The sequence below is a fragment of the Poeciliopsis prolifica genome, unplaced genomic scaffold (genome assembly GCF_027474105.1).
Source record: "Poeciliopsis prolifica strain line A6 unplaced genomic scaffold, Auburn_PproV2 SCAFFOLD013, whole genome shotgun sequence".
Lineage (NCBI taxonomy): Eukaryota > Metazoa > Chordata > Actinopteri > Cyprinodontiformes > Poeciliidae > Poeciliopsis > Poeciliopsis prolifica.
This window is the reverse complement of record NW_026562388.1, coordinates 13419725-13562252: the sequence shown is the minus strand read 5'-3', so window position 1 is coordinate 13562252 and position 142528 is coordinate 13419725. Positions and strand designations below refer to the sequence as shown.

The 142528-nt window shown below is 42.2% G+C and overlaps 6 protein-coding genes across 8 annotated transcripts; 5 read left to right on the top strand and 1 right to left on the bottom strand.

The window, feature by feature from the left end:
- Positions 1–34128: 34128 nt before the first annotated feature.
- LOC129365611 (GTPase IMAP family member 9-like) lies at positions 34129–37154 on the top strand. Of its 2 annotated transcripts, XM_055038923.1 has the most exons (3): positions 34129–34211; positions 34276–34415; positions 35541–37154. In XM_055038923.1, exons 2-3 carry the CDS (start codon positions 34394–34396, stop codon positions 36506–36508), a joined length of 990 nt encoding a protein of 329 aa, XP_054894898.1. In that variant the 5' UTR covers positions 34129–34211; positions 34276–34393; the 3' UTR covers positions 36509–37154. The 2 variants fall into 2 exon arrangements, with proteins under 2 accessions (XP_054894898.1, XP_054894897.1); XM_055038922.1 differs by having other exon boundaries at positions 34132–34415.
- A 543-nt stretch (positions 37155–37697) lies between these two features.
- On the top strand, positions 37698–38420 carry LOC129365320 (GTPase IMAP family member 4-like). The gene has a single exon (XM_055038456.1). It carries the CDS (start codon positions 37698–37700, stop codon positions 38418–38420), a length of 723 nt encoding a protein of 240 aa, XP_054894431.1.
- A 1528-nt stretch (positions 38421–39948) lies between these two features.
- galcb (galactosylceramidase b) lies at positions 39949–48882 on the top strand. Of its 2 annotated transcripts, none has more exons than XM_055038649.1 (17): positions 39949–40140; positions 40237–40305; positions 41384–41447; positions 41529–41642; positions 41764–41903; positions 42686–42724; positions 44162–44292; positions 44483–44638; positions 45837–45961; positions 46334–46461; positions 46570–46659; positions 46748–46837; positions 46921–47065; positions 47643–47823; positions 47904–48067; positions 48162–48238; positions 48350–48882. In XM_055038649.1, the coding sequence occupies exons 1-17, from the start codon at positions 39991–39993 to the stop codon at positions 48491–48493; spliced, it is 2007 nt and encodes a 668-aa protein (XP_054894624.1). In that variant the 5' UTR covers positions 39949–39990; the 3' UTR covers positions 48494–48882. The 2 variants fall into 2 exon arrangements, with proteins under 2 accessions (XP_054894624.1, XP_054894625.1); XM_055038650.1 differs by lacking the exon at positions 44162–44292 and adding an exon at positions 42857–42984.
- Positions 48883–49425: 543 nt separating this feature from the next.
- On the top strand, positions 49426–56835 carry ak7b (adenylate kinase 7b). Its single transcript, XM_055038648.1, has 18 exons — positions 49426–49562; positions 50025–50177; positions 50269–50377; positions 50761–50855; positions 50968–51078; positions 51165–51248; positions 51452–51540; positions 51624–51714; positions 51789–51866; positions 51996–52145; positions 52231–52359; positions 52434–52530; positions 53076–53198; positions 53890–53925; positions 54004–54201; positions 54829–55049; positions 55299–55457; positions 56312–56835. The coding sequence occupies exons 1-18, from the start codon at positions 49482–49484 to the stop codon at positions 56402–56404; spliced, it is 2097 nt and encodes a 698-aa protein (XP_054894623.1). The 5' UTR covers positions 49426–49481; the 3' UTR covers positions 56405–56835.
- A 6354-nt stretch (positions 56836–63189) lies between these two features.
- si:dkey-288a3.2 (protein phosphatase 1 regulatory subunit 37) lies at positions 63190–99291 on the bottom strand. The gene is made up of 11 exons (XM_055038873.1): positions 99150–99291; positions 98505–98605; positions 88791–88836; positions 86299–86399; positions 85981–86100; positions 84658–84805; positions 82158–82313; positions 81735–81847; positions 80122–80263; positions 79800–79966; positions 63190–63828 (listed from the first exon to the last, which is right to left on the bottom strand). The coding sequence occupies exons 1-11, from the start codon at positions 99289–99291 to the stop codon at positions 63727–63729; spliced, it is 1338 nt and encodes a 445-aa protein (XP_054894848.1). The 3' UTR covers positions 63190–63726.
- Positions 99292–100793: 1502 nt separating this feature from the next.
- Positions 100794–110318, top strand: vrk1 (VRK serine/threonine kinase 1). The gene is made up of 13 exons (XM_055038874.1): positions 100794–100904; positions 102348–102526; positions 102678–102733; positions 104264–104333; positions 104833–104920; positions 105246–105354; positions 105981–106073; positions 107467–107599; positions 108005–108125; positions 108217–108275; positions 108522–108691; positions 109443–109530; positions 110032–110318. Exons 2-13 carry the CDS (start codon positions 102367–102369, stop codon positions 110172–110174), a joined length of 1290 nt encoding a protein of 429 aa, XP_054894849.1. The 5' UTR covers positions 100794–100904; positions 102348–102366; the 3' UTR covers positions 110175–110318.
- Positions 110319–142528: the final 32210 nt, after the last annotated feature.

The window sequence follows — 142528 nt, the reverse complement described above, 5'->3', positions numbered from 1 at the left end:
GCCTGAGAGTCCCTCAGAGGGCCTCTCAGGGCCTGAGAGTCCCTCAGAGGGCCTCTCAGGGCCTGAGAGTCCCTCAGAGGGCCTCTCAGGGCCTGAGAGTCCCTCAGAGGGCCTCTCAGGCCTGAGAGTCCCTCAGAGGGCCTCTCAGGGCCTGAGAGTCCCTCAGAGGGCCTCTCAGGGCCTGAGAGTCCCTCAGAGGGCCTCTCAGGGCCTGAGAGTCCCTCAGAGGGCCTCTCAGGGCCTGAGAGTCCCTCAGAGGGCCTCTCAGGGCCTGAGAGTCCCTCAGAGGGCCTCTCAGGCCTGAGAGTCCCTCAGAGGGCCTCTCAGGGCCTGAGAGTCCCTCAGAGGGCCTCTCAGGGCCTGAGAGTCCCTCAGAGGGCCTCTCAGGGCCTGAGAGTCCCTCAGAGGGCCTCTCAGGGCCTGAGAGTCCCTCAGAGGGCCTCTCAGGGCCTGAGAGTCCCTCAGAGGGCCTCTCAGGGCCTGAGAGTCCCTCAGAGGGCCTCTCAGGGCCTGAGAGTCCCTCAGAGGGCCTCTCAGGGCCTGAGAGTCCCTCAGAGGGCCTCTCAGGGCCTGAGAGTCCCTCAGAGGGCCTCTCAGGGCCTGAGAGTCCCTCAGAGGCCTCTCAGGGCCTGAGAGTCCCTCAGAGGGCCTCTCAGGGCCTGAGAGTCCCTCAGAGTTGTTTTTTTTTTTTGGTTGCTCTTATGGACTGCGTAAACTGAGCACCTTTCCATTCGAAGTTCTACAAGTACCCAAGGACCATCGGAACAGTTAGTCTTCCATGTTAAACTTTAAACGTCCAGCTGTCTCTCTGGATAAAGAGTGTGCTTCAGACAGTTCCGCACACGTGTCTTGAACTCTCACTTTAGACCCAGTGAGAGTCTAACGTTGTCCATGTTTGCACCCATGGACTGAGAACTTTAACTTCCTTCTCTTTCAACATTTACAATAGTACATTCTGGATGCAGTGTATGGTGCAGACCATTCCATAAGCAGATCTTGAACTCCCTCCACTTTCCACCTCTCTGAGTAAAGCCTCCCTAACATGTGCGGATAAAGCACATGTTAGAGAGTTGGCTCCCTCACTGACACTCTGCATACAGACTATGCTTCGCAGTGTTCCGCCTGCAGGTCTTGAACTCAGACCCATCGGAACCGCTACGCATGTCTTTACGCAGTGCGCCAGCCGAGCACTGACCCATCAAACTGCTCGAACTCCTAAAAGTACCTCAAAGTCGGTCTTCCGTGTTTAACTTCAAAATTCAGCTATCACTCTGGATAAAGAGGGTGCTTCGGACCATTCCGCCTGCAGGTCTTGAACTCAGACCCATCGGAACCGCAACGCATGTCTTACGCAGTGCACCAACGAGCACTCACCCATCAAGCCGCTCGAACTCCTAAAAGTACCTCAAAGTCGATCTTCCGTGTTTAACTTCAAACTCCAGCTATCACTCTGGATAAAGAGGGTGCTTCGGACAATTCCCGCCTGCAGGTCTTGACTCAGACCCATCGAAACGCAACGCATGTCTTTACGCAGTGCGCCAACCGAGCACGCACCAATCAAACTGCTCGAACTCCTAAAAGTACCCAAAGTCGGTCTTCCGTGTTTAACTTCAAAACTCCAGCTATCACTCTGGATAAAGAGGGTGCTTCGGACCATTCCGCCTGCAGGTCTTGAACTCAGACCCATCGGAACCGCAACGCATGTCTTTACGCAGTGCACCAACCGAGCACTCACCCATCAAGCCGCTCGAACTCCTAAAAGTACCTCAAAGTCGATCTTCGTGTTTAACTTCAAAACTCCAGCTATCACTCTGGATAAAGAGGGTGCTTCGGACCGTTCCTCACCCGGGCTTGAACTCAGACCCATCGGAACCGCAACGCATGTCTTTACGCAGTGCGCCAACCGAGCACTCACCCATCAAGCCGCTCGAACTCCTAAAGTACCTCAAAGTCGGTCTTCCGTGTTTAAATTTAAAACTCCAGCTGTCACTCTGGATAAGAGGGTGATTCGGACCATTCCGCCTGTAGGTCTTGAACTCAGACCCATCAGAACCGCAACTCATGTCTTTACGCAGTGCGCCAACCGAGCACTCAACCATCAGCCGCTCGAACTCCTAAAAGTACCTCAAAGTCGGTCTTCCGTGTTTAACTTTAGAAATCCAGCTGTCACTCTGGATAAAGAGGGTGCTTCGGACCATTCCGCCTGCAGGTCTTGAACTCAGGCCCATCGGAACCGCAACGCATGTCTTTACGCAGTGCGCCAACCGAGCACTCACCCATCAAGCCGCTCGACTCCTAAAGTACCTCAAAGTCGGTCTTCCGTGTTTAAATTTAAAACTCAGCTGTCACTCTGGATAAAGAGGGTGATTCGGACCATTCCGCCTGTAGGTCTTGAACTCAGACCCATCAGAACCGCAACTCATGTCTTTTACGCAGTGCGCCAACCGAGCACTCAACCATCAAGCCGCTCGAACTCCTAAAAGTACCTCAAAGCGGTCTTCCGTGTTTAACTTTAGAAATCCAGCTCTCACTCTGGATAAAGAGGGTGCTTCGGACCATTCCGCCTGCAGGTCTTGAACTCAGGCCCATCGGAACCGCAACGCATGTCTTTACGCAGTGCGCCAACCGAGCACTCACCCATCAAGCAGCTCCAACTCCTAAAAGTACCTCAAGTCGGTCTTCCGTGTTGAGTCCCTCAGAGGCCTCTCAGGGCCTGAGAGTCCCTCAGAGGGCCTCTCAGGGCCTGAGAGTCCCTCAGAGGGACTCTCAGGCCCTCTGAGGCCCTCCAGCTCTCACTCTGGATAAAGAGGGTGCTTCGGACCATTCCGCCTGCAGGTCTTGAACTCAGGCCCATCGGAACCGCAAAAACAACTCTGAGGGACTCTCAGGCCCTGAGAGTCCCTCAGAGGGACTCTCAGGCCCTCTGAGGCCCTCCAGCTCTCACTCTGGAAAAGAGGGTGCTTCGGACCATTCCGCCTGCAGGTCTTGAACTCAGGCCCATCGGAACCGCAAAAAACAACTCTGAGGGACTCTCAGGCCCTGAGAGGCCCTCTGAGGGACTCTCAGGCCCTGAGAGGCCCTCTGAGGGACTCTCAGGCCCTGAGAGGCCCTCTGAGGGACTTCTCAGGCCCTGAGAGGCCCTCTGAGGGACTCTCAGGCCCTGAGAGGCCCTCTGAGGGACTCGGACCATTCCGCCTCAGAGGGCCTCTCAGGGCCTGAGAGTCCCTCAGAGGGCCTCTCAGGGCCTGAGAGGCCCTCAGAGGGCCTCTCAGGGCCTGAAGTCCCTCAGAGGGCCTCTCAGGCCTGAGAGTCCCTCAGAGGGCCTCTCAGGGCCTGAGAGTCCCTCAGAGTTGTTTTTTTTTTTGGTTGCTCTTATGGACTGCGTAAACTGAGCACCTTTCCATTCGAAGTTCTACAAGTACCCCAAGGACCATCGGAACAGTTAGTCTTCCATGTTAAACTTTAAAAGTCCAGCTGTCTCTCTGGATAAAGAGTGTGCTTCAGACAGTTCCGCACACGTGTCTTGAACTCTCACTTTAGACCAGTGAGAGTCTAACGTTGTCCATTGTTGCTCCCATGGACTGAGAACTTTAACTTCCTTCTCTTTCCAACATTTACAATTGTACATTCTGGATGCAGTGTATGGTGCAGACCATTCCATAAGCAGATCTTGAAACTCCCTCCACTTTCCACCTCTCTGAGTAAAGCCTCCCTAACATGTGCGGAATAAAGCACATGTTAGAGAGTTGGCTCCCTCACTGACACTCTGCATACAGACTATGCTTCACAGTGTTCCGCCTGCAGGTCTTGAACTCAGACCCACCGGAACCTCAACGCATGTCTTTACGCAGTGCGCCAGCCGAGCACTGACCCATCAAGCCGCTCGAACTCCTAAAAGTACCTCAAAGTCGGTCTTCCGTGTTTAACTTTAAAACTCCAGCTGTCACTGTGGATAAGAGGGTGCTTTGGACAATTCCGCCTGCAGGTCTTGAACTCAGACCCATCGGAACCGCAACGCATGTCTTTACGCAGTGCGCCAACCGAGCACTCACCCATCAAGCCCTCGAACTCCTAAAAGTTCCTCAAAGTCGGTCTTCCGTGTTTAACTTTAAAAACTCCAGCTGTCACTCTGGATAAAGAGGGTGCTTCAGACCATTCCGCCTGAAGGTCTTGAACTCAGACCCATCGAAACCGCAACGCATGTCTTACGCAGTGCGCCAACCGAGCACTCACCCATCAAACCGCTCCTCGAACTCCTAAAAGTACCTCAAAGTCGATCTTCCGTGTTTAACTTCAAAACTCCAGCTGTCACTCTGGATAAAGAGGGTGCTTCCGTCCGTTCCGCACCCGGGTCTTGAAGTCAGACCCATCGGAACCGCAACACATGTCTTTACGCAGTGCGCCAACCGAGCACTCACACATCAAGCCGCTCGAACTCCTAAAAGTACCTCAAAGTCGGTCTTCCGTGTTTAACTTTAAAACTCCAGCTGTCACTCTGGATAAAGAGGGTGCTTCAGACCATTCCGCCTGAGGTCTTGAACTCAGACCCATCGGAACCACAACGCATGTCTTTACGCAGTGCACCAACCGAGCACACAACTATCAAGCCGCTCGAACTCCTAAAAGTACCTCAAAGTCGGTCTTCCGTGTTTAACTTTAAAACTCCAGCTGTCACTCTGGATAAAGAGGGTGCTTCAGACCATTCCGCCTGAAGGTCTTGAACTCAGACCCATCGGAACCGCAACGCATGTCTTTACACAGTGCACCAACCGAGCACACACCCATCAAGCGGCTCGAACTCCTAAAAGTACCTCAAAGTCGATCTTCCGTGTTTAACTTCAAAACTCCAGCTATCACTCTGGATAAAGAGGGTGCTTCGGACCTTTCCTCACCCGGGTCTTGAACTCGGACCCATCGGAACCGCAACGCATGTCTTTACGCAGTGCGCCAACCGAGCACTCACCCATCAAGCTGCTCGAACTCCTTAAAGTACCTCAAAGTCGGTCTTCCGTGTTTAAATTTAAAACTCCAGCTGTCACTCTGGATAAAGAGGGTGATTCGGACCATTCCGCCTGTAGGTCTTGAACTCAGACCCATCAGAACCGCAACTCATGTCTTTACGCAGTGCGCCAACCGAGCACTCAACCATCAAGCCGCTCGAACTCCTAAAAGTACTCAAAGTCGGTCTTCCGTGTTTAACTTTAGAAATCCAGCTGTCAATCTGGATAAAGAGGGTGCTTCGGACCATTCCGCCTGCAGGTCTTGAACTCAGACCCATCAGAACCGCAACTCATGTCTTTACGCAGTGCGCCAACCGAGCACTCACCCATCAAGCCGCTCGAACTCCTATAAGTACCTCAAAGTCGGTCTTCCGTGTTTAAATTTAAAACTCCAGCTGTCACTCTGGATAAAGAGGGTGATTCGGACCATTCCGCCTGTAGGTCTTGAACTCAGACCCATCAGAACCGCAACTCATGTCTTTACGCAGTGCGCCAACCGAGCACTCAACCATCAAGCCGCTCGAACTCCTAAAAGTACCTCAAAGTCGGTCTTCCGTGTTTAACTTTAGAAATCCAGCTCTCACTCTGGATAAAGAGGGTGCTTCGGACCATTCCGCCTGCAGGTCTTGAACTCAGGCCCATCGGAACCGCAACGCATGTCTTTACGCAGTGCGCCAACCGAGCACTCACCCATCAAGCAGCTCCAACTCCTAAAAGTACCTCAAAGTCGGTCTTCCGTGTTTGAGTCCCTCAGAGGGCCTCTCAGGGCCTGAGAGTCCCTCAGAGGGCCTCTCAGGGCCTGAGAGTCCCTCAGAGGGCCTCTCAGGGCCAGAGAGTCCCTCAGAGGGCCTCTCAGGGCCAGAGAGTCCCTCAGAGGGCCTCTCAGGGCCTGAGAGTCCCTCAGAGGGACTCTCAGGCCCTCTGAGGCCCTCCAGCTCTCACTCTGGATAAAGAGGGTGCTTCGGACCATTCCGCCTGCAGGTCTTGAACTCAGGCCCATCGGAACCGCAAAAAACAACTCTGAGGGACTCTCAGGCCCTGAGAGGCCCTCTGAGGGACTCTCAGGCCCTGAGAGGCCCTCTGAGGGACTCTCAGGCCCTGAGAGGCCCTCTGAGGGACTCGGACCATTCCGCCCTCAGAGGGCCTCTCAGGGCCTGAGAGTCCCTCAGAGGGCCTCTCAGGGCCTGAGAGTCCCTCAGAGGGCCTCTCAGGGCCTGAGAGTCCCTCAGAGTTGGTTTTTTTTTTTGGTTGCTCTTATGGACTGCGTAAACTGAGCACCTTTCCATTCGAAGTTCTACAAGTACCCCAAGGACCATCGGAACAGTTAGTCTTCCATGTTAAACTTTAAACGTCCAGCTGTCTCTCTGGATAAAGAGTGTGCTTCAGACAGTTCCGCACACGTGTCTTGAACTCTCACTTTAGACCCAGTGAGAGTCTAACGTTGTCCATTGTTGCACCCATGGACTGAGAACTTAACTTCCTTCTCTTTCCAACATTTACAATAGTACATTCTGGATGCAGTGTATGGTGCAGACCATTCCATAAGCAGATCTTGAACTCCTCCACTTTCCACCTCTCTGAGTAAAGCCTCCCTAACATGTGCGGAATAAAGCACATGTTAGAGAGTTGGCTCCCTCACTGACACTCTGCATACAGACTATGCTTCGCAGTGTTCCGCCTGCAGGTCTTGAACTCAGACCCATCGGAACCGCTACGCATGTCTTTACGCAGTGCGCCAGCCGAGCACTGACCCATCAACTGCTCGAACTCCTAAAAGTACCTCAAAGTCGGTCTTCCGTGTTTAACTTCAAAATTCCAGCTATCACTCTGGATAAAGAGGGTGCTTCGGACCATTCCGCCTGCAGGTCTTGAACTCAGACCCATCGGAACCGCAACGCATGTCTTTACGCAGTGCACCAACCGAGCACTCACCCATCAAGCCGCTCGAACTCCTAAAAGTACTCAAAGTCGATCTTCCGTGTTTAACTTCAAAACTCCAGCTATCACTCTGGATAAAGAGGGTGCTTCGGACAATTCCGCCTGCAGGTCTTGAACTCAGACCCATCGGAAAACGCAACGCATGTCTTTACGCAGTGCGCCAACCGAGCACGCACCAATCAAACTGCTCGAACTCCTAAAAGTACCTCAAAGTCGGTCTTCCGTGTTTAACTTCAAAACTCCAGCTATCACTCTGGATAAAGAGGTGCTTCGGACCATTCCGCCTGCAGGTCTTGAACTCAGACCCATCGGAACCGCAACGCATGTCTTTACGCAGTGCACCAACCGAGCACTCACCCATCAAGCCGCTCGAACTCCTAAAAGTACCTCAAAGTCGATCTTCCGTGTTTAACTTCAAAACTCCAGCTATCACTCTGGATAAAGAGGGTGCTTCGGAACCGTTCCTCACCCGGGTCTTGAACTCGGACCCATCGGAACCGCAACGCATGTCTTTACGCAGTGCGCCAACCGAGCACTCACCCATCAAGCCGCTCGAACTCCTAAAAGTACCTCAAAGTCGGTCTTCCGTGTTTAAATTTAAAACTCCAGCTGTCACTCTGGATAAAGGGTGATTCGGACCATTCCGCCTGTAGGTCTTGAACTCAGACCCATCAGAACCGCAACTCATGTCTTTACGCAGTGCGCCAACCGAGCACTCAACCATCAAGCCGCTCGAACTCCTAAAAGTACCTCAAAGTCGGTCTTCCGTGTTTAACTTTAGAAATCCAGCTGTCACTCTGGATAAAGAGGGTGCTTCGGACCATTCCCGCCTGCAGGTCTTGAACTCAGGCCCATCGGAACCGCAACGCATGTCTTTACGCAGTGCGCCAACCGAGCACTCACCCATCAAGCCGCTCGAACTCCTAAAAGTACCTCAAAGTCGGTCTTCCGTGTTTAAATTTAAAACTCAGCTGTCACTCTGGATAAAGAGGGTGATTCGGACATTCCGCCTGTAGGTCTTGAACTCAGACCCATCAGAACCGCAACTCATGTCTTTACGCAGTGCGCCAACCGAGCACTCAACCATCAAGCCGCTCGAAACTCCTAAAAGTACCTCAAAGTCGGTCTTCCGTGTTTAACTTTAGAAATCCAGCTCTCACTCTGGATAAAGAGGGTGCTTCGGACCATTCCGCCTGCAGGTCTTGAACTCAGGCCATCGGAACCGCAACGCATGTCTTTACGCAGTGCGCCAACCGAGCACTCACCCATCAAGCAGCTCCAACTCCTAAAAGTACCTCAAAGTCGGTCTTCGTGTTGAGTCCCTCAGAGGGCCTCTCAGGGCCTGAGAGTCCCTCAGAGGGCCTCTCAGGGCCTGAGAGTCCCTCAGAGGGCCTCTCAGGGCCTGAGAGTCCCTCAGAGGGCCTCTCAGGGCCTGAGAGTCCCTCAGAGGGCCTCTCAGGGCCTGAGAGTCCCTCAGAGGGCCTCTCAGGGCCTGAGAGTCCCTCAGAGGGCTCTCAGGGCCTGAGAGTCCCTCAGAGGGCCTCTCAGGGCCTGAGAGTCCCTCAGAGGGCTCTCAGGGCCTGAGAGTCCCTCAGAGGGCCTCTCAGGGCCTGAGAGTCCCTCAGAGGGCCTCTCAGGGCCTGAGAGTCCCTCAGAGGGCCTCTCAGGGCCTGAGAGTCCTCAGAGGGCCTCTCAGGGCCTGAGAGTCCCTCAGAGGGCCTCTCAGGGCCTGAGAGTCCCTCAGAGGGCCTCTCAGGGCCTGAGAGTCCCTCAGAGGGCCTCTCAGGCCTGAGAGTCCCTCAGAGGGCCTCTCAGGGCCTGAGAGTCCCTCAGAGGGCCTCTCAGGGCCTGAGAGTCCCTCAGAGGGCCTCTCAGGGCCTGAGAGTCCCTCAGAGGGCCTCTCAGGGCCTGAGAGTCCCTCAGAGGGCCTCTCAGGGCCTGAGAGTCCCTCAGAGGGCCTCTCAGGGCCTGAGAGTCCCTCAGAGGGCCTCTCAGGGCTGAGAGTCCCTCAGAGGGCTCTCAGGGCCTGAGAGACCCTCAGAGGGCCTCTCAGGGCCTGAGAGTCCCTCAGAGGGCCTCTCAGGGCCTGAGAGTCCCTCAGAGGGCCTCTCAGGGCCTGAGAGTCCCTCAGAGGGCCTCTCAGGGCCTGAGAGTCCCTCAGAGGGCCTCTCAGGGCCTGAGAGTCCCTCAGAGGGCCTCTCAGGGCCTGAGAGTCCCTCAGAGGGCCTCTCAGGGCCTGAGAGTCCCTCAGAGGGCCTCTCAGGGCCTGAGAGCCCTCAGAGGGCCTCTCAGGGCCTGAGAGTCCCTCAGAGGGCCTCTCAGGGCCTGAGAGTCCCTCAGAGGGCCTCTCAGGGCCTGAGAGTCCCTCAGAGGGCCTCTCAGGGCCTGAGAGTCCCTCAGAGGGCCTCTCAGGGCCTGAGAGTCCCTCAGAGGCCTCTCAGGGCCTGAGAGTCCCTCAGAGGGCCTCTCAGGGCCTGAGAGTCCCTCAGAGGGCCTCTCAGGGCCTGAGAGTCCCTCAGAGGGCCTCTCAGGGCCTGAGAGTCCCTCAGAGGGCCTCTCAGGGCCTGAGAGTCCCTCAGAGGGCCTCTCAGGGCCTGAGAGTCCCTCAGAGGGCCTCTCAGGGCCTGAGAGTCCCTCAGAGTTGTTTTTTTTTTTTGGTTGCTCTTATGGACTGCGTAAACTGAGCACCTTTCCATTCGAAGTTCTACAAGTACCCCAAGGACCATCGGAAACAGTTAGTCTTCCATGTTAAACTTTAAACGTCCAGCTGTCTCTCTGGATAAAGAGTGTGCTTCAGACAGTTCGCACACGTGTCTTGAACTCTCACTTTAGACCCAGTGAGAGTCTAACGTTGTCCATTGTTGCACCCATGGACTGAGAACTTTAACTTCCTTCTCTTTCCAACATTTACAATAGTACATTCTGGATGCAGTGTATGGTGCAGACCATTCCATAAGCAGATCTTGAACTCCCTCCACTTTCCACCTCTCTGAGTAAAGCCTCCCTAACATGTGCGGAATAAAGCACATGTTAGAGAGTTGGCTCCCTCACTGACACTCTGCATACAGACTATGCTTCGCAGTGTTCCGCCTGCAGGTCTTGAACTCAGACCCATCGGAACCGCTACGCATGTCTTTACGCAGTGCGCCAGCCGAGCACTGACCCATCAAACTGCTCGAACTCCTAAAAGTACCTCAAAGTCGGTCTTCCGTGTTTAACTTCAAAATTCCAGCTATCACTCTGGATAAAGAGGGTGCTTCGGACCATTCCGCCTGCAGGTCTTGAACTCAGACCCATCGGAACCGCAACGCATGTCTTTACGCAGTGCACCAACCGAGCACTCACCCATCAAGCCGCTCGAACTCCTAAAAGTACCTCAAAGTCGATCTTCCGTGTTTAACTTCAAAACTCCAGCTATCACTCTGGATAAAGAGGGTGCTTCGGACAATTCCGCCTGCAGGTCTTGAACTCAGACCCATCGGAAACGCAACGCATGTCTTTACGCAGTGCGCCAACCGAGCACGCACCAATCAAACTGCTCGAACTCCTAAAAGTACCTCAAAGTCGGTCTTCCGTGTTTAACTTCAAAACTCCAGCTATCACTCTGGATAAAGAGGGTGCTTCGGACCATTCCGCCTGCAGGTCTTGAACTCAGACCCATCGGAACCGCAACGCATGTCTTTACGCAGTGCACCAACCGAGCACTCACCCATCAAGCCGCTCGAACTCCTAAAAGTACCTCAAAGTCGATCTTCCGTGTTTAACTTCAAAACTCCAGCTATCACTCTGGATAAAGAGGGTGCTTCGGACCGTTCCTCACCCGGGTCTTGAACTCGGACCCATCGGAACCGCAACGCATGTCTTTACGCAGTGCGCCAACCGAGCACTCACCCATCAAGCCGCTCGAACTCCTAAAAGTACCTCAAAGTCGGTCTTCCGTGTTTAAATTTAAAACTCCAGCTGTCACTCTGGATAAAGAGGGTGATTCGGACCATTCCGCCTGTAGGTCTTGAACTCAGACCCATCAGAACCGCAACTCATGTCTTTACGCAGTGCGCCAACCGAGCACTCAACCATCAAGCCGCTCGAACTCCTAAAAGTACCTCAAAGTCGGTCTTCCGTGTTTAACTTTAGAAATCCAGCTGTCACTATGGATAAAGAGGGTGCTTCGGACCATTCCGCCTGCAGGTCTTGAACTCAGGCCCATCGGAACCGCAACGCATGTCTTTACGCAGTGCGCCAACCGAGCACTCACCCATCAAGCAGCTCGAACTCCTAAAAGTACCTCAAAGTCGGTCTTCCGAGTTTGAGTCCCTCAGAGTCCCTCAGAGGGACTCTCAGGCCCTGAGAGTCCCTCAGAGGGCCTCTCAGGGCCTGAGAGTCCCTCAGAGGGCCTCTCAGGGCCTGAGAGTCCCTCAGAGGGCCTCTCAGGGCCTGAGAGTCCCTCAGAGGGCCTCTCAGGGCCTGAGAGTCCTCAGAGGGCCTCTCAGGGCCTGAGAGTCCCTCAGAGGGCCTCTCAGGGCCTGAGAGTCCCTCAGAGGGCCTCTCAGGGCCTGAGAGTCCCTCAGAGGGCCTCTCAGGGCCTGAGAGTCCCTCAGAGGGCCTCTCAGGGCCTGAGAGTCCCTCAGAGGGCCTCTCAGGGCCTGAGAGTCCCTCAGAGGGCCTCTCAGGGCCTGAGAGTCCCTCAGAGGGCCTCTCAGGGCCTGAGAGTCCCTCAGAGGGCCTCTCAGGGCCTGAGAGTCCTCAGAGGGCCTCTCAGGGCCTGAGAGTCCCTCAGAGGGCCTCTCAGGGCCTGAGAGTCCCTCAGAGGGCCTCTCAGGGCCTGAGAGTCCCTCAGAGGGCCTCTCAGGGCCTGAGAGTCCCTCAGAGGGCCTCTCAGGGCCTGAGAGTCCCTCAGAGGGCCTCTCAGGGCCTGAGAGTCCCTCAGAGGGCCTCTCAGGGCCTGAGAGTCCCTCAGAGGGCCTCTCAGGGCCTGAGAGTCCCTCAGAGGGCCTCTCAGGGCCTGAGAGTCCCTCAGAGGGCCTCTCAGGGCCTGAGAGTCCCTCAGAGGGCCTCTCAGGGCCTGAGAGTCCCTCAGAGGGCCTCTCAGGGCCTGAGAGTCCCTCAGAGGGCCTCTCAGGGCCTGAGAGTCCCTCAGAGGGCCTCTCAGGGCCTGAGAGTCCCTCAGAGGGCCTCTCAGGGCCTGAGAGTCCCTCAGAGGGCCTCTCAGGGCCTGAGAGTCCCTCAGAGGGCCTCTCAGGGCCTGAGAGTCCCTCAGAGGGCCTCTCAGGGCCTGAGAGTCCCTCAGAGGGCCTCTCAGGGCCTGAGAGTCCCTCAGAGGGCCTCTCAGGGCCTGAGAGTCCCTCAGAGGGCCTCTCAGGGCCTGAGAGTCCCTCAGAGGGCCTCTCAGGGCCTGAGAGTCCCTCAGAGGGCCTCTCAGGGCCTGAGAGTCCCTCAGAGGGCCTCTCAGGGCCTGAGAGTCCCTCAGAGGCCTCTCAGGGCCTGAGAGTCCCTCAGAGGGCCTCTCAGGGCCTGAGAGTCCCTCAGAGGGCCTCTCAGGGCCTGAGAGTCCCTCAGAGGGCCTCTCAGGGCCTGAGAGTCCCTCAGAGGGCCTCTCAGGGCCTGAGAGTCCCTCAGAGGGCCTCTCAGGGCCTGAGAGTCCCTCAGAGGGCCTCTCAGGGCCTGAGAGTCCCTCAGAGGGCCTCTCAGGGCCTGAGAGTCCCTCAGAGGGCCTCTCAGGGCCTGAGAGTCCCTCAGAGGGCCTCTCAGGGCCTGAGAGTCCCTCAGAGGGCCTCTCAGGGCCTGAGAGTCCCTCAGAGGGCCTCTCAGGGCCTGAGTCCCTCAGAGGGCCTCTCAGGGCCTGAGAGTCCCTCAGAGGGCCTCTCAGGGCCTGAGAGTGAGTTGTTTTTTTTTTTTGGTTGCTCTTATGGACTGCGTAAACTGAGCACCTTTCCATTCGAAGTTCTACAAGTACCCCAAGGACCATCGGAACAGTTAGTCTTCCATGTTAAACTTTAAACGTCCAGCTGTCTCTCTGGATAAAGAGTGTGCTTCAGACAGTTCCGCACACGTGTCTTGAACTCTCACTTTAGACCCAGTGAGAGTCTAACGTTGTCCATTGTTGCACCCATGGACTGAGAACTTTAACTTCCTTCTCTTTCCAACATTTACAATAGTACATTCTGGATGCAGTGTATGGTGCAGACCATTCCATAAGCAGATCTTGAACTCCCTCCACTTTCCACCTCTCTGAGTAAAGCCTCCCTAACATGTGCGGAATAAAGCACATGTTAGAGAGTTGGCTCCCTCACTGACACTCTGCATACAGACTATGCTTCGCAGTGTTCCGCCTGCAGGTCTTGAACTCAGACCCATCGGAACCGCTACGCATGTCTTTACGCAGTGCGCCAGCCGAGCACTGACCCATCAAACTGCTCGAACTCCTAAAAGTACCTCAAGTCGGTCTTCCGTGTTTAACTTCAAAATTCCAGCTATCACTCTGGATAAAGAGGGTGCTTCGGACCATTCCGCCTGCAGGTCTTGAACTCAGACCATCGGAACCGCAACGCATGTCTTTACGCAGTGCACCAACCGAGCACTCACCCATCAAGCCGCTCGAACTCCTAAAAGTACCTCAAAGTCGATCTTCCGTGTTTAACTTCAAAACTCCAGCTATCACTCTGGATAAAGAGGGTGCTTCGGACAATTCCGCCTGCAGGTCTTGAACTCAGACCCATCGGAAACGCAACGCATGTCTTTACGCAGTGCGCCAACCGAGCACGCACCAATCAAACTGCTCGAACTCCTAAAAGTACCTCAAAGTCGGTCTTCCGTGTTTAACTTCAAACTCCAGCTATCACTCTGGATAAAGAGGGTGCTTCGGACCATTCCGCCTGCAGGTCTTGAACTCAGACCCATCGGAACCGCAACGCATGTCTTTACGCAGTGCACCAACCGAGCACTCACCCATCAAGCCGCTCGAACTCCTAAAAGTACTCAAAGTCGATCTTCCGTGTTTAACTTCAAAAACTCCAGCTATCACTCTGGATAAAGAGGTGCTTCGGACCGTTCCTCACCCGGGTCTTGAACTCGGACCCATCGGAACCGCAACGCATGTCTTTACGCAGTGCGCCAACCGAGCACTCACCCATCAAGCCGCTCGAACTCCTAAAAGTACCTCAAAGTCGGTCTTCCGTGTTAAATTTAAAACTCCAGCTGTCACTCTGGATAAAGAGGGTGATTCGGACCATTCCGCCTGTAGGTCTTGAACTCAGACCCATCAGAACCGCAACTCATGTCTTTACGCAGTGCGCCAACCGAGCACTCAACCATCAAGCCGCTCGAACTCCTAAAAGTACCTCAAAGTCGGTCTTCCGTGTTTAACTTTAGAAATCCAGCTGTCACTCTGGATAAAGAGGGTGCTTCGGACCATTCCGCCTGCAGGTCTTGAACTCAGGCCCATCGGAACCGCAACGCATGTCTTTACGCAGTGCGCCAACCGAGCACTCACCCATCAAGCAGCTCCAACTCCTAAAAGTACCTCAAAGTCGGTCTTCCGTGTTTGAGTCCCTCAGAGGGCCTCTCAGGGCCTGAGAGTCCCTCAGAGGGCCTCTCAGGGCCTGAGAGTCCCTCAGAGGGCCTCTCAGGGCCTGAGAGTCCCTCAGAGGGCCTCTCAGGGCCTGAGAGTCCCTCAGAGGGCCTCTCAGGGCCTGAGAGTCCCTCAGAGGGCCTCTCAGGGCCTGAGAGTCCCTCAGAGGGACTCTCAGGCCCTCTGAGGCCCTCCAGCTCTCACTCTGGATAAAGAGGGTGCTTCGGACCATTCCGCCTGCAGGTCTTGAACTCAGGCCCATCGGAACCGCAACGCATGTCTTTACGCAGTGCGCCAACCGAGCACTCACCCATCAAGCAGCTCGAACTCCTAAAAGTACCTCAAAGTCGGTCTTCCGTGTGAGAGTCCCTCAGAGGGCCTCTCAGGGCCTGAGAGTCCCTCAGAGGGCCTCTCAGGGCCTGAGAGTCCCTCAGAGGGCCTCTCAGGGCCTGAGAGTCCCTCAGAGGGCCTCTCAGGGCCTGAGAGTCCCTCAGAGGGCCTCTCAGGGCCTGAGAGTCCCTCAGAGGGCCTCTCAGGGCCTGAGAGTCCCTCAGAGGGCCTCTCAGGGCCTGAGAGTCCCTCAGAGGGCCTCTCAGGGCCTGAGAGTCCCTCAGAGGGCCTCTCAGGGCCTGAGAGTCCCTCAGAGGGCCTCTCAGGGCCTGAGAGTCCCTCAGAGGGCCTCTCAGGGCCTGAGAGTCCCTCAGAGGGCCTCTCAGGGCCTGAGAGTCCCTCAGAGGGCCTCTCAGGGCCTGAGAGTCCCTCAGAGGGCCTCTCAGGGCCTGAGAGTCCCTCAGAGGGCCTCTCAGGGCCTGAGAGTCCCTCAGAGGGCCTCTCAGGGCCTGAGAGTCCCTCAGAGGGCCTCTCAGGGCCTGAGAGTCCCTCAGAGGGCCTCTCAGGGCCTGAGAGTCCCTCAGAGGGCCTCTCAGGGCCTGAGAGTCCCTCAGAGTTGTTTTTTTTTTGGTTGCTCTTATGGACTGCGTAAACTGAGCACCTTTCCATTCGAAGTTCTACAAGTACCCCAAGGACCATCGGAACAGTTAGTCTTCCATGTTAAACTTTAAAAGTCCAGCTGTCTCTCTGGATAAAGAGTGTGCTTCAGACAGTTCCGCACACGTGTCTTGAACTCTCACTTTAGACCCAGTGAGAGTCTAACGTTGTCCATTGTTGCTCCCATGGACTGAGAACTTTAACTTCCTTCTCTTTCCAACATTTACAATTGTACATTCTGGATGCAGTGTATGGTGCAGACCATTCCATAAGCAGATCTTGAACTCCCTCCACTTTCCACCTCTCTGAGTAAAGCCTCCCTAACATGTGCGGAATAAAGCACATGTTAGAGAGTTGGCTCCCTCACTGACACTCTGCATACAGACTATGCTTCACAGTGTTCCGCCTGCAGGTCTTGAACTCAGACCCACCGGAACCGCAACGCATGTCTTTACGCAGTGCGCCAGCCGAGCACTGACCCATCAAGCCGCTCGAACTCCTAAAAGTACCTCAAAGTCGGTCTTCCGTGTTTAACTTTAAAACTCCAGCTGTCACTGTGGATAAAGAGGGTGCTTTGGACAATTCCGCCTGCAGGTCTTGAACTCAGACCCATCGGAACCGCAACGCTTGTCTTTACGCAGTGCGCCAACCAAGCACTCACCCATCAAGCCGCTCGAACTCCTAAAAGTTCCTCAAAGTCGGTCTTCCGTGTTTAACTTTAAAACTCCAGCTGTCACTCTGGATAAAGAGGGTGCTTCAGACCATTCCGCCTGAAGGTCTTGAACTCAGACCCATCGAAACCGCAACGCATGTCTTTACGCAGTGCGCCAACCGAGCACGCACCAATCAAACTGCTCGAACTCCTAAAAGTACCTCAAAGTCGGTCTTCCGTGTTTAACTTCAAAACTCCAGCTATCACTCTGGATAAAGAGGGTGCTTCGGACCATTCCGCCTGCAGGTCTTGAACTCAGACCCATCGGAACCGCAACGCATGTCTTTACGCAGTGCACCAACCGAGCACTCACCCATCAAGCCGCTCGAACTCCTAAAAGTACCTCAAAGTCGATCTTCCGTGTTTAACTTCAAAACTCCAGCTATCACTCTGGATAAAGAGGGTGCTTCGGACCGTTCCTCACCCGGGTCTTGAACTCGGACCCATCGGAACCGCAACGCATGTCTTTACGCAGTGCGCCAACCGAGCACTCACCCATCAAGCCGCTCGAACTCCTAAAAGTACCTCAAAGTCGGTCTTCCGTGTTTAAATTTAAAACTCCAGCTGTCACTCTGGATAAAGGGTGTGATTCGGACCATTCCGCCTGTAGGTCTTGAACTCAGACCCATCAGAACCGCAACTCATGTCTTTACGCAGTGCGCCAACCGAGCACTCAACCATCAAGCCGCTCGAACTCCTAAAAGTACCTCAAAGTCGGTCTTCCGTGTTTAACTTTAGAAATCCAGCTGTCACTCTGGATAAAGAGGGTGCTTCGGACCATTCCGCCTGCAGGTCTTGAACTCAGGCCCATCGGAACCGCAACGCATGTCTTTACGCAGTGCGCCAACCGAGCACTCACCCATCAAGCAGCTCCAACTCCTAAAAGTACCTCAAAGTCGGTCTTCCGTGTTTGAGTCCCTCAGAGGGCCTCTCAGGGCCTGAGAGTCCCTCAGAGGGCCTCTCAGGGCCTGAGAGTCCCTCAGAGGGCCTCTCAGGGCCTGAGAGTCCCTCAGAGGGCCTCTCAGGGCCTGAGAGTCCCTCAGAGGGCCTCTCAGGGCCTGAGAGTCCCTCAGAGGGCCTCTCAGGGCCTGAGAGTCCCTCAGAGGGACTCTCAGGCCCTCTGAGGCCCTCCAGCTCTCACTCTGGATAAAGAGGGTGCTTCGGACCATTCCGCCTGCAGGTCTTGAACTCAGGCCCATCGGAACCGCAACGCATGTCTTTACGCAGTGCGCCAACCGAGCACTCACCCATCAAGCAGCTCGAACTCCTAAAAGTACCTCAAAGTCGGTCTTCCGTGTGAGAGTCCCTCAGAGGGCCTCTCAGGGCCTGAGAGTCCCTCAGAGGGCCTCTCAGGGCCTGAGAGTCCCTCAGAGGGCCTCTCAGGGCCTGAGAGTCCCTCAGAGGGCCTCTCAGGGCCTGAGAGTCCCTCAGAGGGCCTCTCAGGGCCTGAGAGTCCCTCAGAGGGCCTCTCAGGGCCTGAGAGTCCCTCAGAGGGCCTCTCAGGGCCTGAGAGTCCCTCAGAGGGCCTCTCAGGGCCTGAGAGTCCCTCAGAGGGCCTCTCAGGGCCTGAGAGTCCCTCAGAGGGCCTCTCAGGGCCTGAGAGTCCCTCAGAGGGCCTCTCAGGGCCTGAGAGTCCCTCAGAGGGCCTCTCAGGGCCTGAGAGTCCCTCAGAGGGCCTCTCAGGGCCTGAGAGTCCCTCAGAGGGCCTCTCAGGGCCTGAGAGTCCCTCAGAGGGCCTCTCAGGGCCTGAGAGTCCCTCAGAGGGCCTCTCAGGGCCTGAGAGTCCCTCAGAGTTGTTTTTTTTTTTGGTTGCTCTTATGGACTGCGTAAACTGAGCACCTTTCCATTCGAAGTTCTACAAGTACCCCAAGGACCATCGGAACAGTTAGTCTTCCATGTTAAACTTTAAAAGTCCAGCTGTCTCTCTGGATAAAGAGTGTGCTTCAGACAGTTCCGCACACGTGTCTTGAACTCTCACTTTAGACCCAGTGAGAGTCTAACGTTGTCCATTGTTGCTCCCATGGACTGAGAACTTTAACTTCCTTCTCTTTCCAACATTTACAATTGTACATTCTGGATGCAGTGTATGGTGCAGACCATTCCATAAGCAGATCTTGAACTCCCTCCACTTTCCACCTCTCTGAGTAAAGCCTCCCTAACATGTGCGGAATAAAGCACATGTTAGAGAGTTGGCTCCCTCACTGACACTCTGCATACAGACTATGCTTCACAGTGTTCCGCCTGCAGGTCTTGAACTCAGACCCACCGGAACCGCAACGCATGTCTTTACGCAGTGCGCCAGCCGAGCACTGACCCATCAAGCCGCTCGAACTCCTAAAAGTACCTCAAAGTCGGTCTTCCGTGTTTAACTTTAAAACTCCAGCTGTCACTGTGGATAAAGAGGGTGCTTTGGACAATTCCGCCTGCAGGTCTTGAACTCAGACCCATCGGAACCGCAACGCTTGTCTTTACGCAGTGCGCCAACCAAGCACTCACCCATCAAGCCGCTCGAACTCCTAAAAGTTCCTCAAAGTCGGTCTTCCGTGTTTAACTTTAAAACTCCAGCTGTCACTCTGGATAAAGAGGGTGCTTCAGACCATTCCGCCTGAAGGTCTTGAACTCAGACCCATCGAAACCGCAACGCATGTCTTTACGCAGTGCGCCAACCGAGCACTCACCCATCAAACCGCTCGAACTCCTAAAAGTACCTCAAAGTCGATCTTCCGTGTTTAACTTCAAAACTCCAGCTGTCACTCTGGATAAAGAGGGTGCTTCCGTCCGTTCCGCACCCGGGTCTTGAAGTCAGACCCATCGGAACCGCAACACATGTCTTTACGCAGTGCGCCAACCGAGCACTCACACATCAAGCCGCTCGAACTCCTAAAAGTACCTCAAAGTCGGTCTTCCGTGTTTAACTTTAAAACTCCAGCTGTCACTCTGGATAAAGAGGGTGCTTCAGACCATTCCGCCTGAAGGTCTTGAACTCAGACCCATCGGAACCACAACGCATGTCTTTACGCAGTGCACCAACCGAGCACACAACCATCAAGCCGCTCGAACTCCTAAAAGTACCTCAAAGTCGGTCTTCCGTGTTTAACTTTAAAACTCCAGCTGTCACTCTGGATAAAGAGGGTGCTTCAGACCATTCCGCCTGAAGGTCTTGAACTCAGACCCATCGGAACCGCAACGCATGTCTTTACACAGTGCACCAACCGAGCACACACCCATCAAGCGGCTCGAACTCCTAAAAGTACCTCAAAGTCGATCTTCCGTGTTTAACTTCAAAACTCCAGCTATCACTCTGGATAAAGAGGGTGCTTCGGACCTTTCCTCACCCGGGTCTTGAACTCGGACCCATCGGAACCGCAACGCATGTCTTTACGCAGTGCGCCAACCGAGCACTCACCCATCAAGCTGCTCGAACTCCTTAAAGTACCTCAAAGTCGGTCTTCCGTGTTTAAATTTAAAACTCCAGCTGTCACTCTGGATAAAGAGGGTGATTCGGACCATTCCGCCTGTAGGTCTTGAACTCAGACCCATCAGAACCGCAACTCATGTCTTTACGCAGTGCGCCAACCGACCACTCAACCATCAAGCCGCTCGAACTCCTAAAAGTACCTCAAAGTCGGTCTTCCGTGTTTAACTTTAGAAATCCAGCTGTCAATCTGGATAAAGAGGGTGCTTCGGACCATTCCGCCTGCAGGTCTTGAACTCAGACCCATCAGAACCACAACTCATGTCTTTACGCAGTGCGCCAACCGAGCACTCACCCATCAAGCCGCTCGAACTCCTAAAAGTACCTCAAAGTCGGTCTTCCGTGTTTAAATTTAAAACTCCAGCTGTCACTCTGGATAAAGAGGGTGATTCGGACCATTCCGCCTGTAGGTCTTGAACTCAGACCATCAGAACCGCAACTCATGTCTTTACGCAGTGCGCCAACCGAGCACTCAACCATCAAGCCGCTCGAACTCCTAAAAGTACCTCAAAGTCGGTCTTCCGTGTTTAACTTTAGAAATCCAGCTCTCACTCTGGATAAAGAGGGGGTGTTCGGACCATTCCGCCTGCAGGTTGAACTCAGGCCCATCGGAACCGCAACGATGTCTTTACGCAGTGCGCCAACCGAGCACTCACCCATCAAGCAGCTCGAACTCCTAAAAGTACCTCAAGGTCCGTCTTCCGTGTTTGAGTCCCTCAGAGGGCCTCTCAGGGCCTGAGAGTCCCTCAGAGGGCCTCTCAGGCCTGAGAGTCCCTCAGAGGGCCTCTCAGGGCCTGAGAGTCCCTCAGAGGGCCTCTCAGGGCCTGAGAGTCCCTCAGAGGGCCTCTCAGGGCCTGAGAGTCCCTCAGAGGGCCTCTCAGGGCCTGAGAGTCCCTCAGAGGGCCTCTCAGGGCCTGAGAGTCCCTCAGAGGGCCTCTCAGGGCCTGAGAGTCCCTCAGAGGGCCTCTCAGGGCCTGAGAGTCCCTCAGAGGGCCTCTCAGGGCCTGAGAGTCCCTCAGAGGGCCTCTCAGGGCCTGAGAGTCCCTCAGAGGGCCTCTCAGGGCCTGAGAGTCCCTCAGAGGGCCTCTCAGGGCCTGAGAGTCCCTCAGAGGGCCTCTCAGGGCCTGAGAGTCCCTCAGAGGGCCTCTCAGGGCCTGAGAGTCCCTCAGAGGGCCTCTCAGGGCCCTGAGAGTCCCTCAGAGGGCCTCTCAGGGCCTGAGAGTCCCTCAGAGGGCCTCTCAGGGCCTGAGAGTCCCTCAGAGGGCCTCTCAGGGCCTGAGAGTCCCTCAGAGGGCCTCTCAGGGCCTGAGAGTCCCTCAGAGGGCCTCTCAGGGCCTGAGAGTCCCTCAGAGGGCCTCTCAGGGCCTGAGAGTCCCTCAGAGGGCCTCTCAGGGCCTGAGAGTCCCTCAGAGGGCCTCTCAGGGCCTGAGAGTCCCTCAGAGGGCCTCTCAGGGCCTGAGAGTCCCTCAGAGGGCCTCTCAGGGCCTGAGAGTCCCTCAGAGGGCCTCTCAGGGCCTGAGAGTCCCTCAGAGGGCCTCTCAGGGCCTGAGAGTCCCTCAGAGGGCCTCTCAGGGCCTGAGAGTCCCTCAGAGGGCCTCTCAGGGCCTGAGAGTCCCTCAGAGGGCCTCTCAGGGCCTGAGAGTCCCTCAGAGGGCCTCTCAGGGCCTGAGAGTCCCTCAGAGGGCCTCTCAGGGCCTGAGAGTCCCTCAGAGGGCCTCTCAGGGCCTGAGAGTCCCTCAGAGGGCCTCTCAGGGCCTGAGAGTCCCTCAGAGGGCCTCTCAGGGCCTGAGAGTCCCTCAGAGGGCCTCTCAGGGCCTGAGAGTCCCTCAGAGGGCCTCTCAGGGCCTGAGAGTCCCTCAGAGGGCCTCTCAGGGCCTGAGAGTCCCTCAGAGGGCCTCTCAGGGCCTGAGAGTCCCTCAGAGGGCCTCTCAGGGCCTGAGAGTCCCTCAGAGGGCCTCTCAGGGCCTGAGAGTCCCTCAGAGGGCCTCTCAGGGCCTGAGAGTCCCTCAGAGGGCCTCTCAGGGCCTGAGAGTCCCTCAGAGGGCCTCTCAGGGCCTGAGAGTCCCTCAGAGGGCCTCTCAGGGCCTGAGAGTCCCTCAGAGGGCCTCTCAGGGCCTGAGAGTCCCTCAGAGGGCCTCTCAGGCCTGAGAGTCCCTCAGAGGGCCTCTCAGGGCCTGAGAGTCCCTCAGAGGGCCTCTCAGGGCCTGAGAGTCCCTCAGAGGGCCTCTCAGGGCCTGAGAGTCCCTCAGAGGGCCTCTCAGGGCCTGAGAGTCCCTCAGAGGGCCTCTCAGGGCCTGAGAGTCCCTCAGAGGGCCTCTCAGGGCCTGAGAGTCCCTCAGAGGGCCTCTCAGGGCCTGAGAGTCCCTCAGAGGGCCTCTCAGGGCCTGAGAGTCCCTCAGAGGGCCTCTCAGGGCCTGAGAGTCCCTCAGAGGGCCTCTCAGGGCCTGAGAGTCCCTCAGAGGGCCTCTCAGGGCCTGAGAGTCCCTCAGAGGGCCTCTCAGGGCCTGAGAGTCCCTCAGAGGGCCTCTCAGGGCCTGAGAGTCCCTCAGAGGGCCTCTCAGGGCCTGAGAGTCCCTCAGAGGGCCTCTCAGGGCCTGAGAGTCCCTCAGAGGGCCTCTCAGGGCCTGAGAGTCCCTCAGAGGGCCTCTCAGGGCCTGAGAGTCCCTCAGAGGGCCTCTCAGGGCCTGAGAGTCCCTCAGAGGGCCTCTCAGGGCCTGAGAGTCCCTCAGAGGGCCTCTCAGGGCCTGAGAGTCCCTCAGAGGGCCTCTCAGGGCCTGAGAGTCCCTCAGAGGGCCTCTCAGGGCCTGAGAGTCCCTCAGAGGGCCTCTCAGGGCCTGAGAGTCCCTCAGAGGGCCTCTCAGGGCCTGAGAGTCCCTCAGAGTTGTTTTTTTTTTTGGTTGCTCTTATGGACTGCGTAAACTGAGCACCTTTCCATTCGAAGTTCTACAAGTACCCCAAGGACCATCGGAACAGTTAGTCTTCCATGTTAAACTTTAAAAGTCCAGCTGTCTCTCTGGATAAAGAGTGTGCTTCAGACAGTTCCGCACACGTGTCTTGAACTCTCACTTTAGACCCAGTGAGAGTCTAACGTTGTCCATTGTTGCTCCCATGGACTGAGAACTTTAACTTCCTTCTCTTTCCAACATTTACAATTGTACATTCTGGATGCAGTGTATGGTGCAGACCATTCCATAAGCAGATCTTGAACTCCCTCCACTTTCCACCTCTCTGAGTAAAGCCTCCCTAACATGTGCGGAATAAAGCACATGTTAGAGAGTTGGCTCCCTCACTGACACTCTGCATACAGACTATGCTTCACAGTGTTCCGCCTGCAGGTCTTGAACTCAGACCCACCGGAACTGCAACGCATGTCTTTACGCAGTGCGCCAGCCGAGCACTGACCCATCAAGCCGCTCGAACTCCTAAAAGTACCTCAAAGTCGGTCTTCCGTGTTTAACTTTAAAACTCCAGCTGTCACTGTGGATAAAGAGGGTGCTTTGGACAATTCCGCCTGCAGGTCTTGAACTCAGACCCATCGGAACCGCAACGCATGTCTTTACGCAGTGCGCCAACCGAGCACTCACCCATCAAGCCGCTCGAACTCCTAAAAGTTCCTCAAAGTCGGTCTTCCGTGTTTAACTTTAAAACTCCAGCTGTCACTCTGGATAAAGAGGGTGCTTCGGACCATTCCGCCTGAAGGTCTTGAACTCAGACCCATCGAAACCGCAACGCATGTCTTTACGCAGTGCGCCAACCGAGCACTCACCCATCAAACCGCTCGAACTCCTAAAAGTACCTCAAAGTCGATCTTCCGTGTTTAACTTCAAAACTCCAGCTGTCACTCTGGATAAAGAGGGTGCTTCCGTCCGTTCCGCACCCGGGTCTTGAAGTCAGACCCATCGGAACCGCAACACATGTCTTTACGCAGTGCGCCAACCGAGCACTCACACATCAAGCCGCTCGAACTCCTAAAAGTACCTCAAAGTCGGTCTTCCGTGTTTAACTTTAAAACTCCAGCTGTCACTCTGGATAAAGAGGGTGCTTCAGACCATTCCGCCTGAAGGTCTTGAACTCAGACCCATCGGAACCACAACGCATGTCTTTACGCAGTGCACCAACCGAGCACACACCCATCAAGCCGCTCGAACTCCTAAAAGTACCTCAAAGTCGGTCTTCCGTGTTTAACTTTAAAACTCCAGCTGTCACTCTGGATAAAGAGGGTGCTTCAGACCATTCCGCCTGAAGGTCTTGAACTCAGACCCATCGGAACCGCAACGCATGTCTTTACGCAGTGCACCAACCGAGCACACACCCATCAAGCCGCTCGAACTCCTAAAAGTACCTCAAAGTCGATCTTCCGTGTTTAACTTCAAAACTCCAGCTATCACTCTGGATAAAGAGGGTGCTTCGGACCTTTCCTCACCCGGGTCTTGAACTCGGACCCATCGGAACCGCAACGCATGTCTTTACGCAGTGCGCCAACCGAGCACTCACCCATCAAGCTGCTCGAACTCCTAAAAGTACCTCAAAGTCGGTCTTCCGTGTTTAAATTTAAAACTCCAGCTGTCACTCTGGATAAAGAGGGTGATTCGGACCATTCCGCCTGTAGGTCTTAAACTCAGACCCATCAGAACCGCAACTCATGTCTTTACGCAGTGCGCCAACCGAGCACTCAACCATCAAGCCGCTCGAACTCCTAAAAGTACCTCAAAGTCGGTCTTCCGTGTTTAACTTTAGAAATCCAGCTGTCACTCTGGATAAAGAGGGTGCTTCGGACCATTCCGCCTGCAGGTCTTGAACTCAGACCCATCAGAACCGCAACTCATGTCTTTACGCAGTGCGCCAACCGAGCACTCAACCATCAAGCCGCTCGAACTCCTAAAAGTACCTCAAAGTCGGTCTTCCATGTTTAACTTTAAAACTCCAGCTGTCACTCTGGATAAAGAGGGTGCTTCAGACCATTCCGCCTGAAGGTCTTGAACTCAGACCCATCGGAACCGCAACGCATGTCTTTACGCAGTGCACCAACCGAGCACACACCCATCAAGCCGCTCGAACTCCTAAAAGTACCTCAAAGTCGATCTTCCGTGTTTAACTTCAAAACTCCAGCTATCACTCTGGATAAAGAGGGTGCTTCGGACCTTTCCTCACCCGGGTCTTGAACTCGGACCCATCGGAACCGCAACGCATGTCTTTACGCAGTGCGCCAACCGAGGACTCACCCATCAAGCCGCTCGAACTCCTAAAAGTACCTCAAAGTCTCTTCCGTGTTTAAATTTAAAACTCCAGCTGTCACTCTGGATAAAGAGGGTGATTCGGACCATTCCGCCTGTAGGTCTTGAACTCAGACCCATCAGAACCGCAACTCATGTCTTTACGCAGTGCGCCAACCGAGCACTCAACCATCAAGCCGCTCGAACTCCTAAAAGTACCTCAAAGTCGGTCTTCCGTGTTTAACTTTAGAAATCCAGCTGTCACTCTGGATAAAGAGGGTGCTTCGGACCATTCCGCCTGCAGGTCTTGAACTCAGGCCCATCGGAACCGCAACGCATGTCTTTACGCAGTGCGCCAACCGAGCACTCACCCATCAAGCAGCTCGAACTCCTAAAAGTACCTCAAAGTCGGTCTTCCGTGTTTGAGTCCCTCAGAGGGCCTCTCAGGGCCTGAGAGTCCCTCAGAGGGCCTCTCAGGGCCTGAGAGTCCCTGAGAGGGCCTCAGAGGGACTCTCAGGCCCTGAGAGGCCCTCTGAGGGAATCTCAGGCCCTGAGAGGCCCTCTGAGGGACTCTCAGGCCCTGAGAGGCCCTCTGAGGGACTCTCAGGCCCTCAGAGGCCCTCTGAGGGACTCTCAGGCCCTGAGAGGCCCTCTGAGGGACTCTCAGGCCCTCAGAGGCCCTCTGAGGGACTCTCAGGCCCTGAGAGGCCCTCTGAGGGACTCTCAGGCCCTGAGAGGCCCTCTGAGGGACTCTCAGGCCCTGAGAGGCCCTCTGAGGGACTCTCAGGCCCTGAGAGGCCCTCTGAGGGACTCTCAGGCCCTGAGAGGCCCTCTGAGGGACTCTCAGGCCCTGAGAGGCCCTCTGAGGGACTCTCAGGCCCTGAGAGGCCCTCTGAGGGACTCTCAGGCCCTGAGAGGCCCTCTGAGGGACTCAAACACGGAAGACCGACTTTGAGGTACTTTTAGGAGTTCGAGCGGCTTGATGGGTGAGTGCTCGGTTGGCGCACTGCGTAAAGACATGCATTGCGGTTCCGATGGGCCTGAGTTCAAGACCTGCAGGAGGAATGGTCCGAAGCACAATCTTTATCCAGAGTGACAGTTGGAGTTCTAAACTTAAACACGGAAGACCGACTTTGAGGTACTTTTAGGAGTTCGAGCGGCTTGATGGTTGAGTGCTCGGTTGGCGCACTGCGTAAAGACATGAGTTGCGGTTCTGATGGGTCTGAGTTCAAGACCTACAGGCGGAATGGTCCGAATCACCCTCTTTATCCAGAGTGACAGCTGGAGTTTTAAATTTAAACACGGAAGACCGACTTTGAGGTACTTTTAGGAATTCGAGCAGCTTGATGGGTGAGTGCTCGGTTGGCGCACTGCGTAAAGACATGCGTTGCGGTTCCGATGGGTCCGAGTTCAAGACCCGGGTGAGGAAAGGTCCGAAGCACCCTCTTTATCCAGAGTGATAGCTGGAGTTTTGAAGTTAAACACGGAAGATCGACTTTGAGGTACTTTTAGGAGTTCGAGCGGCTTGATGGGTGTGTGCTCGGTTGGTGCACTGCGTAAAGAGTGCACTGCGTAAAGAGTGCCTCTCAGGGCCTGAGAGTCCCTCGGAGGGCCTCTCAGGGCCTGAGAGTCCCTCGGAGGGCCTCTCAGGGCCTGAGAGTCCCTCGGAGGGCCTCTCAGGGCCTGAGAGTCCCTCGGAGGGCCTCTCAGGGCCTGAGAGTCCCTCGGAGGGCCTCTCAGGGCCTGAGAGTCCCTCGGAGGGCCTCTCAGGGCCTGAGAGTCCCTCGGAGGGCCTCTCAGGGCCTGAGAGTCCCTCAGAGTTGTTTTTTTTTTTTTGGTTGCTCTTATGGACTGCGTAAACTGAGCACCTTTCCATTCGAAGTTCTACAAGTACCCCAAGGACCATCGGAATAGTTAGTCTTCCATGTTAAACTTTAAAAGTCCAGCTGTCTCTCTGGATAAAGAGTGTGCTTCAGACAGTTCCGCACACGTGTCTTGAACTCTCACTTTAGACCCAGTGAGAGTCTAACGTTGTCCATTGTTGCTCCCATGGACTGAGAACTTTAACTTCCTTCTCTTTCCAACATTTACAATTGTACATTCTGGATGCAGTGTATGGTGCAGACCATTCCATAAGCAGATCTTGAACTCCCTCCACTTTCCACCTCTCTGAGTAAAGCCTCCCTAACATGTGCGGAATAAAGCACATGTTAGAGAGTTGGCTCCCTCACTGACACTCTGCATACAGACTATGCTTCACAGTGTTCCGCCTGCAGGTCTTGAACTCAGACCCATCGGAACCGCAACGCATGTCTTTACGCAGTGCGCCAACCGAGCACTCACCCATCAAGCCGCTCGAACTCCTAAAAGTTCCTCAAAGTCGGTCTTCCGTGTTTAACTTTAAAACTCCAGCTGTCACTCTGGATAAAGAGGGTGCTTCAGACCATTCCGCCTGAAGGTCTTGAACTCAGACCCATCGAAACCGCAACGCATGTCTTTACGCAGTGCGCCAACCGAGCACTCACCCATCAAACCGCTCGAACTCCTAAAAGTACCTCAAAGTCGATCTTCCGTGTTTAACTTCAAAACTCCAGCTGTCACTCTGGATAAAGAGGGTGCTTCCGTCCGTTCTGCACCCGGGTCTTGAAGTCAGACCCATCGGAACCGCAACACATGTCTTTACGCAGTGCGCCAACCGAGCACTCACACATCAAGCCGCTCGAACTCCTAAGTACCTCAAAGTCGGTCTTCCGTGTTTAACTTTAAAACTCCAGCTGTCACTCTGGATAAAGAGGGTGCTTCAGACCATTCCGCCTGAAGGTCTTGAACTCAGACCCATCGGAACCACAACGCATGTCTTTACGCAGTGCACCAACCGAGCACACACCCATCAAGCCGCTCGAACTCCTAAAAGTACCTCAAAGTTGGTCTTCCGTGTTTAACTTTAAAACTCCAGCTGTCACTCTGGATAAAGAGGGTGCTTCAGACCATTCCGCCTGAAGGTCTTGAAGTCAGACCCATCGGAACCGCAACACATGTCTTTACGCAGTGCGCCAACCGAGCACTCACACATCAAGCCGCTCGAACTCCTAAAAGTACCTCAAAGTCGGTCTTCCGTGTTTAACTTTAAAACTCCAGCTGTCACTCTGGATAAAGAGGGTGCTTCAGACCATTCCGCCTGAAGGTCTTGAACTCAGACCCATCGGAACCACAACGCATGTCTTTACGCAGTGCACCAACCGAGCACACACCCATCAAGCCGCTCGAACTCCTAAAAGTACCTCAAAGTCGGTCTTCCGTGTTTAACTTTAAAACTCCAGCTGTCACTCTGGATAAAGAGGGTGCTTCAGACCATTCCGCCTGAAGGTCTTGAAGTCAGACCCATCGGAACCGCAACACATGTCTTTACGCAGTGCGCCAACCGAGCACTCACACATCAAGCCGCTCGAACTCCTAAAAGTACCTCAAAGTCGGTCTTCCGTGTTTAACTTTAAAACTCCAGCTGTCACTCTGGATAAAGAGGGTGCTTCAGACCATTCCGCCTGAAGGTCTTGAACTCAGACCCATCGGAACCGCAACGCATGTCTTTACGCAGTGCGCCAACCGAGCACTCACCCATCAAGCAGCTCGAACTCCTAAAAGTACCTCAAAGTCGGTCTTCCGTGTTTGAGTCCCTCAGAGGGCCTCTCAGGGCCTGAGAGTCCCTCAGAGGGCCTCTCAGGGCCTGAGAGTCCCTCAGAGGGCCTCTCAGGGCCTGAGAGTCCCTCAGAGGGCCTCTCAGGGCCTGAGAGTCCCTCAGAGGGATCGAGGAAAACAAATGAATTATAAACCATGATTTTCACCTTCTCATCACCCTATCGAATCCAAAATCAATAGATGTACAGTATATGAACATCTGGTTTAACTTGCAAAATATAGGACAAACATTCTTCTTATTAAAATTAATCACAATGGTCTGAGTTTATTTAAATACACATTTTAATCTGATTATACTTTCAACTCATTAGGTTTAATGTTTAATGAGGATTATGGTTTGAATCTTATGATTCAATTGTGCTTAATTTCACACAAACCCTTAAGAAGCTGACATCCATGGAAACTATTCCTCAGGTCTTTAATTCTGCATTTATACATCAGACTGAGATGGTCTCGGTTAATAAAGCTCAGCTCCTTGTGGATGCTGAATGCACAAGCTGGGTAACAGAGGCGAGCCTCAGTGCTTCTATTGCCCATGCTGGAAGTTACTGTTGGGAATTTGCTAATTACACTATGCCCATGCACATGTTGCACTAACGATTAACCTCATAAAATGTAGCAAAGGGTTATGCGTGCGTTTAGAGCTGCTGATTTTACTGTGAGAGAAGGTTCAGGGTGCAACAGTCTGAGAGGAGATTAAAAAAAGAATCCTTCCAGCAAAGTCTGGTTTTCGAAAACAAAGAATAGAAAAACCTCAATGAGTAAACAGTTACTACATAAATATCTTTGTGTTGTTTTCATCCTCAGGCCTTTGGACATGTGTCAAACGTGGTCACCTGCATTAAAAAAAATTGTATTTACATGATTGAAAAAGACTTGTTCCTCAAGGCGTTTGTTGTTCTACGATCTCTACTGGACTTTTCTCTATTAATGCCGCCATAACACGTTGAATTGGAAGTGAGCTTTGCCAAAGGCACTGAAATCCAAGTCCATGGATTTGGAACTGGATGCTTTTCTGCTCTGTTTCTTCCAACAAAATACCGGAATTCTGATATATCTGACCACAGTCTGCTTTCCACTGTGATGGTTTGTACCAAATGCCTCTGAGCACAGAGAAGTGGACTCCACTTCTGACCAGGGTTAACATAAGACTCATTTTTTTTCTTTTCACAGTGAAGTTTGAAGCGGCATGTGTGTAATTCTGCTTGACTGCATTTCCAGAAGTAATCTCTCCATGTGGTTCTGTCAACTATCGAGGAACAAAGAACTGTCTGGGGCATTCGAGATGACGCATGTCCAGCTAAGAGCTGTTCTCAAAAAATACCCTCGTGTCCTTGACAAGTCTTAAGATATTTTTTAACTGTAAAAGGAATATGCACATTCATGTTAATATTTCTTGAGGAAATTGTATTTCCTAAAAAAGAAAATAAAGATGATAGCAAAAACTTTACTCTGATTATATTGTCTGAAAATTAGCAGCAAAGTTCAATGCTCACCGAGTTGTCTACCCAGGCATACCAATATGTTTTAAATCACATAGTAAGCCTGAACTACTTCTTCAATATAAATATACAAAATTTGTATTAAGGTCTCGGCATCATAAATGTATGCTTTTGTCAGTATTCTGTAAAAATCTAAAGGTTTAAGTACCTATTCTGCATATTTTTAGCTCTTCCTATTTTGGTTTTTGCATAAGCTAAATCTAACATGCTGTAAACCAAAACTGCCTCCTACATTTCTTCAATTATTGTCTTTGTTTCGCCTCTTCGGCTCCGACGCCCATCAACTTCAGCTGACTTGTAGTGTACAGGAAAGAAAAGAAACCAGCCAACGCATTAGGATTCAAAGAAGGGGCAGTGGCGAAAGTTCAGAGGCAAACGAGACTTAATGCTCCCCTGAGGCAACCGACATGATTCAAACAGAAAGCTGCTGCTGGCCTTCTGCTACAACTCAATAATCAATCTGAGGCCTTTACAGCGGTAGAAATGGATCCATAACGCATCCACATGAACTCATCTGTGTCTCTGTAAACACATTACAGGTGAGACTTAAAGGGGTTGAAAACTCAGGAGATAAATTTGAGCCACGATGTGGAAAATATTGGTTGGAGTCAGAGGATTGCTCAGTTAATGCCCCGCTACAGAGGAATGACTGAAATCTTTCAACAACAGGAAGTGATGAGAAATAAAGGGAAGAGATGTGTGATATAAAAAGATGAGCAGGATGAAAATGGCTGTGGACGAGATAATTAGATTAAGCACAATAAAGACAGATGATGAGGATGAGAGGGATAATAGAGTGCCTCATTGAGGCATGAGGAGCATTAGGGTTATTAAACAGCATCAAAATGAGAAATAGCAGGAAGGAATGTGATCAGAAAAGGTAAAAATGGTGATGAAGAGGTTAAGTGGGATTAATAGTTATAAGATTGATCATAAAAATGGATGAATGCCATTATGATGATGAAGGTCAATAAACAGGAATGAGGGCCACAATGAATATTGAAAACTGTCTCTAAAAAGGGATGAAGAGAACATCTGGGATGAACAGTAAACATTAAGAGGAATAAGGATGATTAGTGTGATTAAAATACATCTGAATCAGAGAGACGAGAAAGACAAATGTGAGGAACAGGGAAGAAGAGAAGGAAGCAAAAACAGATATTAAGGTTTGGAATAAATGTGGTGAATAACACTAATGTGATCAAAACAAGATTGTAGGAGGATGATTGTGTTTGGGAGGAATGAGGAGAGAAAAGAGATGATAAGAATGATAAAGATTGATTTATATTGGGATGAAAGGGGATTGCAAGGAGTGATGAGGAGGATGTAATGGATAATTATATACATATGACAATAAGGATCTGGAAAACAGAGTTTTATTGAAGACTTAGGGGGAATAGTCGAACACAATAGACGATGAATTGTAAATACAAAAAATTGTCATGAACCACACAAAAATCTGTCTATATAGGCCAGGGTAATCAGGAGTCATAAGAAAAAGTGTTATTTTTTTTTTATTTTATGAATTTACAGTTTAATAAAAATGAACATGTCACATGTTGATACGAATAAAAGTTTTGAATGAAAAAGAGTAGTTGAAAGGACTACCACTTACATGTGACTGTGTCATGTGAGGAGGACCAGAGTTGCAGAGATACGAGAGAACATCAGGTTGGACCAAACATTCTTGGGCTCGTCATGTGGAAAAACCTGCCATCCTCAGAGAATTTTCACTTCCCCAGCATCCTCCCAGAGGGAGCAGTGTTTCAGTCAGCTCCGCCTCAGTAAATCCCTCATCAGGGAGCTGACTAATGCTCTACAAAGAAAAGATCTGATCTTACAATATAGCATGTAAAAAATTTTGTGGGACTTGTCATTTTGTTTGGCAAAACAAAAAATAAATCCTCTGGTTTTTGACAGAGATTTTAATAATAAACCCATTTTGTGTAAAGACCCGGCTAGCAGTAAAGCAAGGTGGTGAGAGAAACATTCTGTGGGTCCTTTATAGTCTCCATCTGAAAGAAAATGCTGATTCTTTTCTTAATGTACAGACTCCCGAGCAGCTCCTTTTGTGCTCTTGTCAGGCAGCGGAAAGACAAATATAAGTGAGCTGATTTCACCGGGCTGGACTCCGGTTAGATCCATGAAAAAACTTCAGCCAACTACATTGTCAACACTTTCTGACATTTGAGGTGAATTTGACATTAGAATAACATGCTGAAGGATTCAGTACTTACAGTCAGAAAAAAAGAGAAACAAAGAAAAGTGGAGGTGTAGGTCCAAAAAAAAAAAAAAAACAAAAAAAACAAATCACAGTGAAAGGTGAGTCTGAAAGCCTTTGGATTCTTGGCAGGTCCCCCAACACACACCAACTGCTCTGAAATGTCACAGTATGCTAATGATTCATTATTATAACTGGCTGCTCTCAATGCAATGTTCACTCTGAAACCATGAGGGGCATTTTTTCCATGCTTGGGACTTTAAATTTAAATCCTCTTATACTTTAACTCATCAGTGTGAAGTAAATGTTTATTACGCGAAGGGAAGGCTGTGCAAAGAGGACACCATCAGCATTTAGATTGCTTTCATCAGGGAGATCCGATTTCCACTGGGGATAAAATCTCTTGGGAAAATTAATTCAGTAAAAGAAAGAGGGCAGGACTGATGTTTTACCTTGGAGCTACAGGTACAACTGAATCTATATAACTGGATCATTTATTGATATTTCCTATAAGTGAATTTGATAAAATTGTTTTATAAAATGCCTTGAAATAATATTGGCACAAAAGAAATAAATGGTTATTAATGACATGGGTTGTAAATGTAAAAGAGGAACAGTAGTGCTAATTTACTGAATGCACAAAAATATATTCATGAAAAATAAATCTATTTTTTCAATCAAAATCCCAACTTCTTTCAAGCTGACATGCTGAAAGTACTGCTGAGATGCATGCACTGGAACAGAAACTGGAGCACACATTCTTAGTCAAGAATAAAATTGATTCTTAATAGTAAATAAATAAAATAGACATCAAAAGTAAATAAATAAAAACACAAAAAAGAAGTAGACGAAATATAGTCATCACTGAAACATTTTTAAACATATGCAGAAAATAATACTTAAATCAATAATAAATAAAGTTATAAATAAGAAAGTAAATAAATAAAATAACCAAAAAGCAAGAAGAAATAAGTGAATAATAATGAAATCAATGACATGTCATCATTTCCAATATGTCAGTGATTGCTATTATTTTATCAAGAACAAATATTTATAAAACAAACAAACAAAAAACAAATGCAAAATTTTCCTTTTAAAAGATCTTTCATTAAATCTACAACATACAATCAGCATCACTTTCAACTTGATGTGTCTATTGATCCTGAGCAAATACTGGCACCCTGTGGCGATTTGTGGGTATTGCACCAAGCTGAGCAGTTACCCTTCATCCTGTTCCTATTACACCTGTGTCAAACAATACATCTTTTTTTTGTTTTGTTTTTTGGTGTGACTTGATCAGAATTAAGGGAACAGTTGCATGTGCTGCTTCAGAAAACGATCTAAATTTCTATGCCCAATTCTACATATGGTGAGATTTATCTCAGAAAGAGGACAAGAGAAACAGGTTTCACTGCATGCTTTCTGCAGCTGGATGCTGCTGCACCAATCAGATTCATGAGATAAACCAACAACACAGTGGAAAAACCTGTCAGTGTGTCAGTTGGTGTTTCCAAACAAATGACCGAAAAAGCAAATAATCATTGTGTTGCAACTGTTCAGTCAGAGTCCAGGTCTCAGCCTGATTGTGACGCTGGAGAGGATTCATCACAGAATTACTGCCTGCAAAACTTTAAAGAACTGTGTCCCTCAGCCTACCTTTGCCTGACTCCCTGTTCAGTTTTGCAGAGCTGAAAGGTTCTCAAACATCTTCTTCAACCTGATTTTCATGTTGTGTTAAGATCGTAGAAAGGAATGTTTCCAGCTCATTCAGCTCTACAAACATACAAATCCAGTCTTGTTTCAAGATACAATCCTTTAGCCCAGTTTAGTCTGACCTGAGGCAAACATAAGCCACCACGTTTTAGGTGTGAAATGGGAGCTTTATCTTTATCAAAATCTGGTTAGTCTTTTTTTTTTTAAACAGTTCTTTTTGTTTTTTCCTTGTGACTTCGTCTTATTTTCAGCTAAAAAAAGATACAAAAGGAACGCCCACTTGGAGGTAACTAAGATTGATCAAGTGTGAGGAAGACAGGCACATTCAAAAGAAGACAAAGAACGGAAGGGACAGCAGGAACTTTCAACATGTCCGGGGCAAAATTTGCTGGTAAGAGAAGATTCTGAGGAATTTCATTTTTTTTTGCCTTTGGTTTAGGAGAGCAGGCTGACATTCTTGACTAAGAATGTGTGCTCCAGTTTCTGTTCCAGTGCATGCATCTCAGCAGTACTTTCAGCATGTCAGCTTGAAAGAAGTTGGGATTTTGATTGAAATTAATCATGCTGGTTTAATGGTAAATCTAAAAATATATGAATTGTTTATGTTTGAACTTCTAACCAACACTATGATCTGCAGACGTACCTGAAGATCAAGACCAAAAGAAATATTGTTGTCTGATTTATCTTTTGGAAGTTGATAAATTTCCAAAAGATGTTTGAAATTTAAAGTTTGTCTTTAGAAAAAAAAAATGGTTTGAATTGAAACTCCAAATAGATTTTTTGAATTTTGCTAATAGCACAACTCACTTGTTTGGAGAAATAAGTATGTTTTATTCAGACTACTGTTACTAATCATTAAGCACAAGATTTTAAAGGAAAAAAGAACCCCACAAAAAACATCTCAAAATTTTAGCAGAAAAACTGAAAGGAAAGTGAAGCCTTTTTTTTAATCAAATGTCCAGATTTAGAGTCTATTTTTAGACATTCTTTCTGTTTCAAAAAAACAAACAAACAAAAAAACCCAAAGGTCTCAATGTCAGCATGACACAGCATTTTTGTGGCAGTGACTCAGAGATTTGAAAGTTGAAGATCCAGCTCATAGATAGAGAAACAAACAATGGGTTAGCCAAAACAAAAATAGTTGTTATAAAATTTGCTTAAAAACAAACCTCATGAAGTGCTTTTCAAATATATCTTATTTTAAATCCAACCTTTAAAGACCCAGAATTATGATTATTTTTTACTTTGATGCACCTAAGTTGATACTAATCAACCTACATGACAATATAAAAAAAGCGAGAAAACCAACAAAGAAAAACATAATACCTGCATATAAATAGGAATAATACTTAAGAAAGGTAGTCACTGATAAAAAGTTAATTGTTTTAACCTGCAAATGTTATTTCTGGTGTTATATTGGCAGAGTACTATCACGTTGGAGATTTCTTCTGGTGTGTGCACAGTGCAGCCAACAGTGCAGCACTATTATGATGAATGGTGTATTTCTATCCAACAGGGTTCACAAGCGGAATAGATCCAAGGGAGAGAAGAATTATTCTAGTCGGGAAGACTGGAGTTGGGAAGAGTGCCACAGGAAACACCATCCTTGGGAGGGAGGCTTTTGAGTCAGACCTGTCTCCATCTTCTCTGACGGCAGAATGCCATAAAGCCAGGGGGGTCGTCAACGGTTCAAATGTGGCCGTTATTGACACTCCAGGCTTGTTTGACACAGACTTTACTCAAGAGGATGTGTTGAAGAAAATCAAGATGTGCATCTCTCTGTGCGCTCCGGGTCCTCACGCCTTCCTGGTGATTCTTGAGTTGGGCAGGTTCACGCAGGAGGAGAAGGATACCGTCAAGATGATCCAGGACACCTTTGGAGAAGATGCTCAGAGGTACACAATGGTGCTGTTTACTCATGGAGACCAGCTGAAGAATCAGACCATTGAAGGCTTTATTTCAGAGAGCTCCGACCTGCAAGCCCTGATTCACAAGTGCCAGAGCAGATACCACGTCTTCAACAACGAGATCAAAGATCCAAAGCAGACCTACTTGCTTTTAGACAAGATTGAAGAGATGGTTGCGGCCAATGGCGGAGGGTACTACACAAATGAAATGTTCGAAAAAGCAGAGGCCGCCATATTGAAGGAAAAGGAGCGAATACTTAAGGAAATGGAAGAACAGCAGAAGAGGGAGCTGGACCAGCTCAGAGCCAAATACAGTGAAGCCATTTACCGCAGAGAGGAGTCCAAGGTGATTATCCACTATCACCAGGAGGCACGCAAACGAGCTGAGAGGTCAAACGAATTCCTCGCCGCACCAACAATTGCTGTGGCCACGACCTGCGGCGCCGCCATTGGAGGTGTGCTGGGTGTGATTGGCGGACCAGTCGGAGTAGCAGTCGGGATCGCTGCTGGTGCTGCAGTTGGAGCTGCTGTCGGAGCTTTGACAATATCAGTTAGCAAAAACTGTCACATTCAATAACACAAGAGGGTCAATTCAGCTCTCAGTCTGGCTCTGATTAATGTAGAAATACATCGAGCTTTCATCAGCTTCTTTTCTGTCAGCTTGATTTTGCATAGATTAAATCAGAAAACAAACATGCTTGATAGGATAAAAATAGGTTTGTCTAATTAAATGCTACATTCCTGTTTATTCCTGAAAGGAAATGCTATAAATGAGTATAAATTGTTTTTTAATTGTCTGGAAGACTGCTGAACTGTAACTTGTACTGCGGCTGTATGTAATCCTGTTCCATATATTGAGAATTCTCTAAAAACAAGGGATCCAAATCTTGGGAAACTGTACATTGTCTCTGAAATCAAGTCACAAACATTAGTCCAGTGATAAATAGTTTTATTATGTTTTTCTATGTAATGTGAAATAATTATGATTTTTTTTTCACTTTTTTCTTTTATTTTGAAAACTGTAACATTCTGACATTTTACAAATTAGAAATAAAGAAGAAAATGACATGAAAATAAAAGTCTCCTTTCTATTTTAAACAGCAAAACTATCCTGCTTTCGTATTGATTTCTTTCACATTAATAATCCCAGTCTGATTCATGGTCTCAACATACAAGCTTCTAAATTTGAGGTTTTGTGGCTGGTTTTTATTCTGATATACTGACTGCTGGTGACTTTTTTTGTTTTGCTTTTGTAGGTCAGTTTGGCTTTCTTTTTTTTATTATTTTACATAAATAAAGATACATTTTTCACCATGATGCTCCTGTTTTCAGTTTCTTTTTAATCTTACATATATGTATTGTAACCTAGTCATTTAAGAAGAAGTATTTCATAAATTAGAACAGATGGTAAATCTATCTTATTTATTATTTTCTGTAACCTAGAAATTATATTTTACTGACTTTCTGTGCTTCTACAGAGATTTTATTTTAGCTTGAGTCCCAACTGGTTTTCAGCACTGAGGTTGTTCTGACTGGTGTCCAGTCTTTTGACAACTTTGAGCCATCCTATTCAAAATGTTCCACATTATGTTAGTCTCATGCTGTCCTATTTGCTAAAGATTATAGTTCAGTGATAAAACTGTTTTGTTAGATTTGAGACTCTCATACAGAATCATCATCAACAAAAAAAGGCACCAAAGTTGTTGCTGTGTTTGTCTGCAGGAACTAAGAAGAAGAAGAGCAGCGAGGACACGCTCCGGATTGTAATGCTGGGGAAAACTGGAGAAGGGAAGAGTGCCACAGGAAACACCATCATAGGCAGGGAAGTGTTCCAGTCACTGGCATGTCCATCTTCCTGGACACTTGATTGTCAGAAGGTTGATGGGGAGGTTTTAGGCCGAAAGGTTACAGTCGTGGACACGCCGGGGCTGTTTGACACCAATTTCGAGGAGAAGAATGTTCTGAAGAAAATTGAAACATGCATCTCTTTGAGTGCTCCGGGTCCCCATGTCTTTCTGGTGGTCAAGAAGCTTGGAAGATTCACCAAGGAGGAGGAAGAAACCTTGAAGATAATTCTGAAGATGTTTGGTTCTGAGGCTGCCCAATATTCACTGCTGTTGTTCACACATGGAGACAAACTGAAGAAACAAACTATTGAGGAGTTTATTTCAAAGAGTTCAGCCCTTGAAGAGTTTGTGATGACTTTTTCCGGTAGATATCATGTCTTCAACAACGAAGTGGCAAGTGAGGAACAAGTCCGCCAGCTGCTGGAGAAAATTGATCAAATGGTTCAGGAGAATCACGGCAAACACTACACCAAATGGATGCTTAGGAGAGCAAAACAGGCCTCAAAGAGGAACGAACGAAGAGCTTTGGAGATGCAGAAGAAAAATGAGATGGAGAGAAGGAACACATTGAAGATGGAGGTGGATCAAGAGATGAGGGAATCGGGTCAAACGAAGAAACAAAACAAGTGTCGTGTGCAGTGAGAAACTCGTCTTGCTCTTTGGGAACAACACAGGGTGTAGTTCACCTCAGCTTCTTCACTGAAGTTTTTTTTCCTGAAATTGTGTTGTATTGTGTAAAAGATTCTCAATTTCATCAAGGTGTTATCTATTTTTGTTTTCTTTTGGGGGGAGGTGTTGAAAAAATGCATTATTGTCAATTATTATTTCCTTTAACTTGATATAAAAGGTTTTACAAGTCAATTTAACAGACTAAGATTGAAGTAAATGCAAACAGCACAGGATCGTGCTATACATTTAGCCCTCAATAATATGAAAGTTTAAGTAAATTCCTGTTTTAGTGTGTGAATTTAAATCAATATTACAAAATCATAACCACAGTACATCAGATATGTTTAGAAACTTACAGCAAAAACAGACTAACAGGACTTGGAACAATTTGGATTAGTGACCCCTTCATGTTGAAAGCAACATTTTTGAAGGATGATATTCCTTCACAGAATCCTCCACATATACTGTTATGTATCTTACTAATGTCATGTTTTCTGTTCTGTCGTTTCTATTTTAGACTTTTTAGTAATTTGTAAATGATTTTTCTTTTGTTATGTATAGCGTTGGAATCTTGTTAATTTAAAATATTTTTCCTGATTTCCGTCATGATCAAAGATCTCCTAGGTAAATATAAATAACCTTGTTTCTATATGAATTGCAAATGAATTACCTAAAAACATGTGATGATGCTTAATAAAGCTGAGTTTGATGAAAGCTGGAGAAAGCTAAACATATGCTGCACATTACCCCATGGAATATTTTACAGAATTAACTGTAATAAATTATTTGGTCTCCCAGAATACTGCTGAATGGCTCCATAATAATTTGAATACAGTCTTCATTGTTAAACCAGATTGAATATGGTGTGAACTCAGATCATGTAATTTGTTTTTGTAAATGATCCTTGTCAGAGGATATGCAATTAAAGACATATTTTTGACTGAAATGTTTTTCTGGTTTAAAAAAATAACTTTGGAAAGCATGAATTGCTTTTTAAAGTCAGTGCCAGGTGGGATAAAGGTGATCAGTAACTGCTGGCCACACCAATTTATAGCACAATCATAAATTGTGCAATAAATTTATGATTTATAGCATAAATCATAAATAGAAACTGAAGGTAACCTTAGTCACCTTCAGTCACTATAAAAATGCTTATCAAACATGTCTTAAAAAACGTTTCGACTTTTCAAGCTCAAACATTTTCCTAGAAAACTTCGAGGTTTTTGGCCAAAATTTTCATCTTTTTTTTCTACATACAATGTACGGAAGAGGATTAGGGCCATTGGGAAAAAAACAAAACAAACCAGTTTTGACTTTAAATTCTTTTTCTGACTTTCTACAATGGCCCTAACACGCCGTCATACTTTTTCTACATCCACGCGTTTGCATTCTACTTTAGTTTATTTTAGTCTTTATCACTTTTAGATAAAGAAAAAAAAAAGAATAAAGGTGCTCTATTCTGTCACCACGTGATCGGCGGCAGTCATATGACTCCCGGCACGCGGAAGCGCGCTTATTGCAGGGTTTTGTCCGGACTGACAGCATGGATCGGCGGGGGTTCTGGGCGCTTGCCTCCGCAGTGTGCCTCCTCTCCCTCACCGTGGGCTCTTCGTCCGGCCAGACCTACCCGCTGACTGATGAAGGCGGTCTGGGCAGAGTGTTTGACGGGATCGGAGGGCTGAGCGGCGGAGGGGTGAGTCCAGTGCTTATCTGCAGCTTCCTGGTTTGTTTTATTCTCGACCAGTTCGGCCGTTTGAGGTTCTTAATTTAATTCTTAATGTTTTTTTAGGCCACGTCCCGGTTACTTGTGAACTACGCTGAGCCGTACCGGAGCCAGATCCTGGACTACCTGTTTAAGGTGAGATTCAGAGGCTAAGCTGCAAGAATAATCAGCTGATTTGTCTACATAAACAAAGGAAACAAAGAAATCGTATAGCGGGTATGAATGTTAAACATAAAGTTTAATCAAATCTTCAGGAAGATTTTGTTTACTGTTATCAGAGCGATCATTTCCTGCTTCAAGTCCAGGTTGTTTATCTTAGGCTTTGCTGTAATAAATAGTGAGTTTGGAAAGGTGTTATATTATCCCATTTCCCCCCAATTCTTTTTTTTCAGAAGTAGTTTGTGTTTCTGCATCAACCAACCTTTAGTACATGTTTGGCACCTTCCGCAGTGGTTGACCCTCGAGGTAGAGATGAGCACAAGTAGGATCATTTTTAATTTAAAAAATAAACAAAACAAAGAAAAAACAGAATCCTGCTTTGAATTTAAGAACATTAATTCAATGGAGAAAAAAAGAGTTTTCTAATTGTGAGATTAGGCTACAGTAAAAAAAAAAAAATTACTGTAGCCTAATCTCACAGCTTTACTAAATTTAGTCAATCATTGAGCTCTGCATTTTATGACCGACATGTTGGTCTGCAGCAGCGTTGATTCACAACAAATGTCTTCAGGCACTTCACCAAAATATATTTCAATTTAGTCATGTATGCATTCCAGTTCATCCTTGTTATCAAACAGTGCAGTATGCTCAAATAGTTATTCATAATAGTTGAAAATGTGTCTGTCAAAGGAAGCCCAGTAGCATCGAGTCACCGATTTGCAGCGTTCTAGTCGGATTTGTTATTAAGAGTTGAAAGAATATTTAGCTTTCATAACGTTTTACAAACCAAATGGCATGCATGAGTGCAGAAAAAGAACAGTCCCTCTTAAACCACTCTGGACAAAATAAACATTGCTTAGGCTGATATGACATCTTTAGCCCTCCGCTTGTTTAGTTTTCTTATTCCTGAGAGATGTCATGTTTTCACCTGAAAGTTCTTTGACAGATAGCTTTTTGGAGGTAAAAACTCAAATTCTCTCCCTTATGAACTTTCTTTTGAGTAAAATAAATGGTCACTTTTCCATGTCATTTACTGTCTGTTTTGTTTCTGCAGCCAAACTTTGGAGCTTCTTTGCACATTCTGAAGGTGGAGATCGGAGGAGATGCTCAGACTACAGGTACCTTGTATAACGTTCACACGTCACACACTGAGTAATTTGTTGGAGTGACTGCGTGCAATTACGGTTTGTAATCATCAGATGGAACGGAGCCTTCACACATGCACTATGAGAATGATGAGAACTACTTCAGAGGCTACGAGTGGTGGCTGATGAAGGAGGCCAAGAAGAGGAACCCAAACATAACGCTCATAGGTGGGGAAGGGTTTCAGATGTACCAACCTGAGAACTGAAACAGACAAATTTATGACCCAGAAGTGACTCTATGAAGTGCAAAATGGTGTGTTACACACGGATAAACTCTGTGTTGGTACAGCGTTACCCTGGGCGTTCCCCGGCTGGGTCGGCCGTGGGAAGAACTGGCCTTATGACTTCCCAGATGTTACTGCAGCGTATGTGGTGAACTGGATTATAGGAGCCAAGAAATACCACGACTTGGACATTCAGTATATTGGGGTGAGTATTACTTATTAATACAGCACTGGTAGATATCCAATCATGGCTGAAAATGTTCTGATTTGGGTTTAATCCGTTTCTGTGTTGGACTGAAAAGCTTATGAAAATGTTTGTATGAGCAAATCAATCAAGTTTCAACCAATACTCACAGAATTGGTCTTTTTGGAAGATCAATTTGTTGGGAGATGATCAAGATTTAGGTCTTAATTATCAAGATAATGCTGATCTATCAAAATAAAAGTGATATTGATGTTGGAGTGTTGTTTACTGCGTCTTCCTGCAAAATGATGATAACTACTGCTGAGATGGAGACACAATACCTTTAATCAAAACTGGCCGAAATCCTACTTTTTGCCAATTAGGATTTCAGATGGATTTACACATAATGACATGATGATTATGTCTTTTTGTCATGAATGAAATTTTCAAACTAATAAAGCTATTTCCATAGAATTAACCTGCATCTGAACAAAAATCTGAAAGCAATATGAACTGACAGCATAAAAACTAAAGTTAAAAAGTACATGATTCTGTCCAAACATTTACACATTCTTAAAACAAACTCAGACATTCTTACTATTTTTTGCTTGTAAATCTTTTGATGGTTAAAATGATCCAGTTGGATTATCATGTTAAAAACATATTCTTAGGAGCTCAGGTGAAACTAGATTTATCTGAAGGGAAAAAAAGGAGGAAATTGACAGAAACTGAAACATTTTGTTGAATTTTTGTTTAGCAAAATGTCGTCTTGCTGTAAAATGTTCTCTTTTTTTCCCGCTTAGATTTGGAATGAGCGAACGTTCGACTCAACGTACATCAAGGTGAGCAGTACTCCATGCATGTGATAAATGTGCATGAGCTTAGTCCACAGTCACCCATATGGGAAGAACAGCCACTCACAATGAGCTGAGATCTTGGCGAAGTTCCTCTGAGAAAGTTTTCTTCTCGCCAAGGTTCTGCGGAACATGCTGAACAGAGTCGGTCTGACCGATGTCGGCATCGTCGCCGCAGACGGAGACTGGAGCATCGCTAAATTTCTGATCGCTGACCCACACCTTAATGACTCAGTTCAGGTGATTGGGTAAGTAGCACAAATCTCCTCCTATAAACTCAACCGTTTGGAGTTCGTTCAGACTGATTGGCTAAACTGACATTTGGAGGGGAAAGCTCAATTTCGTTTGAGGTTTATCTCTGAGATTCCACCTGCTCAGCTGACTGTCAGTGGCTGTTTTTCTGCTTGACTGTGTGAAACTAACACAGAGTGAACATTGTAACCCTTACAATCATATGAGCATGTTTCTGCTCACAAACTCTATTCTTTCTTTGCTGCCATCATGGAAAACTTTGAACACATACACCTATCTTCTGCTGTCATGTTTTGATAATAATCAGTAGTTCGTCTGGCTTTTCAACAAACAGACTGAAAAATACCAAATTAAAATGGAACTCAGGAGTTTTACAGAGTGATGATTTCAGCTTTGATGATAATCTGTACAAATAAGTTCAAGATAATTGGTTTGAATCTGTAACATAAGAACTTAAAGCTTGATAAACCAAAAGAATTGGACCATTTCAGAGTTTAGAAAGCTTCACCTACCCACACTGCATATACAGAGAGGAGTGTATAGCTCTATTAGTAAAACACAAGTGTTACTTGTGTTACTAGAGTTGCTGAATAGCTCCACCTTCATCTGATCAAGGCATGGCTTCCCAGTCAGTGTCTCTGTCGGTGATGAAACTCCATGCCTTTTGGTGGCATGTTGGTGACACCATTATTTGCTCTTTGTGAGGCCTGGCTTTATTCAGCTCCTGTTTGTCACAGTTTCAAATGTTTTAGACATTTTAGTCATTGCTTTGACTGTAGATGGTGGCAAGTTTAGGTCAGCAGCTGTTTTCTTGCTGCCATTTTCTGATTTGTCACTCAAGACAAATCTGAACTACTTCTATGTTGATGGAGAAAAGGAAATCATTGCTTACAGATAAAGTTCAGAGATGCTATGATCGACTCAGAAAGCCAACGTATATTTATTTTGTTGTGGTTGTAGGGGATTCATTAGATGTGGTGATGGTAATTTTTGTTAAAGCAAGTATTTCTTATCATGGTCTTTTCTTCTCACAAAAGATGCATTTATTTTAGGATTTTTAGCTTCAGGTTTGTTTTTCCCTTAAAGTAAGATGAGTTTTCCATGTTGGCAGCAAATCTTTAAAACTGAGCGAGGTGTGAATGTCTTTCTGCTTTCCATCTGTAACTCCACCAGCTGCTCCGGTACACTCTGGACAAGTCTGGCTTGGAGTCGGTCCAGATTGTAGCCAGCGATAACCTGTGGGAGCCCATTACCACGTCGCTGATGCTCGACCCAGAGCTCAGCAGCGCCGTAGATGTGATAGGGTAGGCCGTAGTCCGATTTGTTCCTGCTTTTCCACTCCAGGGACTGCGCTAACAATAACCTCACTTCTGCGTGCCAACATACATGACATCTCTGTGGAATGTTTCAAGGAAATTCTTGTCATATTTCTTGACCTTTTTTTATTTACTTCATTCTATTTTACTGTTAATAATCTTGTTTGTTCCGAATCAGGGCTCACTATCCAGGAACTACCACAGTGCCACAGGCCTTGACCACAAAGAAAAAGCTGTGGTCATCGGAGGACTACAGTACTTTCAACAATGAAGTGGGAGGAGGCTGCTGGGCGCGGATCCTCAACCAGAACTACGTCAACGGACAAATGACTGCGTAAGGCACATGGAAAACCCCAGCGATGTTCCAGAGATGAGAGCATTCATGTGACAAATGGCTCAGAGTGTTTTGACTATACTGTCAACTCCTGAGACATTGTAACACCTGCTGGTTGGTAGAAGTCGGCAGCAGTCTCAATCACACATTTCAATCCAAAGTTTGTATTAAATGAAAATGGGTTTATCCAGTAAAACCAGTTCCATCTCATGGTTTCAGTCAAAGAGGATGAAGTCAAGTTTCTATTGCAGCAACTATGAACCTTGTCTTCACTTTAACCTCCTACTGCTGTCAGGAACATTCTAATTGACTGTTCTCCTATTTTCACTTTATATTTTGCTGCTTGGAACAAGCATAACATCTGTCTTATTTCACTATCAGATGCCCTACTTGTATTTGAAGCCTGTTTGCAGTAATTCCCTCCATTCTCTATTGGATTGCATTACTTCTCCCAAGCAGTGGTTGGACCAGTATTGTTTTTTTCCCATCACAGAAGACTGAATGCATTTTATTTAGTTGCAACTTTGATGCAGATGTCATCACTTTGACTTTCAATTTACAGAACAGCGTTAGGAAATCCTAAATGCTCACACTTGTCGTCTGGAGCTCTGGCATCTCGTCCACAAAGCCTAAGATTAATTATACCCCTAGCAAATTCAGATATCTAGTCATATCTTAATTTTACCAACATATGTCTTCCTGCTGGGATATTAATGTTTGGAATGACTCAACCAGAGCCTTGAAAAAGATTAGGGTGATGGCCAGGAAGGCTTCCAACCGCAAAGACTTGGAGCTAGTCACCAAAATAAAATGCTCATAAAAAGTGTTTTTTGAAATACATTTCCCTTTTACATTGTTTTACTTTTTGTGGAATATCAATCTTTTTATTTTAGGAACTAACTTCTTGGTCGAATGATTGAAAATAATTTAACATACTTGATTTATTGTACAGCTTTAGCAGTAAGTTAAATGAAATAATGAGCACTTTTAAAATAGGTATTGTTTTAAAAGTCCCCAGACTGAACTGTTGCCCTTTTGTTTGAAGGAGTTTTTCTCTCTTTGTCATGTTGATGGTGTTTTGATTGATTGCACTGACCCGGAGTTAGTTTGAGGTTCTTGCTGTGCCGTTCATCCCTCCCTGTTTGCAGTCTGAACAACTTTAGCAGATGAGAATAAAAGTATACTCTGTGTCCTGCAGAACCATCTCCTGGAACCTGGTGGCCAGTTATTACGAGGAGCTGCCGTTCGGCAGAAACGGGCTGATGACAGCTCAGGAACCTTGGAGTGGAAACTACGTGGTGGAGTCTCCAATCTGGATCACAGGTGTGTCACGGTCGGATACTAGATCCATATGAGGAGTTTGGGTTTTTTCACTCCTAAAAGACAATCTCCCTGACCTTCAATTTTATGAATGATATCCAATAATATTCACACTAATGTTCTCATGGAAATGGTCTTGACCTTGCTGCAAAATACATCCAACATTTTTAGCGTCTGGACATAAAGGAGCTTCCATGTTTTGTAAAATCATATCTTATTCTTCCTTCAGTTTCTGTCCTAAAGTTCTCAGATCTGGCCTAGTACTGAGTCTAACTTCCAGAACTTGTTTCCTGAAGATGTTCAGTTTTATGTGGTCCAGCATTTGGAACCAGGTTCCAGAAATCATTACAATTTTTCAGTGTCGGTTCCTTGCAGCCCACAGCACACAGTTCACTCAGCCTGGATGGACTTACCTGAAGACTGTTGGACACTTTGCTCAAGGAGGAAGTTATGTGGCCCTGACAGACGGGTATGGAAACCTGACTGTGGTCATAGAAACCATGGTGAGCTATTTCTTGGCCTTTACTGTGATCAGCACCTACACAATGAACGTGTAATCCTCTGGCTGGAAAGTAAAGTCAGATAAAATGAGTCGTGTTTTTCTTCCTCAGACTCATGATCACTCCATCTGCATCAGACCTCCTCTCCCTCCCTTCAATGTCACGTCCCAGAATGCAACATTTCAGCTGAAAGGGTCCTTTGTAAGTTCTAATGAGCTCCCTCTATGTCTGATGAAACTCACTGAGAGATGCTGGTGCCTTTACTCTCTGCTGCCTTTCTTTCTCCAAGGCCTCCATCAAAGAGCTGCAGGTGTGGAGGTCGCACTTTGACTTCAAGGCGAAGAAGCACTCGCTGTTCGAGAAGCTGCCTCCTGTGAAGGTTAACAAACACAAGCTTTTATAGCTGTGAAGAAATAGATGTCGGGGCCAGTCTGTATCCTGAAATGTTTCTGCCCCCTGCAGCTTGTAGATGGATCGTTTACTCTGAACCTGGCTGAAGACGAAGTTTATACTCTGACCACCATCCGGACCGGACAGAAAGGGAGCTTCGCGGAGCCCCCACCTTCAGCCCGCTTCCCTAAAGCCTACAAGGACAACTTTGATATTCGTAAGTTCAGAATCACTCGAAAACAAAGTTAGTCATTCTTTGCCCAGATATGAGTTACATGTCAGAATTTGCTAAAGTTGAAATGGAAGCAACAGAATTCATATATATTAAATTTCTAAACCAAATTTATATATTTTTGATTTACTCCTCTTTAATGTTTTACATGTTTATTCTATTCAGTTAAGATGCATTTCAAATAGAAGTAGCTTTTTAATTAAAAGTAATGATTTCCACTCTTTTCCAACTTTTTTAAAATTTAGATTTTTTTTACATCATCCCAATTCACAACAAACGTCTTGAGGTACTTTGTATTGAAATTATTATTTTTGTAACAATAAATGAATTCCAATTGGTACTAGTTACCAAATTGTACAGTAAGCTCAGCTTTGAAAGTTAAAAAAAAATTTGACATGGAAAAAACATAAAGTATTATGTGACGTTTCTTTAAAAGATTACGCTGAGACAAAACAATTAAGCTGAACTTATATTGTCATTACACTTTAAAATTATTTTTTTACTATTCCTATTTAAGAGATTTAAAGATAATTTCTATAGTTGTTACTTTGCGTCCATGCAGGAAACCCTCCATATTCTGAGGCCCCTAACTTCGCCGACCAAACCGGTGTGTTTGAGTACTACATTAATCTAACTGACCCCGGACCGCATGCCTTCACGCTGCGGCAGGTCGTGATGGAAAGACCGATCACCTGGGCAACGGACGCCGATCAAACCGTCACCGTCATCGGAGACTATCAGTGGTAAGACAGCGCTGTGAACGCCACTGCTATTTTCAGAGACCGGCGTCTAGAAATTGAAATCACTAATGTTTGTGTGACAGGCAGAACATGATGGTGACCTGCGATGTATTTATGGAGAACGTAAAAAGCGGTGGTGTGTTCGTGGCAGCCCGGGTGGATAAAGGGGGCCAATCAGTACGCAGCGCTAAAGGAGTCTTCTTTTGGGTGTTTGCCGATGGATCGTACAAGGTTACCAATGATCTGGGTCAGTTTTGTCCTTCGTCAGTGCAGAACAGAGTCCAAAACACAAGCTGTGAGTTTAATGCACTTTTTTTTTTCATTCTATCTTTAATTAACAGCTGGACAGTCGGTGCTGGCAGAAGGCTCGTCAGGAACAAGACCTTTTGATTGGTACAACTTGTCCCTTTCTGTAAAGGTGAGAAAATAATTAACTTGTGATGAGATCTTTATGTAACAGCTTTTTTAGGAGGAAAACGGATGACAGATGGTTGAATGTCTGTCTTATTTTATTTTTTCTATGCTGCAGGGTGAGAGCGCCTCCGGAATGCTGGACGGGCGGCAGCTGTGGAATGTCACTGGAGTTTCTTCACCGAAGAACGGCTGGGCAGCAATCGGAACGCACTCGTTTGAACTGGCTCAGTTTGATAATTTTAATGTGTTGGCAGAGTAAAGATGGAATAGGAAAATTATTCTTTCTTAATTAAAAAGAACTTTGGAAACTTGATAGATTTTTGCACAAATGAAGAGAACAGGAGGTATGTAATGATGGAAAATACACTGGACCTCTGAGCTTTATTGCTTAATTAATTTTGCACTGCTTTTTTTTCACCTTCAAGGGAACACAAAGACTACACTGAGCTTTGTGAGGACCATTTTATCTGAACTGCCTCACCATGAATTATGATTCAAAATGAATGTGATGAGTCCATTTAATTCTGGAGGATTAACTCATTAAATGTCCCTGTTGGTTTTTAGAAGACTTTTGCCTGAATTTGTTTGTTAAATATTTTTTACCTGTAATATTGTAATGAGACAATTAAAAATAATCTGTATTTCTAACATTTTATTTCACTTTTATTATTATTTAGGCTATACAACTTAAGTTCTTTCCTCTTCAGCTTCATTTTATCTATTAAAATCCATCCAGCTCTGCTTGGACACCTCTGGGACACCCCTGGCAGTTGTTTTAAAGAGACGATTGATTCTTGTTTTATAACAAATTGAGGAAGTTGAACTTTAACTTAGTTGGTAGTAGTTCTTATTTGAAGTTTAAGACTCATTGTTCTAAGGGGGAAAACTAGCTAATTGTAGCCATATGACTTGTTTTTCGTGATGTGACGCATAACGACGATCCGATTTCTTTGAACGGCACTTCAACATGAACGAGAGCACATTCCGATTTTGTTTTTTCTGAACGTCACTCCGTACGGAACAATAATTAACATGCAACCAGCATAAAATGGTCTGCCCTCCTTAGAAAGACGTACATTTCGAAAACAGATCATTTTAATGAGTTTTTGAACGTCTCTTTAAAGTAAACGAATCCATGAGCTTCGGTTCCTTTCAAAGATTCGTAAGTCCCAGCACCTGGTTCGCGCGTTCACTGGCGTACGTTTCGTCGCCATGGTAATAGTCAAACTTCGACTTTATAAAGTAAAATGCCGCATAAGCACAAAGCGACAACTAGACGGGTCTTTATCAACAACGTCGACTCGTATTCCTCCAGGAACGTCGCCAAGGTATTGAAACACTGACGGATTCTGTCTGGTTCCCTTTATTTTATGTAAACGGAAGATTAAACGCCGCTTGGCTTCGTTGTAGCAGAAGTGATACGTGAGCTTGTCCGCCATATTGTGAGTGTCGGCTGCGTTTTGGAAACCTGTTTTGTCTCCGAATAAGGCACTAAAGTTTACGTTCTGTCAATTTTGACAAATTGGCTTTAAATGTAATAGATCATTTTAGATAATGGAGATAATTTTAAATCTGCAAAATAGAAATACCTCAAAGAGTCAGTAAGGAAGTGTTTCTCAAATACAGATAGCACTTGTTTTTTATACTCAAGTATAAAAAAGTGACTCAATAGCAAAAAAAAAAAAAAAGTATTTAGTGAAAAGAAGACCGTTTGACTTAACTACCTTTTTATATTTAGGAGGATAAAAACGTATTTTAAAATCAACTGTCTGTGATTGCTTTTTGTGTAGTCCCTATGTAACGCCGTTCTAAAAGCCACGGATGAAGAAGAGGAACTGGAGGAGGAAGGAGAGGAGGCTCAGCAGACTCAAGCCTTTGAGATGGTTGGAACTGTTTCTAATCTGTCTGACGAGCTCCCGCCATACATCTTGGAGGAATACTGTGTAAGTAATCTGATCCAAAGCTGTCCCATCAGATGGTTTCATGAGGTAGAACCTCACTGACTGATTCTGATTATACTGGGTCTTTCTGAAGCATCCTGGAAAGGACGAACTGCTGTCACATCTGATGGAGTGTCAAATTATCATCTATAACATTAGCCAGGATGCCGATCAGGTGGAGGAAGCTTCCTGGGCTGTTAAAGGTAACCTTTCATTTACAGTGATGCTGTGTCAGGAATATAATTTTAGTGCAGTAATTATTACAACATTTTGATGATGATGGGACGGAGCAACGTCACCCGGTAATGTAATTGCATTATTTTTTTCTCTCTTTGATCACGTTACTCTTTTCCCAAGATTTCTTATAAGTACAATTGTCTCTAAATTGAAATGTTTTTGCTTGTCCCTTTCTCTCTATTTCCCATCTCTCCAGCACACTTGATGTCCAACATCTCCAGCATCCATTCAGTTTAAATCTAAAAAAATAAAATAAAATAAAGATACTTCTTCTACGAAGTTTAATTTACGTTAACTGATGCAATAGTCAATAAATCCAGCAGGAGTCATGCTTGTGTTTCATCCACAGCCCTCCGTGATCAAAAAGAGTATTTTACCAGTCAGAAGATCTTTCTCCTCATCTCCACTGTGATGACATGGGCCTCCAGCATACCACCGGATCCAGTCAGTCACTTTTAATTATATTCTACCTCTATTCCTGCTTAAATTTTTTATTTAATCTGGATGTAATTATCCTGCAGAATCTTGTCTCTGTGTTATTTCTTTTCCATCTCAGGAAGACCCGGAGCTTCCCTTCACTGATGAGATTTTCTACTGCAGAAAAGCTCATCCTAACTTCAAAAAGCACATCGACCTGGAGAAATTAGTGGTGAAAATCGGCAAATCTGTGAGTTTCCATTTCATCTGTAAGGTTCTGGTTCTCTTTCCAGAAGATGAGTGAGACTGATGGTGTTGGGCGGGTTCTGTTTACAGAACAGAGAGATCTTCTCCACCTATGTGGTGGCATCCGGCCTGCAGTACGGAATGGGGGAAGGGATCTTTCACTTCTTCTTCAAGGTCTCATCACAAAGGAAAACACAACTCCACTGTTTTAACTCAGACATACTTTCAGTCTACTGAGTGAACAATGCCCTCTCCTGGTCACTGTTAAAAACTTCTCAGCTGGAATTTAAACACAATCCAGATAAATCTAAATAAAGACAAAACTGGAGTTGCAAATATTGATTTATTTGACTTTGTGAAATTCTGTGTGCTTTTAGGAATCGTGGCTGGGAGAGACATCTGAAATATCCATATATGGAGATGGAAAGAACATCGTTCCCACCATCCACGTCACCGATCTGGCCAGGTAATCTTCTAAGGATGTGACAGACAGACAGGTCTCCTGACAGCCATCATTTTGATGACTCATGAGTTTCCTTTGTGTTGCAGCGTGGTCCAAAATGTAATCGAACATCAGCCAAGACCCTACTACCTGCTGGCTGTGGACTTGTCACACAACACCATGGAGGAGATAGTGAAGGTGAGAAACAATCCAGAACTGATCCAAGTGAACAGCTTAAGAAACCAACTTGTGTTTGCTGATGATCTGTGCAGATTATTGCCACTGTATTGGGACCTGGTAAAACCCTGATCCGGCCTTTTGAGGACATCTACCTCAACCAAGAGTTAACTGTAAGTTATTTTAGCCTCATTAAAAGAAGCTTGGATTAACCATAGACAGAACTCCTCCCTTCCCAGGAGGAGTTCTGCTCCTCTCTGGATGTAAGAAATCATTCCTGATGGCTCTTTTCTACCTGACAGGTGATGGAAATCGATTCCCTCCAGGTCAACCTTCGGATGGAAGCGGTAAATGTTGAAAACCTGTTGTCTGTCCACTGGCATTGTGATGGTGGTCTGGTAGAAAATGTGGACCTGGTGGTGGAGGAGTATCGTCTGTCTCGAGGGCTTCTGGTGGGCTCGATGTGCAGATTCAACCTCACATCGTGTTTCTGTCATGGAGCTGTGCTTGAGTGACTTCGTTGTGTGTTTTTCGCAGCCTCTCCGGGTGTGCATCCTGGGTCCTCCCGCAGTGGGGAAGACTACCTTGTCTTCAAAGATCTGTAAGCACTACAGACTCCATCACATTACCGTGAGGGAGACCATCTTTAAGGCCATGGCCCAGCTGGTGAGCCACCATACCTCACCGTTATTTTCAGTTAAAGTGGATCATGTTTGAATGCTGTTCGTTTTCTTGATCAGGAAGGCATTGTGAAGAACCCAGATCCGGATGCCGAGGAAGTCGCAGCAGAGGCTCAAGAGCTGCTCAACAGCCTGAATGAGTCCATGGATAGTGAAGGTTGGAGCTTTCTGCTTCATGATCTCATTTGCTTTGTTTAGTCAAGTGTGGTATAACTGATTTATTGCTCATCTGTGTTCCAAAAAGTCATGTTTATAAAGTGCTTATTTTCTGATTTACACATGAGATTAGTGCTGGAAAATAATGAATTGTTTAGATGTTTTTTCCAGAACTTGAGGTGCTTTAATCCAGTACTGAGATTTTTCCTGACTTTTAAAAAGTTTTTTTTTACTGTACATTATGGGCAATTGTTTTGAAGAGAATAAAACAAGTCGTAAGGCACACTGCAGGTTTCCACATTATAACATGAGATAATAACACATAAAGATTTTCTAACTTAAAAAAATGCGTATCTGTGACTTATGTGGTTTTTTTCCAAACAGTACATGTAACGCAACAGCTTAAAAAATAAAATACAAAGCCTACCAAGAAAAACTATTTCTTAGCAGAGATCTTATTCCTTTTTACACAACTCTAAGGACAGTAATATTTTGCATAATAAGAAAAAAGAGACGGCGTGCTGCACCTCTCCTTTTGTCTCCCAGATGTTTCAGAGGAGCAGCTCAGGATGTTGAGGGACAAAATGACGTCCAACCAATGTAGAAACCAGGGTTACGTCCTTGATGCTTTTCCAAGCACGTATAAGCATGCCGAGGACCTGTTCGAAGGTAAGAAGGACATCTTACCTCCACATGCATGCATCTTTACAGCACCTTGCAAAGTATTCATATCCCTTGAACTTTTTCACATTTGGTCTAATTTAGAAAACTCATATTTAATTTGAATTTTATGATGCGTAAAGAAGTGAATTATTTTTCATTCTGTTTAGGAAGCGATGAATGCAATCATTTAATTTTTTGCAGAAGCTACAAATGAAAACTTGTAAGGCGGTATTTGTCTCTACCAGTTTTGTACATCTCCTGTTTGAGATTTTTACTACTTTTGCACACAATCCATGTATAGAGGCCTCAGTTGGCACATGTTAGAGTCTCAGCCCGTTGTTCTTTTCTTCCCCCTCATTCACAACCCTCTTTCCTGTCAATCTACTCTGAAATAAAGTCCAAAAAAATCCTTGAGGGTAAAAAAAAACACATCTTCTTCTTTTCTCTGAGGATAGGGCACCACAACTGGCTCCAGCTCCCTTAGTCTTCTAAATACGGACCTGGACTTGATGTTGCTATTTGTTCTCTAACAAACCTCTAAGGCCCTCACAAAGCAGTGAGATTTATAATAAGACAGAATCCCACTTAAGTCAATTTGCGAATTAGAAAAGGTGGATGCACTCAGTGGATATGAATACTTGGTCAGGGCCCTGCACACGTACAACAAATAAAGAATAAATCATTTCTTCATCTTCAGATGAGCAGGAAGAGTTATCCGAAAAGTTCACACCAGGTAGATTTGTTCTGTCATCATTGGCTTGTTTTGTCAGATGACCCTGGATTAACATTGAGCTCATTATTTTGGCTGCAGAGTTTGTGTTGGTTCTGGATGCCACCGACTCATTCCTGACAGACCGAGTGATCAACCTCCCTGAAGAAACGGTACAAGACCTCGGCTACGAGCCGGAAAAGTTCATAAGCCGGCTTTCCATCTACAGAGAGAACATGCTGGAGGAAAAATCGGTTCTCACCTTTTTTGAGGAGCTGGATATCATCCCTGTGCTCTTAGGTAATGTGATGGAAGACAACGTCCTGTGTAGAGCTGCACCATCCATTATTAATATTTGTGTCAGTTCCGAACAAAATTCTTGATCGGGTATTGGTGACAATGTACCACATTCATGAGGTCAGATCTATTCAGTCTAATTCCACTCTTTGTGCTCTGAGGGACGTTGTTCTTTATTTAATTTACAATGTGCCCCTTTTGAACCATTAGAAAAAAAGTTTGTTGCTGTTCATTTTCACATGTTTGACTAACAGCCAACCTATTGTTTTTGTCAGTTTATTTATTTATTTTACATTGACTGTTATACTCCTAATTGCACCAACTGAATAAATTAAAGTTGTGTTATTTTTACATGTCTACAAGTAAAGATAACACAAGCTACTGGTGTATTTAAATATGCTAGACTGGTGCACAGTTATAAAATAAATTAGTAATTTAGTCCATTTATGTCAGTCTTAAAAGAAACATTTTCAGTCAATCCAGCACTGTTTTTATGTATCGGATTGCTATCAGACGGTACTAAACCTCAGATATTGGTGTTGGGTGTGAAACAAAGTGGATCGGTGCATCCTTAATCTTGTGTGACTAAAGGAAGGATTCTGTTGTTCAGTTCATTTCCTTGTGTTTCAGAGGCCACCAATGGCGAAGAACCCGCCACCTCACTCCTGATGCATAAGATCTTCACCACGTTGGGCCCCCCTAGAACATACCCTCCCAGCGCTCAAGAAGTGGAGGAGGAGGAAAGAAGAATAGCAGAAGAGAGGATGAAGAAAGAGGCAGAGGAGAGGGCTGAGGAGGAGCGAAAAGAGGAGGAAGAGGCCAGGACCAGGGCTGCATGCTGGGAGGAGTGGGTAGGTGGACATGATTTATCAGACGCACGTCACGTCGGTTAAGAAATCAAACTGCTTCCTGCCTGAGGGTCTATGTGGGGCACATGAGAAGCATCAGATGTAAATGTGAGACAGTTGTATTGTGAGCAACTTAACACCTTCACCTTATTTAGAAACGTCCCGATTGTCACCCTACGTCTGTCTACTGTCAACCTTCAGAACCCTTAAACACCTCCAGTAAACACCTCCAGTTCGATGTTTGTGTTTCAGACTCAGAGTTCAGAGGAGGCAAGGGTGCTGGAGGAGCTGTACATGGACAGCCTGACTGACCAGATGAGAAGCTATCTGATGAGCAACGTCATGCCAACGCTGGGGAAGGGTCTGATCGAGTGCTGCAGAACTCAGCCGGCTGAGCCCCTGGACTTCCTGGTACTGCTTGGCTTCAAGTCGGTCGCTTTTCTGAACGTCTGCTGCTATAAGGGAATCAACAAGATTGGGCAAGATTGTAGGAAAAAATTTAATCTAGTGGGAGTTATTTTCCCCCATTAGATTTCAATTTCGAACTGATAAGAAAAAGGAAGGAAGATATATTTGTCGACAGCATGTACAATTCTTCTTCTCAGCTGCACATTATTTTTGAGGTTGAGTCAGTCGTAAAGAAAAAAGCTCCTTTCTGTAAGAATTGAAGCTGGTTGAAAGCTTCAGAGTTAACAACAATCTGACTCTCAGATGCCAAGAGGAATCTTATTCTAATGTTCTAACTGAGACTTATCTTTTTATAATCTAAGAGTGGAGAATTGGAAGAGAAATTATACTTTCAATGATTATGAAACACAAGAGAAACTATCAGCGTTTTACTGAATACTCTCAGGTTAAGTAAAACGACCTATTTGGGTGCGATATGTGCTGTCGTTGATTTCATGGGTCATAAAACCTGCTTCCCTAATACTCATGTCTTTGGCTTAGAGACAGATCTGGAATCACAGGAAGTCACTGATTATGCCCTTCACTAAGGACACTTTTAAATAAAAGATTTTTCTTATGAGTTTTGGATGTCTGGTCCTTCTTTACTTCTGATTTAGGACCAGGTGAAACTCTTAGGAGAGTTACTGAGGACACAAATGCACATCTGGGTGATGAAAAACAAAACATAAATTATTTGAGGAACCTGACAGGGCATCTGAAGTGAAAAGGAGAGCAAATATTCTTTGTAATTGAAAGGTTGAAAAGCAAAACGAGGTTTATTTCTGCTCCATGATGCATTTTGGTGTGTCTCATTCCAGGCGGAGTTCCTGTTCCGGAACAACCCACATGACCATCCCCCGAGTAGCGAGGACTCAGCTGAGAACCATAATTTACCTGAGCCGTTAGATTAAACTGAACATTTATTTGTTGAGGGAAACCTGGTTGAGTCACTGTGTTTTTCTCTCGTCGGATGTGAGCAGTGTTTGGACTCCTGAGTACTGACTACAAAACAACCATTTCAATGTGTGCATGAATCCTGAAGCTCATTAGAAAGTTAATTTGTTTAATGAACTCAGGAGCAACAACGCTCCAGTCATAGCTGCTCGGATTTGGCTGCAGATATCTGGGACGGAGAAACGGTACAAAAGGCAGCTAATTTGCAGGTCTCTGGAGTTCCCACGCACAGCTCCAAAGTGTTCATAATTGGCCATATCAGAAGCCCAAATAATTTTATTGAACATAATCGCTACGCAGGGAAATTAGAGAGAAACACTGTGACAAATAACACAACATGAAGAGAAAAGGGCAATTCACTTTCTGTAATAAATATGTTGGCACAATGTTTGAACAGCTTCATGAGTCTCTGTCATCAACTTGTTCTTGTAAAATAAGTGTTTGTTGTAAACAACACACCATATTTTACCTTTATTGAGGAATAAAGTAAGGTCATTGCAGCCAGAGAGCCAATTCAGCCCTTTAAAATGTTTGCTGTGTCACAACAAACACCTGATACCAACTGGCAAGCACAGTGGTGGAGACATGGTGATAAGGGCTTGTTCTGTTGCCACAGAACCTGTATGAACAGAATAGAATATACTTTATTGATCCCCAAGGGGAAATTGCTTAATATTATCTTCTATTACCTTGATTTGAAACAATGGACATCCCTGGAAAAGACATGGTCTGAACGGTTCCTCTCATCTTCCTCCTGCCGATATCTATACAGTGTTATGGATGTTTTAGATGCGTCCCTTCTTCAGACGGAACTGATTAAACATATTTAATGTTTGGATTGACCAGATTTATTCTGTATGTCCACTAGGGGGAGCCACTTGACTTTAACATTTTTCTTGAGCTACTTTTAAGCAAATATAAACATTTAGTCCAAGCTGGAACCATCGAAATAAGTCAAAATCTCAAAACACGTTTAAGCATTAAACTTGTTTTGCGCTTTACAATTTTTCACACTGATCAGACCTGAGTGTAGTTCTTTTCACCATTTTATTTCCAATAATCAAAAAAGGCTGCATGTTCAGAGAGCTGAAATTTTAATGACCCTCTTCCACCACTAGGTGTCAGTCTCAGATCATTTGTTGGGTGTTATGACGGACGGGATAACGTCCTTCTCAGGAGGAGATCAAATTGGGAAAACTGGGTAAACTCTTTGCAGATTTCTCTCTATAATGTGTGAAATCCCTTTTTTTTTCCTCCATCAGATCATTTACATCCCATTTTCCTCAGTTGGACTGAATCCAGCTTCATTTATGCTGGTTTCTGTTTCCGAACAATCAGATGAGTGACATCCCTCACTGACATGGACAGAAACCCTGAGCTCAGACTGAAAACATACCAACACCTACTAAAGAGAGATGTGTTTGTTGCTTAGGAACAGTGGGCCTGTAACAAGAGCTTTGGTTGTTTCAAGAGCTTTTATTAAGTTTTCCACCAACATTCATCCTCAGTTTGGCTTCCAGAATTATTAAATAAGAAGTTTTTAAAGGCAGTGGAAATCAGAAGGTTGTTTGTCACACACCTTCCCTTTTCTCATGCCAAATTCTCAAAACATTTGCAAGTAAACACATCTGAAGATAGAGTTTGACGTGCAAGTCCTCAATTATTATATATGTTAAATATTTGTGTTCATGGCTGTATGAACAACTCTTAATGCAAAAATAGAGTACAGGTCCAATCAGTAAAAACCAGACTGTTCATCTGATTCCAACTTATTTCCATACACAGAAAATAGCGTCAAAGAAACAGCAGAAAAAATAAATAAATAAATAAGAGCTTACCAGACCTGGGACAATTATTCTATTAAAAAACTAAAGATCATATATTCAAATAAACATATCTTAAACCAGAGTAAAAGTAGAAAACACTTGTTTTGCACAGCTCCTATGTAAAAATAGGAATAGGCTGAATGTTTTCTGTTAATATTTATGGAAAGACAGAACATGAATATACAATAAGCTCATGAGACGAGACAATACACAATACCAGGCTGAGGTTTAAAAATTCAGAGCCAAATTCTGTATTAAAATCTAATCACTGTGTAATTTTACAATCCATGTCGGACTAGTTTTGACTATTCAATTTGTGTTTTTACTTATAGCAAAAGGGACTCATGACTCTACACAGCTGTAAAATGATGATGGTTTAGTATATATTAAGACTAAACCAATGAGTTATTTTTTCAAATTAACATTAATTTAAATAACTTCAAATGATGACCCAGTCTGAGCACTAAAATCCAGCATGCACTCTGCTGCTGCAGTATCAATGATCACAGGCAGCTGGGTTAAAATCAGATAAAACACTTCTTCCCTTTGAGACTGTTAACCCTTTAAGGGTCTTTACAGTCAGGCTCTGTCCAGCTCAATCTTTAGCTCGGCACAAACTTCATTCAGCTGTAGCTCTGCTCTTCTCTAACTTCCTCTCCTGTCAGCTGTTTCGTGACGGTTGGCAAAGTAACAAGGTGTCTGCAGGGATTCCTGCCCTGCTCTTCTTCACTCCTTATTTTTCTGGTTAATGATTGGCCAGGTGTTACTCCAATAAGCAGGTCAACAGGAAGAGAAGCGATCAGCTCCATCGTTCCAGGTTGATGGTTCAATATCCTGCAGAACAGCAGGCCTCTGGGTCAACCTGAGTCACATCTTAGTGGCTGTTTAACATCATCATAATTTCTGGGAAGTTTTTGTAAAAGTAATTGATAGGTATTTATGATTCTATTAAAGAACAAACAGACAATGCAAGTGAATTTTATAAAAGCTTTTGCAAAAGGAGAAAACTCTGCAAACTGCTCCTCCAAGCCGTTCGCTGAGCGCTCTGAAGACCCTTTGTTAGAGCTTTCTCTTTTATTAAAAGATAAGGGAGGGCAGTAAAGAAAAACAGCAGACAGTCACAGGCGGCCTCCAAAGTAGGGGGTATTCCGGTTAATAAGGTCTGAGAAACACCGTTAACTGTTTCACATGGAAACACAGGAAGAAAAGGCCTCAAAGTCAGTTTATACATTTCAGCAGAGGAAGAGAATACTTTAAATTGAAAATCACAATATAATGCTGGGTTGAATGTAAGAATGATAACACAGAAAAATCCTAACAGTAATATTTCATTTTTCCTGCTCAAAATATTGTTTTTCCTCAAACTTGAAACAAAAATGGTAAAGTAGACGTCAGAGACCTTCACAAGGGGAAAAAAAAGTCTAAATATGCTAATAGAAATTTCTCCAGCTGCATATTTAAATTTCTGGACACTCCAGTCAAATAGAACAACATCATTTTATCATAAACCAGGTTGGGCCACTTTTTCCTTTGCTGGAGTCAAAAGAGTTGTCTAATAGCGAAGGAACACTTGCAGAGAGTTTTAGGAAAACCTGAAACTAGCACATGCAGTTTTTCCCAAGAAAACAAGATATACTACACCCAACTTCAGTTACCTTTGTGCGCACTAACAGGACAAGACTCCACTGCTGAAGGAAAAGCAGCCCAGTCAAAAGCCAAAAAAACAAACAAAAGATTCAATTAGTGTGCAAACTGTTTCAGAGCTCCTGTATATTCTGAATCACATCAATCAAACTGTAAATGACCTGACATCATAATAACACCAACACAGCTTTATCTGTCCTATACTGTCATTTTCAGCTCTTAATATTATTTTAAACCCTTTCATCTAACTCCTTTTGTGCTCATTTTTGAGCTATTTGACTGTTTAAAACTTATTTACTAGTAAATATCTTCTAATATTTGATAGGACATTTGCTGCCACTGCTCCTAATTTGGAGAATAACTTACTCTTCAACATTAGAACTGCCCATAGTCTTGAACACTTCAAAGAACTCATTAAAATGCATTTTCATTTTTTGGCATTTATATAAGGCTTGACATTGTAACCAACCTGTTCTGTCTGTTTAAAATATTGTGTTTTATTTCTGTGTTTTTATCTGCAGTTTTAAGAATACTGCATTCCGTTCTTTGGTGCAGCTAATAGCTGTTTTTCAAGTGCTTTATAAATGAATTGACATCAACATAGAATTGTTCCATCTGATGACATCTAAATGTTTGATGTTCTGTGTAGAGCATCCTCAAAACAAATCAGTAAACAAGTAGAGCATTCTACACATCCTTTAATCAGCAATACAAAGTAAAAAAGGCAATCTATTGGTGAGTATTAACTTCTGAATCTTGCAGCACTGTCACCTTGTTTTAAGTTTATATTCACTTTTTTGGTTTCTGGTGTTTAGTTTGCCCCTTCATGTGACAGTAAAGTTTTGAACCCGCTGAGAACACAGATCCAAGCTGTGAGTTTGGAGAACGAATGTAATAAATCAAAGGTCTTCACTGCTGCCCAAAGACAAGTGTGTGAGCACCCAGAGGACGCTTTGAGGGGCGGATTGGCCCCTGCCGAGCCCCTGCCTCAGGACGGATGGATGGAGGGATTGTGTTGACAAGGGGGAAAGACAAAGAGGAGGAGTAAGGAGGAGAAGCAGCCACACATTCAGCAGGGAGGCTGAGCGCTGCAGCCAGAAACTCATCAAAGAGCTGGAAGCACCTCCAGCAGCCCAGCAAAAGCAGGATGCTCACATATCTGTGCGTGATGGATGGATGGTGTGTCGAGGGGATGTTTGGTTCAAACATTGTTCATTAGTAAACTACATGACTGTCCTGCCTGATTGTTGAGGCAGAATGTCAGATGGTGATGAGCGATTACTGATCCGACTGTCAGGAAAACTTCACCTTCTCTTCCTGCATGCTGAGATCGCATCTGAGCCACAGTCTGTGTCATACAGAAACATTTCATGCACTCAACATGGGCAGCTTCATGTTTTACCACAGTCACACAGTCTGGATGTTTAAAACGTCACTGGTCAGACTGGAGGGAAAAAAAATATGCCAAGTCCTTAATGTTTTTATTCAATACCCTTACCATAATAACGTATTTTTTTAAGTAAATAGCTTAACTTCCAGTCACAAAATTTTAACACGTTGATATACAAGTTGACTCGATACAGAACTTAAATTTGCTACAAAGTCCGAGCAAGACTTTTAACAACAATAATTAACCCAATTGGTTAATGACTTGGTCACACCAAGTAATAAATATTGACTTTATTTATTACTTATTCATCTAAAAAGGACTATAAAATAACTTTGATTACTCAACTAGATGCCCTTAGATGTAAATAACTGTACAATTTTTGTACCATATTGGTCAAATATAAGTCAACTATAGCAAACCCTAGTATTGTTGAAACACTACAGGAGCACAAAACTTGATGTCATGGATTTGAATTATATACATAAAAGGCTTGCTGCCTTATATACTCCTCTAAGTTAGACAATAAGCTTAAGCTTCTTTATAAGCATTAAAAAAATGGCTCTATTTAGCATACATATCTATCTGTCTGGACTTCAGCTAAAAAAAAAAAAAAACATTGTGGAGCTAAACAAGTTGGGTTTTAAAAAATCTGAAGGAAACTTTTGAAAAATCTCCTTCCAGAAAAAAAAAAAAAAAAAAATCTCACTGGCCTCTTTCAATAGAATGTGAACTTCCTCTGGAAAGTTTCCATTTAGTTTTAACTTGTTTCAAATTAGCAGAACTCTGTAGCATTTAAAACCTTCAAACTTGTGTGATCACAAGAACTTTTTTGTGGAAGTCTTCGTCCCTTTATGATGATGAAGGAGTCTTACCACGAATGCTGATTTGCTCCCAGGATTAGGTTGGACCAGGTTCAGGCCCCGCAGGCTTTAGGGAGGTTTTGGACTGAGCAACCACCTCTGGGGTCAGACTGGCAGGAGGAGAGGGATGTTGGGAAGGTTCCACACAGACACCTCCCACTCTGGTGTGGGAGGGCAGTGGAGTGTCATGTGGGAGAGAGAGTGAGAATGTATTCATGTTTAGGTGTGACGTTCATAGATCCTCTTGGTCGTTCATCTGTTCTGCAGCCTTAAGACCACAGCAAGTGTGACACAGGCAACCTGATCAAATTATTGACATTCACGTATGATTACATAGGTGTTTGGAAGATATATAATAATGTAGAAAGACATGACCTACAACACAAATCGTTATTATTGTCATGTTTACACACATAAAGCATGTGCAGACAACATAAGTGCCTTTTTGTGAGCTGTTTAACAGGCGCCATAAGAAAAATGTTTAATTTTTGATGGCCAAATTTAAATTCAATACAGTAACCATTTATGGAGACAATTTTTTGTAGAATAAATTATTTTGATGATTCCCTGGTAAATACTTTGATTTGCCAAAAATGGCAGATTCAGCCACAATAAGCTCAAACATTCCAGATTAAATGAGAAGAATGGTAAAAAGGCTCTTTTAAATGAGGCACCAACTCACATTTAATCAACCAACAGTGGTGTAGCTATCCTTCCTTTGTGTGCTTACACTCCATAACACAGGAGGGTGTCTCCTTCCCAATGACAGGACATATGAAAAGCAATGGCAAATGGTTTTGGGAACTGACTGATGAATTTAATGTTTTCCTAGTGCTGCAGTGAGCCTGAGTTGGAATGACGAGCCATATCACAGGAACAGGCACTGATCATGGGATTAACTGCAGCAATAGCAGATATATTGAAATAATCACCAGTCTATGATGGAAGAACAAATAAGCAGAAAAAAAGTGACAAACTTTGTCAAAGTTTTTAATGATTCTCATTCATCCATATGCATTCACAAGTATATTTTTACATTTGTATTTTATGTTTTGTAACATCAGTTTTCCTGTCAGACAGATTATTGGACCTAACCACTGTTAGGTCTAAATGCAGCTGCTTTGAGATTAATGAACTCAATAAACTGTTTTAAAGCCCAGAAACAGTAAATCCTTCTTTGTTTACCTTTCACTATCTTTCAGTAAAAACATGTTGCATTTCACTCTGAGCACTGATTCCTACGTTTCAGAGCTATGGAGAAGAACAACTGGATTATTCATGCTGACTTTTAGGATTACTACAGGTTAGCTCAATGGATATTAAATCTGAGTGGTTCTGTGAACCAGAATGTATCACACAGAAAAGAGAAGCATAATTGGGCAGATTCTTCTATTTTCCAGCCCATCCACATATGAGTAATATCTTTATGTGTTAAAAGGCTCAGTGGGAACATTAGGAATATGTTATCTTTAATTTTAGTGGAGTTATTATTTGCGTAATGCATGAGTCAGATGTTTAGATTCTTTCTTATAATTTCAGATATGAGCATCACTCCATGTTCATCTCTCAGACGGGTTTCTCTGGAGCCGGCTGGCGTTGGTGTTGCAGCGCTGGGTGATCTCTGCTTGAAGCCTCTTCTGAGTCTCTGTCAGAAACTCATCCTGGTGGTCAACAGAAAAAAACCACACAGCCGTTACTGGTTTAAATGGAGGCGCTGTGCTTATGGTTTTAGGAGTAACCAGTCAGATCAGTAGGGAATATGTTCTTTTGCTCTTTTAACATTCTGTCTGTGCAAATTCTGTTTTTCACTAGAAATTATTCGACTTTTATTGAAACTATATTGAAAATAAAACTCAAAAGAAAAACTATTTCAGATGATACTTTTATCTAAATAAGCAGCTCAACTATGAGGAAGTGATTCTGTCAACTGAAATGATTCATTTCAATGAACGACCAAAGTGTTTTATTAGAAACGCCTGATTTCAGTCAAATATCAGGAAAGTGGTTTAAAATAATGAACCATTTTCAGTCGCTCAAAATTATGTGATTTTTATGATATCACTGTACTGTATAATAAATTTGTTGTGCTGCACATAAAATAGGATATAATATCTAATGTCTAGAAAAAATTTCGGAACAAAAAACTTTTCCGTTAATACAATCAGACTTAAAAATCTAGTTTATGTAACTCAAGAGATGTAAAAAAACAAAACAAAACAAAACAAAAAACATGAACTCTGCTTGAATAATACAATTCATATCCTCTATGGAAAATTAGATGTTGAATATTTTGTATTTACCTTAAATGTAAAAGGCAGATTTTTTTCCCATAATTATGCTAAAAATAAACATTTCTTTTCTATAAAGCGAAAAAAAGTCATAATTCAAACCACAGAATGAAGAAAAGCTAAACGCCATCTTACATTGTCAGCAATATGTAGCTTAAGTTCTGGACATTTCTCCTGTGTAACTGTATGTAAATTCAGGCAGCATGTACTTTCTATGCTCAAACCAACTTAAATTAAATCAAAACATGACTGTTTACTGGCATTCACTTGTAAAGGTCAGCAATAATTTTATCTGTTCTTTTCACATTTGCACAGAAATGTTTGTTTCTATTTGGTAATATTCGACCTGGGTTCAAATAAAAAGCCGTTGAAGAGACTCTCAAAGAGCGTGGAGAACTAATCAAGATGATGTGAAGAGATTACAGAAACCAGCAAAGATGGAGAGAAGATTAGGAATATTAAACTGTAGATTTGAACTGAACAGGGTTTAATCTCAATTTAGCCTTTCAAAATAAGAGTTTTCTGATGTAAATCAACATCCTGGAGCAAAGCAGAGGTTTGACTCTGCTTTGCTCCCCCCATGCCTCCTTCCCGCCTCTCCTCCACCGTGGCGGTGGTCTGCAGCAGAGCAGTTAATAAAGAGATTGATTATCAGCCTGTCAGGAAGTGACAGTTGGACAGGGCGGCTCTGCGTGAATGACAGAGGGCACACTCACCACGCAGCAGCCAACCTGACGCTCACACACACACACACCCACACACACGCACACGCTCACAAGGCTCTGCCAGCACAGAGGGTAGGTGGAGGATGTGGAAGAAGGCGGAGGGTGGATGGGTGAGAGGCGGGCATGTGGAGAACAGAGACGCAACCTTCTGCTGGTAGAAGTGTGTGGTAATGTGTGTGTGTGTAGGTGGAGGTGTTGGAGGGGGTCAAAGTTCACAGTCGCCTCCTTCTGCTGAAAGAAATGCCAAGCCCTGCAGCCAAACGGGTCAGAGGAGATCCAGGAACACACAGACACACCCGCACATGCACACACCCTCACACACACACACACCCACACACACGCAGTGCTGGGCTCACACACAGACACACACCGAGTCTGTTTCTGTGTTTCTGTGACTTTTCCTCTGAACAACAACAACATGATGAGTACTTAAGAGACTATCAACAACAAATCTAATATACTTCTAAGTTTAAATATCCTTTGTGGCATTAAACTCATTTACTGATCATTACACCTGATCCTAATATATAGTCAATGGGTTTCAGTTTCTCTGGTCACAACCTTGTTCTGTTGTTTCAATTGTTTCTAATTTGTTGCATTTCTAAACAGAACATCAGCTATAGGTAGGAAAAATCAAAATGGAGGCTCAATTACTCGGGTTACCTCACTTTGTGAAAGCATGGCTATAGATTTACGACACTGTGTTTTAGCTAACAAGCTAAAATAATCACTCGAGTGCCGCCAAAATGGTTAAACAGATAAATGGATGCATGTTTTAAGCTAAATGGATTTGCACAGAAATCAAGGTTCTTGAAAATGCAGAGTCGTAGAGACTTGGCATAAGTTTTGCAACCAGACACACTCTCCTGCTGTCAACACTATTTTTCTGTTACTCTGGTTCAGCAGGTGGAACAATCAATACGTTAAGTACACAGAACCTGAATCTGAGCTGTTTACAGGCGGAGCAGAGGAGGAGACCTCAGATGGGTAGTTTCCCTCTGGCTGGGTGCCACAGACAAACTCTGTTTGTTCAGCTCCTCCTCAGCTGATGAAGACAACAGCCTTCTGCTGGCCTGAATTAGAAAATCAATACAGACTAAACACATTAATGTTGCCAAAGCAGAGGGTCAGGGTTTCACTGTGGCTCTCTTACTGGCAATTGAAAAACTGCTGCAATTCAAGGTACAGGCTTAATCTACAAATATAAATACCTTTTTTATTACTTTTATTTTTCATGTTAAGATTTTGCATGCACACAGATGTTACAGTTTGTCTTGTAGAAACTAGTTTTGCCAAACTTGGGAGTATATTTTAAGCTGTTAAGGTGATTATTCTGTCTTCCTTCCTGAGCATACAAAGGCTGTGTGACGTCTTTCTGTTTGATCCGTTACAGGATGGGGTTTTATTATTATTATTATTTATTAATTATTTCTGTCAGGATGATTTAAAGACAGAGCTTCTTCTCTCTGGCAACAAGACTAAAAACAGCTTGGGCTAACAGTTTGGCCCAAATTGTTATGACCTGGTAAACACCATCAAATCTACAACAGAACTTTCAAATGGCCTAGTCAAAGTCCAGCTCTCAGCTTGGCTGAATTGTGTGATGGAGCTGAGCAGAAATAAATATTTTTAAACCTCAATGATCAGAGAAAAACAAAAACAAAACTGAAGTGAAAATTGACAGATGTTACAATCAGGGTAACTACGTTACTGCAGCTGAAAGTGGTTCAACAAGCAATCTCTTGCTGGGTTTGCATTGTTGTGTGTAGATAGTTCTCATTTTATAAATAGCTCACTCAGATCTTGATTTTGTTCTGTAAGAGGAACAGAAGAGTATTTTTGAATTAAACTGAGAGTTCAAGTGGCTGTTTTAAATTGAGAGAGGTTTCAGGAACTTTTAAGTGGATTTGTTTGAGTTTGATCAAGAGATTAAACTTTTAGATGCCCCTCCCCTCTCTGCTCTTGAGGAAAAACTCAAGAGCAGAGAGGGGTGCAGAGAGTTTTTCCTCTCTGCACCTGAGGAAAAACTCAGGTGCAGCTCCTCTCTGCTTACAGCCAAACAGCAGAAACACAGAACCTGAGAGCCGAGAAGAAACCGATTCGTCTTCCCGTCTGTGAAAACTCATCATCACATAACAAACAAGAGTCGCCATGTTTCAAACATCCACAAATTCTTATGAGGCTGGTAGTCTCTCTGTATGTGTGCGTGTGTTATGGAGGACGGTGATGATAAAAAAAGATGAGTTTAGAAATTCTCTGATAATTGGAGCCTTAAAAGCAGCTCATTTTTAACGATGTCACCATGACTGCTCGATGACAATTAATCTGTTTGCTGCTGCTTCCTGGCATCTGTGCCAATTACTTTATATGCTAATGTATGTAAATGACACCTCAGACGCCAGTCGAGCGCCATGCGTGCTGCGTATCCTCTGTATTTTTCTTTTATTATTTTATTTTTTTTAAATTGTTTTGCTGAGACTGATCATCAAAACATGTCCTTTAAATCTTGATGTGTATTAACACTCGTGGATACTGTTTTTTTTTTCTTCCTTTTTGAGTTTTTAAATAAAATCTTGCAATTCCAGGTAAGTGGACAGTCGGTGCAAATTATCAGAATTTATTTTTTATTTTTTTCAATATAAAAGAAGTTTTTAAAAATGTGTTTTTAGGAAGTGCAAAAGAGCAATTAGTACCAAATAACAAAAACAAAAAGTTTCACACTTTTAATAACCAATGACTAAAAGAATATAATGTATTTTTGGCTAACAATAAAACTAATTTTCAGTTTGAAATTTTACCCTGACTTAATTGGATAAAAAAAGAAAGAAAGGAGAAAAAAAAAGCAATGATTGAGTTTACCCTGACACTGTTTTGCACACAGCTGTCTGCAAATAAAACTCAATCAGCAGGTGTGAACAATTGCAGGTTTGTATGTTTGTCTGAATGATGTGTTTGGTTGTAAATGAGAAGACTTTAAAACACAAAAAAACTGAAAAGATTTTTCAGCTTTAACTGCAACTGGCACATTTAAATGAACAAGTTTAACTGAATCAAATATCGGATACATATAGTATTAATAAATGAAGACATGCACAAAAATAATTACCTGCATACATAAGAAAACATCCAGCAGCCAAGAAATTCCTATTTCTGACTGTTACTTTTATTGCTAAATATTGGGGTAATGGCACAGAGGACTTCTAACCCTAAAGACTTGGAGTTCATCACCCAAGATAATATTCCAAAATAGTGGTAGAAATATGCAAAAAGCTGGTTGACAATGAGATAAGAGTGGGATGAAGAACCTGAAACAGGTGAAGTAGTTTGGACATTTCGATGAAGGAATGTAAAGTTTAATAGGGAGAAGTTAGGAAGAAAAAAAAGATGAAGAACACAAGAGAGAACGATCCATTTCTTTTTGACTTCATCATGAAGCGTCAGCTAAGAAGTTTAACTTCCACCACATTGCCTTCATAACGGCAATGTTTCTCCAAATGTGATATTTTGTTACATCTGGCAAACTCATTAAACAAATGCAAAAGCTAAATAATTAAAAGCAAGATTAAAAAAAAAACTGTTTAATTCCTAAAAAGTATCAAAGTGAAGCTTGGAAGGAGTTAAAACAAAAAAAGTACGAACAAAAGTTGAAATGTAAGTGTCTGCTATCGCGTTCTAGCAGAACGAAATACTGAATCCACAACATTTCAACTAGCTCTGAAAATAATCAGAGAGAGAAATTCTGGCAGGAAGTTAAATTTGAAATTAAAGTTTTTTTTGTTTTGCTCTCAGTGACCACACATTGGAATGTCTTGGTTTCTTATTATTACATTCCTGCTTGTAAAGATCTACAAAGAGATTTCATTAGGAATTTGTCTCTAATTTGTGCCATTGTTTTTATGATTTATACAAAACCAAGTAGTTTGAAATATTTGAGAATTTACCAAATATTGTTTGCAAAAGAGTTTATTTTTGAGTCTAAGAGCTCAAAAATTACTACAAACTTAAAGTCACAAAACAATCATTCCTTGTTACACATTATTACACCACAACAAAATAATGAACGTATTAACATTCATTAGTATTTTCCTGCTTTCTTTTTGCAAAATTTTGATGGTGCATATTGAAGGTCAGTTATTGTTTATATTGGGACTCTAGACATTCAGTGTTTTACTCTGGATTCAGATCTGAATCCAAATCATGTTTCAGTCTTCCCTGATGTCTGAAACATGTTTTAACAGATGATTCAGCTGCTCCGCTGAAGCGCCGACTGAAGCGTCTCTGAGTAAATGTTAATGCATTCACTCCGAGCAAATTCATGCACCCCTTGCCTTTCCATAAGTGGCAGCAATTACCAGCATTTCTGCCGCTCGTCGGCAGCAGTTCCAGCCCGCAGACTGAAGATGCCACTGTTGGACACCGAATATCCCCTCTCCGTCTGCGCGTATACGTTTTTATGTTCATCTGTGGCACGCCGAGCTGTTTGCTTCTCTTTTTATGCTCAACATGTTTGAAGTTTCAACAATGCAGAGGAAACAACAGACAAAGAGACATGCATTAATCCAGCTGAGTGATCATCAGCGAAGAGAAAAACAGTGAGGTAAAGTCAAAGTATCTAAATTATAAAGTGGAATTTAATTGTTAAAACTGGATTCTTGTGTCACTCTCCACATTTTTTTGATTTTGCTTAAGTTTTATTTGCAGCATGAACCCTAGCAAACATGACGAATTGTAGAAAGATCTGAGTGTTGCTGCAGATTTGAGGTTTTTATTTCAGTACACCACATATTTTTGTTTTACAAATGAGGTAGAATGACAATGCAAACATGTATGCTGCACTGTCCAGCTCTACAGCAAATGAGCAGCTGTGATTTCAAGTTTTATCTGGCTTAAAATAAATTATTGTAACTCAGAATAACTCCAAAGCTTTCACAAAAAACTTATATTGGATATAAGACCAGAAAAAAAACCATGAGCATCCAACACTGCAGGAATGCAGCTTGAGTTACTTATATTTGGTGAATTGTTCTGTTTTTGTGTTGTGATTTGAATTTATAGCATTAGATCTGTAAATATTCAGAGAAAGAAAGAAAGAAAGGCTGTTTAATTTTCCTGCAGCAGCACAGAGGAAAAGCAAACACTTAAATCAGAACAGGAACTGAAAACTTTGGTTAAATTTGTTAAGGAATTCAAGTTCTTGCTCCCAAGAGTGAAGGGAAATATGCAGCGTGATTGTACTGTGCAAGTATTTGAAGTGATTTAATTTGTAAAGGAATACACTGTGGGCTTGTCTAAACTTGTTAAGATGGATAAACAATTATTTGACAAAGAAATAATTGAAAGTGTTGAAAAAGACAAATTCCAAAATGATAGAAATTAAATGAATTTTGAAAAACAGTGCAGAAGTTTTCTTTTCAGAACAAACATTTGATTTTCATTAATGAATCAATTTTGAATTCTTAAATCTTAAAAGTCAGTTAGTAGAATACATTTAAAATATTCACCTATTATAAATGTAAGAGCTCAATCTGTATTTCAATATGAACATTAAAGTGGAGATAAAAAATGGTTTATATTTTTTATAAATAGCTGAAAAATTTGAATTTTTTGTGAAGTGATATCTCACTGCAAACATTCCTATATCCATAAACTGATTAGATTTTGGATTTATTGATTTAGTGACAGATTGCAATCATGTGCTTTAATCTACTGACTGAAAGAGTGTACAGTGTACTCATATCAAATCCGTTCACGCTGATCGACTGAGTCCATATCTGACTATAGGGAAAAATGTAAACACGTTTGACTGCGACTCAACCTGGGTTGATTCGAGTCACTTTCCCTCTCACGTCTGCAGACTTTATTCTTCACCTCGTCTCACACTAACAGACCTTTATGTTGACTCACCCTGCCAACTGACCGCAACCAGTGCAGACTGATGCAGACATTCCCCGACTAGGAAACGCATCAAACCAAACATTTCTAAGTGAACTAGAAGAAAATGGCTGGATAACTAAAAATCTTCACCTAAATGGTCGGAAATATGAACCTGGTGGGCTAAAGAGAAGAAGTTATCTACTGAAGATGGCTGGATGAAATTGGGATTAGGAATAATAAATATGCATTTGATACAGGGACGTTTGTTTGGTCCAATCTCAATGAAGAATCAAAAGATGGGTGGCTTAAGTGGTATTTTCTGTTTGTATCAGTGGAAAGAAAGTATTTTTTGGGATTATATTGTTTCAATCCATAAAACAAAAAGCCATTTCTACATATTTATCCTTTCTGTAGTCACATTTTTGTAGTTTTTAATTTTTTTTTAATAAAAACCCAAAACAGAGACACCCTGACTCCACCTGCCCCCATCCCCTCTGTGCTCTCAGCGTTTATCAGCGGTAACTTTCTAATCCCTGTTTTTAGCAGCAGCGTGGAAAAGCCAACACTCCTCCATGAGATTACAGATGGCCCTGGGCTGCTGATTATCTGAGGAGACCACTGTAGAGACCCCCGGCCAATAGCACTTTTAACTCTGTTTAATTGATCTTCACACTTTTACAAGTGCAACACCACAACGCCCCATCACCCCACTGGAAAAAAAAAAAAAAAATCTTCTGGTTTTGGCTGCTGGATGTTATTGATGCAGATAGTGCTTCAGTTTCTTTGGCACAAATTCTTTTTATTGTCAAAACAATAATTTTACAACAACTACAGTCTGGGAGTGATATGTTTGGTAAAGATGAGCTAAAACTTCCTGCATGCTCACTCATATCAAAAAGCTATTATTCTTTAGATTAGAAATCCGGCATAACTTAAATGTATGATGGTCTTTCTGTGGTGCAGAAACACCATCATTAATTTCTACATCAAAAGAGAAATTAAGAAATAATTAGTGATAAATGAAAATATTTCCCCACTCAAATGGCATCAAACATGAGGGAAAAATGTTATTTTAAAACTCAAATTACTTGAAAACAGTTAATGCCTACTAGTCATTTTTTCCAAGTATAAAAAACATTTATAACAAGGTATTTAAACTTTTAAAATGATAAACAAGAACCCTCGGAGAAAACATTTATTTTATTTTCTTTTTTCCTCATATTTTTATGTAACATTTTATCTAATACGAATTGATCAACTGAGTCTTTCTGTGAAGACATAAATCATTGGCTCTGTTGAGGTGAACCAGGGGACAGCTGCAATGAAGCTGAAACTACAGAGCTTGACTCTGACTGGCTTCCTGTCGGCACTTTAATAAGATGTCTAACTACAGTGCTCTTCACGGGGAATGCCAGGACACTAGCGTCTGGTGCCAATTTTGCCCAGAACCACAAGAAGCACGGAGGAGAGTTTGGGATGAATCCCCTTGACCTCTCCAACAGAGTGAAGGGGATCTGGCATCTGCTTTAATAAGGCTGCCCACTCCCCAAGCTCTGGATCGGGCACCGACGCCGGAGGGGAGGTGGCAGAGGTAACAGCTGGCTGTGGCCAAGGCGTCATGGCCGTGGCATGACCACAGATTTATTGGCTGTGTCCAGGACTCCAGCTGATCCTGTCCCAAGGTTCCTGTCACGCTGATGTCTTCATCACTAAGCTGAGCAGACAGATCCAGCCTGCCAGCCAGTGAAAGTGACAACAAATCCAATTACCTCCTCTCCATGGTGCCCGGTCCAGGCTGTGGTTTGGGGAGGGGGGAAGAAAGGGCGGCTGAGATGTTGTCCTGCGTGGTACAGGAGGTCTCAGAAATTTCTCACTTGGTCTACTGCAGCCAAAATATTCATTCAGAGGCTGAGAAAGAAAAGTCTGTCTCAAGTCAGGCAGGACGACACCAGCAACAAAAACCTGGTCAGCAACACAGTGACCATCTGCTGTTTAACACCAACATATGGCTTAAGCTTTGTTTAACATCTCCACAGCAGAAACACCAGCATATTCTCTGCACCTTTGATAAATGAGAAGCTCTGCAGTCACACTCATTCAATCCAAGTTCATTTTAGTTTTATTCTTCAAAAATAGGTTGAGAAAATGAACCTTAGTAGGAAGGCATCTTGAAAATCATCGGATAGTGACTCTGGATAGAAGCTGCACAAAGTTCAGATCCAGGTGAACATCTGAGCCAATCTTTCCATTACTGTTCCCACATCAATTCAAGGTCACCTCTTTTTTCATGTTGTTTGTGGAAATCAGTGACAATATGATCAATCTCATTTAGAATCTCTGTAAATTAGAAGCTATGTAGCAGTCCAATGTAGTAATAATGTAAAAAAATCAAAAAATCCAGCACCTATCTGAAAAATCATGACTTGCAAGGATTTGAGCATTTACTTGGGTCTGGAACAGAACTGTTTTCAAGTTTGGGTTGAGAATGGTTCTTCTGTAGGAAGAGTAGCTATGTTGCAGTTGGAAAGATGCAAGTAAGCTTTCAGCTTCCTCCCCTGCCACTCGGTGTATGCATCTAGGCACGATTGTACATTAGACTGGGTGACTGTGGTTGCCACCCAGTCTGTACTAGAAAAGCCTAATCACCAAATTCTGAACAAATATTCCAGGTTTTCACTACCCAAATCATAGCAAACACAACATTTTTGTTGAATAAATTAAGCATTGAGCTTCTGTACCAAAGCCAGAAACCCAGATACACTTAATACACCAGGTGTGTTCTCCTTCTGCATCTGTGGGTTTTCTCTGGATACTCTTCTTTTCTCCCATAGTCCATAAAATACATGTTAGATTAACTGAAGAGTGCAAGTTTCGCTAGTTGTGAATGTGGTTGTTTCATTTCTCTGCACTGGACTGTCAATATGTTCCTCAGTTCTCACCTGCTTACAGGAAGAGGGGCCAACGCCCCACACCAGACAAGCCCTCACCTCCTTATCATAGTTTTATATACAGTAGATAATGATTGTAGTGATAGCTTAGTCAGTTCACCTGATATTATTGCACATTTTCATATTTTATGTCTTTTATTCAGTCTGTTCTATGTTTCTTTTCTGTTTAAGTCAAAACAAGAACAAAATCTTTTGAATGCTCCTTAACTATGAACTAAATGGATTCAATTCTGCTTTTGTTTCTTATGTGCATACATGTTTACTTTAATATATTCTCTGAATGAAGCTGTACAGGCTGCTTTTATTAATTCTGTAACAAAATTCCAGGACAGGACATGTTAAACTCTCAACTGCTCAATGTTGAACTTTACTCACCACTATCGACCTCCATTCAGGAGGAGTATGACAGAAGATAAAGTAAAAGGTCTGAAACTCCGGTTCTTCCTGAACTCTAAACTGCAGCAGTCTTTGCTTATCTTCCTCAGTTTCACTTTCAGTCACTGACTCCGGTGGTCAACCGGAGAAGATCACTCAGCACTCGGTCTCCTGACATCTCTCCATACAGCGACGGGATGATCGATTCAGGAGAGCACAGAGAGCTCAGGATATTTGGATTGCATGCTCAGAGAGCTACAGGGGCTCTCACTTTTTGAAGGTGGTTGAAGTCTTGCCAAAATATTTTATATTCATAGTTAAATATTCAGCACACATAGTGGACAGGGGCAATTTCTGCAGTCAGCCCGCCATTCACAAGTGAAAGGGATGTGGCTTGTGGATGAAGGGAGAGAGAGAGATAGACATGCATGGGACTTCATGGTAGTCAGATGAGAGGCTGCCAGCTGCTGATGGGTGACTGTTTGAGCGTGGCGCCTCAGGACATGCCCGCTGAAAGCCGATGCGATCCGATACCCCCACTTGTGCTCTGCTTATATACATATGCCCCCTCTTATGCAGAGGAGACCCATATCAATTGCAGAACTTTCAGTGTTTTGGTCATTATGCCAAGTTGTTTGAGCGAGCGTGTTGCATGTCTTAGTGGGAAATGTGTACTTACTGGGCTATGACCACTGAGAAAAATTCCCCTCTGCATAAAACTACTGTGTGCCTCTGCAAAAGTGTTGATATGACAAGTATTACAGAGAAGTTGCTGAGTGAAACAAAAAAAAACACTTTATCAATCAAATCAGAGGAGGTTTTTTAAAAAGAACATATTAGTAAATTAACTGAACATGTGCAACTATACTGCATAGAAAGTACTAAAACCTTGTTTTAGTACTGAGATCAGCACCATAATAAAACTAACAAGGGTAACACAAGAAGTATGGATATTTGAATATACATTCAATATTTGAATATGACCCAATGTTAACAATTTACGTAGGATATTTAGTCTCAAAGCTGAGACCATAATCAGGCCTAGCAGTTTATTTCAGCCTTTGGAACGTAAATATCTCGTCCATCTAGAAACCATAGGTGGAAACCTATGGTTAAGTCCCAGATGTGACAGATCCAGGAGAAAAATCCAGTCATTGCTTTCTCCATTAGCTGCAATGCAAATGAGTGAAAAAAATGTCTACATTGTTTCCACTAAGTAAGAAACACAATTACAATCACATTTGTTCATCCAATAAGTCATTAAAAAACATTCCACGCCATCATCTTCATACCACTTCCTGTTGTCTTCTTCATTTCTTCCACCAGATGAAGAAGACAACCGATCAATAACCATAGTGCCATACGGTTGTTGATCACATGACTTGTATGATGTAAAATAAAAACTTGTTTCCATTGCAGTTTTGCGAAATACACAGATTTTGAAAAGTACCTCATCTTAGTGAAAAAAAACTTTTTTCCAACATCAGTTCCTGTTCAGGATAAAGTAGATGTTACATTTTGGATGTTTTCTCAGGACAGAACATGTCACCCTTTTCTGGACCGTTTGGAAATGAGTCTTGCTGTGATCGATCAGAACCGGAGCACAGAGCAGCTCCACTTACCCCAGGACTCGAACCAAGTCCTGATCCAAACCCATCCCGCTCTTCTGACTGCACACTGAAGTGATTATACCCCCAACTCTGTACCCCAACCTAGCACACACGCACACACTGAGACACGCTCACGCTCAGAGGGGCTAATTAAAGCTTTAATATGCAAATGAGAGCCGCAGTAAATTACACAGCTGGCAAATATGCCTGTTTTTGCCTGAAAATACATCAGGAGCGCAGCGACGAGTGTGTTGCTGCAGTTGTTGTTGTGTTTGCAAGGAAACAGGGGATCACCAACCCCCCCCCACCCAGCTCCCCTTCAGCTATTCCACCCCCAAGCCCCTGTCGCCTGCTGGAGAGACTCATCTAGCTTTGTCCCTTTCAGAGGCATCAAAAAGAAAAGTCAACTCTGATTCCAGATGTTGGATAACATCAGAATATAATGCCGCACTGGTATCCCATCAGATATGCAGCCACAAAAACGAATTTCATGGTTAAGTTTTCATATTTGTCCTTACTTGTATTGTCCAGTTATGTCCACATGGTATCAAATGTATAAATCGGGTGTGTTCAACAGTTAGTGTTAGAAAGCCTAGAAGCCTCCTAAACAGACAGAGGCCAATGTCAAAACTTCAACGTGTAAATTGAAGATTCTTTTAAGATATGTTTATTACATATAGCATTTTATACCAACTCAAGATAACATATGAGCAAATATTTAGTCACTCTGATTCAATGATTCCTCAAAAATGAATAAAATAGGTAAAGCAACACTCCAAGTATGTTTTTGATGAGGGACCTACACTATGACATAATATACAACTAAAAAATATTTTAGACAATATACCCCCTTTGGAAATGTCTTTTAATTCATCTGGTAAGATAAGAAGTTGCTCCATCAAGGTGACTGAGTCCTGTGAGCCTTGTTGTGTACTGCAGTTTCAGTGCAGATCTGGGAACAGTTTGATTTCAGATCCATCCATCTGCTTGGAGCCCACTTTGTTGCCACCCTCCGAGGCTTTGCCGTGAGACTTGTTCTGCGTGGTTGCTGCTGACTCCCCTGAGCAGCAATGTCATCATAATACAAGCTGCATGCATGGTCGGGCTGTCCCGTCACCCAGCTGCCCTACTGGGACAGGACAAGAACCCAGAAACATATCCAGAGACCCTTCTGTTTTACGCCATACTTAAAATATGAATCCATGCTTCCTTGTGTGCTAAATCAAAGTTCAACAAAAACACAACCCTATTCTCAGATGTCATTCAAAGCAAGATGGAAACTTGCACAGAGTAGTCAACAAAGTTAAAAAATGGACATGACCTATCAAAGTTAACCCAAGCAGAGCAAGTAAAGAGCAAACATCACAAGTTCCTAAAGGTAAATTTGCTTTGGTTGACAAACCACAGAGAAATGGAAAAAGGCAAAAAAACCCATGTCAGTGCCCCAAAGAGAGAGTTTGTAAAGACAACCCAAACCAATGTTTGCAAGACAAAAAGCAGAACCGATCAATGCCAAGAAAACAAGAAGGAACAAGAAGTTGCAAAGGGCCTCAATCTCAATCTGATTGAAATATTTTGTGGAACCTTAGAAGAGCTGTGTGTAGACAAATCTCTGTGGCGCTATGTTCAACAACTTAGTAAAAGTGGCCACATAATCCTGGAAAAGGGGTGGTTTTGTTGTTAATGATTGAAGTTTGTTTTAAAAGTCTGAACGAAAAATGTGATTTTATTTTTGCCTTTTTAGACTAAAATGGCATAATTCAGCTTAAGAAAAAAAACAATTTATTGAACTAGATCACCACTTTTTCAGTTTACCACGACCAATGAGTTACTGAGTATCCACAAACACAATTCACTGCAAAGTTGATCCCACAGACAAGACTATGCACCTCTCTGACATGCGACATTCAAAAGAGGACACTCTGCTGCCTTATCTCCTAACTCTTAAGCTAACAGGATGTTCATGTTGGACAAATCCAAAGCCAAATATTTAGGCATCAAACAGGCACCAAGGCCCCGTTGTCCAATGTGTGATTAAGAGCGTGTCGGGCAGAGGAACTTCACTTCATTAGCTGGTTCCCCTGATAAGGATGTATACACAGCTCCCTCTTGCAGTGGCTACAGAGAGAAAATGCCCCTCAGAAAAGGCTGCTTTCCACCAGGGCCAGGGAGCATGAATATTTTAAAAGGGTAAATAATTAATAATTAACAGCAAACAGGCCACTGATCAAATGAAGCAGTGTGGCAACAGACATGAAAACTCCGACTCTTGTAAACAAAGACGAGAGGACCCAGATTTCCTCTCCTTCTTCTACCTTCTTCTTCTCTCGCTCCCTTAATATGCGCATCCCCAGTCAACCCCCATCACCTCCCCATGAAACCACACACACGGCGGAACACACACAACGCACATCAGCAAGTGCCATAACCCCCTCCAACACTTATTTTCCCCAAAATTTCCACGTATTCCTCTGCGGCCTGGGGAATGTGAATGAGCGGGAACACTTGATCTGGCCACCCGCTGCTTTCTGATGGAAAGATTTGGTTTTTAATACGATCGTCACTCCTCCCACCTGGATAGGCCACGGCAAGACAAATCCCATCTGTGTGGCTCCAGAACCTGCCACGGCTTAAAAAATTCCCTTATTACAACTCCCTTAAAATGCCCGGCCACACAAGCTCCCAACAACGGCGGGAATGCTAATCATATGTCTCGGCAGCTTTAGGGGAGGAAAGGAACTGAGGAATAAGATGAAGAAATCCCAGCTTTAATGACACACATTCACAGAAACATCCTCCAGAATCTGGCACATCTTTTCGCCTGATTTTAGCCAGAGGAGGCGTTTCATAAAAATCAGACTTAATCGTGTAAACAACACGCAGACAAACAGTAAACCTCTGCAAACAAAAATAAAACTACTCTGGAAGCTGTGCACGGATTGCCTTCAGAGTTAATTTTAAAGTAAGCATCCCCTTCCTTCGAGATTTTAATTAATGCTTTAATATGCAAATAAGTCAGCAGAGATAAAATCATGACAAACAGATGGCAAGTGTGGGTAATTATTTAGTGAATCCAGCAGGGGCATGTATTAAAGTTATGGCATCGTTTTCCTCAGGCCTCTGCAGCCATGGAAAGGTGGAGACAAAAAAACGCATAACATCACAAACTTCGACTCTACAAGAGACAAATTTGAAAACAACAAAAACCTAAGTAGAAATTTATAAAAATTCACCCGAAAATACTGGAGAGCTGAAATATAGAGACGTAGTCACAATATTACCCAACCCAAAATTACTGGCTTTTTATGATTTCATTGTATCATTATTATAAATTCACAATATAGCATGACAAAAACAAACCTTTACCGGTTCTTCAGGCTATTACCGACGGTCAGAACTGGGGCAGTTTGTGTACAAAACATTTCACAATATTTAAAATACACATGACAGGAGAACCTGACCAACAGTCGCACATCAGATTGAAATGGATTCAAAATATTGACTCCTTATTCTAGCATAACTGATTAGGAAACAATCAAGCATTTAAACGCCCTCTATGTGTTTGGATTACTTGGGAGAGCTTCTTTTTCCCTCCATTTGGTCTCGGGTAAATGGTAGAACATGGATTAACAAGCATTCCAACTCAGTTTAGCATTGGAAAGCTAACATTAATTAATTTGAACTACGGCAAATTGGACTCCTAAGATCTAAGATATTCTCGACTGGAATAAATCGACCAATATTTCCAAGAGCCCTAGAATCAACCAACTGCAGCAGGAAATCCTGAGCCAGATCACATTAGTGCCACCTACCAGCTCTTGTGGAGGTATGGGATCCACACCCAGTTGAGACAGAGAGCAATTAATCCTCAGCGCCAGGCTGAGGGCCATCAAGCCTCCGAGCTTCACTCGGTTCTGATGGAGGTCCAGCCTCTGAATAAGACGACTCTCAGCAAGGAACTCGGCCAATGCCACAGCACCTTTACATGGAGGGACAGATGAACCACCTTCAAAAATTAGTACCGCAAATGTACTCCTCAAGATGTTTTCAGCAGCAGCAGTACAAAAAAATCTCAGAAGACTGATGGAATTATCTACAAGAGAGTAGATGTTTAGAAATTATTGTGTGCTGTACCTTCACAGGTGATCTTGGTTTGGGCAAGGCCGAGATGCAACAATGAACTGTTCACCATTAGTGGCTCCCTGATCATCTGGATGCCCTCATTCCCCAGGTGATTGTCCCCTAAATCCAGGACCTCCAGGATCTTCAGACCTGGCTGCAGAAACAGGGCTCATTCAATTTAAATCGCTGTCTGAATCAGTGTTAAGAGTATGCTAGCTTGGCAAGACTGAAAAGTTTGGACTTCCATCATTCAGCTGTGAATATTATTCCATTTAAAAATGTTTCCTCTCATGTTAAACACTCAGAACTTCTGTTTTCTCTCTCCAGAGTCGCATTAGCATTGAAGGTTGATTAGCTGGTGCATGAAGCTGGGGGTGTTTGGTGCACGAGGGGCCCACATCGCCTGAAGAGGAACGCGGCACCCACTCCTGGTTGCGTCCCATCGCTTCACCACCCTCCTCTGGTCACTGCTCTGAAAAGAGATGGAGTACGGGGGTGGAAACACCCAGGCAGGCGACTGACAGACCTGGAGAGCGTCTTCTTTGGAGTTAATTTGCACCGCCGTGACAACAAACATGCTCCAGACCCTCCTCCCTCCCCTTTCTCAGTCCTTTTTCCTCACCAAGTTGAGGCGCACAGAAGAGCCTCCACATCCGACGCATGGCGGGAGCAGGAGAGCATCCCGGATGGATATGCACGAGGGATAATAGCAGACAATTAAAGAGGCGACTGCGTGGTTGAAAGCTGTCAAACGTGAACCCCACAGGGCTTAGAGTGAGAAGTTTAAGGGGAGGCGGGGAGTGTGAAAGAACCAAAAACACAGTATGTTTTCACACATGACATGGTGACTTTAAACTGGAAAACAACAAGAGCTCTGTGTAACACAATCACCCCCAAATACTATCAGAACAAAGAAAACCTGGACATCATTATCAAGACTTAAGACACAACTAATCTCCTGGAAAAAGTTCAAGCAGATGGGTTAAATACCACCCTCCCCATTCTCCATCATAATCCACATGAGCAGCTAAAGGTCTAATTATGGTCATTATGGCCTAAATGGCAAGTCACATCCATTATTTCATCAAACTGGTCTTCTTTTGGTAACACTGCAGATCATAAGGCTCAGTCATAATTTCCACCTGTCTGAGTTGCACAATAGTATCTCACAAGACAAGAAGGAGCTGTTTATGTATCCAACCAAGGCAGTTGAAGGTTATTCAAAGAGCTCAAGTAGGTGGACGGAAACAGGATTGAAAAATCTTCTCCTTGTTTTCCAGTACTAAGACCAAAGAAGCACTAATTTATGTAACCAAACAAATCAGTCTCAGAGGATTTAAGAAAAGTACAACATTCTTTGACTACAAGTGTCCTGATGTGGAAAAACCTTTTACATGAATTAACCTGAATAAATAAAACAGAAGTCAGAATAATGCAGGCATGATGAATGCCTGCATTCATCATGAACACATTTTTTCCTAGACAATATAACATTTAGGACTTCCTTCAATACCTTTATTAAATCAATTCTTATTGCTCTGTGATGGTACAAAATATATACACATTTATTATTAAAAGGCCTATATTTGCAAGGGTTCAGATAACACAGTTTTCATGCTCCTCACCAGAGTCTTGGCCAGGTGGTTCATGCCTCTCTCTGTGATCTGGTTGTTCTTGAGGATTAAGACTTTCAGACCCTTTGTCTGTCTGGATAGGCCATCACACAGCTCTTCCAATCCTGAAAAACAACCACTGTTTATTTGTTAGTGTTGTTTGGGCCAAGTTTGACTTTAAAGCGGTCTGTAAATGATGTTATCAGGACTGAAGGTACCATCCCATCTAAGCTGGCAGTCGTAGCACTTGCTCAAAGTGCTAAAACTCATGAACCAGCCTTCAGTTTCCCATCTTTTCTACCTGTGACCCTCTGACCCTAGTAGTTTCCTGTATGTGTTCATCAGTATCTCTCCAGACTTGTCTTTTGAACTTTAGTACTAACCTTTCACAAATCCACTTGTGAGGTTTAATCTGTCATCATCTCTGTAACCTACCTGCATCTGCTAAAACATTGTCACTGAGTTCCAACATCCGCAAAGTGTTGTTGTATCTCAGCAGATCTCCCAGCTGCATGGCGTCCTGGTAGCCGTTCAACTGGTTGCTGGAAAGATGGAGCTCCAATAAAGCTCTGTTTGTTTTCAAGGTGCGAACTACATGCAATAAGAGGAGAAAGGGATTTAAAAATTACAAGAAACACAAGCAGATGAAAGTGAGGTCGACAACTTGATCCAAATCTGTTGACTATATGTGGCAGCTAAAAGACTGGAACTTCTCCAAATGAGGCAGAGACAAACATCCACCTTTACCGAGTGAAGCAGGTGATCAAACCTTAATCAGGTAGTTACATTAATTCATATTGAGTAACATTTATCAACAATCTTTTTCAGCCTGTAGTTGGGTCCTGTCAATATTGCTGTAATGTCTGCTGAAAGGATTTATATGAGACTGTTTGAAGGGTCAGAAAGGACCAGAACCAACAGGTTTTCTCCTCACCTTGGAGATAACTGACATGTAGTTTCAATTTATATGTATTAAATCTGATCTACTGTGTCCTGAACACCAACCACAAGGCCTCTGCAGTGGGACTTAGTGAACGTGATCATGAAAATGATTTCACAGCAGGAGTCCTGGCCTCCAGCAGTTCTTACGATGAAGAAGCGGTTGGTCTTTCGTCTCGCAATAAAAAAGGTGAAAGCAGACACGTTACTTCTCAGAAGAGGTAATAGAACACCTGTCAGATTTCTGCATTGCCTCTTAACCTTCTTTCCTTTGTTCCTATTTCTTTATCATGTAAACTGTGTTTGGGGTTTGTCCTTTGTGTTGTCTGTACTGTGCTGTCATTCACTTGTGTCCATGTTTTTGGACCCTTGCTGTCCTTCCACCTAGATCAATGCCACAGATTTAATCAAACCCACAGGCCTGCATGTGGAATGCCAACATTGTCATCAGGCCCAGCGGGGAGCAAATGGCGAAATCGGTGGGATTGATCCGGGCTGACTCCACTGCAAGCACCCAATCCGCTCTGATCGAAGGCAATGATCCTCAGCTGGGACCCCCACTGGGGAGGAAGGTGTAGGGATTGGCCAGGGGGCTCGGTAAAGGCATGAATGATGGGGGGAGAGTGCGGGTTGTGAGTGGGAGGAGGAGAGCGGTTTGGTAGAGTTGAAAATATCAAAGAGATTCAGGAAGTGCCTGAAAACGAGGAGGGAAGAGTGGGCAGCATACTGAGTCCATTTGGGTCTGTTCTGCTCCCAGCTGAGCGGAGGCGACAGGCTCTGAGCATGACTTTGATTTTCATGTCCACATGAGAAGTCATAAACACAAACTTAATTCTTTCATTTGATGATCTGATCATGAAAAAAATATTAAAATTAAAATTTTGAAAAACAAACTATGCATGAATGTTTTTTTTGATAGATGTATTCAATGTTTGAAAACTAAACACAATAAATCAAATGGATTAATTTTCAGTTTGATATCATAGGCAAAATCAAAGGATATTTTTATGGAAATTCAACAAAATTCAACCTGGAATATTTTTTGTGTGAAATTAAAAAAAATGGACTAAAGTGCTAATTGTTTCTGACATTTGCAACATGAACTTCTCTAATTTCTTTTTCTCTGATGCATACATTATTGAAAAATATCTAGAAGCTAAAATTAACAGTTTACTTGCACATGGCATCTTCAATGAACCCAAATATTTTTTTTTATTGAATAACTTTCAAAAATAGATGCAAACCATGTTGTTGCCTCAATGTGTTAAGGTTTACTCTTCATACATTCAGGACAAACGGCAGACTGCTCCTGTACAATCTGTCTGATTTACATCTGATCTATGCCTGTGTCTGCCTTGAATTAAAATGTGCTTAGGTGTTTGTGCACAGATCCTTGCAAAACACTAAGCTCTTTCTGTGTTGTGTTTGCTTGTAATAAATGTATTCATGCGGGTGTCTGTGTCCTGGCTGCCACAGCCTCTAAAGACATGTGCAGTGGTGCGTAAAGTGGCAGGTAAGAGATTAGGCCTCTAATCCTGGTCCAGACCTGCAGAGATGGTCACAGGTCAAAATCTGGTCCTGCTGACCAGAGAACACAAACACTCACAACATAAACACACTAGAAGCTCTTGAACTGGATTGTTCAGAGGGTAAAAAATGTTTCAGCACATTGATAGTTACATTTTGTCTAAGCTAATGCAAAAGCAGAATCAACACAAGTTTCTCAAGGGCAGGGTTGGCATCCAGGTTACAGTTTTCCAGATATTAAATCAAGTGACAATGATCAAATTCACAAAAATTTCAACCCAACATCAGAGTGCGTGGTCTTAATGATTTCTGCTCGTTTAGATAGACAACACCTGACACTTTGCACTTACTGAGTCGACCATGAAGTTCTTTTTATATCAAATAATTCCTGAGTAAAATGTGAGGCCATCAATTTGTCAGATAAAGTTTGACCTACTAAAGCAATGCTGAAAAGTAGACCGTTCCTTACCGAGTGTGAACAACGATGAGCCACTGAGCTGGGCATTGTTAAGGTGGAGCACTCTGAGTCGGCTGGTCAGCAGAGCTTTAGATAAAGACTGAACTGGGTAGTCAACCAGACACACATTACAAGCATCCAGTCTAGACAGACACACACTCTGAAACCAGAAGATCAAGCAGAAACAGGATGGAAAATGGAACAGAATTGCGTCAGAAAATAATCTGCAGGAAGGGTAGAATTACGTTAATTTAATCCACTAGTTCAAACATGTTATGAAAATAAATGTGTTCAGATCTGTGTCCATTTTTACACTTTATCTTTTGAGTAAAATTGGTGTTTCTGTATACAGTTAAGATTACACGTTGATCAATATTGAAGCAAACCAAATAAACGCAAATGAACGTGAGGAATTTTCTTTGTTTAATAAATCACTTCTGCTTGCCCAATTTTAATTATAGATGTAATAAATATCTTGCACGGCATTGCTATATGTAACAAGCAGCCTTTTCAGTTAATGAAAAGATGGACTAATGTCTATCTAAACATAAAGTTAGCTAGACATATTTCCTACGTGAATTGGTAACTGAAAATTGACTGTTAACAACTCCCTCTAGCATGCAATCCAGTAGCAACACAAACATGTGAAGGTTCCTTTCCAAGTTCCCAGAAGAGTTCTCCTTTCAGATTTGCAAGATGGTTCACTTGCTTTCTTATTGACAAGATGGTTCATTCGGACAATAGGTTAAATCCATTTCCTGGTTAGTTTATCATCGAATGTTTGTCTTCGAAGTTAAAATGTCCCAGTGGGAAACCAAGACATATTATATCTATCTCCAGTGACACTAAAAGAGCTGGTTGGAGAAACCCAATGGGGTACTTAGGACATAAAAATAGCTCAGCAGAAAAGAGATTGGAGCTATTCTGTGTTTAATTCAGAGATAAGCAGATGTAATAAAACTATGAACTTGTACTTTGCTGTCAATGCCGGTCTACTGTTTTCAGTGTACAGCAAAATAAAGAAGTTTGCCTTCCTGCTTTCGTATTGACGAAGACTGAGCGTCAATAAGAAAGCACACAAAGCTGAGATCTGGCTGGTTGTAACCTGTTGTTATCAGTTACCTCCACTGATACAACCTGTGACGCTGCTTTTTTTAATCCTCATCGGGTTTGTGGCTGCATGTGTCTGCAGAGTGAAGAAGACTTCTCGCCGTGTTTGTCCGACCCTGCATCTTCTCTCCACTTAATGCACCACAAACTCACTTTTTCCAGATCAACATTATCCCTGTGAGAAAGCCTACATGGAAAGATTACTGTTCCACTGCGTCAGCCAACCTGCTTTATCAAATGAGCGAGGGCCCTCCAAGATGATGTTCCCATACTGCCGTTGTCAGAAATGTCAAGATGTGTTGTGGATTCATAGTACAAAATCATATCCAGCAAGGACGATGCTCCCTGGAACAGAAAAACATAGTGAAGGGGTGAAATGAAGAAAGCAGGGCCTGAAATTTGACAGGAATGTTATGAAGTTTCTTTGGGAAGGAAAAAAAGAAACAGTTTCTAATCTGATACAAGGAAGGGCCTGAATATGAAACTGTATTGGAACTGGAAGACGAAGACGGGGGAAAATAAGTTTTTGCTCATAAAACTCACATTTTCCTCCAGTTGCGCTGCCTGCAGATTGATGAAATCAAAGTGCAGCGATTTCAGGACGACTTCCAGAGCTTCACAGGAGCGGTGGTCTAATCGCTCACCTTGATGGAGGCAAGCAATCAAAGACAAGATAATTGGGAGGCTGTTTGCTAACAGGCAAAATTGCACCGCTCTGAACATGTTTTATCCTTTTTGTGAAATGAGTATTTCAGCATAAAAAAAAAAAAAAATCAGGACAAAACAACTTCCTTTACAGTCGGAGTTTACCTGTGTGTTTATGTTTTTCTTTTAATAAAGTTCTGAAACTTAATCAGAAACACAGAGGGAAAATAATGATGATAGCTCCGGTTTTTCATGATTGGACTTCCAAGATGTGAATGCTCGAGTGTGCATTGATTACTGTCTGCCTGCAGACTCCAGTAATCAATAAAAGTACCTGTGCACAACAGCTTAACTTCTTGCAAAAGATAAATATTTTCATGTTTCTTTACCACAGGAAAAAAAATCAAAATGAAAAATGAAAAAAGTACATCAAAGCCAAAAGATCATGTTTGAACTGAAACTGTAACTACATCAAGCATTTCCAGTTTATTCTTCCTCACATGTCCTTTTATATTACTGTACATATCTGTTGAAGTTGAAGTCACATAGATACATAGTAACATAGGGAGAACAAACATCCCAACATGTTGTATTGGCCACAAGAAAAAGGAAACTTCTCAAACCTATGAAAAAACAACAAAAGAAGCAGATATTTTAGATGTTCCTCCTGGATTTCTAGCCTCATTGAATCCAATAAGCTCCTGGGATGAAATCCTGGTATGGGCATTTCTATGTGGAGAATAATTTTTTCTTTAGAAATTGTTGCATTGTTACAAACTTGCAAGATTTTATTTGTGTCTACTGCAGAGCAGAGGTTATTTTTGAGGCTGGAATATTCATTTGTTTTGAGAACGGGAACATGGATGCACATCTTTGTGTTCTGTATCAGAGACCTTTGCTAATCACCATTTCATTCAGAATGAGTGAAGGCTTGGTTTGTTGAGTGAGCACTCATAATTATTTTGTCATTTTAATGTGAACTTTGTAATCTGATTGTTGTTATTACTGAACCTTGATCAGTAAGTTGTCCAAATTAAACTGTTACTGGTCAGACAAATTTCTGTGACTTTAAAGTCTTTTAGTTTCAGGTTATTTTACGTTAAATGTTATAGTCACAGCTAAAAGAGAGGGATAATAATAATTATTATAACCATTTCCAGAGCACCCTTAACTCCCTCTGTTTTAACACTAATCACCTTACTGAAAGATGACAGAAGGAAGATAATAACATGGAGATCCTCGGATGTCAGACGTGATCAGTGATTGTGATCAGTGATCAGGTGTTTTATTTCACAAACACCTTCACCCTACTGTTGTTTTATTAGGAAGGACCTGTGTGTTGAAACATCATAAACAAACATGGAAACACAGTTTTCCTGTGGAAAAACAGAGCTACTGTGTGAGGGATACACCCTGGACTGGCCACCAGTCCATTGCAGTCTTTATACATCAAAGTTAATATTTTACGGTTCGAAGATTATGATAAAGTTTTGACAAGCTCCAAGGAAAGTCCCTTGTCAGACTTCGACATCACATTTTCAACCAGACTCGCTTGGGACATGAGCGTTGTAGGCTGTAAACCATAGAGATGTTTATCGTCAAAAAGGGGCCGTGAGTCCCAGTATTGGCGGTAGCATTATTCTCGGGTGGCACCATCTTCTGGTGAGTAGGTGCTCAAACGGGAGAATCAGTCAAGGTTCTGAACCAGGCCTGGTTGTAGGAAGATGCTACACAGGTTGTGGTGAGGATGCAGGAGAGAGTCTCCGGTTAAAGCCTGGAGCAACATTTTGATGGAACAAGCACCCCACAGTATGGCACAGTCTTCAGCAAAGTCCTGATTGCAAAACACAGTTGGACCAATCCTTAATGAAAAAAACAATAAAAAAGGCTAAAAAAACAATGAAGAGGTCAAAATGATCTTAAGAAAAAATAAACAAGAAAATGATGGACAATAAAACATAGAAATAAATCAAGTTTAATCGGAACAAAACCAAAATCAGACTGTAAACATCAAACCCAAGAAAATCATAACAAAACCAGACACAGAAATCACAAACTGTGACAAAAAAAGGAGAATAATTAGAACCCATGGAGTGCAGCAGAGGCACCAGTCTGTTCTTGCCTCCACTAGGAGCTTTACTGGTAAATTTCCAGTCATAATCCGACAACAAGCCATAAAAGTAAAACAATCGTGTAGTTGTAACTGCATATGAGGCTTTGGTAATGGAGAACAAACTCCTTTCTTTCATATTTTACTTATTCATGTATTTCTTTTTTTTTACATTTACATTTTTGTTCAAACATGTAAAGCATTTTTAAAAGCAGTGAATCTGTTGTGAATGTGACATAAAGTCATATTTAATGAAGACAGAGTGAGGCGCTCATCTTACCTTTGAGATCCAGACATTCAACGCTGCCTCCTCCACACACACCCTGCTGAGAGAGACGGGGAGAGGTGTGAGGAAGAGCTGTGAACACACACGATATACACACACACACACACAGAAATGCTCCGTGCTGTCTTTCTGCACGGCCTTTTCCATCCACCGTGGCGGTTTGATCAGGGAGGCGCATTGGACGCCGGAGCATGAATTATGAATTTCACACAGTTTACTGCCGCCGTCGATGCTGGTGACACGGCGTCCTAATTAACCAGTGTATAATAATTAGAAACAGCTGGTCATCAGTTGATGTGTTCATTTGCTGGAGCCAGTGTTCCACATACATCTAATTTGACTGCATCAATCACCGGAGGTGGCAGATTTGTGCGGTGGTGGAAAACACGCTGCTTTCTTTTTTTTTTTTTCTTTTACTGACAAGCAAAACAGGGTGACTGAGATCTTTAAAAAGCCTGTTCTACATAAACAAGGGCTTGTAAGATCATGTCGTATGTGTATGTTGTAACTGGATGTGGATTTTTATAGCTGTAAGTTTGCAAATGGACATTGAGATTGTGGCCTTAAATTAGTTTTGATTCTGTAAATGTAGCTTGAAGGTGATTTTTGATGTCATCTGTAAAAAGCCTGAACATCACTTTGTGGAAGCTCCAGTGAGGCTCCACCAGGGGGCCCCATTAGTGTGCAAATTGCACTAATTGTTTTTTTTTTAAACTTACACTAACATAAATTTTGAAGAATATCTTTACAAATTTACGAATTAAGAGCTATCCTGTGTCTATTTCTTTGACAGGTCGGATTAAAAGCTGTGAAGTGGCCTTGTTACCCCCCTAAACTCTTGATTTTTGACAGCTTCTACCCTCTGGATACATCGCTGGATTATTTGCAGCGTGTTTTCTTTACACTCCCGATTACAACCCCCTTTTCGTAAAGACACACCAAGTATGAAAGGACTTGGAGGACAAAAGGATGGCGGCAGCAATGTTCTCCTGTTGAAATTAGACTGATCAATAGGACATAAACTGCTCTGTCTGTGTGTGCGTAATTGGTTGACGTGCCTGAATTTACCATGAAAAGATCAAGATGCACACACACTCACAAGCTGAGTGCATGCACGATCCGCTTCCACTGTGACAGTTGGTGAAATTACTGATAAAAATATAACAAGCGGGATTTGTGAGGCAGGCTTGACAGTATTTACAATGTGCTTTTATTTAGAATGATTTTCTTCCATTTAAATTTTATAATAAAATTTTTAGGGGTTCCCACCGCTCTTTCATTGCTGCTGTGATTTTCGTCAAGGCAACAATGACTGATTAAAGTACAAGGATAGGAGTTGTAGGGAGGGAATACGTTTTCCCACTGATGATGAAAAAATAAAACATTTTTTTAAGAAAAACAACATTATCCTTTCATAACATCCTTTACTATCACATATGTAGTTTTTAGGTTGCTTATTTTTATAGGTTGTATAGTTTTATATTTATTATTTCATCGCAGGCTAATGTCACTGCGATTACCATTTTAACAATAAATCTGGTTAATTTTGATAAAGGCAATTTGAATATTACTTCTTAATAATTAACATATTAGGAGCAATTATCTAAAAGTAATAAAATTATACCATATTCTTATTATTATTGTTGATATTATTATTAAGGATGTTTATTTATTTTACCAAGCAAATCTCATTATAATCTCATTGTAAAAAAAAAAAAAAAAATAGAAACAGGAAATGATTTGATCTTTTGATTCATTATTTAACTTATTTATGTTTGTTTGTTTTGAGTGAAAACTGGAGGCTGGTGTAACATATGCAGGCAGCAGTCTCTCGCAGCAGATTGGAGGATTCATTCTCTCGCTCTGCTGTCGTCGTCTTTTGACTTTAAAAGGGTAAAGCGGGTTCGTCTTGTTCCTGTGCCGCATAACAAAACTGCAGAGTTTAAACTGTTTTTGAGAAAAGACCACGGCAACAGTCTGAAACAAAAAAATCACGCATATTTTCACCTGAAAAACTAACTGTGTTACATATATTGTAATACATTTCATCATAAGAATAGATGATTTTGACTTTTTTTTGCATTTGAAACTTTTTTTCCTGCATATCAATAAATCTGAAATACCGTTCATATAATAATAAATGATTCAATTAAATAATCAGATCAGAATAAAATGTAAAACATAAATCATAAGGGTACACATATTTTCACATTTTAATTTTGAGAATTTTTATGTTCTAAAATACCTATTCACGTTTTTAATATTTTTTCCCAGACATGAACATGTTTTGCAGTTCAACTTTTGAAATACAAATACAATTAGAAAAATAGTGTCCTTTTTCCTGCTTCATGCAAAGACTAAAAAAATGTAAATATCAACTTCCTGTGGTAGCAATCTCCTGTAGGTGGCGCTCTAGGCCACTGCCTTTCCTTCGAACTGCTTCGAGATATGTGAGATATGCTCTATGGAATTTGTTCAAAATAAGTTGCTTCTTAGGGAAGATCTCTCACTTAAGAACACATAAAACGTCTTTCTTTTTTCACTGAAGAAACTCAACGGAGGTGAAAATCCTGCCGAGGTAATAATATCAATCATATTTCTCTTTTTTGTTCTATTATCACCTGGTTTAGCTGTGGGATTCCAGCATGAAACTTCTTAAAAGAAATGTTGGCATTCTGATGCAATCCCTGTCCTGCTTTTCTATTTCATTAGTTAATCCACATTATTTTTTAGAAATCGCCATGTCCAGCTTGGGAAGAAGTTGCGTTGATCATAAATCCAACAGACAGTAAGAAGGTGAACTTCATCTCACACACAGTGAAACATCTTCCTTCCCACAACGGGCAGGCGGCGGCTGTTTCTCATCTTAATGAATTTCTGAACTTGTTCGTTCATTCCCTCTTTTCTGCCGAAAAAAATAAAAAAAATAATAAAAAACAAAACAAACAAAAAAAACAAGGCGTTGGCTGCCAAAGCAATTGACGTGTCAGGAGGGAGGAAGGACAAAATGGAGTGATAAAGGCGTTCACACACATTTCTCCACAAAGAGGAAAAAAAAAGAATCTGGATTCCAAACTCCGCTGCCACAGAAATCCTCTCTGGTGCCTCCGCTCTGCCTCTCCGGACGGCTTTGTGCTAAAAAATGTTTGAGTTCACCAGTTTTCTCTTTTCTGTTTCTTTAATTAACTGACAGACACCATAAATAACTGATATATATTTATATGTTTTAGTGTTTGACAGCTCTTCAGGGTTAAAAATCAGGCCCACTCTGTTCCTTTCAGCATCTTTTCTGCACTGAAGGATAAATAATTTAAAACAACACAACCTTTTATCTCGTGCTCTTTGAAGGCGGCAAATTAAAAATGTAAATTGGGACCTAATTAATATGCAAATGTATTCATTTGCTGTTAACAATTAGCAATTAAAGCTGCAGTGTCTAGAAAGAGCTCAGACAAAATTAGTAACTTCATTTATCATTAAAAAAAAAGAGAGATCTAAAAGCAAACATAAAATTGTAATTGACTTTCAGAGCGTTTCCTTCTGTCTCAAGCTTTGTTCGTCCACCGTGTTTTTCTCATGTGTGATAGTGTGCGTTTAGCGACTTAATTAAAGCCACTTTGTGTCAAAGATACCGTCCCCTTAAATGGCTGATGTCAGGAATAATGTACACATCCGAGGATGAGGCAACCACTCCAAGTGGAGCTGTGTGTATATGAGTGCGTGTGCGTGTGAAATGTTTGAGCTGAATTTCAGATTCAGTTCTGCAGTTTTCACGCTCTCTGGTGAAATCAGACCCAATGCTTCAGTGTACACCATGTTTAATGGAGAAAAAAGAACGCAGCAGGGACGATCGGCACATTTCTGATTAGAAATACAAATTATTCCAGCATCAGGAGAGGTTACCAGCACATCACGTCCTGTAGGAATCTTCACAATACCTGTCCCTGTCTGCATCCTTGTAAATGTACATGATTAGTTCCTCAAACATAGATCCAATGGTTGTTGCCAGGAAGATAAAATCCCTCTGCCAAATGCATGATTCTTAAAAAATTCCTAAACGAGGAATTTTTTAATTCTTAAGAAGAAGAAGTCTTCTTCTTAACGTGAAGAAGACTTGAGAACAAGCCTCCTCAGAAACTGTGACTCTGGAACATTCAGAGAGATACAGGCTGGAGGTTTTCAATCGCAAACATGTTTCTTTGAGTTTTCTTTGTTTTTGTCTGAGAAAAATTGGACCACCCAATAAATGCAATTTTAAGATATTGACAAGAAGAACTCTCCACAATCCTTTTTGTGACTACAAGTAAAAACTTGTTTTCACAATAAATTACATTTAGAAAAGCAAAATAAGAAAACCAATGGTAACATCTTAGCTGGTCCGTTCTAACCTGTTTGAAGTGCAGCAGAATCATGAGTGCCTTCACACTCAAATGAGGTTTTCTAAATCTGTCTTGATTTGAACAAACATGCACATTTCATGCTAATGCATTCAGAAAAATCTTTCTGTATTTGTGCCATTCAATTCTTTCTGCATGCGACCATTTTTTATTTTTAGTGACATCATGATGAGACTAAAAGATCTCCTTTTTTATGTCTGAAAGGATTTACTCTGGAATAAAAATTGGACAGCTGACTATGAAATCCATCTCCATTCGGTGACTTTAAATCTGCAACCGGGTGATTAGCAGATCATTTACATGAGCTGACAGATGTGTTTTTGTTAAAATGTGGTCATTGTGGTGCTGAAGCCTCTCCTCTCACCGAGTCCAGGCCTGTAATATTATCCCACTTACAAAAGCTCTCATATTCCACTCAGTCAGGCGTGGAAATTCAATTCGCCCTAATAGTGCCCCACCAATAGTGCATCACACATGCCTTTTACTTTAACTGCAACTGTTCCCAATTCAATTAGGCGCAGAGCATGTAAAGTAGAGTCTTTTACACATAGACGAGGTTTTATCCTTTTTTCTCCCCCCAGTTCAGCACGCTGGTTCCCAGATGGCGTTTAGGGAAATTGTGTGACGCTGGAACGGCTGCGGAGGTTGTGTGTTTTAAATAAAGCACGGCTGTGAATACGTGCGGCCTGTGGTGATGCTCATCCCGACTTGAACTCCCTGCTTCTCCTTCAGCCATGATCGTCGTTTCAAATGTGCCACTAAGTGCCCCGTTATCGCCGCCTCGGCCTGTAATGAGAGGAGCGACATATGTCCGGTCCTCCTGCTGCTTCCTGATAACACGGATACCAGGAACTCTCATCCACATCCTCCTCCCTCCACCTCTCCGGGCTTTTATTTTGCTGCTAACAACCAGCCAGGAAAATAGTGCAGCACTTACTTAGTGACATTTACCTCGACTATTCCACACGAGGGAGGGGTGCTGCAATAACAATCAGCATGCATTTAATTTAAAAGGAAAAAACTCCAGCCTTTGGAATCACACAGGCAGAAGGGCGCTTGGGGGGGCAGTGTGAGGGGAGATGCTTTCTGTGTGTGTTTGTGTGTGAGAAGACTTCCGCAGTGCAACATTAATGCTAATCAACAGAGCTGAGAAAGCAGCGGTGGTCTGTAAAAACAGATTTTCTCTTGTCTTTTCATTTCTGGAGGGATTCTCGTTCTTTTCCCTCCCCCAATCCTCCCATCCTTCGTCCTCAGAGGGATTTATCCCAGGAAAATACAATTTCAGGGAATTGAATTTGACCCTGATTTAAAGCCAGACATCTACTCATAAATATAGTGTGGTCTTTTTTTTTTTTTTTTGAAACCGTTGGCAGTGGGATAAATAATGAAAGTTAAGTTGTGGTAATTGATTTCTCCTCAGTCCACTCAACTGAATAATCTGCAAGGGAAACAAGCACTAAGCTGTTCATTAGAAGATTTGCCAACATGCAACTAATTCTAAGCTTATTCTCCAAACATCATGGAAAGAATACAAACTCACACTTAAAGCTTGCTAATCTGGAATCCGTTTGTAACAGCGAGTTGGAAGATGCTTCTCAGGAAGCATGTTGAAATTAAAACTGTGAGTCAGCCTGTCGGTTTAACTCGAGTTAATGGGAAACAGCTGATTGTTTTGTTTTTGCTGTTTATAATTTACTGAATTACCAAACAGAGAGCTATTTGGTAAACTTTTCAATGTATTGCAGTTACTGAAGTGTTATGAGTTGGGAGTATTTTTCTTCAGTGATAATCTTTGTCATTCATTTCTGGGGGTAAAATTGCACCTTTCACCAGCTTGATCTAAATAATGTTTAATATCCATTATTTTCCTGAACCAATCGGAATATGCCCAAATAACACAGGAAAAAGCTTGACAGGAGTAAAACATTAGACTTCATGTTCAAAAGATGGACCAGAGGGTTGTCTGGCATTTAACTTGCATCAGATCTCCAAGGGTTCTGATAGTTCTCATCCAAAAGTAATGAATCCCTGGACAACGCCATGCAACATGCACAAAACAGCCCCAGAGGCAGAGCGAGCGTTAAGTGTCCGGTGCCAGAACAACAAGATGCCCAATTCTTGGTGGAAGAAGGGCTTTGTGAGCAAATTTTAAGAGTAGATATTGTAGATTTGGATTGTTTTGGCACAAACAAAACTAAAAACACAAACAAGCTTCAAATCCCCCATCTGTTCCATATTGAAAAACTCTTTGTTCCAATCTTACATTCCAGATAGGTGACTACCATTGGGAAATGATCATAACTGTGATAAGCAATGTAGCCATGAGGGCTTTTAATCCAGCTCAAAATGCTCACCAATGAGGGTCAAAGAAAAGAGAAAGGGTATCAGTGCTAAACTGAGGTAAACATGTTTTGTTTTTTGCTTTTCTTTTTTGTCCAGCACCAGTTCAAAATTGTGTTTTTTTTTAAAAAAAAAAAAAAAAATATTCCAACTGATGCACCGTTTAACATCAAGCATTAATCTCTGGGAGGGAAGATTTTATCTTGACTAATGATCTACAACAAAATAGCAAAACATTCAAACAACTGAACGTGACATATTGTTCTTCTGATGACAAACTATCTCTAAAGTGAGCTTGATTAGATTTTTTACAGAAAGATCAAACTTTTAGGTTGGAGGGTTTGAGGTAAATCTTACAGTATAACATTATATTTTTAAAACTTAAATTTGCAGTTGTGGGTGGATGGATTATTGTGGTTATTACAAGGAACCCACATATTAATTTTTCTTCTCTAACTTTTCAGCATCTTGGCTTCCATCGGTTAAACCCATCAGCATCCTTTATGCTGGTAAGTTTTATTACAAATGTGCAAAGTGGGAATTCACAAACTTTTTCTGTGAAACTTTAGAGAAGTTTCTGTTTTCAGAAGTGATCTGAAGTTATTGCAGAAACTCTGACCTTTACTGTTGTAATTGAAGCGGCTCCTGAAGTGTTTAAAACATTCCTCCGTTAAGCTCCTTCTTCATTCAGAAGCCGTCGTTTAGAGCCGGTTTGATCGGCCTAATTACTTTTTTAATCACAGAGACCGGCACTCGAGTTCACACAGTGAAATCAGAGTCAAAGCGGGGTGGCCTCCACCCCCGCTGGCTCTAACCTAATATTGTTTACCACTCTTATAAAGATGTCACCAGCAGCAGCACTGTTTTATCCACTTGCAGTATTTCAAAGAAGTGCAGAGGGCCTCGTGGGTTCTTAAAAAGCTTTAAATAGTCTTCAGCGCTGATCCTCAGGGGGATCGCCGCACGCCTTAAAAGACCTAATTTAATAAATTTGCTCTTTAGGCGTTCTTCTTTTCGATTTGCATCGTCTTATTACAGATTCATTCACATGCTAGCCTTTTTTTAGGTCTAAATATCTCCCCACTTTGTGAATGTTTAAACATACATATTTTTACTGTTTCAGGAAGACCACCTACATTTGTTTTCAATGCAGCAGGGTTCATTAGCACCTCGGCCTCTGTATGCCTAATGTTAGCGTGGCTGAGTCTCTAATTTCCCACAAATAATTCTCCTTGATCTTCAGTGAAATTTATGCAGCAGTGGAGAGGTGGAAAGCAGTGATTTATGGTAGGTTAGAATAAAGTGATTATGTACATAAAATTAATAATAAATGGCAAAGAATGTCTCAAGAAACTGGAGGGCAAAAGAGAGTGTTGCGTATGTGAATAAAGAATATTAGAGAGAGTGAAACTGAGTTTACACAAAAAAATTCTGCACACCATGGAAACTGGAAACTATTGCATTTGGGATCCGATATTTTAAGATTAATTAAATCTTTGTCTGGTAAAAATCAACAAACTTCAAGTGATGGAGATGATAAAAAGGCTGAACCCGCAAATTCTTTTGGTTTGTCAATAACATGACATTTTAAAATTTCTTTAAATTTTTAATTTAAACTATAAAAATTTCTTAAATTTTAATAGGGAGTGGTTAGGTCCCTATTTTTCCCCACTCCACTTTTTTATGAAATAATCAGGATCTCATACACATCCTCTGTCTCCTGCTTATCCAAGATCAAAAGTTTGGATAAACTCAGACGTGAGTAACACTCTTAAACTTCTTTGATGTTCAAACCAGGAGGAATTTAAACTCTCTGTAGTCAGTTCTCAATCGTCATCACATGTTCCAAAGGTCTACCATAAGCATTGATTTTCTGTATGTAAAATTATTGTAAAGATGTCTCTATTAGTTTCCATAAGAAAACAAACAACAACAAAACAATTAGATAGCTGCAGCTAAGCTCTACTCTCAGAATCCTGACTAACACTAAGCAAATTAGACTATAATGCAATTTTTTTTAACTTATTTTTATTTTTCAACACCCAAACATGCTGATCTAAATGGAGTAAACTTAGCAACACACTTACTTTGTATGAAAATTAGTATTTTCTTATAAAAATTAAGGTTTAGAATGTTCTCTTTTATATTGTTAAGTCCAAAGAAACAGATTTATGAATAGGTTTGTAAACTAACCTGACTCAGGCTGCTAGAACCAAATCATTTACATTATACAACAACATATATTCATACTCGACTTGCCTATAAAGTGTTTCTCTACCTCTGTGAATCTTAAAATCCTTTAAGTTTTAATCAAAGCTGTAGCCTACATTTGGCTGTGACAGGCTTGACTTGCGCTGGGTTATAGTGTTCCTATTGATCTGTTTTTGGAGAACTGTAATGTTGTTCCATGTTGCAGTTATTTTATGTGCAGAGTTGCTGATGCTGCTTGGAAGCAAATGTACATTTTCTTTAAACCAATATTTCACTCCGAAGCTTTGTCTCTGACAATCAGCATCAAAAGCCGCTACATGGTGAAGGCTGTTGAGCTGCATGGCTACCATCACGCCATCAAATATTATCAAATGTCAATAAGATAATGTTGTGGAAGACACATATGAGCTTCTGGAGCTTTTACACACTCACAAGACAATGACCAGATTCTGCTCCCTTAGTTACTTTTGAAAAACAGTTTATTTTAAAAGAATGTCTGTCAACCTGGGTATACATCTGTCTGTTCCATACAGCAAATTGACAAAACTCACTTTTTGATTGGGATGCTTGCTTTGATGGGGATGAGTGAATCAATGCATTTGATTAGCAGTGTTTGATTTTTTACTCTCCCTTTTAAATCTTATTGAAGCATTGGGGATGGAAATAGCTTTTGTTGCATGGGCTTTACATTGGAGTTAATTTTGAATACTCACAGTTTCACTACTGTAAACATTTACACGAAAGACATTATGCAACACACCTGGAGTTGCTGGAGGATGCTCTCTTTGGGTTGGACCTGGTGTTTACTGCAGCTCTGCTGATAAGCTCCAATTACATCCATTAGGGTGATACAGCTATCGTCTAAAGTAATAAACAACAAAATAGTTTTTTATATTTCTCAAGTCATCTAAAATGAGCTGAAAAGAAACATGTATATGTTCTGCCATAAAATACTGGTACAAAGTTCAATTTAAATGAAAACCTCATTGTTTTTGCCCTCCACTGGGATTCCACAAAGCTTAATACTTGGGCCTTGTTTTTTTTTCTCTTTAATTATGCATTAAGGTCTTCCACTTAAATTGCTTCACATGTCATTGCTATAAAAACAATGTGTGCATAATTCCTACTAAATCAAATAATTGCTTCATCTTGCAAATTCAAATTGTGTTTTTCAAAGAAATTCACAGCTGAGCGGACAGATCACAGTTGATCAGCACTGCTTGTCTTATTTCCTGACTACTTCTCCCTTTTTGATCAGGTAGCTTCACATAACTATTGCCCCTCTTCATTGCTACTTTTTTAGTAAACTGAATGTCCTTTAATTGCAACAAAGTACACAGTAATCATTCGTTCAGTCCTCCTGCAACTGTTATTCAACTACATGTGCAGTTAAACAGCAGCTCACCTGTTCTGCCTGCATCCTCTGCAAAGCCGGACACTATCTGCTCATCAGGAGGGAATGACACATGTTTCCCCCTTTTCTTTCTCTTCTGGTTTCTGTCTGGATTCTCTGTGCAGTCCTCACCACTATCACTGCAGCGTGTCATCACAGCAAGATGGGTAAAAAAAAAAAAAAAAAAAAAGCATGTAGTCAGTTTAGCTCAGTCAATGTATGAGACCAAGATGTGGGAAAGGAAAGTGAAGTTTTCCTGATTTAAAAGAGGAAGGGGGACAAACGGGAGCCCACTTCCAGCTGCTCGCCTTGCTAGATGGCACCTGGAAACAATGCACTGAAGAACCAATATATTATTCATGAGTTGTGCTCCAGGTTGCAGGTGATACTCAATATGTTCGTATCAAATGACACATTCAAAACACATAAGACTTGCAACATTTACATTGCCATTTGAATGCAGAATCCACAACATTCAGGAGATGGGCTGCAAAGGTGAAGGATTTTTTCCCCCCTATTTCATTTTGAGAAAAGCATCACACACACTGATGTCTTTTGATTTTCCACAAAGAACAACACTGAACAAAAACTCCTCTGATCTCAGAATTGCATGCTGTAATGGTAGCCATTTCTAATCTTTTATTGCTTCAGTAATATTCTTGTGTTCTACATTTTATTTTAGACGGCACAAAATACTAAGGGAAACATGAACTAAAGAGGTTAATTTGAACAGGGAAAGGAATTTGAAAAAAATATGGTAATTTCAGTAAGTGGCCCAAGGCATCATAATCACGTGTTCTTTCAAATGAAGTGAATCCACAAAACATGTTATTTTATTTTAAAATAAACTTCATACGGAACCTCTGACTGTCCAGTAAAAGTAGACGTTTTCAACTAAGCTTAAGCTGTCAGCTAAAAGGATTCACATTTAACCTCTAGAGAGGTGTATAACTCTTGGCTGACTAGTTGAAGAAAAGGTCGGCCATTCGGCTGCAAAACTGGGCCCAAATAATCTGCCCTCTATTATGGGGCACAGAAACACTTTATGGGAACAAGGCATGCACTAATTTATAATTTCTAACTTAATTAAAAAGTAGGGTTTTCAACGAAAAAATAAATTGTTTTCTTCTACATTTTTGATTAACTTTACGAGCCTGGAACTCAAGTTATAAATCGGTTTATTTTGCTGTTTTCTTGGTTGATAATGTGTCATTTTAGGTTTGAGAGCACAGCTATATTTTCTAAGTTTGATACAAATTGTGTTTAAGCATGCTAACAATCTATTTACCACATGAAGTCTTCGTCGGTAGTATTTGGTGCATCCAAAGTGGTTTTGATGTAGGACATTCAAGGCAGAATTGAATTATAGTCCAACGACTTCAAGAAAGGGAATATTTTAAAGAAATAAATCTTAATGTTTTAGAATGTATATGGGGAAATTAGTAGAATATGCATTATTTGTTGTAGGTTTTATTCGGTGAATCATGTTAATCTTCATTTATCATGTATATAAATTTAATTTTAACTCTTAAATAAAATGCGTCTTCAGTTCTTTCTGATGACTGAGGTGTATATTTTGAGTCTGAATGCAGATTTTCCGAGGTGCTTTTGTTTCCTGAACGCACCTTTACGCTCTGACAGTTACGCGGCGTGTTGGACCAACAGAAAGCTGAAGCGCCGTGACGTCGTTTCCTGAGCGGTAGTTTTGCTGCCTGTCTGTCTTCGAACAATTTTAGCCAACAATCAACTACTAAGAACACATCGAGGGTGTGTATTTCTATTTTAATCCTCGACAATTGGTGTTTCAATGGGTGGCATACACACAAGACTTCTAATTTTTAAACGGAGCGGTTGTAGTGAGTCTGCGCAATTAGCATAATGCTAACCAGTGTTTGCTTCAGTTTTGTTTTCACTGCGCCTCACAGGTAGCATTAAGTCCATTTATGTGGTTAAACAGAGGTTCGCATACACTATAAACAGAAACTGATGGCTTGTTAGAGAAGGAACATCCTTTAGTCCGTTTCAGGATCGGCGTTCGACTCTTAAACTTCTCGGATCTTTCTTAGTTTACGTGATGATATCACTGTTTATATCCGGGTTTGATCATCATTTGTTCCCCAGTGTTGAAATCTGTGCACCGAGTGGATGTGGTTTGGTTTGTAACGACTCACCCAGAATCTTCCGTTGAGATCCATCAGCCAGAATTCCTGACTCCCAATTCAATCGTGTGACTGATATAAACATAACAAAGTTGTTTGGTCGCAGAGATGGAAATGTAGACACTCGTACTGCCTCATTATCCTCCCAATGTTCCTTTCAGTTGTGCAGATTCGTCATGGTTGAAAATCTGTGAATTGGATTGTTAAAATGATATGCAGCCAAAGCATTAATGAAACACCTGTCAAGCTTAGGGCTGCTTTTCTTTTCGTGATTTTGCACCAAAGTCAGTCCTAAAACCAGAAATTTGATCTAGTTAACCATAACCATTCAATGAATATGTCATCCTCCATTTGTATTATTTATGATTTTTGTTTAAGTTCACAGCTTCACCTTCACAAATGAAATTACATTGCTCTCCCCATCCATTCAGGCAAAACCCCTAAAGCTACAAATTCATTTATATTTTTTTTTTATGCAGCAACGTCTCAGCACTTAATAATAACAGCTGAAATCAGATCTAAGGTACTCTGAATAGTGGATAGTTTATTAGTATTGTATGATTGAAATGTATTGAAATGATGGTCAGAATCAGCAATGGATTTAATGGAAATTATTTGCTGTAGTTGCAAATTGAATTGCCATTGTGGTGATGGGATGGAACTTGTTAACAACTGGTGACATCAAGATGAACAACAGAAAAATAATAATAATAAAAAAATTTCTATTACTAAGTCTGACTTTCGAACCTCCATGTTTTTATTGGGTTTTTTTGGGGGGTCCTAATTTTTACACTTTAAAAACAATTCAACAATTCAAATTGATCAATTAAAAAAATAACCTTGTGTATCATTTTTGAAAGTATTTTCAAAAATACCAGTTTCTCCATCAATAAAGCTTTTAAGTTTCAGTTTCTGGGCAGAGCTGGCCAATCAGAGCACACAAAGCTTCCTTAAATCAGTTTTTAAAAGAACAATGATTCAGTAGCAAGATACAGCCTGTGAGACCAGCTACTGGAACTTCATTCTTTAAATCTGGAATTATCTCTTACAGCGTTGACTGTCTGTTTCCGATGCCTCCTAAAGCCAAGGCAGTTGGGAAAGGAAGAGCTCCTGCTAAGCGGAAGTTGGCAGAGGAGTTCCCACCTGGAGAAGTCCTGACAGATACTGGAAAGAAGTCCTGGAAGCTGGGTGCTCCAATTGGCAAGGGGGGCTTTGGTCTCTTATACCTGGGTATGAATCCCCCAGCATTTACTTGCTTTTTATCTGGGCTTGTTTGATTTTAAACATATAAATAGGATTACATAAAAGGTTTATTCATGCATAGTTTTTTATTTTCATATGAACATCACCAACTTCTGACATTCACTCTGTTTTTCACCAGCTGATCAAAACTCCGACAAACCCGTTGGACCAGATGCTCCCTATGTCATCAAAGTGGTGAGACAGATTACAGTTGCATTGTTCAGAGGTTCCCAACATTTTTGTATGACACAAACACCTTCTAAGATACTTCCTCTGAAACAGTAAAAAAACTGAGACATCAATAGGTTGTTTTGTTTTCTGTTTGGAGAAATCTTGGATGAGGAGTAGCATATCTTTTTTCTGGAGGGAGTCCAGAGAAACATTATCACTTCAGTAGAAGTGATTTGTAGTAAAACCAGACTGTCTGCCTTATTTACTACAACAGAGTGAAATCTATTGAAGAAGCACAATAAATTGGCCCTTATTTTCTTAGTTTTGGGATATCGGTGATCAGTCTATGAAGTGAAGCTGATCTGAACCAAAGATCAGTAATTGGGTACTGGCCGGAAAACTGTAATCAGTGCACCCCTGAAATCTACAGTTGATAAATAAAAATTCTGTCTGAGAAATTACCTAATTTTAGGTGTTAAACAAACATTAGAATGATTGAATTTGAGGTAAAACTTGGAAAAAGGTTGTTTTATCAACAGATAATTTCTCGTCTCCCATCCACCAACACAGCGCTCCCTCTGTTTGAAAAATGTCTCCTTTGGGTCTTTCTGAAGCTGACAGTAAAATTTCATCCACATAGAGACAAAAACAAAATAAACCAAGAGAGGAAGATTGGACTGATAGCTCAACTTCAAAATCAGAGGAAATTGTGTGCTTTTCATATTGACAATGCATGTGGATCAATGGATGTTAACCCAACTATTAGTCAATTGTAGTTTTTTGGGAAAAAAAACTCAGAACCATGATCCTCGTATGTGGGCTTTCGAACCCTTACCGTATGGCATTTGGTTGCTACTTAACCAGTTAAATGCGGTTTAGATTGCTGGTCAAAAGTAAAACGATGTGCGTTTGATTTTCCTTGTGGTTGAAGGTAAGAATTTATTCCATATTGTCTTAATTTCAAACACTCCAGAACCTTCAGACAGAACTAGAGGAATTTTCTGCAAGTGAAAAGCAGCTTGCGTAGAGATTAGCAGCTCAGAGCCTTAAGCCAAGGTCTTTAGCTGGAAAAGAGTTAAATGCCAGGGTGAGGATGAATTACTGCTCCAAGTTTATAAGTTCTAGTATCTTATGGTTTTGTTGATAAGTAGAGGAAATGGAAGCAGCATCTGTTATGATTTGTGCTCTTTAGAGAGAGCTGAAGTAAAAGGGGAAACTTAGTTATGTAGTCTGGAAAAGTATGAAATTTCATTTGAGCATTTTCCAGACTTTCCTCCATTGTTTAATTCTCCAACCATAAAACCCACAGATTAATAATTGGCAGTTTCATTATTACAAATGTATGAACTGAATCCTGCTGCCAATTGGATATAAAATGAGTACATTTAAGAAATCTGTCCCTTCCTCCATTCAGCTCATACAGGAATATATCCCTGTGGTTTCAGTTTATTTTTCTCATCAGTAAAATTTTTATAAATTAGAACATCCTCTTTTTTTTTCTTTTTATTGGATAAATATGTAGACTAACTCTGGCAGTGGTTGATGTGTCCGTAGGAGCCGAGTGAGAACGGACCGCTCTTCTCTGAGCTGCATTTTTACATGAGAGCTGCCAAGCCGGATCTGAGTGAGTCCCATCATCATCATCATCACCATCATCATCCATCAGCTCCCAAAGCTAACCCTGTGATCAGAACACATAGCATGTCTGCAGAAGGCCAAGCAAATAAAACAAAGGCAACTTTCTTAATTAAAATCAGTGTGTTGCTGCAGAGGGTTCCTCTGAGGGAGGGGAGAGCAGAGCTCTCCTCACCCCCAGGCCGCCGCTCTGCATTTTATATAATAACAATCCAAATGTCAATCTCCCCTGACAATTAACTGCTATATTACTAAGGAAGCAAAGGTTCATCTTTTATTCATGTGGGACTCTCACGTTGTTGGTAAATATTTGTCCCAGCAGCAGATTAGCTCCCAGCCATGCTGGACAAACACCCTTCAATCACACACACCTTACAACACACAGAACTGTTATCTCATGGTGTTCCTACTGCAGTAAATCATAGTTTTCTTTGGAAGTCTGAGCAACCAGACCATCTCTAATTTAATTGTTTCCTCTTGTTGTGCAGTTCAGAACTGGTTGAAGGCTCAGAAGCTGAAACATGTGGGAGTTCCCAGGTACTGGGGCTCAGGTCTGCATACCAAAGGGGACAAAAGGTGAATTGAGGATCATTTTTTTATGTTTTACAGTATGACTGTAATCATCCTAGGATACTAGGATGGGCTTGAATCTCAAATGCTTCTACATAAAATAACTGATGAAAGAATTTAACTTCTATTGGGTTTGTTGAGGAAGCTCATTCAGTGCAATTAAACTTAGCCAAAAGTTTATGTATATATAATAAATTGAAGCAGATACTAGTTGATTAGATCACATTTCAACATTTTACACATCCGTCTACTAGTTGCAAAAGTAAGAATTATGTTTCTGTTGGGTTTTTCATCCAAGCGTCTGTTTTTTTTTTTTTTTTTTTTTTTTCAGGTACCGCTTCATGGTGATCGACAGGCTCGGGACTGACCTGCAGAAGAAGTTCGAGGAATGTGGAAAGAAATTCCCTAGAAAACTGGTCCTGCAGCTCGGTCTTCGCCTGGTGGGTCAAGTCATTCCAGTTCTTTCATTTTCCTTTTGCAGCTTCTACCGAACTCTGAATAAATGGAAAACATCTGAGGTGCTTCCACAAAACTACATAGTTTTTATACTTATAAAATGTATAAAAACATTTTTGTAGTTTTTTTTCATAAATTATAAATTTAAGTTATTTCTTTTTAAATAAATTTTTAGTTTTTATAAATTTGCAATTTATAAAAAGTATATAAAAAATAACAGCAAAGCAGTTGTCAAACATTGCTGCATACTGTTGACGTTATGTCTGGAATGTCAAAATTAGGGATCATTGCTAGCAACATGGAGAACACAGAAAACACTGACAGAAAAATCTCCCACGTGAAATCCAGATCAAAAAGGAAAGATTAATATGCTGAACATCTAGTAAGAAGAAAAACTAGGAGAAATATCTTAGAACTGTAGCTTGAAGACCTAGCCAACCAGCACCCAAGAAGGAATTTAAAATTTAAAGGTCTCTGTGGTGAACCAAATCACCCAGTTATCCACCATAGTAGTGAATGTCTGCTTGTGAAGGAAATTCCAGTTCAAACACTGAAATTCAGATTCATGCAGCGCTCGTCATCTCCTCATCCTCCCTGTTTCACTGTTTAGCTAGACACTCTGGAGTTCATCCATGAGCACGAGTACGTGCACGCCGACATCAAAGCATCAAACCTGCTTCTGAGTCACAAAGATCCCAACCAGGTCAGTACCAATGAAACCAGCACACTGTGGGTTAAAGATCAGAAATGTTCTTTGTTGATGAGAATTAGTGTTTTCTCTGACCGCAGAGATGATTATGTTTATGTGTGTGTATCTGTGTTTTTTTTATTGTTAGACACTCAAACTGCTTCATTAGACTCAATTAAAGCCTGCAGAGCTTGTGTGTGTGTGAGATTAAAAGGAAACAGCTTTGAGATTTTTCCAGCAAACAAGGTGGGGGTGGGGGCAAATATTTAATTTGGAGATTAATAATGTATCAGTGGTGTTGTTATTAAAGAGCTATTTATAAATGACAATTTAAAAATCAGCCCTGCGGGATTTCAGCATCATGTAGAGTGGCTGTTTTTAGATTTTTTTTTCAATGCTCTTAAAGCTCCCTTTTCTGAGCTACAGGGTTTTCACACAGCTTCTTTATTAAAACCCAAACAGACTCAAAGTTTCTGATATCTGCTGCTATTTATGTCGATCTCTGAAGAAGATAGAGTCATCTCTTCTTTCTGCTTTCTAACAGATAGAAATTGACCATTTTTGTCACCAAAAGTCTTGAATTTTCACCACAGTTTCTTGGTTTCAGTTTCTCATCTTGTTTTTTGAGAACTGACCATAGGATTACCTCGCTGGGGTCAGAATTTGAAAATTTTGCATGACCATACTTGTGTTTCCATTCACAATACAATTGCTCAATTGGACTTTTCAAAAATAAATTAGCTTTATGGAAATGCACCAATCTCGAAAAAACTCCTGTGTTTTGAAGAAAAGTTTTGCCGTCAAGATGAGGTGGTCTTTTTTTGGTCATATCAAAATGTAATTATTTTCCAAAACTGCATTGAAAGTAGATTTTTGAACGTCTCGCTAGTGACATGATCAACAACCGGATGTTTCCATTGGCACAAACCATGAAGAAGAAATCAGAAATCAAATCATAAAGTAGTTGGATGATGATGGCGTGGCATGTTTTTTTAAAATGACTTATGTGAACAAACTTATTCAGATGTGGTTGTAATTACGGTTATTTAATGGAAAAATTACAATTGCAAAATTGTGTTTTTTTGACATTAGTGGAGTATCACCAAAGTTTTACGCACAATTGAAAGGCAAGTTATCAACCTTTTTTTTTCTTTTAATTTGTTATTGCCAAATTTTGAGGAGTCTATATTAATTGTTCCTAAGAATTAATATAGATTCATCAGGACTTAATAAAAATCTTCCCGTGTCTGTTTCTTGTTGTAATTTGACTGTTTTGTCCAACCTGGAGGAAACTGTACAACACTATCTCATCATGCATCACACCAAGTTTTCTTCAGCTTCTTCTTAACGTCCGACTACACTCCTTAGTCTATAAGGTGTGTAAAAGAACGTATGCGCCGTCTTGCAGGTTTACCTGGTCGATTACGGGCTGGCATACAGGTACGCACCTGACGGCGTCCTCAAGGAGTACAAAGAAGATCCAAAGAAATGTCACGATGGAACCATTGAGTTCACCAGCATCGACGCCCACAAAGGAGCATGTAGGTCCAAATGATACAATCTGGTTGATTCAATGTTTTTAGATTAGCCTTTTCTTTCACGCAGTAAGATGAAATTATTTCTCTGTTAATCTCGACCAATCTTGGTAAGGAATCTCAACGGTGTTGTATGCTCAGTAGTGATAATAACATAAAAAATGGCTTGCGCAGTGTTATTACTTTTATGGATCAGTGATGTGGTGAGTGAGGGGTTGATATGTCCAAGCCTGTGTGTTAAAGTCGGAAGATGCTCAGGAATTAGATTTATATTGATTTTATGATGGGAAAACAAAGTAAATAAGGGGATTTAAACAGTGTCTTATTATATCAGAGTGGACTTATCGTATTCCTTTCAGCTGTTCCCGGTGTGATTGAACTTGCTGTGTTTCTTTTTTCTTTTGGCTGCAGCTCCCTCCAGGCGCAGCGACCTGCAGATCCTCGGTTTCTGCATGGTCCAGTGGCTCTGTGGTCAGCTCCCCTGGGAGGACCGTCTACAGGACCCGCTATATGTCAGAGACTCCAAGATCAGGTGGGACTTGGGGCAAAATCCAGGCTGCAGCTGGAATTGTTTGGCTTTCTCCAAATATCCTAAAAATGCATTAAATGTTTTCCCCTCACAGGAGTCAGGAAGACATCTCTGGTTTTCTGTCCAAGTGTTTCCCCCCTCAAGAAAAAACAGGTGAGAAGAAAACTGAAGGTTAACTCTTTATTCCAGTTTTAAAAGGCAACCAGGTGCTAAAATGCAACAGCAGTTGTAATTTTAGGTCACTTGTTTTATTAAGACAGGAAATTGGTGTTTTTGTGTTGGCGGTCTCCTCTTTAAGGCGGAACCATTTGATCTTCTTCCTTCTGTCATAATGTATCTGAACATGATCATTTATATGGCTGTATAATTGAGGCTGATGCAGGTGTGCTCATGTTCTAGAAGAAATCCAGAAGTTCATGGAGGAAGTGAAGTCTCTAGGCTACAAAGACACACCGCCGTACAAGAAGCTGCGATCCATCCTGCAAAACGGGCTGAAGAGCATCCAGGCGAAAGATGACGGCCAGCTGGAGTTCACACCTGTCAGCAGAGTGAGAACACCTCCTGCCAAGGTCAGCACACACACACACACACACACACGCATACACTACACACATTCTGAAACTTTCAGAAATCGGTTCGTAATCAGTTGGATAGCCGTTTGCATTTTAAATGAGTTCCTTGGAGTCACATAAAACTCATCTTGATCCAGTTTATTTATTTATTTTTTCCACTTTTTTTTTTTTTTTTATGCCGCTGCCATTGTTCTGTGCTCTTTGTTTCTGTGCCACGTTTGCTCTTTGTGCATATGGAAGATACCACCAGGGACCAACGTTTCAAGCCAAAAGGTTGCCGGGTCTCTGCGCTGGTTATTGTATGTAATTATCCTGCCAATCTGTTCACCTCAGCGGGCGCCGCGTGGCCATCATTAGGCATCAAAATGCAGCAGTAGATAAAGGGGAGGAGGAATGATGGAGAGAAATGGTTGGTGGGAGAAAGTCGTCTTTCATAGATGTTAGTCTCTGACTGAGACTATCAGTGGTTCTTCTTTCAGCCTCTTCAACTGGAGCTGCAGCTCTCTACCTGGGCCACATTGATGTTGCCTTCTGAACCGCGAGACTTAAACTGGAGATGTTTCTGGTATTTTAATGGCCAGAAAAAAGAAGTAGAGATTTGTAGCAGTGCAATTACACAGCAGAAGACATACTGATTAATATTTTCCTTCAGCAATGAAAATTTTTACACAATAAAATAAAAGACAGACATTCTGAATAAGCTAAAGAACAGATCACATTGTATTATTTTAATTTCTGACTTTGAAAGATGACCAAGAGGAAGAAAGCAGCAGACAAAACAGAGGACAACGACGAAGGAAATTCTGTCAAGAAAAGGAAGTCCTCAAAGGAAAAAGGTGAGATTCCAACAACATACGTGTAGGGTTTGCTGACTTATCACGGCATAAGGTTTTCATATCGATCGATATCGATAATTATTGACTAGTTTTTATTCTAAATACCTGAAATATAACCAAATTGGTAAGATGACTTTTTCTGTTTCAGTCAAAATATCCTCTGAAGTTGTTTCACTCATTCTCTTGTTTTACGTCTCGCTGTTATTTTTATAATTAAGAAGTTATGAGGCACAGTGGCAAAAACATGAAACTGCTGCTGTGCTTGTTGCTCAGCAGGTTGTTGCTAGGTAACCAAAGGGTGAGTGAGTTTGTTGATACCACCAACCGTGCTTAACTGGTTGTGCAGCTAAAGCCTTTTCTCTGCCTACATCTGTTGGTACTGCTCACGTTTTATCGTGATACATATTGTTATTGATCTGCTGCGTGTATTGTTCATGGCTTTTTACTGCTGGTTGAGTCGATCCTGTTCAGTGAATTATGGAGCTGATTTTCCTCTTGCAGAGGTCAATGGAAAAGAGGAAAGTTCCAAAGCTGCTCCCAGAGCTCGAAAGGGTGACAAGAAATCCAAACTGGTGGACATGGCAACCCAGACGTCACCTGGACTTGCCCGGCAGACCAGAGGAAGAAAGAAAGTTGACTCCTAAATGTTCATCTGTTTCTACACTCCTCCTCCTTTGTCTTTCTGTTTCTGCTGCTTCTTAAACGTTTTTTTTTTGTAGTAATATTCTGAAAAATGTTTGTGCCTGAGTGAAGCCACAGTTGTTGAAATAAAGAGGAACTTAAACTAATATTTTTGTAATTTCAGCCTCTGCTACACTAATTTATCAGTTATTTTTCAATTTCTGACGGAATTTATCTTTATAAGGAGCATAACTCGTTTTCTTGAAATTTCTGTGATATTTCACTGATTTTCTGCACATTGAAAGCTTTTATATTGCGCTCTGTTTAGCTTATTGACAGTAGTAGTGCACATTAAACAGCCTGGCTGTAAGAGCCCTATTTAACACCCAAATCCTTGTAAGGTGTTATGTCCTGCAGAGGTGCTGATTAAAATTTAGAGATAAAATATGGGAAATTCTTCATGTTTATTGGGTTACTGGAGAAAATGCTGGATGGCCCATGCAAAGACTTGGTCAGCCTCATCAGGACTTAATAAAATGTCTCATTAAGCAGCTGATGGACATTTTCGTGAAGTTTAGCCCAAACCAAGTTGATGTTATTATAACAGCAGCATATATGCCTGCTAATTTCCAGAAAGATTAGATAGATTTTAGTTAATTCTAGATATTACTTGTTTTTAATTAATAATGAAAATATATATTCTTGATTTAAATGTTACAGTCCAGCACCCAGATCAGTGCTTTGTAAAGACATACCAACACTGCGGCTCCAATGAAGTCGTTACCTCAGAGACGGGGCGATGCAGGAATCTTAAATCTCCTTGTTTGTGCGCCTTAGATTTCCCCAGAAGATGTCAGAAACTCAAGTCAGATGATCAGAGTTCTGTTCTCCATCACGAGTGCTGAGCTCTCACGTTAACACTTCACATTTGAGATGTTTCTGACAAGCTGTCCATTTCCTCCTCATCTGTTTCCTGTCTTCAGCTCTCTCATTAACTCCCAACAGGCTTCCTCCCTGCGGAGGAAGACATCTCCACTAATGTTGGTGGTGTGAGGGGCCTCGGGGGGGGGGGGCTGGTGGCTAGCTATTGATTGTTGCAGCCTCCTCAGGAGTAAAGAGCCTCTCCAGTCCCCTCCCACACTTTGACCTCAGGGGTGTCACAGCCGTGGGCCCACAGCAGGGGGCAGCAGTACATAATGACAGTAAATTGATGTTGCAGGGCGTGGGGGGGTGCAGGGATGAAAAAGGGCCCGGCTAATTCGTTGCAGGGGTCTTACCTGAGCATCCTCTGCGGTCCTGAGCCTCGCAGCAGTCGACTAACCGCTGCTCTCATAATATGGAAGCCGACCGTCCCCAGGCCAGAACTCAATAGCAGTTTCCCCAAACGCAGGGTTTCTGTGTTTGTGACAATTGTCAGTGTTTTCTGTGGTGGTGGGGGTCCAAAACTTAAAGACAAAGAACTGTTGGAATGTTCAGGGCCAACACTTTGGACATGGATGTAATCTCATGAATATCTCCTGGTTTAAAATCAACTAGAGTTGCTAATCAAATACATTGATCATCAGTGTGTCTGCCTTTCACTCACTCAGCAGACTAAGATTTTATACACATTTTATACCCCTTTAATTATTATGGAAATAGTTTCCAACACTGCTGCAGATCTACAATGCAGTCAGTAAGAATCAGGGTTTTTGTGAAGGCCTACTCAAAGTCCAGGGGTTTGTCAGATTGAAATGCTGTGATGGGACCACAACAGAGCTGGACAGAGAACACAGTGAATTTAAGTGCTGATGAAATAGGTTGCAAACCCATCTGAAAACCAATAAAATTATACTCTTCCTATGGTTTTTGTTGCTATGAAATAGTCAAAAACAGGTTTAAGAATTTAGCTGAAGGCTGTTATAAAGCAGCAGATGGTGAGAAACCAAACTGACACACTAAATCGGTAAATCATGTCATATTTCAAGATATTAAACTTACCGAGAGGAGCTGAGCCAACATATATTTTTGACATTCTGGTGCCTGTTAAGACTCAGAATGTGATGTAAAAAGTTCCAGAGAAGTAATTTTTCTTTTCATTGAGCTTTAATGTAAATCGTACACGACTCTTTGTCTTGCACATGTGAATAATGTGCTGTGTCAGTGGCCTCCTGCGTCGTATTGCTGCATTCTCCGGCTCTCCAATTGTCACAGCTTCAACAATAAATCTGCATTTCACCCTCCTCTTGCTTCTCAGCCAGGTAACACACACACACATTTTATTCCAGCCACCTTCCAGCCCTAAAAAAAAAGAAAGAAAACTTTCTCACAGTTGCAATCATCCACACCTCCTTCCCTGCAAACTCCTGGATAAAAAGATGCAATGAAATTTCACTGTTTGCACTATAATTTTAGTTCTCATTTTCCTTATTTTTCTTTGTCAAAGCAACACAGAGAAATGTGCACACAGGTTCCAGGTGTGGGTGCAGTGTGTGGCTGAAGTTACGCTACATTTGCCTTTCGAGTTGTGTGTAAATATTAGAAAGCAGCGGGTTGCTGGAGCAGGGGAGAAGCCAGCCAAAGCAACAGCAGCACAGAGACGGGCGTCCTTATCGGTTTTGTGTTCAGACTCCAGCGTGCTCCTGCTGTTTGTAATCTGCAGCCGCCGCTGTGAGCAAAACTGGACAGGCATTTATTGTCCCAGCAGGAGGACGCTTGACAAGAGAATGTTAAACACTCAGCTACCTGCAATTTTCACCAGACGATAGTAGACATGATAAAATATACACACACGTTTAATTTCAGATTTTTTTTTCTTCCAGCGTGAAGAAGCAGCAGTAAAATGGAACTAAGGAAAGCTAGAACCCTTTCTCTGCTGCTGATCCTTCAGATTGAGGGTGAACTTTGCTCTTCAGAATGTCCACTACAGAATATCGAAGGGCTTTCATGCAGATTATTTGCAGCACAAAGGTTTTTTGGAGAGATGAGGGGGAGAGCCTTCTGTCCTGTTAATGGCTCAATGGCAAGAAAATTATCATTGGATGTCCTGTTTAGGTTTTTACCACAATCTTTATGGCAGAATAAGTAGAGGAAGATTCTCTGGTCTGACAAGACCACATTGAATATTCCGGATGCAAAGAAAGTTTGGAGGAAATCTTACCCTGAACACACCAAATCCACTGCAAAACATGGTAGAGGCAGCTTGATGATGTGAGGATGCTTACTTTCCTTTGTGGAGACGAGGAGAACAGAGTCAATGGAAAGATAGGTGGAGCTAAATACAGAAAGAAAACTTACTAATTGTCAAAAACACACTTACAGTTAGGGCCAGAAATATTTGGACAGTAACACAATATTTGTGAGTTGGGCTCTGCATGCCACCGCATTGGATTTGAAATGAAACCTCTACAACAGAATTCAAGTGCAGATTGTAACGTTTAATTTAAAGAGTTGAACAAAAATATGTGATAGAAAATGTAGGAATTGTACACATTTGTTTACAAACACTCCACATTTTAGGAGCTCAAAAGTAATTGGACATATAAACATAACCCAAACAAAAAAGTTTTTTCTCAATATTTTGTTGCGAATCCTTTGGAGGCAATCACTGCCTTAAGTCTGGAACCCATGGACATCACCAAACGCTGGGTTTCCTCCTTCTTAATGCTTTGCCAGGCCTTTACAGCCGCAGCCTTCAGGTCTTGCTTGTTAGTGGGTCTTTCCGTCTGAAGTCTGGATTTGAGCAAGTGAAATGCATGCTCAATTGGGTTAAGAACTGGTGATTGACTTGGCCATTGCAGAATATTCCACCTTTTTGCTCTTATGAACTCCTGGGTAGCTTTGGCTGTATGCTTGGGGTCATTATCCATCTGTACTGTGAAGCGCCGTCCATCAACTTTGCAGCATTTGGCTGCAAAGTTGATGACAGTATATCCCGGTACACTTCAGAATTCATCCGGCTACTCTTGTCTGCTGTTATGTCATCAATAAACACAAGTGACCCAGTGCCATTGAAAGCCATGCATGCCCATGCCATCACGTTGCCTCCACCATGTTTTACAGAGGATGTGGTGTGCCTTGGATCGTGTGCCGTTCCCTTTCTTCTCCAAACTTTTTTCTTCCCATCATTCTGGTACAGGTTGATCTTTGTCTCATCTGTCCATAGAATACTTTTCCAGAACTGGGCTGGCTTCTTGAGGTGTTTTTGGGCAAATTTAACTCTGGCCTGTCTATTTTTGGAATTGATGAATGGTTTGCATCTACATGTGAACCCTTTGTATTTGCTTTCATGGAGTCTTCTCTTTACTGTTGACTTAGAGACAGATACACCTACTTCCCTGAGAGTGTTCTGGACCTCAGTTGATGTTGTGAACAGGTCCTTCTTCACCAAAGAAAGTATGCGGCGATCATCCACCACTGTTGTCTTCCGTGGACGCCCAGGCCTTTTTGAGTTCCCAAGCTCACCAGTCAATTCCTTTTTCTTCAGAATGTACCTGACTGTTGATTTTGCTACTCCAAGCATGTCTGCTATCTCTCTGATGGATTTTTTCCTTTTTTTCAGCCTCAGGATGTTCTGCTTCACCTCAATTGAGAGCTCCTTTGACCGCATGTTGTCTGGTCACAGCAACAGCTTCCAAATGCAAAACCACACACCTGGAAACAACCCCAGACCTTTTAACTACTTACTTGATTACAGGTTAACGAGGGAAAGGCCTTTTGAGTTACTTGCAGCCTTTGGAGTCCATTGTCCAATTACTTTTGGTCCCTTGAAAAAGAGGAGGCTCTGCATTACAGAGCTATGATTCCTAACCCTTTCTCCGATTTGGATGTGGAAACTCATATTGCAGCTGGGAGTGTGCACTTTCAGCCCATACTATATATAAATTGTATTTCTGAACATATTTTTGTCAACAGCTAAAATAACAAAACCTGTGTCACTGTCCAAATATTTCTGGCCCTAACTGTATAGAGGTTCACCTTTTTGGAAGATGACGACCTTGGAAATTTGATTTATTTTCTGTAAATTGATGTTGGATTTTCAGAACCCTAGAAGGAATTTTAAAACTTTTCAGTCTTCATGTTATTTCAAGCATCAGCAGTTAAAATTAATTATTTTTTGCAGCTCACAAAACCATCTTTTGCTAACTCACAGTGTTGGTCCTGTGAGATCAATCATTTTAAAATCTTCCACCCTGAGACGGACACTTCATCTCCACCTGCCCACCAGCCACAGCCCGTATGGGCGCCGCAGACTGATCATGGATTGATTTCATTGGCAGATTGGCAGCCGAGAAATTCCTCAACTCTGGTTTGGCTCTGTTAAATTGGATCACAGTCGGTAATGGATGCCATGCTGACTGAGCCATTAGCAGGAAATAAACTTATATGGACATATTTATTAAGCAGCTTAGACCTCAGGCCATGAAACATCTATTAGGGGCTAATCAGCCGTGCTGTCGGACCGCCCAGCTACATTTTAATAGCCCGAAAATAAATAAATATCAAGGTTGTTTGTTTTTTTTTATTTCAGGTCATGTGATCTTTTCATGTCTGCAGCCACGAATTCACTCAAAAGAAACATGATTGTCCTAATTTGCTCACATGAATCTTTCAAACACTTCAGTTTTGTCACCATCAAAGAAAAAGCAACGGAATATCACTTTAATCTCCTTCCATGTTTCCCTCAACAGAAGCCTTTTATCCTCTGTCAGTCCCACAGACAGTGTGTGTGTAGTGGGGTGTGTGTGCTCCGTCCTGGGGGAGCACGCTCCATTCCCCTGGATGTCTGGAAGAGGCGACAGGGTCCGGCTGGTGGGCTGGCCTCAGGCGGAGCCCTCTGTGACCGGGGTGAAAAAGCTTGTTGGGGGTCCGTGGGGAGGTTGTGCTCGTTCGAAATACACTGAGGGCCGGTGGGATGCCCCAGGCAAAGTCCCTCAGTGGGGCCACAAAACATTGTTGTGGTGAAAGCGATTGGGTTCAGGGACATGAGGACGGCGGTCAGCTGGAGAAAAGGTCTAGACTTTTATTCTGTCCTCTGTCACGGGAAGGCTGACCCAAGTTTAATGTAATATTAAATACAGTTTAAAAATAATGAAAATAAGACTGGTTAAGGTGATATATTTTAGGAAATAACAGTGGAAAGTCCATCCAGCCTGATTATTGAAGACCAGCATGGAAAGCATAAAACTTTTTCCTCTTTATCTTCCTAAAACTTAAGCGTCCAGTTTGTCTCAGTTGCTTTGGCGCATTTCTTGGATCATCAATATTTGCAAAACAGTGAGTGCATGTCTCACAACAATTTACATAAACAGCTATACCTCATGGATTACCTGCAAAAGGCAATTTCTTTCTTGAAAACTTTTGTCTTGGTTATAGAAAACCCACCATGTCACCATTGTTACATAAAACTGTTTGAACTTAAAAAAAGGAAAGAGCAAAAATTCTTCCAGCTGCACCGCATCCAAACCCAGAGGGAATAATTCTCTATAAAAAGCAATGCCTCCACCAAAATAAATTAGTTTTTTTTTATTTTTTTTATTTCTGGCGTAAGAGGTAGACAACATATACATTTAGATTTTTGTTAGAAGCTTTGTGATAAATTCTTAGAAAAATTCTCTACCAAGGCACTAACATCCAGACAAATGTGGATTGGTCAGTCATTGCTTTATTTAAAAAAGAATCTAAATTATGAACAAGATAAGCCATGAATGTTTTGAGGAATTCACTAATAGAAAACAACATACATCATGAGTCTGCTTCCCATCAGTCTTGTGAAGCAGATCTCAGATCAGTTCTGTAGGACGAAACTTTCTCAAGCAGCGCCGTTCCAGTTTCTCACACTTGGGTCATAATCATTACTGTTTGCCATGTAGGTCTAAAAAACAAAGCTAGTGTATTCTCAGCACAGTAGATAGATGCATTATCAGTCTAAAAAAAATAAATAAAAATTAGATTTATTTCTGTTCATCAGCTACAAAACCTTCTTAAAGTCTTTTATATCAGATCATATCAGATCATTAACTTACGATTTACCTTTTAAGAAGACACTAGGTTTAGTTATTTGCAGATCTCCTAAAACCCAAAGCTCTGTTTTAATCTTACATATTTTTATTAATTTATGTAGTCTTGAAAATGTACATCAGCATTTGGCATCTCTCTACTTGTCTGAACGGCTTGTGACCCTCGTACAAGGCTGGATTTCTGATAAACATCAGATTCTGACCTGATACTCATACTTACATATACTTTGCTACCTACAAAGCCAACATTCATCAGAATTTTCACTTTATTCTTTTTAAACTGATGCATGTTTTACAAAAACTTCCGGACTGTCTGATAAACAAGTAGAAGAAAGCAAAGTTTCATATCTCCTTTTGGATCCATCAGCTCTCAGCTCGCTCCAAACCCCGGATGCCCGTTTCAACCCACTTCTCACTTCGGCTGGTTTTCCCTCTCTGATGCTCCTGATCGGCAGTAATTAAACGAGCGAGCTGCTTCCTCGGCCTGTAAAGCAGCTCTCCTGGGTCTGATACTACACCGAAGCTCAGCTCTGTGGATCCACTTCTGCACAGACGCGGCTCTGTGTGTGAGCGTGCTCGGACATGGAAGAAGTGGATTTGGGGAATATGCTTAATGAATGTTTTAACCTCAATATTTCCTCCTGAAGATTCATGCATATCATGATCTAAGTTTGAGATGCAGGACTGATATTTATGATTTATTTATTGGGAAAAAGCAGAGTATTCATTGAGGGATTTTGTGACATTCAAATGTGTTTTTGGCCTCAAAAAATATTTCTTTTGGATTGCTTGAGTAGAATGATTAGAACTAGTAGCGACTCCCTGGTCAGCATTTAAATATAGGGCTCACATGGGTAGAAAATGGGATGAAAAATGGGCAGCAGATGAATCCCACTTTTTTTAAGAGTAAAAAACAATGCTTAGTAAGAAGAAAGCTATCCTTTTATATGGCGGGCCAGGAAGGTAGATCATGCCTGACAGTTTACCCACATTGAGGAGTAAGCTTTAGTTTATGAGAACGTTTAACCTTCACTTAGAATAAGGATCTGTTATCCATCTGAAAATGTGCAGAGAGAAAATTTTGAGGTGTCAAGTAATAAGAATGGGTCAAAATATCTCCTAAGATCTGTCTAAGCTACTAAATTGTTTCTCCCCTGAGTCCTGAGTCACATTTCTTTGGGGTTCAAAAACTCCCAACTTTGGAGATTTTTTTTCTGGTTGACATTCTCTCTTAGCTAAAATGAAACCACCTTAAAATATAGATCATTCACTACTTTCAGTTGTGAATGAAATGCTTCTTTCTCACACTGTTTCAGCCAATTGTGTTCGTTCCATCAAACAGTTTTAAACCACAGTTTAAAGTTGTCAGTTTACTTTGATCTTTTTTCACCTGAATGTTTTTCTTCAGTTTTCCATGTATGTGACTTTTCTTGCTGCTCTCGCAGTCAAACATGAGTTTTAAACATGGAAATCTACTCAAATGGCCCTTTTTCTGACCTCTGGCTCTGCACAGCTCCATTTTTCCTCCAACCCGACACCTCTGCACGCCACTCAGAGGTGTATATAAGTGGGTTAGTGGGTATAAAATGTCTACCTGCCAGTCGCTTCCATCGGGCTCCCAGGGGTCAGCCGGAGCACAGGTCTCATGGAATGTCCTTTTTTGAATGACATCCATATTTTCTCCAGCGTGGGAGAAGAAGGAGGTAGAGAGACAGTGCTCTTTTGGATTTGAACTCCAACTTGACCCCTGACCTCTTTCTCTCCGGCTCGGATATCAAAACACACGGCCATCTGCCCGTGACTGCAGGGCGAGCACAGAGCATGGGGTTAATATCATACACTTAGGGAGCAGAATACAGACTGCAATTATCTGCTATTCTCACACACAATCCTATTATTTGATCCTGGAGTCACGACAGATGGAAGGGGGCCAATCACATCCTCCGCTCCTCTCATTCACGGAGCCGCCATTCCTGTGCTGTGCTGAGAGGATGGGAACATAATGTGGGAGAGGGCGAAGAGGGGGCAAGGCGAGGCTGAGAGGGGGCACAAGGGTGAGGTGGAAAAAAAAGGAGGTGGAGAAGTGAAACCTGAGCCTCTTACTCTTCCCTCCTTCATCTGTCCATCCATCACAACGAGGAGAGAGCGCTCAGTGGCGATGGATAAAGACCAGAGCAGAAAACAGATGGTTCTGGACTGGATCGTGATCAAATGCTGGATCATGAGTTGCTCAGTGATGATATTTTCTAAATCGATTATTTTGTTTCATTCATGAAGATCTGAAAACATTCCATCAGCTATAATTGATATCAAAGCTATTCACACACTCCTAACCATTTTATGAACTTTATTGACATTTAAGTCCAAAATTATTCATACCCAGATGTCAATGTCAATTATAAGCAAGTAAAAACACAAACAGAACCCAAAGCATACCATTGCTGCTCAGCTCTTGGTCCATTCAATTTAATTCAATTAAATTCAAATTAGTTCATTTCAATTCAATTCATTTGAAAACGTTATTAATCTCATAGTGAAATTCGATATTGTAACTCAAATTATCTAAGAGTCAAAGAGTTATAAATCCTGATGATTGTGGGCAGGAACGTTCCCCTGTAGCAGTCTGCCTTACAGTGAATCTGAAAACCCTCTGACTGAAGACATTGTTGTATTGTCCTATGAAGAAGTTGCTCAGAGATGTCCAGAATATCCTTTATCTTATGAAGCATCTTTCTGTTCTCCATTGTCTTCAAATGTTCTAGAGCTGCCTGGAGAGCAGAACCAGCCTTATTGGTCAGCTTCTTTTGCTTCTTTAAGACACTGGCATCAGGTTCTACCCCAATGGATGCCGTCAGAAGGTATCATGTATGTTAAGCCAAAAGGCATAATTCCTCTTAATCTTGAAAAGGACAAGCCTTTTTCCCAACCTTCCACTGATGGACCAAGCAAGTCATCACTCAAACCAGCATCATCAAAACTGTAATCCATTCAGAGAACTGCTGCTGTAATTTGCCATCATTAAGAACATCAACTACAAAAATCGATCCCAAATTTTTACTTGACAATATTTTCAAATTTCATTAAAATATTTTTTTTGTCTCCTTGTAAACGTTACAGTTTTCATCTAAATAGCTATATGTAAGATAATGTCCCTTCTGGCTACACAAAATGCATGTCTGTGTCATTAATTGAAGATATTTGGAAGCAGCATGGTGATATTTCGAAGACGAAGTTAAGACCAATACCTTAATTCTGAAAATTAAGACATCTGAAAAAGAAGTAGAGATTAAGGTGGCAGTATGATTGTACTCATGGTCTCTCCTAAATCTAAATTATTGTTGACTTAGGTAACATTTTATAAGTGGAGGTCTGCTAAGAATAGGATCACTCAGTATATTAAACTCTGATTTTCATTTCTCTATGCTGCTTTTCCAAACCGTTTCTGCTAGAGTTGTGGGAAAGGCCTCCCTAAAACTGAGTTAAGAGTGCAGCTCTGTCACTCATCAGTCCACTTAATAAGTGTTGGAGTTCGACCACGGGCTCTACGAGGACGGGAAGCAGCGGGCCCCTCTCCAGCTAACCCGTGCTCCTCTGCTGCTCCAGACAGCAGATAAGGAGGAAGATGGATTGGAATAATAGCTCCCATAAAAAATCCAGCCGCCTCATCAGCCAAAATCACAGCATGAGCCCGCAGCGGAAGAGAGCACGCCATCCTCACTAATTAGACTCAAATGGCTTGTCCAAATTTAGTTTTGGAAATAGTACACTGTTAGAAATAAAGGTGTTAACTGGAACTATTTAAGACTCTTTGACCTGTTCCCATAGGAAATTTCCCTTTTTATCTCCTGGTGTGCCACCAGAAGATAAAACCGCAGTGGAGAGGTTTCAGCTTCATGCAGTTCACTAACTGCGCAAAACAAGCCAAAAATAATGAGTTCTTGTAGACTGACCTGGTGGGATTTCAGTGCGAAAAGCTGTAGGAAGAGCTGTTTTTGTGTGGGTGACATTGTTGAACCAGCTCGATATTAAAACTGTGTGTTTTTTTAATGCAATAAACAGAAACTTTTGAGAACTTTGAGTAAACAGATGTTTTTTTTTTTTTTTTTTGTGAAAGCAAAAAGTCTGGACGACCAGTCAGTTGCATTAGCATCACTTCTCTGTATGTGTACAGATGGCAGAAACTAACTACAGCCTGATAGCTAAACAGGGATCTGTTTCTGATCTGAAAGATGCAACAATGACAGTTACATTTCAGAGATTTTTTATTTTATTTTTTTTGCCTTTGGATCTGTCTACTGGACCCAATGCCAACACTTTGCTGATGGAGCGCCACAGTAGAAGGATTTTCCAGGAAATCAACAAAAGTATTCCACAGTGGCTGACTGAAATTGAGTTTGGGGATCATAGTTGGACAAATGTACTAAATAACTTTTGTTTTATTTCCTCATCTTTACTTTGGTCTTTCTTTACAATTCTGGAAATGGCAGAATATATTCAGAATATTCCCAATCTGTTTATTAAATACACCTGTTAAATGGGTTGTTATCTCAAATGGCAAATCAACCAGTCATAGCAGGAATTTGATACAATTGGACATCAAGGATGTTTCGGATTATTTCAGAAACTTTTTTTGATCAAACACATCTAGTTTATAGACGATGGTATGAAAATCAGAAAATATTACAATGTTCAGCTGTTAGTGCAGGAGGTAAGAGCATTGGTAGTGTAGCTTTTGTGTACACAGAAGCACCAGCAACTTAAATAAGCCCTTGTTACAACCAATGTATGAAAAATACCGTCTCAAAATAAAACATATAACCTTAAAGCATAGGCCACAGCCTCAGAAAACCACAATGAGTGCAAAGATGCTGTTGGTCAGAGTGTAATGGTATGGAGCATATTTTCTTAGCACACTTTAGGCCCCTTGGTACCAGTTCAGCATTCTTTAAATACCGCAGCCTGCTTTACAATAGTTGCTAAACCATCCCATTATGCCTACAGTACACAGATGTTATGATGGCTACTTCCTGTAAAAGTCCGTAAGAGTTATTTGCCTGGAATAACTGTGAGTGTTGAGTTACCAATTATTAATGTAATGTAGATTTTTTTATTTATTTAACTTTCTTTTATGTGGAAAATTGATAAGAAACACAACATTATACATATAAAAGGTAATTCTGTAATTAAGGCTAATTTAATCCAGACTGTAAATAGATTAAACTTTCAAAGGTGGTGCTAGAAAGGATCCTTGAGGAACTCCTCGGGAATTCAAACAGTGGTTCCTATCACCAAAACTGTCACTAGATATTAGAGTAGTATTATTGTTTACCTGAATAAAATGGGTTACAATGCATCGTTACTTCCAAGCCATTACCGCCATGAACAGTTTACACATCAGATCATCCCAGCACACAAGAATGCAGACTGAACAGCAGCAGCATTAAGTATTTGGACCAAAAAGAGTGATTCAATGTTGCCTCGAAGATACACATTAAACAGGAAACAAAATCAAGCTCCACACCCTTCCAATTATATCAAAAATCTGAAATTTCACTTACGTTCCAATTGAATACAAGCTATCATCACAGACCAGCTTTATCTGCTGTGATATATACCCACAAGCTGGAGGACGGTGGGGGGTGGAGGGAAGACAACACACAACCTATTTGTGTTTATGGCTTTGCAGGGAAAGAGATAAATGACCCACTGTTTTTATTTGGTTTTAATGAAGTAGGGATCGAGGGACTCCCCAACATTTGCTTCCCTCTCCCCTGCCTGTCCTCTTCCTCCACCCACAGCCTTTTCCTCATGACCTACATGCAGGATGGCTGACAAAGGACACAGGTTGGAGGGAAAACTCACCTCTCTCCGGAGGGAGGTGTGAAGTGGACGATGTGTCCGGCACAAACGTGTTAACCCCTCCAGTCTCACAACCTTAGAGGAGCTCCCTTGGGTGGACAGGGGGAAGGTTTGTGGGAGGATGGAGTGGTGGGACAGGTTGGGATGAAATCATAATATGTGGCCTCCGCATGTTCTCCATACCAAACGGCCGCACTGGCTCGTCGTTAATTGGACACTCGGGCCCCCAATTAAGGCCATGGCTCAAAAGGAGACTGGGGAGAAAAACAAGGGCAAAACACACACATCTTCAAACTCACACACACACTCTTACACCAAGCTTTCCATGGGACTTCATTAAGAGCAAAGTGAAGGGACTCTGGTGGGGGAAAGGACTCACATACAAGCTGCACACACATATGCATCTGTAGCTTTAACAGCGCATAAACATACCTAACTCCTGCTCATCCACTCCTAAACTTACATCATAGATACAATGCGAGTCTGGGTTGAAAGGGGAAAGTTTGATATTTCTGATAGTTCCCACTGACAATTCATTATTGGTTCCCAGAACTTATGTATGTTAACAGGTATCAGTTCTCACCAAAACACTGATGTTCAGATCAAGTCTTCTTTCTTCGAGACTTCCCATTGCTAAAGATGAGCAAAGGGGTGAATGTGCAGCAATAAGAACGTAATCTCTGTTTTCTTTTTTTTTTTTTTACAGTCGCGATTTAGTTGGTTTTATTGAGCATAGTGACTGAAGCAACATGTAAAATAAAACAACGCAGTTCTAACAGATAAATGAAGGTGATAAATTATAGTGACTTAAAAGTGAAGCAAACTTTGTACAAAGTCCAAAACTACCGTTACCAACATGTTCATGGAAGGTGGTAGTAATAGTGGTAATAAGACAAAGCCTGGTTTCTATTGTTCAGAGAATCTGTCTAAATGTGATTCTACAAAATTTACAACTTGACTCTGCACGAGAAGTCTCGCTCTGCCAATTATGGTACTAGCAGCAACCAGATGGTTCTTTTCTTGGCAGATGAAAATAAAAATACATTTAGGGCAAAATGTTATGTTCAGATAAACCTGTTTTACACAATTTGAAACACATTGTCACTTTAAACAGGTAACCAGTGAGGATGTAGTGACAATTCCCTCAAAGGTTCTTGTCCGTGCCGACTGCACCTTGAGAGTACTGTAGACATGTGAGCGCCTATTAGCACCTCACTTGTTCTTATTTATTTATTTGTCACCATATGACGAGAGCGCAGTGAATGTAATGAAGAAGACGAAGTGTTAATATTTAAAAAGGTCGAGTGTTTCCTGGAGTGTCTGAGGGATGATCCTTAGGGACGCTGCTGACTCTTCAGCTGCACACAGAGAAATGCTGTGGTTTTTGTCATCTGGTCATACTTGTTTCATGTTTCATGAATGAGACTATTTGTCTGAACATTAATTTTTAATGCAGAGTTATAAACAAACAGTGTTAGTGCTCTTAATGTCTTTGCATCATTAGAATTGACAATTTTGTGAAGTGCCATATCTGTGAACTCCACACCTATTTATGGGTAAATTGTTAGCAGATGTTTTTAAGCAAGACCTCTTTAACTTGGATATAAAGTGGTCACCAGTGTCTATTTTGGATTTTGTCACAGGAAACGTCAATGTTCAATCAAAACTTTTGTGCTATGGATGAAAGTGACAACAAACAGCATTTGATGTTCTGTGATTCTGTCTTTCAACATCCAACCATTTGGGTGTTGCCCTATATCACTCGCTCTGGAACCAGCAACCCAACATGTCTGAGCAAGGGGCCATAAATCCCATTTATTACACATTAGGAAGTAACCCCAGAACATGTGCTGTGAAACCTGGCCTCCCATCATGTTTCCCAGCTTCCAATTAAAGGGGCATTATGGTCCAGGTCCCTGGGACCTGGTCAGACAGTCAGAGTGCTTCAGTGCCACTGCTTCCTTCAGGCATGCCTGCAGGTTTCTCTTTCTAGAGCCATGTTCGCCAGTGGGGCACAAAGCATGTTAAGAGTGAATGCTGTCATTGTCAATATGACTCTATCAGTATGAGTCTGGTTGACAGCATCTTCAGATAGCTTACGAACTATCTGTGATTCTTTAAATATCACCCAGTTACTTAACTATCCCACCCAACCTAATGGCCTCTAAAACCGTCACTCCTTGATTTAATTATGACAAACGCTCCGCATAAATATACAGGGATAGGAGTTTTTGAAAACAACTTTTGTGATCATTTTGCTGAAGGTACAGTTAAAAATCTGAAGTTACCAAAACCTAACCCACATATATTGACCAAAAGAGATTTAAAACACCTAAATGAGCAAGCTTTTGTTCATGACTTCTTACATTTTAATTTGAATACGGTCTCTCTTTTTGATAACGTAGATCTTGCCTGGCAGTATTTTCATAAAGAGTTTTTAAGACTAATAAATAAACATGCTTTTAATGATAAAATTAGGGTGAAGGGGTAAAATAATTAATGGCTTTCCCAGCTTCTGGGGCTTAAACAAAGAGATGCAGATTTGATAGATCTGTTATTTCCCATTCTTTACGCTCTAATAAATTTTTTCTTCGGCATGTTCCACATGTTTGAACTGAAATGGGGAAACAAGTGTTCAGTGTTTTGGCTTCTACAGTCTGGAATCAGCTCCAGTCTGAACTCAAGATGTCAAAATTGATTTCATTGGATTTATTTTGAGCAGTTCTTAAAAACAGGCAACAAGATTATATTAAACAGTGTCACTACTTTTAAATTGTTTTCTATTGTTTTACACTTGTGCATATGTATTAATTAGTTTTATTTTGTAACCAGGTTGCAGTGTATTGCAGACTTCTGTCCAGGTCCCTCTTGAAAATGGGATCTCAATCTCAACAGGGGATTCTTTTTGTAAAAAGTATTTAAAAACCATGCATAGTTTTTTTTTTTTTCTCCTCTTCATATTTTTGGACCAGTTCGACTGGATTTGTGCTTATAACCTGACTCAATGTGAAAAATGAAAGAGGTATCAAAAATTTCCAAGGTGCTTCTGTCCATCGTTGATTTAATAATTAAGTTTTTGAACTTCCAGAGGATGCAGTTGAAACGGTGATCAACTTTGAACAATAAGGGACTAATAATGGAGCGGTTTCTGCCATGAAACCTTCCCATAAGCACCAGTACTCAGTTTTTCAGCTGATTGGATGTTGTTGCATCACATTCATGCATGCTTACTGTGCATATTCATGTAGATGCTTGCAGGTAACTCCCCTCCATCCCTAAACGCTCTCACTCAGCCCTCATCATTGCTGCTGTGATGCAACTCTGCGTTTTCCTTCCGGCACCTTTCTTGCTGATGCAATTGTGTTGGCCACCTAACATGCTGCTGTTATTCCCACTCTGCCTAATTACATCCTGCTTGTGTCCGTATGCAGGGCACTCTGTACATCTGAGCTATTAATGGAATCACAGGCGAAGTCCTACTTTACAACCATTGTTCATTTTGATGTGCTGCTCGTTTGTGAGTCCAGCATGTCTTCTGAGATCAATTGACTGCGTCTTGTCTTTAATGAAGGCCCCAGAGAGGAGGGGGGCATGTGGCTGTGCCAGGACACCGCTGTCTGGGCCCCTCAGGTCAAAGTAAACCTTTTAATTGGCTCTTAGTAGTCGGTTATTTCTGCTGGCTGCAGTGGCACTGGCTGAGCCCCGTCACCTCCTGTGGCCACTTTACAATCACTAAACTGACAAGGTGGTGGTCAGGCTGCACTGAGATCAGTGTGCAGCGGCCACCACAACAGGTCCACTAAGAGGAGGTCATTCGTTAACATGGCAACCAGCTCCTCATCAAAAGAAACACTTGGGATCTCAGGGGAAATGCTGACTTATCCACTGCAAATGAAAACAAAAGTCTTTCCCTGTGCAGTTAGGAGCAACTTAAACTCAAATCAACAATATAATGTAGAAACTGAGGGAATTAAAGCACTAATTAAGATAATTGACTGACCTCTTGTTCCATGTTTGCTGTTTGAAGCTACAGTATGTTGTTGACTTTGTCTTAGAAAACAAAAAATATCTAGAAATGTAAAAGTCCTTTTACATTTCTGGGTAAAAGCACCTAGAAATGCAGAAAACTAAATTAAGTTTATTCAGATAATATCTATAAGTGTTTGATCTCTTAGAAACCAAAGATGTAACTTTTAATAACAAAACCAGATGGTTTGCAGAAATACATAGTTTTTACTCAGCTACAAGGCTTGGGAACAATGAAAATATGCAAAATAAAATAATGTTTTGTTTATAAAACCTAGAACTTTTATCTCATTACATTCCCTGAACACAGAGATCTTTAGATAATGGAAGTGGTAGTGAAAAAATGGAGAAATCTTTTTGAAGAGATTTTTTTTAATCTATGCATGGTTGTGGTAGGTCACTTTAGTTGTGCTTTTGTTGTGGTAGGTCACTTTAGTTGTGCTTTTGTTGTGGTAGGTCACTTTAGTTGTGGTAGGTCACTTTAGTTGTGCTTTTGTTGTGGTAGGTCACTTTAGTTGTGCTTTTGTTGTGGTAGGTCACTTTAGTTGTGGTAGGTCACTTTAGTTGTGGTAGGTCACTTTAGTTGTGGTAGGTCACTTTAGTTGTGCTTTTGTTGTGGTAGGTCACTTTAGTTGTGGTAGGTCTCTTTAGTTGTGCTTTTGTTGTGGTAGGTCACTGTCAGATTCAGTCAGTATATTTAAACCTGGCTGAGTGTAACATTGCTTTTGTCTGTGCGTTACTGGTTTCTGAGTCTGTATTGTATTAATATTAAATACATATTTTTTACCTGCCTTGAAAGAATACAGACATTGATTACTTAGATAGTTATAAATAAATAAACTCAAACAAATAGAGTGGGTTTTGGAGCAAAAATGTATCTTTGCTACTTTGAAAAAACTCAACTTTCAAAAGTTAAAAATTAGAACAACTTTTATTCCCTTACATTTTACACCCAAGTATCACGTTTCAGAGTTTTGGGGATTCCTAAATGCAGAAAATTTAGAACTACCAGAGTTCATTTACATTTGGTTCAAGGCTAGTTTTCATTGTTTGTCACGTGATAGAAATTGGACAAACTGGAATATAGGAAATTGATTAATGAAATACAATTTAAAAAAAAAAAAGATATGTTCATTTGAAGGGCGGCACATCTTGTGGAAGAGTTCTGTCATGACACCGTTTAAAAGTCAGGCTCATTTTGTTGACATTCCCCTCTTTATCAGTTTTAAAGATTGATTTGCTTCAAGTTAAGATGTGGATTGATTGATTTGGTATTTGTGCTAAAAAGCAATTCTACATTGATGACATAGATTTTAAGCCATTTAGACATGTTCTAGTTTTACCATTCTTAATTCATAAAAATGTTTAGATTTTTAAAATAATTTTCACTGTAGGGTATAATCAAAATAATTCTGCTATAAAAAAAAACAAAAACAAGCTAAATCTAATAATTTCATTAATAAGGTAATTTTTTCACCTCTGAATACTAAAACTCTTTGTCACGTGTGAGAAAGGATCATTCTTCAGTCACAATATGTGAGATGAGTCTGCTCACTTAGCGTCTTTGTTTCATGTTGACAAAGGCCTTCCTCTCTCTTTTTCCACACGTGTGAGTAAAAGTGGAGCGTGGCAGTGTGAGGGGGGGTATGGTGGCATCAAAGCTGCCTGTCAGCTCGTAGGTACGGCCTTCATCAGGAGACACATCGTCTTCCTTCCTTTCTTTTGTTTTTCAAACAGGCATCTTGAGCCGATGGCAGCACGTTGTCTAATTAATGACTGACCTAAAAAAAATAGTGTCACTCATCGCTGAATGTCACTACCATCACGTTTTAATATGAAGATTGTCAGGCTCTCTGTTCTTCATATCCTCATCTTTAACGGGGATAATGATATGTTGTAGTTGACCCTGCAGTTCTGCAGAAATCTACTCTTTAACCAGCCCCGAAGCAGATTCTGTGATATCTGTCATTCCCCCGTTAGGCTGCGAAGAGCTCGTTTGTGTCATCATGTCAGTCGCTTGGTCTTCACACAGGCATGCAGTACAGCTTTCCATCATCTTAACGAATCTGTACTGTTGAAATTCTGTAAACTCAGAGGCAAATTGTTTGACATCAGTCTGTGCACTGAAGACATGTTATTGGCTGGTTAAGTTACAGCCAGTGATCGCTTCAGAAAAGCAATGGAGCAACCATCAATTTTACTCAAGCATCATCATGCCTTCAACGGACCACACTTCAGCAATAAGGAGTCTATTTTTTTTTTTTTTTTGTTTTGCATCAGTTTCTTGTAGTTTTATTTGTACATACTCCATACTGTGAAAATTATTCTTGGTTGTGCAGTCATACTCAAAGGGCATGTAAGGCAGCATCAGACCATCACACTACCACCACCATGTTTGACTATTGGATTATGCTCATTTTCAGAAATGTGAATAGTTTTACACTAGATGATAAATGACACAAACCTGCTATATGCTTCTTCCAGTTGTGGATGGTTCGCCGGAATCCCAAAGCCTTGGAAATGACTGAATCCCCCTCTGCAGACTGATAGATGTCAAGGATTTTGTTTCTCTTGTGTGCAAAACAATGCGTTATTTATGTATGTAATTGCTGTCCATTCGTAATCCGGCAAGAATGGAATCACTCACAGTCGATGTTCTCTCAATAGTGAACAAAAACGTAAAGAAACCTATTAACAAGTTTCCATATAAGTATTTACCTGACTAACTGCTCTCAAAAGAATTAGGCTTTGCTGCAGCAGAGTTGATGTGTCAGGCTTTTTCTTCACAATTGATTTTAAGTTGATTTGTTCCCAATAGCTGACACTTTTGGGACTTTCTTGTGATCAAGCTTTCCACAGATATGGCCAGGTATGATGGCTAAATGAAGATGGAGACACACATCAGACACAGAAGTTTCATCTCCAAACAGTTTTCGTAATTTTCACACAGCTGAGTCCTCCTGTCCTGCTGTTTAAACCAAACCCTGGGGCCTGGCCCCCACAAAGAGGTGAACACCAGCCAATCTTGTCTTACCTCAGAGATGTTAGGCTTTAACTGCATTTCACAGGTTTGAAGGACACACACAGAGGACGGGACCAGTCCTGTGTGGCCCCTTGAACCCCTGCAGAGGGCAGCATTTTTCAGAAACACCTCAGGCTGCATATCTATACCAATAGAAAGGAAACAGTAGGAGAAACACGGAAGGAGGAGAGAAACTGCAGTTACAGAAGTGGCATTTCCAGACCACCCCTCCCTCGGTGCATCTTCCCTCCTCCCCTTCAGCTCCAGGCCTCATAAAATTGGACTTATAGCTGTGTTGCCAGCATAAATAAGTCCCTTTGATGGTTAGCGGAAGAAGTTATGACCCTCCTGGGTATGGTGAGGGACAGTGGCAGGGCGGCTCGCCCGGCGCCCCGTGGCTCTGCTCCTCGTGCCGATTCAGGGCACGCTCTCTTCATTACCACCGGCCACCGGGGACTTGTTTTTTCTGCAAGATTAATGAGTGCCGCAAAAATTCTCCAGCGCATCTCGATAATTAAGTCTTTGTTTATCAAAAAACAAGTTATATTAGGAGCAGGAAATTCGCAGTAATTATTCATAATCCTAACAATTCAAGTGTAGCTACCTCATTTGCCTGTGTAATTCTGCTTTTTAATTTCTTGCATACATTTGCATATTAATTTTGCCCATCGGCTGCTGCAGGGGCTCTGACAGTTTTCTTTTTCTTTTTTTTTTTTCCTCCCCTCACTCGGCGTGATATTTTTCGCAGGGATATAGACTCAGCTGGGTGGCATTTTGGGCATGGGCGTGATGATAAATGAGGAATATTTCTAACTTGATGGATAATGAAGACAGCCCTTCCCTTTCTCTTTCTCCCCCTCCTGCTTCATCACCTTCAGCCATGTGGTCATTAGGGGCAGAGAAGCCACGTTTCATTGGTGTCAAAGGCTGTCTGCTGGGTGAGGAAAGGAGATCAGCCACCATCGGCCAACATGGCATCCTGTCAAAGCCCTTGATGACACTCTGAGGCTAGTGTTGCCTCAATCCTCCCAAGTTCTCTCTTTTTCGTCCATCTCTTCCTTTTTTGTCCATCTTATCGCCACATAACCTTTTGACGTCTTCCTCGTAATGTCCAGATGGCCTTCTTCATCACAAGCTACAGACTGCCATGTTCCTGGTTTTTCTTGATGAAAACATCTCTGAGATGAGGTGACATATGCTTAAGTGGTAGGAGTTCAGCGTTCGTTAAGTACCAGCCGTTACACAACGCTGACTGTTGCTGTCATAAAGAAATTAATATTGATGATCTTAGGACCCCTGCTGCATGCTGGGTGACGTGTTTAAAAGTCAGCCCTGCAGCCCGCCCCTCCCACACACACATACACATATTTCGTCTTGCTATTTTCACAAAGACTTCGCATTAACTTCCATTCATTTTTCATTAATTTCTCTACCCTAACTCTGACCCTTAACCTTACCCTTCTCCTATCCATGACCAGAACATACTTTACTGTAAACTTCAAACTCAATTCAGTCCTTAGTCCTAAACCTAATCCCTAATTCAAAAAACAGCACCTATTCTGGGGATTAGGCTTTGGCCCCCATTTAGTGTGGTGGGTCGTTACAATGTAGTATTTGAAAATTTATCTCACAAGGTGAGAAATGCTACAACAGACACAATCTCTCACTTTTAAAGTATGGAATATATCATTTAAGCTAGTTCGATGTAAATACTAAAATAAATTAGCTTGTCTCATTGATATCTAATGAAAATTCTTGAGAAGTGACAACTGGACAGAACCTGAGGTTACCAAGTGAAGTAGACATTTCTCTTAGTGGATGACAAGACAACCTCATAAAGTCAAGACTATTAAATACACAAAAATGTAGTTACAAAAATTATAAAATGTGTCCAAAACAATACTTATTTATACTTTCATACACTGATGGCGGGAAGCTACTACATTGTAGCCACAGCTGTCGTGGGGAATTTGACAGTTTCTAACCATCACCAGGAGACAAGACGGGTGGACTGTCCTACCTCAGGATAACTGAGACAGCTGAGGTGGGGACTTGGAAACCCACAGGTACAGGATGAAATTCTACTGACATCACTTTCGCCCAATTAAGCAAAATCCAACAGTCTCGAAGAAGTCTGTAAAAATGTCAGAGACTGAGCTTGTTCTTGGTGAGAAAAGTTTCTGTTCTGAGCACAGACGGTTGCTCTTCTGCTCTGCTGGTGCCAATATGCTCAGTGGTCTCAAAGCTCATGTAAATGTCACTATTTAAACTACAGCATATTGTCAGATCAGATGCACTGGAGTTGAACTGCTGCCTTTCTGTGTACTTGCAGACACAGAGTCATCTCTGTGATTAGCCAAACAGGGACTGATACAGACCCCTGACCTGTGTGCACATAAGCTCTGTTTGTGGATTAGAGTCATGGCTTGTGCATGTCCTTCATCTATTTACAGAGAGCCAAAGTTCAGTTTCTGCAAACAATTTATGCATGCTGCTGTCCATCACAGCCAGTATGACTAATGTGCAAACCTCTGAATAATCATGGGGACAGAGACGGTGAGAAAGAATGGTTTAGGAAATGGAAGGGAAAGTGATGGGGAGTCATGGGGCATGTTGGCGACTCGTAATGTGTGATTGGATGGCGGGGACATGACCCTTGTAATTGCAAGGTGCAAAAGAGCCCTGCTGCCATTGCACAGGGCTGGCTAGAGATCCGGGTGACACTGCTGGGGCGTGGAAGAGGGGGCTGAGGTCAAAGCAGATGACACCTTATCAGGGGGAGCTGGCGTCTGAAGCAAACATGAGTTTTTCTATAAATGACTCAAACATCTGCTGAAATTAGACAAGCAGCTTTTAATTATTGTTTTTTAAGTTTTTTTTTTAATTCACATCCACATTTTGGCCATGTGTTAGATGCATATGAACAAACAGCTACTGAAAGTAAAGGTTGTTCAGATTCACATAAAAGGAGGACCAAAAGATCTTAATACACCTCTGCCTCTGGTAAAATATATAATATGCTCAACTTATATTACAAACTCGCTAATTAAAAAAGTTTTGTAACAAGCAAAATAGTTGATGGGAAATCATATTGTACCAAATTGCTGATTTAGAAAGGGTAAGACAGGATAGAGTCATTGAAGTTTGTCCTTATTGGTCCCCACAACATGATGCCAGGAGAAATTGTGCTGTCTCCACACAGTACTGACTGGATTTTCCTTTTTTCCTCTGCACCACCACACAGTCACATAGTTCTGTGATGATGCAATTTGGAGATTCATAGCTAGATATAATGAAACACCTGTCATTATCAGTCCCAGCTTCTTGAATGCCGTGACATAGAATGGGACAGTGAACCTGTGTTTCATTACAGTATGGTATAAAAAAAAAGTTCTATACCTCTGTCTTTGTTCCTCTGCACCACCACACAAAATGAGAATCCTCGAGCAAAGTGCCAACAGATTCAAACTGTAGTAAAATATGATGTCCCTGGATACCAAGATATTCAACAATACCAGCACCCTGCCTCAGCCAAACACATGAAATGACCCCCAAGAAGAGCTGGTAATACTGTCTGTTGGGTCTGGAAGTTCATTTACTATGTCCACTGACCTTTACTCCCTCTTCTGAGTAATTAGATGTAAATCAGACCAACAAGTCTGGGTGCAAATCTTTTTTCTTTTTTCTTTTTAATGAATAGACTTAAGATCAATCGGAAGAATGCTTCAACCTCAGAAATCCAGCAGGTTGCTGTGCAGTGTTCAAATTTTGCCAGTTTGTTTCTGGTAGTCTATCTTATTAGATCAGGAATGTTCTGAAATACAGCTAGAACAATTCTTTGGCATTTTCCCAACCCACTAAAACCCCCTTAAGTAGACCAATAGCAATTACTTGACTCATTCATGTTCTGTATGGTTGGTAAATCCAAGAGATTAATCGTGTTTCTAACTTTTCATCCAGGTGAAAAGGTTAGAGAGACACTAAATACTTTAAATGCTGAGACTTTCATTCTTAACTAAACTTCACCATGGTCACTGACTAATTTCTAATATAAAGATGGCAAAGCAATGGAAAGCTGTATTAGTTCTTTAAATTATTTCTGTCTGAGGCTGTTCAAACTGCGACTCTGTGACATTGTTAACCCACAATGTCACATCATCAAGTCCTACATCAAGTCTGTATGATGAAAAGGCAAACTTCAGAGAAGAAGTGTCGGACTGACATATACAAAGATGCAGAGGAGGGAGATGGGTGTGTGTGAAGGTGGGGGCTGGTGAAGTTGAAGCTTTTTCTTTTGTGGCACCTTACCTCCTGATCATTTACATCAAGTTGACATTCGGAGAGTTTACTCTGGGGTCTGTAATTGTATTCTTTCGCCAGTTCTGCATTGCCAACCGTGAAAATGGAATCTTATCAACCCTGACCAATTTTTAATGTACAAAATGAATTGGCAGAGGTTCAAAAGAAGGGGGAGCCACAATTCAAATCAGGTGAATGATACACGGCAATTTTTGTTCAGTGAGTGATTGAGCTGCCCAGCCCCCCCTTACAGCCTCCCACCACCTTATCGCCCTCTGCCTCCTACTATCACATTACACTGGATTTATTTTTCTTTTAAATAGACGGGTGAGCTGAGAGGGGAACAACTGGAGCTAAAAATGCATGCGTGCATGCGATGTATGTTGATACTTTCACTGACACAAAGCATGTGCATGTTGTTGTCTGAAATATTTCTGCAAAACTGTACATGGGTTGTCCTTTGCGTTTATTCAAGGGCATGGGAATGAGTAAGCCATATAGATGACCTGAAAGAAAACGAACATAAAGCAGGAAAAGTTTTACTGCTTTCATGCAGGTACATGTTCACAAACTCAGTTCAGAGCAAAAATCTTTCACTGACCTTTACATTAAATTAGGAGCACAAAATAACCTATTTTTCACACAAAAATTATTGCAAGTTATTTTTCAAGATACAATTAAAAAAATTCAACACCTGAAATCTTTCCTTGCTTGGTGTCTTGAGTTCCATATTGTACTTTAGGGGGAGTGGAGGATAACTTTACACATATTAAAATGCTTTGCAAGTAGAAATGCAGGAATGGGTTGATATTAACACGATAATCTGTCTCTCAATATCGTCGCGTATCTGGTCTTTACATTTTCTGTTCGAAATGATAAATCTGATGTGTACGTCAGATTTCCATACAGCACACATGATGTGTGCTGTTTTATTTCTGCTTTTCTTTCCCTCTGCTTCCTTCACACACTTCTCATGATTTGAAAATCATCACACCTGCTTTGTATCTAATTGATTGCTCCTTGTGTAAATATTTAGCTCAGTTTCTTTGTTTAGTGCCAGATTATTGTCATGCTTCCCCTCATCTCTTGCACTGAGATTTTCAAGCTTGATTTTAATGTTTCATGCAGTGGTTTGTATCCTGTCACTGTAGTATTTAGAATTTTACCAAACAAATAAATTGTAGTTTTTATTTTTTAGTTCTTCATTTGAGTCTTCTGGCCCAAATAGGGGAAAAGCTTGTTTGATTTTGGTCTCATTCTATCCAAAAACCTCTATGCCAAACTTTGAACTTATTTGTGCTTGGAAATATGTGTGTATATAACCGTGTAAGTAAAAAAAAATAATATTGAATAATAAAAATCATTGTATTCATGACAGTTCTTCATGCAAGTTAAGAAGAACTGAGCAAAACAAACACCAATAACTTCAACATGAAAATGTGAAATTAGGGTGTGCAAATAAATCAAGGGAAAAACACCTTGATTTCTTTGGTCTAATGAAACTAAAATTAAAGCTCGTGACTCATAGTTGCAGTTAGAGGAAAAAGAAAAAGTGGTCTATGACTCAGTTACACCAGTTATTTCAGAAAGAATGGGTCAAAATTTCAGCAAACTCCTGGGAAGAGCTTGAGGAAATATACCAATAATGTTTGATCCAAGACATACAGTTTAAAAGCTTAAAAAAGTTTTGTTTGAGATGTTTGACTTGATATGATTTGTCATTCATTTAGGCAAACAAAGGCTGCTTGTCAGTTGAGAAAGTATTGGTCAGGTTTTCAGTTCAACTATGAATTGAAAACTTTGCATGCTAACTCGATATCCCTCTCGCTATGACAGACTGGTGCCCTTCTTTTTATCCGAATCCATGAAGACTGTTAAGTACTTAAAATCATGTATTTTAGGGTGGTAATCCCCAGCTTCAATTTGGTAATCTCGTGCTCTCAGAATGGGCACCTGCAAATCACACCAGAACCCAGTGGAGGTCCCAACTCCAACCAATATCTGTGACAAGCAGCAATGAAATGAAACCTCCTTTATCCAGAATTTGTGTCTTAAGCATCCGTCCACAATATTAATTGGAAAAAAGAGGACTTTTTCTCAGAGAAAAAGTTACTGCCAAATGGCCTGAATTGTTGAGAAAAAAGTAAACCACCATTTCATTTTGGCAGTACAGTGATTCAGAAAGGGGTAGTCACAAGAACCCAGGAGAGATTTTGCCAAAACCTATTCCAAGTTAGTAAAACCTGTAACAAATGTTTGGCCAAACTCTCATAGACCCAAAGACATAAAACATTACAGTAATATTCTTAGTTTGGTTTGATGTTTTGAAGTGGAGCGAATGAGGATTATATAATTAATCCCCACCTCATGGACCTTTTTGCTGCTTGTTTTACAACATCAGACACTGGTCTCGGAAATCACAAGAAAAAGTAGAAGTTTGTAAGAAGTTTGTCCTTGGACAACTTTTTCTCAGGTCAGTTTCACTCTTTCAGGCACTAATTTCAAACTTCAGGACAACATGAATGCTCAACTTCTGCCCCACATATTTATTCCATTCCTGGTCTTCCATTAGTACAGCAGACATGGAAAAAACCAAAGCCAAAGCTATACATATGTTAATATCACATAAGTAATAAAGATTAAGTAGAAGTTAATGACATCCTCAGTCATGCTCATGGAGGTAATCTTTCTTTTTTTATATCAAAATTAGATTTGGATAGGGGGAACAAACAGGGGGTGAGACTCTGGCATAATATTTTAATCAAATTGTCATGAGTGAGTGGATACAATTAGGGAGGCTGTCAGTCACAGAGGCAGGGATTCTGTTGTTGCTCAGCTGTTGAGGATGCAGAGGGGTGGAGGATGGGCCAGCAGCAAAGAGAGCATCACATTGGATGCAAACTGTTTACCGACTCCTCCCGTAAAGAAATGTTAGGTCACAAGCAGTGAAGCGAGCCATGGAGCTGCATTCATGTGGTCGACTTTGAGATTAAGATGTTGCACCACAAATTTTAACATAAGAAATAAGAATGGAAGACGCGGTCGCAGAAGGACTGATAGATTGATGCTTAAAGAAGCAAGCAAATGTATGTGCAGACCCTGTAAAAATCTTCAGACTGTTGTACCGAACAAGAAACTCACTGATCCGTGATGTAGATCTCTTTTATCCACTTTTTTGCTTGAACACTCACTCTTAAGAGCTAACAAGTGTAAAACCAACACTTATTAGTCTGGTCTTGTTTTATTTCCAGTTGTGTAACATCTCTTTTATCAGGAGGACTTGGTTCTAATCGTGAGTAAAATGATCAGTTCATAAATTACCTAACAAGGACAAAGGTTTATTTCCCCTGACTGACTGATCCAATGTTCAAACCAAAAAATGAGATCTGACAGATCTGCATTGCTGTGTGTAAATGGGCAACAGTGAGGGAGGGCATGCAGAAGAATGCTGTTACTGATGGTGAACTGTGGCGTCTGAATCTACAATCACAACAAGATGACGTTTGACCCTATTGATCTCTTCACAACACTGCTTTCTTCTTTCTATGCTGCCATATATGAGGTAAACCACCATTCAGATGATGCAAAATTGAGATTTCTTATTTATTCTAGTGTTTGTTGTTATTGAAAGACAAGTCATGATAAAACATTTTGACTCATGAGGGCATTGATGATCTCTAAATGATGATGTTTGTAACTACAGAGAAAAGGAGATTCAGCTCAAAGTTTTAGTATAATCATTACTTTTTTAAATGTAAACTTTCATTTTTGGTTTTCCTTCTCATCAGCAAGTCTTGATCTTTAATTTTCCCATTTACCTTTTTGCTGTTTCTTCTTATATTAACTGCCTTGTGGTGTTTGTGTAAGAAAAAACGTTTCAGAAGTGTTACATTTCTAACATTTCTGGAAGTAGATCGTAAAATCACATGAAGTATTTTTTTAAGAACTTGTGTGGTGCAACTAATTAAAAGAAGCTGAAGTCTGATGGACAAGTTGAGATGGTTTGATGGCTAACGCAGAAAAAAACATTTGCTCAAGCAAAACAAAAAGTGAAGAATGTGAAAAGGAGTGTTCTGTCCTGTCTGACTCATTTAGCAGGCGTACATGAATCATGCAATTTGGGTGACATAGCGTGTGTTTGAAGTTTCATCTAATTTTATTCTCAAACTTAAATTCATTCAAGCTTGTCATTTAATAAGTGGAGTTTGATGCAACTTTTCAAATTCCTTTTAGGAAGCACAAACACCAGGTGTTTTTAATCTTTAGTACGTCTACTTATCAACATATTTCATCTGTCTATTATCTATGCCCGTTTATCATTACAAGGGATGGTGCTGGTGCCCCAGCACAATGTTGCCATGACCTCCAAGTATGATGGATAATTGAACCATCATGTTCAATTATCCTACATTTAAAAGCCTCACTATAACTCATTTGTATATGTTCCTTGTTATATTGGCTTAATATCCCAATATTTGTCTCATCTGACAGTGAAACTTTTCCCCAAAAGGAAAATGATGACTTTTCCACATGCACAGCTGGAAATTTCAGTCTAGCTTAAATTTGGCAGTTTTGGAGTGGGTGTTTTAATTGATTGGCTCTCTCACTCAGCGGTAGTTTGGGTCTTCCTCTAGAACCTAACAGAGGGATAATATATCTGAATTGATTGATTTTTAAATCTGCTTCAGATTTACATTCCAAAGACTGTCCTAATTTATATAAATCCAGCTTCCTCTGTATATTTTCAGTGTATCTTTGACTTTCCCAATGTTAAGAGTACTGATTAATTCTAAAAGTTCCATCAGATATATTTACATTTAAGATAACAAAGAATCAGCTGCATTCAATCATTCAATCAGTTTAGGAGGCAAAAATGTATTTCAATGCTGAAAATATTGACCGAAACTATAAATCCAAAATGTTGAGATTAAAGCTAATGATTTTGATTCACTTTGCTTTTCTTCAACACGTCTGAACATAAAAAGAGATACATGGTGAAACACAACAAAACCAGGAACTCAGTGCAGCACTGCTGAGGCCGGGCTTACCGTTACTCTTCAACAGGGTAATGTTGTGTAACTAATACTTCCCATTTTCTGCTGTGAAAAGGCATGGATGCAACGAAACCTTTGAAGGCACTTTTTGTAGAGCGACACTAAGTTCCCCTCTCATCCATGCTGGCATTTTACATTATGCACAGTGTTATCAATAATCATCAGCAGACTGAATCCCTCTCTTATTAATGTGTTGTCCCAGAGGCCCTAGCCAAGGGGCCAGCCTGACTGAGAGCCACGCTCATGCCAACGTGATTCCTGGTCATTTGTCTACATCACGAGCTCCTGCTCCAGGCTGAGATGGAGCTCCAGCCAAGCTCTACCACTTAATCAGCAGGTTAATGCCAGCCTCTGAGGGAGAGGAGGAGGGGCAGGCGAGAAAGAGGTGTCGGCCATACTGGGATTTCAGCTCATTTACAACATGTGCAGGAAATAACACAGCGCCTTCAGGAAGCATGATGGAGGGAAGGGAGACGCCAGAGGAATAGAGGGATGTTAGGGAGAATTATGCATGTCCCACCATTCACCGTCCTCCTTCTTCTCTCTCAATGCTCTCTGACATTTTCTCTCCACCCTCCACACCTGCCCGTCCTCCTGTCATCCTCCTTGAATTCTCACATCCGCTCTCTGCTTTCTTCTTCCTCATCCTTTCATCCTCTGTCTGCCTCCTCTGTTCTCGGGAACATGGCGTCCTGTGAAATATAACTGCCGGTATGTCTATCTGTGTGTTTGCGTGTATGCGTGTGTGTGTACGTACACTCACACACACACACACCCATGCCCGCTCGCGCTCCGGCAATATGCTCTCACTCAATCAGATTTGCATAAGTAACCTCTCAGCAGGCCTGCTCCACTGGCCAGGTGCGTTCGTCTATTTGCATATAGAACTGTGAGGCTCCCTAGAGTCACTTTAGACTCCAGTGACTGCTGAGTGAGCCCACATGAAATCTGAATTAAAAACCCTCCGCCCGCCAGTCTGACACCCTCCTCCATCCATGCCCATCTACATACCTGCTTCACTTCCCTCCATCATCTTCTTCCTCCATCCATATCAGTCCATCTGGCAGGAAGACCATCTATGGAGCTGCGAGGGAATCTTCTTCCTTCACTTCAACATAAACCATAACATTAGGACCACATTAATATTGAGTAGATTACTCTGGAACATCTCTGATCTGCTTCTATGATACTTGGAAGCTGTGTGGAAGTATTAAGAGTATGCCATGGATTTTCATCTGGGTTGAGATCTGGAGAACTTGGAAGTCCAGTCAGTGCTATAAATTTGAAGGATTTCTGCTGGGTGGCAAGAAGAAGCCAAAATGAATGTCAAATTACTCTCCCCATGGTAGGATTCAAGGCTTTCCCATTGGAACATTGTCAAAAGCATTTTGTTTCCCTCTTTAGAAAAAATGGCTATTTTAAATATTGCTGCATACATATTCTCTACAGAGTGTTTTTATAGGATGTGTGCAAATTAGATTGAAGTATAATCTGTATCTAGGAGTTTAAAATTTTGACCAAAACTTATTCTGACAAATATTTTTAGGCAAAGAAAGTAAGGAAGTTGAAAAAGAAGAAATTTTATTCTGTTCTTACAATTCCTTATATAGGAAATAGTGAAATAGCAACACAAGAAAATACCTTCAAGAAAATAGACGAATGCACCTGGCCAGTGGAGCAGGCCTGCTGAGAGGTTGTAAAACAATAACATTTTTAAGGCATTTTAAGAACATGGAAAAAAAATAAAATGAAAAAAAATTGCAATAGTAATGTATTTGGAGAAAGTGAGTCATTATTTTAAAGTCAGCAGCACAAAAAAAAATTCTTAAATTAAAATGTGTCCCAAAATACCAAAGTTGGACAATTTTATACCTTTTGCATCCACTTGTCCAAAGTTACTCAAAAATAAAAAAAAATTACAAAAAAAATCTTTAGACTTAGATCTCTGATTAATAAGATTTATCCACTAAAATTACTTTTATTCCCACAGTTGTAACTCTCACTTGATGCCTCCTTCATTATACAACCAGAATGTATTAATTCAATAAAACATTAAATAATGTTTTTTATACAAACATGATTTGTATTACCATGATTAGAGTGTACAAGTTTCTTAAATCCTTACAAAACAGTAGAGACAACAGGAGCAATCTCTCCTGCTCTGTCTCATGTAAATACCAGCAAGAAGATATTGAAATGTATGCTCCAGTCTTTTGACAGCACTGCCAAAATTGGCTGACAGGATCCCAGTTGTGTCTCATTGTAACGGATAAAACTCCCTTAAACAATTCATTTTAATATATGGAGAACCCACAGCTGCGACGCAGAACAAGCTGGGAATGCATAATTTTCAAAATCTAAACTTGACCCCGACTTAAGGATGTCTCCAAGGGTTTTGTCAGCTGGAAACCACTGGCTGTACCTCATGCCATTTACATTTTCTTATGAATGGATGCATCCAGTTATTTTGTCGGACAATCCAACTAAACAGGCATGAAGGAAAACTGATGGAGAAGCAGTATCCCTTTCTGGGCACAGAGGAAATTGAACTTTTGAGGTCTTGTCCTTTTGAACATTGAAATGTCTTTGTCTCTCACAAGCTTGGAGAAGGCTGACTATGACAGATCTGCTGCCAGGTATCTGACACTTGGAATTTGAAATTGACTAAAAGTTCTAGTTTAACCACAGAAGCCGATTCCAGACCCAGTGCTTTGGTTTGTGTATCCCCTTACGCACATTTTATCTTATTTGAATCTATTGTTCATCTTTGACCTGCATACCTCTTCCTCCTCCTCCGATTATCTCTTTTCCATGCTTTATTGGACCTTCCTGTGTAGTTCAGCTGTTTACTGGTGGCAGCAGGTCACTGCATCCTGCATGCACACGAAAGGACACTTGTAATATACAGAGAGGGCAAAGTAAAGGCCACGCAAAAATATAATAACATAAAAAAGAGTGAAGGCAAGCAGAAGCACAAAGTCTTCATCTCTCATGTATAGAAATTGGAAACGTCTGACCAAACGGGGGTTGCTTATCTCAGAGGGCAGATAGCATCACGAAACAAGCCTGTAATGGCCGCATGCTCCACTTGATAATCCCCTCCCTCTCTACGCTGCCTC

Coding starts and splice junctions, on each gene's coding strand:
- LOC129365611 (XM_055038923.1), top strand. CDS start 34,394: ATGTCCGGGGCAAAATTTGCTG. Junction 34,416..35,540: donor GTCCGGGGCAAAATTTGCTG/GTAAGAGAAGAT, acceptor TCTATCCAACAG/GGTTCACAAGCGGAATAGAT.
- LOC129365320 (XM_055038456.1), top strand. CDS start 37,698: ATGCTGGGGAAAACTGGAGAAGGGAAGAGTGCCACAGGAAACACCATC.
- galcb (XM_055038649.1), top strand. CDS start 39,991: ATGGATCGGCGGGGGTTCTGGGCGCTTGCCTCCGCAGTGTGCCTCCTC. Junction 41,904..42,685: donor TGGACATTCAGTATATTGGG/GTGAGTATTACT, acceptor TTTCCCGCTTAG/ATTTGGAATGAGCGAACGTT. Junction 48,068..48,161: donor CAAGGTTACCAATGATCTGG/GTCAGTTTTGTC, acceptor TTTAATTAACAG/CTGGACAGTCGGTGCTGGCA.
- ak7b (XM_055038648.1), top strand. CDS start 49,482: ATGCCGCATAAGCACAAAGCGACAACTAGACGGGTCTTTATCAACAAC. Junction 49,563..50,024: donor CCTCCAGGAACGTCGCCAAG/GTATTGAAACAC, acceptor CTTTTTGTGTAG/TCCCTATGTAACGCCGTTCT. Junction 53,199..53,889: donor TGCCGAGGACCTGTTCGAAG/GTAAGAAGGACA, acceptor CTTCATCTTCAG/ATGAGCAGGAAGAGTTATCC.
- si:dkey-288a3.2 (XM_055038873.1), bottom strand. CDS start 99,291: ATGACACGCTGCAGTGATAGTGGTGAGGACTGCACAGAGAATCCAGAC. Junction 88,837..98,504: donor GCATCCTCCAGCAACTCCAG/GTGTGTTGCATA, acceptor CGTCTCTCTCAG/CAGGGTGTGTGTGGAGGAGG. Junction 82,314..84,657: donor CTCATCGTTGTTCACACTCG/GTAAGGAACGGT, acceptor TATTGCATGTAG/TTCGCACCTTGAAAACAAAC.
- vrk1 (XM_055038874.1), top strand. CDS start 102,367: ATGCCTCCTAAAGCCAAGGCAGTTGGGAAAGGAAGAGCTCCTGCTAAG. Junction 108,692..109,442: donor TGAGAACACCTCCTGCCAAG/GTCAGCACACAC, acceptor TGACTTTGAAAG/ATGACCAAGAGGAAGAAAGC. Junction 109,531..110,031: donor GAAGTCCTCAAAGGAAAAAG/GTGAGATTCCAA, acceptor TTCCTCTTGCAG/AGGTCAATGGAAAAGAGGAA.